The 144,179-nt window shown below is 43.1% G+C and overlaps 3 protein-coding genes and 1 long non-coding RNA gene across 4 annotated transcripts in view; 3 read left to right on the top strand and 1 right to left on the bottom strand.

Moving 5' to 3' along the window:
- MDM1 (Mdm1 nuclear protein) overlaps nucleotides 1-12,534 on the top strand; it is a 20,547-nt gene extending 8,013 nt beyond the window's left edge. Inside the window, exons 10-15 of the mRNA XM_083574815.1 lie at nucleotides 1,198-1,461; nucleotides 2,754-2,951; nucleotides 3,007-3,214; nucleotides 4,775-5,024; nucleotides 7,296-7,364; nucleotides 10,743-12,534. Of these exons, the coding sequence (XP_083430941.1) occupies nucleotides 1,198-1,461; nucleotides 2,754-2,951; nucleotides 3,007-3,214; nucleotides 4,775-5,024; nucleotides 7,296-7,364; nucleotides 10,743-10,858 (1,105 nt within the window). The 3' untranslated portion in view covers nucleotides 10,859-12,534. The remainder of the gene's footprint in view (nucleotides 1-1,197; nucleotides 1,462-2,753; nucleotides 2,952-3,006; nucleotides 3,215-4,774; nucleotides 5,025-7,295; nucleotides 7,365-10,742) is intronic.
- Nucleotides 12,535-24,946: 12,412 nt separating this feature from the next.
- IL22 (interleukin 22) lies at nucleotides 24,947-29,194 on the top strand. The gene is made up of 5 exons (XM_083573506.1): nucleotides 24,947-25,172; nucleotides 25,771-25,836; nucleotides 25,939-26,082; nucleotides 26,384-26,449; nucleotides 28,044-29,194. The coding sequence occupies exons 1-5, from the start codon at nucleotides 24,978-24,980 to the stop codon at nucleotides 28,170-28,172; spliced, it is 600 nt and encodes a 199-aa protein (XP_083429632.1). The 5' UTR covers nucleotides 24,947-24,977; the 3' UTR covers nucleotides 28,173-29,194.
- A 21,701-nt stretch (nucleotides 29,195-50,895) lies between these two features.
- Nucleotides 50,896-57,666, top strand: IFNG (interferon gamma). The gene is made up of 4 exons (XM_083573552.1): nucleotides 50,896-51,084; nucleotides 53,222-53,296; nucleotides 54,150-54,335; nucleotides 57,225-57,666. Exons 1-4 carry the CDS (start codon nucleotides 50,965-50,967, stop codon nucleotides 57,372-57,374), a joined length of 531 nt encoding a protein of 176 aa, XP_083429678.1. The 5' UTR covers nucleotides 50,896-50,964; the 3' UTR covers nucleotides 57,375-57,666.
- A 32,969-nt stretch (nucleotides 57,667-90,635) lies between these two features.
- Nucleotides 90,636-133,601, bottom strand: LOC310744027. Its single transcript, XR_014539359.1, has 4 exons — nucleotides 133,567-133,601; nucleotides 103,824-103,901; nucleotides 98,726-98,854; nucleotides 90,636-91,660 (listed from the first exon to the last, which is right to left on the bottom strand). It is a non-coding gene; the product is annotated as an uncharacterized lncRNA (long non-coding RNA).
- Between the last annotated feature and the right edge of the window lie 10,578 nt (nucleotides 133,602-144,179).

Here is a 144,179-nt window from a genome sequence, read left to right as displayed (position 1 = left end):
AGCCGACCTGGAATATGATAGTTTAAGAAATGGAATATTCATTTCACTAAATGAGTGCAATTTGTGGTTACAGCCTCTAATATTCCAATCATACCGCTTCGTGCAGTGATCTTGAATTCATTTAGGACTGCTCTAGACAAAACGTGCTAAAATGGCCATTCTTGGCATGAAATTCTCCCTTTTTTCATCTCCGCAATGTTAGTAATGAAACATATGAATGTTTGATTGTGTGTATTAATACTTTTTTGTGGCAGAAAACTTTTTAAACCAAGAAATGAAATCAAGTTCAGTGGGGTTTATTGCATATCTATTTTATTAGCAGCACAACCCTAAACATATTTATTCAGCAGTAGAACCCTTTGATTTTAATGGCAAATACTTCCATGAAAATTTGTTAAGTGACTGTAGCCTATGCAAAATGGATTTCAAGCGCTCAGCATCTCTAGATCATGTTGGAAGTATGTGTGTGAAGACTGGTTTTTGCAGGCTGTGCATCTGTGCTTCCACACAAGAACATGCTACATGGGGGTAAGAGGGAAAACGAATCCAGTAACTGAGTGCCCCTATAGTGCCCTCCAGTTGTTGTTGGGTGTCAGCTCCTATTAACCCAATCCAGCATGGTTAATATTCAGGTATTATGGGAATTCTAGCTGAAAACATCTGAAAAGTCACCAGGTTGGGGAAGACTGCCCTTCTGGCCCTATTCAGTAGGAGGTTTAGTAGGAAGCAGCAGTCATATCCGACTCTTCTATGTCGAAGTTTAAAATTCTGCATTACAGTACATACACAGGAGTTGGAATTCAAAGAGTTACTTTAGGCTCGGGCATATCTGATGAGCTTTTGGCTTTTTTATTTAACCAATAATCCTCAGTGCCATTTTGCAAACTTGCCTTGAAACTTATCTCAGTTTCAAGCGTTTTCCGTGTGACCTGAAGCCACCCAGAGCACCTTTGATCTTACAGAACTGGTTATGCAATTTTTTGAATACTGGCTGCAAAGGCTTTAATTTACAAGTTTAAAACCCTAGCGGATTCCCTACAAGCTGAACTACGTGTATGTTGGTATGAAGTATAAAACTTCTCAGATTTTATACGATAGTTTTGCTTTTAATCATACGTTTGAGTCCGATCAGTATATTTCTGAATACATAAGGGAACATCCTGAATTCACTGCACTGCTTGCTTCCTCTTTATACAGAGTCCGTGAGAGAAAGCTCTTGCCACATCCTGAATTGCCAAAACAGTCCCAGCTGAACAACACTGGGAAATTAGGCATGTCAGACGCTGCCACTGTTCCAGTCAAACAGCGTTTGGTTTGGGACAAACCAGGCAATGATGAGCAACTGGAAAATCAGTCACCAGCATTAGAGGAAGAAGAGGAGGCGAAACGTAAGCCGGAACCGGAAGAGATTGAAGAACTGGAAGAAAACGATAAGGATGCCAATACAGACGCCCCGCAAGTGTAAGTATCTAAAATTATGTTTCAAACCAACGTCATTCAGTTATGACAATTACACGCAATGTCTGTTAAGTAGGGCAGTGACAGTTTCACTATGTAATGGAGAAATCAAATCGATGTACATGAATGAGGTTAGAAATTACTATTTCAGTTTGAACTAGGTTTTTTTTTGGTCTTACTAATTAGCCACAGGAGACATTTCAAGCATCACTATTCATTCAGAAACTGTTGGTTGCCACTTGTTGCTAATCCTGAATTGCACGACTTGCAATAAACCATGGTTTTCATGTTTGGATGCAGTGATGAGCTAATTAAGCATAGTACGCCAGGGGACATTGTGGTGGGAGCACATGAGTACAAGGCTTGTTCATGTAATGCCATACCATGTTTTGAAGTTGTATCAAGAAAGAATGATTAACCTCCTGCTGCCATACACACATGGATTATTTTACTCATATTGCGAATTGGGAATTGCTCTAAAAACCATGCTGAAAATTACTTTCCATGTTAGTTTTTTTTCCTCCTTATGGGAAGCAGCTGGAAAATGGCTGACAATGCATGACTTGGTAACATGAGAATCATGAGATAATGGTTTAGAGATACAGCTGGTGACATTCTTCAAAGCATATTAAATATGAAAACATCATTTTTTTAAAAAAGTATGTGTTCACTCTTTGATATTGATAAAGATCACAAATGGGAAAAGTTGACAAGGTAGATCCAACTTCATTTGCTGGTGTACAAATACGAAATGAAATGAAATTTATTATGGTCCCAGACCAGTTTTGGTATACAAATATAACTCGGAGCATAATGACTGTTTTGTGGTGATACTAAGACAGGACACTTTCTTAAGATAGAGAAGAACAGGAAAACTAGGTAGAAAACCAGTATTACTGGGGGTCGAAGTTGCACTAAAGATAACACTATGGGGGCCATAATGGTGAAAGGGAGGAGGCTTTTTGGATATCTGTGAGGCCAGTGAATAATGGGTGTAAGACAGCCATTAATAATTTAGATTGTATAAAAAGAATGATTCTGTCTATTGGACCGAACGTGTAAAATTTGTAAGCAGTCTACCTAGAATATTTGTGGGAACCAACCAAACCCACAGAAATGAAGATATAACTGTATATTTTGAAGGATCTCTTGTGGTTTCCATTCTCTCTTGTTCATGGCCTATATAATACATAGAACAAAATAAGACTTTTCAATTTATTAATTATGGCCACCAACAAATTAGAGGATACATTTTTTACCATGTGTATATTTGTATGTTTTGTCATATTTTTCAGAGAAGAAAACATGAATTCTCCAGGTGATATGGCCGAGTCTTCTTTGGTATCCTCACAAGAGGGTGGCCGGCTTCCTACTCCACAGCTAAGGGCACTTGGTGGAGCCCAAAGAACCCATCATGACCTTACAACACCAACTGCTGGTAACAATTTAATGATTCATAGATATAGATACAGTATAGAGACAGAGACATATAGGTATATAGACACACACACACACACACACACACACACACACACACACACGTCTTAAATATAAAAAGAATGCAAAGCAATTTATTTCTAGAAATTCAGCATTAACAATAGTGTGTTCTTTTATTCCTGTACGAGGTGCTGTTTTAGTATCTCCTCCAAAAGTGAAGTCTTCATCCTCGCTGCATGTGAGGCAGGGGTCTTCAGAAAAGCATGCCTTGGCAAGTCAAATCTCAAGGGAAGACTTGAAAAGAAAATCTAACAGGGTGGTACGTTTTGCTTAAAATTTACTTAGAATTACCATTTGCTTTCGCTTTCTTTGTTTTCACGTTTACTGAATAAAAATGACAAATTAGTGTTATCTGTTGAAGACCGTGAAGCAGTTACAGTTTTATCAAACAAATGTCATGGAAGTAATGGGGGAAATAACAGACTATGTATTCCAGTTGCTAAACATTGCACAGACATGCACTAACCGCTGATGGAGTGTTTTACTGCAGGCTTTAGACTGAAAGCACTTCCTATCAGCCCCTCCTCAGACGCGCTGAGATTTGGAGAACCCTTTTCTTTCCACTATGCTTGAGGTGTGGAAGAGGAGTCAGGGGTCCTTGGCTTCCCAGCCGTTTCTACTACACCCTTTCCTGGATCACCCAGGGTCTACCTGCCTGGGGACATTATAACCAATTTCATATGTTGGAGGAGGCTGGTAACTCAAAAGAGGGGGATCTATTTGAGAGGGAGCCCCCGAGGCCCCCAAATCCCCCAAATCAGCTTATGACGCTGTTCCTGATCCTAAAAAACCATTGACTAACAGTTCTATAGGCCTGTAGCTATGCAAGGCAAATGGCCTTCCCTAGACCATTAATTGACAGCCTTTGAAAATGAGTGCCAGTGATACATTATCTGCAGGAATGGGCCGGTCTGAGATTTGTATTAGATGCTATTGAATGCAGTTTCCAAAGTTTATGTGCTAAACAGGGCAAGCTCAGCCTCAGTGAAGCAAGCCTATCTGAAACTAATTCACCACTGGTACCTCCCTCTGGTGAAATTAAGTCATAGTAAACCACCCCTATCACTTGATGGTTGGAGATGGATGCTTGGAATGAGGCTCCTACCTCCACTTATGCGATTCAATCTTTGATCATTTCTAAAATGACTAACTAAAGGTAAAGGTAAAGCTAAAGGGACCCTTGACCATTAGGTCCAGTTGTGACTGACTCTGGGGATGCGGCGCTCATCTCACTTTATTGGCCGAGGGAGCCGGTGTACAGCTTCCGGGTCATGTGGCCAGCATGACTAAGCCATGTGGCCAGAGCAGCGCATGAAAACGCCGTTTACCTTCCCACCGGAGTGGTACCTATTTATCTACTTGCCCTTTGACGTGCTTTCAAACTGCTAGGTTGGCAGGAGCAGGGACCGAGCAACAGGAGCTCACCCTGTCGCGGGGATTCGAACCGCCGACCTTCTGATTGGCAAGTCCTAGGCACTGTGGTTTAACCCACAGTGCCACCCGCGTCCCTCTAAAAATGACTAACTAGATGATCTCAAAAGCAGTCCCTTCAGCTCTTTCCCCCCTCTATTTTCACTGGCCCAAAACTCCTCCGTACACAGCTATTAACCTGCATTTATGCACTCATGAAACTAGTTTGAGGGACTAGTGTGTGCAGAAGTGATCAGTTAAATGTGACATTCATTTAAAGTAACTTCAATGTCTTCAGCCAGACATAGCTAACTAAGTGGAAAAGGACATTCTTGTTCATTTCCTGTGAACAGCATTGGCACAGTTTTTCACAACGTGACAGGGTCTTTTTTCAACTCTGTATTTTCAGGATGAAGAGGATACGCCACTGAGTCCTTCCCCAGCTGCTGGGCTGAAAACTGTGGATCCTTTGCCTCTGAGGAAAGATCAATGGTGCAGCCGAGATTCGTCTGGTGCAAGAAGCTCTCCAGCTTCAGCATATTCAGGGCAGACAACAAAAGTTCCTGGCTTGAAATCAGCCAAGGATGCTTCTCTGCCCTATTGGAGTCCATCGTGCCGCATTCAAGGAATGCTTAGGGATCCTGAGTTTCAGCATAACGGTTGGCTTACTTTCTACACAATTTTGCACCTTTTTTAGATAGGTAGAATGGCTTTAAATAAGAGCTTCTGGGTCTTGGCAGGAGCAGCAATAGAAACTCTTCATTTCTGTGAATCTGTACGTTGAAAAATACCCAAGTATCTCCTATTACTCTGCAATGTGACCCCACACTGAAAAACTGAAACAGCCAAAAGTAGACAGCTCCCTTAAGCATGCAGAAACTTTCTATTAAATATGTTTCTCAACTTATTTATATCCACTGATATAAAATATTAAAGCAGTGTATATGTTGAGAGTAATGCAAGCTGAACGGCTAATGTGCATAACAACTGGCTGTCATGCATACTCAACAGGCCACTTGATGGCATTGGACCCAATTTGGGCTCAAGCCTGGCACAGGGATTTGCCTGGCCCCTCCCAGCTTTTGCCCCATCTGGTTTGAGCAGCGGGGCTGCAAATGCATCCCTGGCCCTACTATTCTGTTAGGCTGTGATGCCCCCTGGCCAGGGTTTGGACTACGCATGTAGCCTGTGTTTCTGACTTGCCAGCATCTGTTCCTAGAGCCTTGAAAAGACTATATGAATAGAAGCAGGAGCATGCAGCCTTTTCTCCAGCAGGACCTGAATTCTCTTGGAGATGATCTGCCAGCAGTGGGGTGGGACCACAGATAGTTCACGCTCTTTCTGTTCCAGCCCTCTTTTCCCTGCTGGGTAACCCTTCCTCAGCTGGTTAACTCTTCCCTCGTCTACAGTTCTGATGATGATTGACCCCATGGTTGCTATTATATTCAGGATTGTGGGAAGAACAGGGGTGGCTCACAGCTTTCCTCTTCCTGCGATCCTCGCTTTTGCTGCTCATGTGACTAGGGAACAGCTGAGAGGTGACAAGAGGCTGAGCTGCAGAAAAATAATTGATCTTTACCTGGAGGCCTATCCCTTCCTCTTCTGCTTGACTGATCAGTGGGAGGGTATGTTGGGGGCCACAAAGGATTAGGCAGTGGGCCAGAAGCAGTCTGAGGGGTGCAGATTTCACACTTCTGAACTAGAGAAAGAAAGAAAAAGGCATGTTTCTTGAAGACTATGCATACTGAGTGGAGAATGTGCATATTGAGCAGGAAGTAGAAAAGATTTGGTTGAGAGACCCGTATTCCCCAAGGCCTGTTGGAGATTATGTATATTTACTTGGAAATGTGTACAGTTGATTCTTGAAGCCTGATGAATGCAGATGATGGTTGGCTGTTACGCACACTCACCACTCAATTTGCACCACCTCGACCTATACAAATACAATAAAACAATGCAAAATAATCATAAAAATGACTGGATCATCTTAAAAAACTTTTGAAACAACCAAATAGGCCTGTTGTCGTAAAAAAGAGATGTTGGAAGGGTAGCTACAGGGATACTTGCTAACTAAAACAAATAGGATTGAAATGGAGGCAGTGACAAATCGTGGATGAATATAGATTATGAGATTCAGTAGACTGCTGTAGCAGCTTTCTTTTCAAACAGTTCACACTGAGAGAATACAGTTGGACTACATGACCCCTACCAACTCCATATGTCTATGATTCTATGATTTTATGTACAATATGGATATTTTTCTTTACATCTCAACACTAATCTGAAGGAGTTAATATGTTGGGGGAATGCTTTGTGGACCAACATTGTTGAAGAACGTTGACTGTACATTAGTGCCGTATTTTTCCTGTGTATAAGACGCCCCCATGTATAAGACGACCCCTATTTTTTTAAACCCAAAATTATGAAATTAAGTTGTTTAGCTTTTTTTGGGGAGGGGGAGTTCACTTCTGCCAATTGCTCACCCGCCTGCCTGCCACTGCCAATCACTTGCCACAGCCGCTGCGATTGCATACCTCTCCACAGCCGCCAACTGTCTGCCCGCTCGCCGCCACCAACAGCCCACCCACCCACTTGCCGCAGCCGCCATCGCTTGCCCGCCTCTCCACAGCCACCAGTTGCCTGCCCAGTTGCCGCAGCCACAGCCAATTGCCAGCAGGCCTTGCCGCAGCCACCAATCATCCGCCCAATCGCTGCTGCCAATCTCTTGCCTGCTGCTGCCATTAATCGCACATTCTCCCTCTGCATTCACGATCCATGTATAAGACGACACCCAATTTGTGCCTGTTTTTTTTAGCATTTTTTAAAGCGTCGTCTTATACACAGAAAAATATAGTATATTGGCTTTCCCATGAGGAGGTAAAGTATTTGTGGACTGGAGAAATGCAATGTTGTGTGCTGTTTCTTTTTAGGCGGTGTTGCAAGCCCTAAAAGGAGCTGGATGCAATTACCACTTCAGGAGAGAAACTATAATGATGAAGGTATTTCCCCTCTTTTATCCATGTTAAATATAACTAGAGCCGTTAATAATTTTTAGGCATTTATTATTAATGTAGTCATTAATAATAACAACACATAATTCTGTACAGTATTTCAGTTTCCCCTCCTTTTTTTCCCCTCAGTAGGAACTATTAAAGCTGTTGTAAAAATAGATATTTCATACTAATTCATGCTAATGGAAACTTAAAAAGTGTGTATAAATATATAACCAGTCTCTTTCTCTCTCTTTCTCTCTCTCTCTCTCTCTCTCTCTCTCTCTCTCTCTCTCACACACACACACACACACACGTGTATGAATATGAGAATTTACATGCATGTGTTATGCAGTGAACTGTTCTGTTTGTGACGATTATAGAATCCCATGGCTTAGTTCAGTGGAACCTTGGTTGTCGAACATAATCTGTTCCGGAAGAGCGTTCGACTTCTGAAATGTTCAGCAACTGAGGTGCAATTGCTGGTAGGCAAAATCCGTTGAAAAAATGGAGAAACACGCCTCAGAAGCTGTTTGACTTCTGAGGCGCGTTTGAAAACAGAAGCATTCACTTCCGGGTTGTTGGCGTTCTAAAGCTGAAACATTCGACTTCCAAAGTGTTCGACGATCAAGGTTCCACTGTATGTCTTCCCACTATGTTTGGATGTAGTGTTAGCTGTGGTTGAGAGCTACAAGAGCAGTCCTGAGTGAGCCTTGGCTTTGTGCACTCTCCTCAGGCCATGGTGGAGGAGGTCAGAAACATGCCATACAGACCCTAAACTGAGGTTAACCTTAATCAGTAGAAACAAGCCAGCTTCATTAAGTATGGTTTGAAGTTGGCTTGTTTCAATGCACAGTATTCAGTATTCACCACAATTAGGTGTTACATCTGATTAAAGCTGTTGTGTAGACCTCTGTAGCTATACCATTCCAAGATCATAAGTACGTGGGGAAAGAATTTTAGTATGCCCTGATTTATTAACTCCCTTGGAACTTGAAGACTACAAAACTTAGCACCATGTCTGCTACCTGTAGCAGCCTTACCATCCCTTGTCTGTGCATAGCATCTTAGATTTGGTTTCTGTTTTCCCTCTAACCATTCTTCTTCATTGCATTGTTCTCTTGGGACAACAAAGCACATATTTGATCAAATATTTTCAAACTCTACGACCTCCCTAAATGCACCTTTTAGATTTGAACTGCAAATAAGATCAAGGGAGTGTTTGACTGGAATTATGATGCTAACTACCATCAAGGGCCTAGGACAAGGAGAGAGTAGGGTCGTTCAGGTCTCCACTGAACTTCTTAAGGCTCATTATACAGTGGTACCTCAGGTTAAGAACTTAATTCGTTCCGGAGGTCCGTACTTAACCTGAAACTGTTCTTAACCTGAAGCACCACTTTAGCTAATGGGGCCTCCTGCTGCCACCGTGCTACCGCTGCGCAATTTCTGTTCTCATCCTGAAGCAAAGTTCTTAACCCGAGGTACTATTTCTAGGTTAGTGGAGTGTGTAACCTGAAGTGTATGTAACCTGAAGTGTATGTAACCCGAGGTACCACTGTATATCAATCGCAGGCAAACAAAAAGTGGATAAAAAGAGGAGACCACAGGCTAAATCACACAATTATTTCTGAGACAGTGAAACCTGTACAAAATAACGATGCTACATAGGTTTCAAATGGGGAACTGTTGGTGAGAAACGGCCCTCACAACCACATAAAAAGAAATACTCACAGTTTTCTTTCCATCTCTGTAGCGTGGCAGCTTTTGATGTAGGGTCATGACTTGCACACACACAAAAACAACAACCCCGAGGCGGAAAAATCTGTGTTCATTGGTTTTTGCACCTCTGAATTAATGTGTGAATCATCCCTAACACTTGCCATTAAAGAGGAATTGTTTAGCTTGCAATGCCCCATTGCACAGATTGAGACGGGAGATGCTTGGAAGTACTTGCTCAGAATTAAGGGCTGCATATGCAAATATCATAGAAAATGCTGCACCTTCTGAGTAAGGTCCACCTGATACCTGGCCCTTTTAGCAGCTTTCAGTAATAGCTAAGACTGAAAAGTGTGTGGGCTGTGCAGATTGCTCAGCAAAGCAACTATAAATGTTTACAGAAAGCCTCTAAAGTCAACCAGGTCTTCAGCAATGCCCTGCAGTCTCATCACTCTTCTTGAGATGACAGATTGTTGCCAAACAGTTGCTCTGCTGCTGAAAACAAACGATTAGCAGCAGAAAAACTAGTAACTGAAATTTTATCTAATTTTAAATGCACACATTTACCGTGCAATGCTTAGGTGCTGAGTCTTGGCGCCTCTTTAATGGTAGTTTCAGGAAAGGAACTCTAGTGATGGAGGTAGTCTGTAATTTTTCTTGCATGAAGTGTTTTTGAACATTTCTCAGGCAAGCTCTTTCAGAAACTTAGTGCAACTTAGTACCACAAAACTAGCATATAAAGACAAACCAGGCAGCTGCTCTTTCAACAGCTTTCCGGTTTGGTCTCTTGCGATTATGGCAGGCAAGACTCTTGACGATGTTGTATTACAAAAATAGTGACTTGGTAGAAACTCTTAATTTTGTGTGGATTTGAGCAACGTATGGTTCATGGGTAAGTATGTCCATCTATCAGTTCATGCTCCATGCAGCAGGATTGCTTTGCTCTCCTTATGTGCAGCGCATAAGTTACATGGTAGCCAGAGGCTACTCAGAGTGCACATTGGAAGCGATGCATGAATCAAGAGTGTACCTCAGAATTCTTTGCAGTGTTGCAGAAGATGCTGTGGCATGCCTCTTGGCTCATGCTTTGATTTCCTGGAACTGGGGTGCAAGCAATATTTTCCACCGTAGAGTTTTCCGTAGCTTCAGTCCCCTTGTGTGTGCTGTTGCTACATCTGTATCTTCTTACAGCTAAGTTCACCCCACGCAGTATGGTCAAAAGTGTGGCCCATGTTAACTGTCAATGAAAGTGAAATGGTATTTCCACTGGACTGAGTTTGCACCAGTACAAGAAAGCATACATTGGAATCACATGTGTTCATTTATGCTTTTGGTCCTTTCAGAAATAAAATACAGCACCTCTAGTTTCAATATTAATAGGTTGCTCTTAAAAAGTATAATTGTGTTGTTGTTTTTTAAAGTACCATACAGTTCAGGAAACTTTGAAGGTATGCCTTGTGTCATAATTTTAAAAACCAATCTAAATCTGGCTTCACTATCCATATATACTCCTAACTCCCAAATAATTATATGTTTGTTGGTAAGTTTGTGTTAACCTTACAGCTCCTAAAGAGGACAATGTCCATTTTAGCAAGCCCCTAAGCGTATTTTGCTTATCTTGTTACCATGGATCTGATTGGTTCCCCCCCCCCTTTGTTATGTTTACAGATGATGATGACCGATTGTCCCAGCTATCTGCTCGATCTGCTGCTTCTAGTTCACTGGCATCTCAGGTTCTAGAACGAGCGCAGAGGAGAAAGGAGAACTTCTGGGGCAAAATGTGATTGCCTTCAGCTATACTCCTGAATTGTTTTGGTATTTTAATACCAATTTGTGGAAATTATTTGAGGCTGAATTCTGGTTGTTTGCACTTACCACTTTGGTAAAAGGGTCCCATATAGGAAATGCTGGATATTCACATCCCTTTATCTTGGATGGGACAGGGATAGATGACCTGTGATCCTTTGGGAGTTTTTGCGTGACAGCTCCACTCTGGTCATTGGCCGCCCTGGCTGGGACTGATGAGAGCTTAGAGTCTAGCAATATCTAGAGGTCACAGGCAAGGTTCCTGCTGGCATGGGTTCTGGGAATGCACAACCTGTCTTAGATTTGAGCTCTACCTCATTTGGTCACAAATGTTTTTAGCTAGAGCAGTGTCAGTTTTGTTCAAATGGCATTATAGCAGAGAAGTGTTGTCATGCTACAATGTGTTCATCTTCATCATCCATCACAAAGAGGAGATTGTCAAGTATTCCCAGTGAAGTAAGAGTAAATAACATGAAGGATGAACCCAGGTGTAGGTTGCCAGCATTGATTCCTGATCTCAGCTTTTCTTCATCTCTTCTGGCACTCACTGAGCCCCAAAATCCTTTAATCCCACCCAGCATATTCATATAAATAAATCAGATTCCTCGTGTCAGATTCATCAGCACTGATTTTTATGCTCCAATGCAGTCTTGGCATTTACCCAAAGCTATTATGGACCCAACATGATTTTTGATTTGGTCATGTCTGTGCAGGTTCCAGCAGGAATCAATGTAGCTTCTGTGGCTGCCTTGGCAATGCCAACCTGAGTCAGTTTTCATTATGAGAGTACCAAGTAAGAGACAACCACAAAAGTTACTCTCATGACCCAACACCACAGCATCCTGTTACTTTGGTTCTGTCCTCAATATACATTTCAGTGTCACTCCCCTTCACCTGTTAGCATTTTTATCATAAAGACGAAGCTAAATCTCAGTCCATAATACTCCAGGTAATGAAGCCCATGAGCAGTATCTGAACCGAAGCGTTCTTCAACATTTCACAGAAGGAAATGTTATTGGCAGTCTATGAGCCAGACAAAGACTTGTTGCCGCCCATTCAACTAGTGGTTGTTTGAGTAGTTGTTTAAAAGTAAATTTTAAACAGGCCTCTCAATTGGATTGGGATTGTCATTGGGGACAAAGAGTTAAAGCTGTGCTGCCCCACACCAATGTCCCAGTCCGGATCAGGGCTCCCACACCTGCAACTTACTTTTTAAAATGATTCATATCATTGTTAATTGTGTGAATAGAATAATGCCTAGTTTGGCCCTAGTTGTATTTAAATCACAGTTGTGTTTCTCTGTCATGATAATTTTCAGGTTTGTACACGTGATCACTGTTAGCCATATTGAGTTTTAAATGTTGTATTTCGATCACCACAGCGGATTCTTCTCAAGACTCAGGGAATTGGAAAGAACTGAACTTGATGACAATGCAATGTTGTCTTGCTGTGCTGTTTCAGAATTATTGGCATCGTAGAAATATTTTTAAAGCTAAAATGGGTTTATTCTTTCACAGATTAGCCCACAGCATTTTAACATTCAACAGCACTGTTTATAAAGAAGTGATGGAACTTTCATTATTATTTTTACTGTTAGAATTTTATGATTAAAAAAATTGCTTTTTATGTGTTTTAAAATAAAAATCAAGTTGTATATTTGTGTACGTCAGGTCCTTAATTAGAAATAACCCTGTTATAACTGGAGATTTCACTTTTGCATGCTTTTACCCATAATTCTGTTTTATTTCCACACTAATTGTGAAAGGTACCTCTCAAAATCCATGCCATAATATTTAAATTAGTATTTTCTCTAAAAAGAGCTACATTGTCAGGCTGGAGCCAGCAAATGAGCAACAGCAGCTGCCAGACTTGGACAGCAGCCCAGGGCATGAAGGGAGAATTGTTAGGATGACCAGAGGGAAGTACAGGGGGGAGTTCACAGCCCAGAGAAACACAGGAGTTATCAGACAATAGCTTGTCTGCGCCAGTTTCCAAGCCTCTCAGCATGCAGGAATGCAGGAGAGGAGGGGTACAAGAAAAGGGGAAATGGACATCACAGAAGTCATGGAAGAGATGCATTTTCACACGTTGTTTCCGGAGGAGGAGGAACAATGCTGAGGATTTAGTTGAGTCATCATCAGGGTAGCCATAAGTGACGGGGGCAGAGAGCTCTGGACAAGTGGCATGTTTTTTTCTGGAATAAAACCAACTTTTAATTGACTGTACCTATTCGTGTTGCCAACAAAGGTCCGTATAGTTAAAGCCATGGTTTTCCCAGTAGTGATGTATGGAAGTGAGAGCTGGACCATAAAGAAGGCTGCCAACAGTAGAGGCAGATTTAGGGGAGTGTGACTGGTTTGGTCACACTGAGTGCGGAGCTTTGGGGTTGCCATAAGGGTTGCTGCAGCTATGATTTAGAATAGGTTTCAAATTTTACTAAAGTGAAAACTTAGTACTGGGGCCTCTGAGTTAGCACATTACTGCACAGAAAAAGCAATTTGAGACTGCTTGGGAAACATCCGGGAGAGGAGGAGCCTTAGGCTGGGATCTTCTGCCTTGCAACTGGGCAAGACCTACCAGGAAGAGCTGCTGACACCACTAGGCTGAGTTGTATGCTTGTTTTCTTGAATAAAGAGTTAACTTCGCTGACAACGGAGATCTGCTTCCTTTGTTGCAGGACTCCAGCCCTGACACTATGCACATGAAACCACTTCCTTGGGAAAATAAGAAAATAGGAATCCAGCCAAATGTTTCACTTTATCTTTGCAGAGATTCCATTATGGAAGAACTATTTCTCTTTCTTGAAAGGAGTATCCATGGAGGCTACTGTAGTGCCCTAGAGATTGCCCACCTGTATATAGAAGCATTTGAAATTAAAAGACTCTCATAAAACAGGCTATATAGAGTGTTTCTTCCTAACAGATGGTGTGTGTGTGTGTATAGGGTCTTGGTTCATTTAAGTGACTTTCCAATTATTGGGTGATTAAATACATTTGAATAAATAACACACAACACCTTTGTCTTTTGGGGACTTGGCTTCACTTCCTCCAAACAACGAAGCCTCTTTCTTCACAGATGTATACCACCCAAGAGGACAAGATCTCTGAATTTTAACTTGCTTTGTTTTGTTGTGTGCTACTGTGTGTTCAGCTTCATTATGTGGACCAAGTTCAGTGAATAAGATGCCAAAATAAAGCAGGAAGTACAGAAATGTCACTACAACTGAAGTGGCTTTTCTCAATAGTTGAATAAGTAGGTCATTAAATGGCATGGTACAACAGTATGAAATCTGCTTGATTGTCATAAACGAAATGCATTGCATGAAGTATAGAATAGACTTTGATACGACCACTGGAGCAATGTGGTCCATGAATCACCCCGGTAAAAATGAGAACACTTCAAATATTAACATTTACTCTCTTCTTCCCGTTGGTACTTGCTTCTACATGAAAATGGATTTTTACAGGTTTCTAAACATGTCACAGATTATCCATTGGTCATCTACCTTGGCATTGTCTGAACCGGGGCAGCTGATGTAATATTCTCCACATGTTGGGCTACAACTCCCATCATCCATGACCATTGGCCATTATGGGTCAGAGTGCTAGGAGGTTTGAAACCAACTTTTAGAGTCACCATGTCTATCATCTGGTCTATACTGAGGCAGTGACTTCCCAGGGTTTCAGACGGGAGGTTTTTTTTTGTAGCAATACCTAGAACTTCCTTTACTTTGAACTATGGCTCATTCCCACAACAAAGTGGAATGATATCAAATACGCATAAAATCCTATTACATTCTGATTCTTTGTTCCCATGGGGAAACTTCTCCCTGTGTACTGGGAGGAGGGAATAAAGGAGGGAGGCAGGAGTAGCGGGCGGTTCCTTTCCAAGGAAGGAGAGCAAGAGAACCCTAGCTGAGCAAAATCATGGGCTCTAGAATGACACTAAGCAGAGGCGGAATCGGGCAGTGTGACCACTGGGCCTTCCAAGGCAGGAAAGGGCTTTTGTAATTTCCAGTCTGGGTGGGGAATGAGACCGTTTTACTGCCAGGACGATGCTGTAGCCCGCAGTTCCGATAGCTCACCATGCAGAGCTAGGTTCCAACCGGCCCCAGCAGTTTCTGGTAGGAAGATAGCTGGCAGTTTATTGGTATTGAATGGATTATGGAGAAGCCCACAGAGCTTGCAAAAGCTTACAACTTGTGCCTGCACTCAGATAAGGAGAGGGTGGTGTGGTGTGTGTATGTGTGTGTGTGTGTGTAGATGCAAAAGGAGCAATTGGGAACAGATGGAAGAAGTGGAGCTGGGAGGGTTGTGAGTTAGTAGATGGTTAGAGGTCCTTTGTGGGTACAAGGTTTCTTCTGCCTGTATGAGCGTACTACTGTCTGCTTCCACTTACGTTATACTTTGAGGACACCACCATGCTGGCAGTGTGCCTGTCAGAGATGCAGTTCTCCAAGTGGTTTAACTGGTTTGCCTCTTTTTCCAGGACATGGCCTCTTCTTCAGGTAGAAAATTTGAGACAAATCACATTTATTTGCTTTGAATGGCTGTCATAGCATCCTCTTTCTCTCTCTCTTCAAAATACGGCAACCCACAGTCCATCTTCCTTCACAGAATTGGGGTGTGTGTGTGTGTCTACCAACAACTCTCAGCACCTTCGACAAACAACAGCTCCCAGAATTCTTTGGAGAAAGACATCACTGTTTAAATTGTTGTTGTAGTGCTTTGAATGCACGGTGTGAATGTGGTCTTGCATACAAATCCACCCTGTATATCCCTATAAGTTATGATTTTTTTTTGTCTCATACTGAGTGAGACCAGCTGAGCAGCAATGCCTCCCTTGTGGCTGAAACTGAAAAAGCCTGCTGCCTAGGAGTGCTGCTGTGGTTTGCAAAGGAGTGCCTGTTTTGTGCAGGGCTAAGGGAAGCCAGTGCCACTTCCCTTGTACTCAGAACTATGGAAGAAGCTGCTGCCTAGGTTTGATCTGCTGCCCTGGGCGAAGAAGAAGTCCCTTCCCAGAGCCCAGCAGCCATTATACTTGATTTATTATACGTTCATATTGACCTGACTCCTCAACCTGGCCTTAGCTAGGAGCATATTTTGGGCATGTGCTCTGTGGAAAAGCGAAGTCAATATCCTGCTGTATTGAGCTTCCGCATTTGGCACATCTTTGTTCCTGGCTGATCATACAAGCAGGGTGAATGCATGGCATTTTGGTGCCCAGGACTGATGGCAAATAATAATAATAATAATAATAATAATAATAATAATAATAATAAATGAAATATTGTGCAGAAGAAGAAATCAAAATACCAGCATCAAAGTATCTTAGTCCTATGACTGTCATCTGATTAAACAAATTTTAGTTTTTACTGACAAATGATCAAATTGATCACATATTTGTGTGTGAGTAAATGAACATTTCAAAGAAAACAGTGTTATCTCTTTGTGTTATTTGTTTTTCCTCCTCCTTTTATCTTCTTAACCAGTGTTCTGTTTGTTTTCTTTCTCTATTTTCTCTTTCTCTTGTTTTCTCTGTGTATGTTTACGATTTTGTATTGGAAACATTTATAAAAACTTGGGGTGGGTGAGAGAAGTCCTTAGCCTTGGGCTGAGGAGGACACAAACAGGAAGGAGACAGTCGGAGGGGGGGGGCAGTCACTGCATGAAAGGCAGGGTAGAAAGGGTCTCCCAGGGTGAGAGACTGGGAGAAGAAGTAAGCTCCCAGGTGGGTGAATGGGAGTGTCTACCTCTCTGTGAATAAATGACAGGATATTTTATATACCATCTTACAGAGCAACCCAAAACCCCTTTGCACTGGATGGGGTGGTGGGTTGGGTAGTAGTAGTAGTAGTCCTGCGGGACCTGACATCTTTCTGCAGGGCATGCAAGACAGAGCTGTTCCACCAGGCCTTTGGTCAGGGCGCAGCCTGACCCCCTCCTCTGGCAACCTGCACAGAATTTTGCTTAATGGTTGCCATCAATTTGATTTTAATTAAGTTTTATAATGAAATGTTTTTAGAACGTTGGATTATTTTGATTGTTGTTAGCCGCCCTAAGCCCAGCCTCAGCTGGGGAGGGTGGGATATAAATAAAAATTATTATTATTATTATTAGTAGTAGTAGTAGTAATAATAATAATAATTTATTATTTATGCCCCCCCCCCCAATCTAACTGGGTTTCCCCAGCCACTCTGGGCAGCTCCCAACAGAATATTAAAAACACGATAAAACATCACACATTAAAAACTTCCCTAAACAGGGCTGCCTTCAGATGTCTTCTAAAAGTCAGGTAGTTGTTTATTTCTTTGACATCTGATGGAAGGGCATTCCACAGGGCGGGTGCCACTACCGAAAAGGCCCTCTGCCTGGTTCCCTGTAACTTTGCTTCTCACAGTGTGGGAACAGCCAGAAGGCCCTCGGCGCTGGACCTCAGTGTCCAGGCTGAACGATGGGGGTGGAGACGCTCCTTCAGGTATACTGGGCAGAGGTGTCCCACTACTGAGCCCTGTTCCCTCCATTTGCAGAGGCAGCCAGTGGCAAGCTCTGTGGGTGCAGAATAAAAGTGACAGAGCCCAGTGTGGTGCCATATGGCTCAATGTGGGCCTTATAATTATGCCAGCTCCTCACCTTCTGCTCTGGGCTACAGCTCTATGGGTGTATTGGTGGTGCTCTGTTAAACCCCGCTGGCTGGTGGCCAGGCTTAGGATTGGACTCTGACATCCAGTGTGTTTAGACTATACAGTACGTGATTTTGCCTTCAGGTGTGATTTCTGGAAAGTAACCGCTGCATACATTGAAGGTTTACTGTTGGGAAATCACATCCAAGAATTTAAAATGTGTCAAATTCATGCTACTATAACCAGGTAACAACTAAAAACACAAATCAAGTTGTCAGTGCCTTTTTTTTCCTGGGGGGGACGCAGGAATACACATACCCCTAAACATTTTGTGAATCTTTGTACTTTTGTCCATTCACTGTATTTATTTGAACTATAAAACAGTGATTTTCTTGAGTCAAAATGAGAGTACCCCTAAACATATTTTTTAGAAAAAAGAGAGCACTGCAAGTTGTTAAGCACAGACAAGTCTGTGCAAGTCCTAGGAGGTTGAAATCAAAGATTAGTCTACATGACAGAAGGTTGAAATCAAGGAGGAAGTGTTTGTGGCTTCTGGTGCACATGCTATTCCTCTGCTTCGAATCCTCTGTGTTTTATATGGGTCAGTTGTTGAGAATATCAAACCACTCTGACTTGCTAGTCACCTAGGGAAACTCAGTGTGTAATTGTGGTTTGAAGTATTACCCCAGAGCCTGTGAGTGGGAAAAGGGTGATTTCTGAGACATTACTGGAAAGAAAAAAGGGGAAAGGAAAACCCAAAATGGGGTTGAGTACCACTTTGCTGCTTACGTGGTTTTTACTACAGTGGTACCTCAGGTTACATACGCTTCAGGTTACATACTCCGCTAACCCAGAAATATTGCTTCAGGTTAAAAACTTTGCTTCAGGTTGAGAACAGAAATCGTGCTCCGGCGGCGCAGCAGCAGCGGGAGGCCCCATTAGCTAAAGTGGTGCTTCAGGTTAAGAACAGTTTCAGGTTAAGAACGGACCTCCGGAACGAATTAAGTACTTAACCTGAGGTACCACTGTGTTGTGCTGTGCTCCCTCTCTCTCTCTTTGTAAAAAAAAAATTGAAACAAGGAGAAATCAATTATTATTTCTTCACTGATGAACTCTACGTTTTATTGTAGAGTTTTTTAAAATTTGGGATTAAGCTAAAAAATAGAGCTTAGTCACAAATACATAGATCTATAAATTCACTGAAATCAAATGGATAATATACAGTACAGTGGTACCTCAGGTTAAGTACTTAATTCGTTCCAGAGGTCCGTACTTAACCTGAAACTGTTCTTAACCTGAAGACCACTTTAGCTAATGGGGCCTCCTGCTGCTGCCGCGCCGCTGGAGCACAATTTCTGTTCTCATCCTGAAGCAAAGTACTTAACCCGAGGTAATATTTCTGGGTTAGCGGAGTCTGTAACCTGAAGTGTATATAACCTGAGGTACCACTGTACTTGTATGGGTAAATGCTGAGGACTGTATCCTAATCTGGAGTAGACATCGCTGAATTGTCTTCTCAGAGCATCTTGTCAGAATCAACTGAATTTGGATCTACTATATCAGCAGCACATGGAATCAGTTAATCCCTACACCAACCCTGTGAGGTAGGTTAAGGGGCTGTGACTGACTCCAAGGTCACCAAGGTCATGACTGTGTGGGGATTTGAACCCTGATCTCCCAGGTCCCAGTCCAACACCCTAACCACTACACCACCAGGGCTTCCTATAGTCCTACTATGGGGCAGCTCTATAAATTAAGTAGGTAAATATGGGGAAAGCAAAATGTCACTTAGAGAAGGTTCTGAAATACTTTCCTGGAAGCTTGCATTAGTTTTATTCTGGATTGTTTTATTTGATATTTTAATGTGTTATATATATATATATATATATATATATATATATTAAATGATATTTATTAGAATTTCAGAAAGAGTTACAAAAGTAAAAAAGAAATAGAAAAAAAACAGAAAATACAAAATACAGAAAAAATAGAAACAGTTAAAAATAAATCCATCTTTCCATGTCTTGCCTTTCATTTACTTATTTCCCTGACCTCCTCACACCTCCCTTTTTTGTATTCCAGTTCAAATGGTTAATTCAGCAAATCCTTCCCCTCTTTGTTTTTATCTTAATTCTTTATCTTAATATATTATAGCTTTACATTTTCACCTGTTAACAATCCATTTTTACATACTCCTTTATAACGTTGCTGCTAAAACCACTTAATTTCATTCCGACATCATTTTAACATTCATTAATTTTACAATGTTTCTGTAAATAGTCTTTAAATTTCTTCCAATCTTCTTCCACCGACTCTTCTCCCTGGTCTCGGATTCTGCCAGTCATTTCCGCCAATTCCATATAGTCTATCACCTTCATCTGCCATTCTTCCAGGGTGGGTAGATCTTGTGTCTTCCAATACTTTGCAATGAGTATTCTTGCTGCCGTTGTAGCTTACATAAAGAAAGTTCTATCCTTCTTTAACACCAATTGGCCGACCATGCCCAGGAGAAAGGCTTCTGGTTTCTTCAGGAAGGTATATTTAAATACCTTTTTCATTTCATTATAAATCATCTCCCAGAAAGCCTTAATCCTTGGGCACGTCCACCAAAGGTGAAAGAATGTACCTTCATTTTCTTTACATTTCCAACATTTATTATTGGGCAAATGATAGATTTTTGCAAGCTTGACTGGTGTCATGTACCACCTGTATATCATTTTCATAATATTCTCTCTTAAGGCATTACATGCCATAAATTTCATACCTGTGGTCCACAACTGTTCCCAGTCAGCAAACATAATGTTATGTCCAACATCTTGTGCCCATTTTATCATAGCAGATTTTACCGTTTCATCCTGAGTGTTCCATTTCAACAGCAAGTTATACATTCTTGATAATATCTTAGTTTTGGGATCTAACAGTTCTGTTTCCAATTTTGATTTTTCCACCTGGAAGCCAATTTTCTTGTCCAGATTGTAAGCCTCCCTTATTTGATAATAGTGAAGCCAATCTCGCACTTTATCTTAATGTGTTATAAACCACTCTGAGTTCCCCCCTTTAAAATATGAAGTGGTATAGAAATGAAAATCATAATCATAATATAAAATTGGTCTACAAGGGGCTAATAGATGATTTCACTCATCTTCGTCTAGGACCACATCTGCCCCTTACATTTAAAGCAGCGTTACACCACTTAAACGGTCACAGAATAGAAAAAGTGGACAGAGAAAAGTCCCCCCCCTCATAAAACTATAACTTGTGGACATGCAATGAAGCAGAATGTTGGTAGATTCAGCAGAGACAAAAGAAAGTACTTTGTCCCATGTGGCATAGTTGAACGATAGAATTTGCTCCCACAAAAGGCAGCGATTGCCACCATCTTGGATGGCTTTGAAAAAGGGTTAGGCAAATTCATGGAGGGACAGTCTATCAAGAGCTGTACCAAGAACATTTGAGCTTTAAACAATGCAAATAATTTAAATAAAACATGCTCCATGCATCATGATCTCTATGGCCCTCAGGGCACAGTCAAGAACCTTGAAGTTGAAATGGACTGAGACTGCAGAATATTGACATCCAGAGCAACAGGCCACCTTTGTACTCTTGTGGATCATGACCATGCCATGGTGGTGTGCAACATTTTCCCATATTGGTATACAGACAAGTAAGAGCACATGCCCTGGCTGTTCTCATCTGACTCTTGATGTCACCACAATTGTCAAACAGAAAACACAATTGTAAAACAGAAAATATTATATATATAATATTTTCTGTTTTACAATTTAAAGTACTCATTTTTACACACTTAAGATATTGATATCTCTTTCTATGGTTCTCTTTCTATGGTTCATTTTACATATAAAAAATCCCTGCATATACAAAAACTATACCATTCAGTATTACATCCAACAAAACTTATTTACACTGTTGAATTTATCTTAATGTTGCCAGCGTTTTCAGCTATACAGTTATTTCCCATATATTCAATAAACAATTTCCAATCTTTTCTAAATGTATGTTCTTCTTCTTCTCTTATTCTTTATGTTAAGTCTGCAAGCTGTGCATATTCTGTCAACTTAAGTTGCCATTTGTTTGGGACCTTGCTTGTTTTCCATTTTTGGGCTAACAAAACATGGGCCACAGTAGTGGCATACATAAATAACCTTTTTTTGACACCTGGGAATTTCAGTCTGAATTATCCTCAACAGAAAGGACTTTGGTTTTTTTGGGAAAGTACTTTTAAAACATTTTTTTCAATTCATTATGGATCATTTCCCAATACTCTTTCACCCCTTTACAAGTCCACCACATATGAAAGAACGTTTCCTCAACCTCTTTGCATCTCCAGCACTTATCTGATTCAGTCTTATACATCTTAGCAAGACTACTGACAGTTAAATGTCACCGCAATTTTTCAAAGGTTTTGTTTAGGAAGTCAGTACAGCATCCCAACATGGGTCTACAGGTTACAAATGCATGGTACACAGCTCGGCATCACTTAAGATGTTGTTCCAATCTCCTTAGGAAGAGTGGGGCAAGCTATTCACGCGGTTGACATCCTAAGGCTGGACAAGCAAATGGGTGCTCCTCCGTAGAGACTGGGTATGTAAGGTTCGTTCATGTAGCACTGCCACATCCATGCCCTTGGAAACAGAGATGGAGTTGACGGAGCCGGTTCACCATTGAACTTATCCTCAGGTGCCTCCTCAAAAGAGAAAGACTCTTCACTGACGGAGGAAGGTGCATGAACCTCCTTAATGGGCCGTGACGGTTACACCAGTGGTATCCAATAACACAGAGGTGGTACATTCTCCACACAATCTGCTCAGGCCTTCGCTAGGTTCCAGATCTCCATCTCCCAAGCTGCTAGGGTCCCCCTTAGGTTAGTCTCCTCCTGGCATCCTGCATTCTCATCCTACAGCCTGCTGGGTCTTCTGCCAGGTCAGTCCCCTCCAATTCTCTGATCTTAAGTCCCCCCACCCCATGCCCTACGCCAATCACAACATTTAGTTGTTGCAGTGTTACATTTCACATTTTTAAAGTTTCATTGATGCATCAAACTCAATGAATGGATTTGTGCTGGGCCCGCAGGTAACCCGTGAAACGCGGTCCAGGACCGGTCCAAAATCCGAAGGTTCCGCTAGGATTCAGTCCGACAGGGCCAAGGCAGAACATGAGGCAGGAAACCAGGCAAGGACAGGTACAGGATCTCAGGCAGGATCTAGCATATAGCAATGTTGCTCCCGAAACCTGGGGCGGGATCCGACAGCCTTTCATCTTTGTCGGGGTAGCGGCCAGTCCTGATCCCCCTGCGACGCACCTCCCTGTTTCGTCCGAAGGCGAGCACTCCTCCTGCGAGTACTCAGGTCTCTCCTTCTCTCAGACCTTAGTTTCTTTTTTTTTTAAGAATAATTTTTTATTAACCGACCAATCACATCAAATCAAACCAAATTACATAAATTCCAAATTACACAGCCGAGTTTTAAATTTTTGTTGGGGGTACCCATATTTCAAGTTCCGAAGGGATCCAATCAACTTCTTGCTTCTTACTGCTGTTTTAATGTCCACAAATCTAACCTTATGATGTTCACAGTACTATCCAGTTCTTTCTTATTATTTTTCCACATCTCTTGTTGTTATTTTCATATATTTTTCCTTTCTCTTTGTGACCTCTGATAGTCTCCGCAAGCTGGTTAGAACAGTTTGTAATCCTGCGTGGATATTATTTTTTTTATCCAGTAGCCATATCCAATCTGCCTCCTTTCTCCAAACCTAGGAATGCAGTCTGAAAACAAATCCGTTCTTCCTCCCGACTATAAATCCTTTGGCAAGATGGCGACTCCGAATTAATTGCTGCGCCATTCCCAAAAGCTCTTATTGCTTCTCGGTCTCCATAAAGCATACTTTTGGTTAAAGTTTATCTCCACACAGACCTTAATCATCCTGCTTGGGTCAGTTCAACCGACGGTTCTAATGAGGAGGGGTTCTTGTAAATCACATAGAAGGAAAGTAAAAAAGGTTCCCCCCCCCATTCAGCCCCGTTGTCAGCATACCCCGCCTTTGGTGTATCTTCATCGTAAAATATTCCTGTTTCTCCAGCCCGTCGTCTCCTTTTGCAGAGGTCACTTAAATTAGCAGACTTCACTCCCCTTCTTCACTTGAAATATGTGCATTTGCTTCTTTTGTAATTAATTATTCCAAATTGCTGCAACTAGTGCGCGATCAGAGACAGCGTCCAGGAGAGCCGAGGTCCACACGGGGGCATTCTGCCTAGGGCCCTCACCCCCTTCTTTCAAATTAGGGGGTGATTTATGGGCACAGCAGGCAAGGGCAGTGTTCCCCATTTCCTTGGGGCAACAAGGGAGGCTGCCTACTCCCATAACAGCCTCTTAATTACCCCGTGTGGGTTGGAGAGATGGTATTGTCGGCCATCTTCCAATGCACCCCCTAGTGGCCCCCAGACCTTAGTTTCTGCAGCTCGGGAGACGTCGGTGGGTTACTAGCCCAGGGACTGCCTCAGCCTCCCCTAACCAAACTGGTAGTGGAGCAGCTGTAAGTGATGACCCAGCTGAAGGCAACAAGGTAATCCCCGCATCTGGAGCCAGGGCAGGCTGAGGCCCCTGACTTGGTCCAGCTGGTGTTTGTTGCAGGGGAACCTGTGCAGACTGGGACTCTTCAGGATCAAGGCCCAGACTTGGTTCAGATGATGCCTGAGGCAAAGGATCTGGTGCAGACTGAGACTCCTCTGGTTCCGAGTCCGAGCCCGAGTCCCAGGCCATCACAGGATTCTTAATGTTAAATAGCTGGTATGGGGATAGCTGTATGGATTGGGACCCTGGTGGAGGAGGAGGAAGGACTTTATTCTTGCCATGGTCATGATGACCCATATCAACACACAGACACACACCACCAATGCCTACTTTTTACACGCCAGTCACACATTGGCCAATTGTGTGAATGCTGTCACATTTAGTTTGACCCTAACTTGCAGCTGTGTCGGGAACAAACCCAACTTTCTGCCCCCAGCCTCATCAACAGGGGCACCTTATAAAAATTACACAGTAAAAAACCAGTGAGGTTGTGTCTTGTGGCTTTTTTTTTTTTGGGTGTCGTGGTTAGTAAATTCTCAGAAGCAATGGTGGAAAGTAAGAGACTCGATGATGTCATTGTAACTCATCGCTACCTATCTCTCGAACAAGGTGGCAATGGGTATATATAGGGGAACCCTCAACTCCTTCACAGCACAGCAAAAGCATCACAAGTAAGTAATAATTCCGAGTGCTTATATAATTGTATTGCTGCATGTTGAAATGTAAGTTAGATGCATAATTTAAAAAGGAAAATTATTTTTTTTCACTATAACGTTAATAGATCTTTGTCTATCTTCATTGGGAAATTCTCCTTCTGTGTGTCTCTAGAAGGTTCAAAGACTGCAGGTGCGACTTGGCTGAACTTGCCACCTTTCTTGGAGAGCCATGAATCCACTTGAGAATGGGACCAGATCCTTCCTTGTCTGGGTGTTCTGCTGCGCTTGCCTCCCTTTCATCTTCTTGGCAAGCCCCGTGCCCTTGAAGGACGCAGTTATTCATACTAACCACTCCTGCGAACTCACGAGAAACAACTTCCAGAAAACCTACTTCAGGAATCGTACATATACTTTAGCCAGCCAGGTAAAGCAATTGGTCTGCGTGCTGCAGTTTTATCTGCACAGCTCTCATATGCTTTGTACTGTCTTGTGATTTGCCCACTTTTGCTCCTTGACATCCTTCCATCCTGAAAGGATGCTAACCTGCCTTCAGGTATGTGCATACTTTAAGTATGTATGCCGCTTTGGGAAACCACAACCCACAGGATTATATTCAGCTGCCTATGAAGTGTAACCTTCCAGAGCTCGTTTTATAAACAATTAGCCACACAACCCCCTCATGGTTATCTTCTACCTGTGGGACTGGCAAGTGTGGGGCTTTTAACATTTTGTTGATGCTCTCAGTTAGTTCTGCTTTTCGCTTCCGATCTGTTAGGTAGCTCATTGGGCCTGCTTACCTTTGCAGCTTTCACAATCACCACGTCAACACTAACATTATAATACCTTGGCATCCTTTTCTATAGTTCCATGTCATGAGCAGCAATCTCCTCCAACTCAGCTGTGGAACTGGAGAGCTATATAGACTCAGGGAGCTGGTGTGCCACAGTGCTGAGCTTTTAAAAAAAGTTGAGCCTCATCTTTCTGCCACACTCTCATTCTGTCTCTCTCTCTTTTTTAAATAGGGAAGACACTTTGATAAGGACACAGATAACAGATTTGTTGGGCAGCATCTGTACACCAACATCAAGGTGAGATTCCCATGTGCATTAAACAATGTTTTTATTCTCTCTTTGTACCTTCCTATTCTCTTGTTGTTCGAGGTACATAATTTCATTATCTTGTCTTTGCAGGCGAATGATCGCTGCTACCTAATGAAGAGATTAACAGATATTGTGGTGACAGATGTCCTCTTGACCCTCTCTGGGGACAAATACCCCAGCGCCCAGGAAGTTGCAAGTTTCTTGGCCGATTTGAATAGGAAATTGAATGGCTGTGTAAGCATCATCTATAGCTGTAGTCTGTTTCCCACCCCTGATCCTCTGCTTCCTTGATATTTCACCTGCTTGGATGCTTTTCCTCTAGGGAGGTGGGGGAGCAGGGTATTCAACTTGCGTCTGTGGCTGGTAGTTGGCAATATATTTCTAGACAAGGCAAGGTAACAAATCACCAGCGCCGAAGGTAAAGGAGGAAACCTCAAATCAAAACATCCAATCTTTCTGCAGTCAAGTGCAAGACAAGGGAAAGGTGTGAAATGAAAAACCACATCGTGACTTAGCTGCATTCCTTCCTTTTCAGAAACCACTGGGAAATAAAGAACACATTGAAAGGAACCTGCAGCAAATGAAAGACAAATTACAACAGGTATGTTGCTTTTTAAAATTTGTTCTATTTTATTTATGTACCACTTGAATGAAAAAAAACCCAGCAACCCTTAAACCAGTTTATGAAAAATATTTTTTAAAAAATAAAAATATTAATCTCCCTTTTTTGTTCATAGCTGAGTGCTAATTCAAATGGTTAGAAAAGGCATGTTTTATACAGTCTTCACAGACTGTAGTCCCTCAGAATACACGCAGGGGAATAAGGTTTGAATATGATCCATGTTAAATGAAAGCTGCATTGTAGGGAGAGCTGTAGCATATAATGGAGGGATGGTCTATCTGTAGACCCCCAGATGTTGTTGGATGGCAAATCTCATCAGCTCTAGCCAGCAAGGCCAATGGTTAGAAACCTCTCCATGTCAGCCAGCCTTGCATTGTAGCTGCATTTGCTTAGCTTACATTCATATCTGTTTCCTTTGAACTTTTATCCAGTACAAAATGTTTTGCCGCCTGAAGGTGGAATAAAAAAAAATATGCAAGCCTTTTGCATTTCATTCAGGGGTGGAATTGTTGTTGTTGTCTGTTTAGTCCAGTATTGAATCCATTGAGGTTTGATAAGGAGAAATCTGTCAGTTTTGGTTTCTCACAGTTTCTCATTTTTTAAAAACATCTTAAGTTCAGGTTCCACATGAGTGACATTTCCACTTTCAAAAAGTGCTCCTGAAAATTAACCAGCAGTTTAGTGCTGATTTCATCAAAAATACATATAATTGCATGCAATTCTGTCTCATATGTGCATTTTTGTAAAGCATATTCCCCTTATATTCATATTTTCCCTAATATAATGTATTTTTGTATGCTATTTACACCAATATATGGATTTATACCCATGCTTTATCTTGGTAAAGGATGGCTGTGTTTTGGTTCACGTATTGTTTGCAAATACAGTGCAAATTAGGTAGATTTGCTTTTAGGCAGATTTGCCTTTAAATGTGTACTAAATTGAGATATTGTCTGCTATCCCCTTCACCCAATTCCTTTAAATAAATAATTATGCAAAATATAAATGAAGTAATTCATTCTTATCAGAATCTAACAGAACTCAATGGAAGATCCAAAATGACCCAAATTGGATCAATAGTCCTATAGAGAGAAAATGTTCAGGCTGTTCAATGAGCATTCTTGCAGTGGGCTCCTGGGTCTTGTCTCATTCTGCTCAGGTGAATTGTCATATTAATTCCCATTTGGCCACTGTGGCTCACAGAAGGCAAATCTAGGAAAGGCATACCTGAGCAGAAGCTGATCTCATGCCTTTGTGTTCCTCCATTCACTGAATCCTGCACAAAACGAACCTAGCGAGGGAACCCTCCATTGTGAATCTTTCCTTTAACTCTGATGCAAGAACTCTGTTGCCTATTGCACAGAACCTCTGTTTCTCACACTCCTGTATCCTTCTGCAGATCTTGGTTAATTGAGTGAGGCTTATGTAGAAAAACCTCTCGAGGAGTTGTGCTCTAATTCTTAGAGTACCCCCATTTCCCCCTGTGTGTGTCCCCCCCCCAATCGACACAACTTCTTTTATAATCTATGTTGTCCATTCTGATGAAGAAATTGTTTTTGCTTTGATTTTACAGTTGGGAGAAAATGGGAAAAACAAAGCAGTTGGTGAGCTTGATTTGCTGTTTGACTACCTGGAGGATGCCTGCACTGCAGCGCTCAAAGCCCCCAAGAAGAGCCACAAAGGCAAGAAGAACAACAACTGAGTGGGCAATCAGGATCATTGCAGCTTCCTTCAGTGGTGGCCTCTGTGGAACAAGGACAAACGCAATGGTTCGCTTTTAAAGGCAGTAGACACAAATGTTTTTACCCATACAGAACTCAACGGACGTATGCTTTCATGAGACCCATTTTAAAGTATCGATCCAGCAGTTCTCAAACTGCTTTATCTGGATTAGTGGCAAACTTTGACAGAACATCTCTACAGAGTGAATCGAGGGTCGGCAAGTTAGCCTAATGCGAAACAAATTTACTTGAAATGAAGGGCCAGCTCAGACATGTGATTGGAAACTCCTCTGGACCTGTCCATAAAATACAACTCACGCCAGTCAGAGTTTAGAAGTATTGTGAAATGGAGGGATTTAGTCTTGATTAAGAGGGGGGGTATTGAGGAAAGAATGGGAGATTAAGAAGGCCTTTAAAAATGAGGCCGCTACTCAACTTGTGACTCTGCTGGGCTCAGATGGAGCATCTATTTTGTTACTTGGTGCCTCTGTAACAAAGTCCCCAGTTTTGGTGCTAGCAGAAGAACTTCTTGAGCCACCACCATCATGGGAATTAGGGTGTTAATGTTTAGATCAGCCTTCCCACAACCCAGAACCCTTCAGATGCTTTGGTCTACAACTCGTATCATAGCAGACATTGACCATACTGGTTGGATCTGGTGGGAGTTGTATTTCAAAACATCCAGCAGGTACCAGGCTAGGGAAGTCTGATACAGATAAGCCACATGGAAGCATCTCTTTAACCTGGACCTCTTTATGAGCCTGGTGGCCCTGCATCCATTGATATGCTTGCTTTGGGATCTTTTATTGAAAAAGGCCAATGGTTTCAATGGAATTCATTTTCAAGTCAAATGAAATCTAGGGAAAACGTGCCAAGCACTCTGACTGAAAGTTAAGTTCCTTTTTAACACATAAAATTGGATCTTCCGATAGCAAACTTGCTTAATTACATCTAGTTAACAGGTATCTAAAGAATCTTTCCCTTTTCTGTTTACTTCTCTCCAGAGGACAAAGTGTATTGCCTTATTTAAAAACCATTTTAGCAGATAGTACTATTTAATTATAATTTATTTAAAATTGTATCGCATAATTTATATGAGTGGAGGTTTATTTATATGATTTAATATTCTGTACCATTCTAGGAAATGTTTATGAGTTAAGCTTAATGGCAGCTTTTATGTCATAATGATGCCCTGTCAAAGTTGATCATGTCCATTTTATTTATTATGAAAATATGTATTGACGTAAAAAAAAAGGAGTTTCACATTAAAAAGAAATAAAAACCAAGCTCAGTGATATATTTGTTTTGCTTCAGAAAATGACATGGACAAGAAATCAATAGATTTTTTTTTCAGCCTGATGTGTAAAATCAGCATGGGACAATATGTTATGCTATTGGTATGTTAGCTGAAGGTTGCTGAAGAACTCTAGAACGATGTTCCACGACCCAATTACTCCCAAATCACAACCTTCCTGTGTCTTATCATTAGAGGTTTGAGAAAGAACCTAGCACAGTGGTCTCAGGTTCAATCCCTCACATCTCCTAGGAGGGCTGGGAATGTCTCCTGTCTGAAACCCTGAAGATCCACGGCCAACCACATAAGACAATACTGAACTTGATGGACCTGTGGCCTGACTCGGTGTGCGATATAGATCCACCTTTTTCTAGGGTACTTCTACACTAGGTATTTACACTGGAGTGTTAGTCTTTATCCACTCACTTTTAGTATGCAATGCCAGAGTTGGTGATGTGTTGCAGGAAAGTTTGGAAAGCAGATGTGAGGAACTGTTGGTTCTCCAGATCTTGATGAACCACATTGGCCATGCTTGATGATGGATGCTGTAGTTCACAAAAGGCTCCACACTCCTGCTGGAGAGGCGTGGGCTTTGCCAGTAAGAGAGAACGTTCCTTACTCTTTGCCTGAAGTCAGGTGCAGGGTCAGTAGCTTAGGGGAACTGTGGGAGTGCAGAACTCTTGGATTACTTTCAGGGAAGTGGTGGAGGTACAGAGGAGGAGGGGACTTTTCACACGGGGAACGACTTTGCATTACACCATCCCAGCACTCCCAGCTTCCAGCCCTCTTTGCATGAGTTCTGTGCCCTGTTTCCTCAGATATTGTACTAGCTGTTCTTCTATTAGACCTCCCATAATAGCTTACATCAAAAGAAACTTAAAAATAAATTCAAAAGTACAGTTCCGGTGCTGGATAAAAAAAACCCCAGAGAGCAACCTTACCCTCAGTTAACTGTGGCTCTGCTAAATATTTCTCCATGGCTAACAAAATCACTTGTCTTTCCCCATTGCCACTGATGAAATCAGTTCAGCATCAACAGCACACTTCTCAATTGCAGTAGGGCTAAGGAGCTGGTATCCCAGCACTGTTACAACACTTAGCATGAGTCTGGGAAAAGTTTTGCGCTATTGCTATGCACATTCTGAAATACATGCAGCTGAAGGAATTTGGGATGGTGTGTGGTGGGGCATGAATGGCTGCACAGTTGAAGTCACTGTGGTCATGAGAACAGATGTGTTCGAAAATACCTGAAGTCATTCATTCATCAGCTGCGACAACAGAGCTATATTTAAGGGGTAGGTGTGTGTCATAGGCAGCATCCACCCCAATCTTCCTTCTTATACTGTCACTGCCATTCCATTGCCCACATCAATATCCTAGTTAAAAGTCTGTGAACATGTAGCAGTGACTAAATCCCACCTGTCAGAGTTGGGGAATCTTTGACCCTCCAGATGCTAATGAACTACAGCTCTTATCTGCTGTTGTAGTTCAGCGACAGATGGATGGTCACAGGTTCTTCCTAAACGGCCTCAGCCCCATCATTCAGTCCAGACACTGAGGTCCAGCTCCGAGGGCCTTCTGGCAGTTCCCTCACTTCAAAAAGTGAGGTTACAGGGAACCAGGCAGAGGGTCTTTTCGGTAGTGGCGCCCGCCCTGTGGAACGCCCTCCCATCAAATGTCAAGGAAATAAGCAACTATCTGACTTTTAAAAGACATCTGAAGGCAGCCCTGTCTAGGGAAGTTTTTAATGTTTGATGTTTGATTGTGTTTTTAATATTCTGTTGGGAGCCGCCCAGAGTGCCTGGGGAAACCCAGCCAGATGGGCGGGGTATATTATTATTATTATTATTATTATTATTATTATTATTATTATTATTATTATATCCACACTTGCCTTGTTCTGAGAAGACTTAACTGAGGCTCCATTGTCAAGTTTGGGAAAGAAATGTAATGCCAAGAATACTTTTGAGTTCTGATTTACGATCCATTTACACATGCCTTGCCCATTAAGGAGGGATGGATGGATCTATGAATTTTGGTTTCTCATTCTTTCCAATCTTAAGTTCAGTTCACCACACTTCCACATCAGTTTGCAATTTTTTTAAAAAAAGAAAACGTCCTCATGAAAATTCACCAACATTTTAGTTTGAATTTATCCTAAAACAAGCTTGTATGCAATTTTGACACATTTTGGCAGAGTTACTTTGCCTAAAATAATGGACTTTTGTGTGTTATTTTCAATAATATATTAATATTTATGCACACTTTCCCTTAATCCATGCATTTTTTTTGTAAAATTGGGTTGGAGAACTGCACTGCAAAATTCGGATAAGTGTGAATTTCAAAGGCTGTCTCTGTTTTGGTTCATGTCTTACTGTGGAAAGAGGGAAGAGGGGATAACCTTTAAATGCAAACAGCCATATTTCTCTTCCATACCTACTATGAACGCATTACTTCTCACATGAATGAGCTGCGGGCTTGGTTTATAACAGGGAGCTATTCTTGAAAGCACCGGTGGGATGATGGCAAAACATACTCTGTGATGGGAAGAACATGCTACACACATGGGGACCTTGGTGCCCCTTCTGAACTTTCTTCTCCTCTTTCCACTTGAACAAGCATGGGAGAAATAGCATCTTTTTTTAAAAAAAAGCATCTATTGCAGATGCATAGAATAGAGATGCCACATCCTGCTGAGTAGGTGTGTGTGTGTGTGTGTCTATGATTTCTTCATTATGACATTTGTGAAGTTATTAGGTCAACGCCACCGAGTGATTCCTCGTGTATGTTTTCCAACCAAGTTTATTTGTTTGAACATGGGATGGGATTGCTCCATAACACTCATACAACACAACTCCCCTTTGCTCTTCTTTCCCTGCACCCCAACTCCTCAAATCTGTTGGGGGGGGGAATCTCCCAACTCTCCAGAGCAGAGATTTGGGGTACACAGGGGGGGTTGAGGGTAAACACCCCCAGTGTTTGTTCTACTAGCTGGTTGGGTTTCACCCACAGTTTTATTCTAGTAAAATTTCTCTGCCTAAAGAAATGGAAATGAGGCTTCAGCTGTATCTTTGTGAGAACCATAGCATGTCTCTATAATAAAAATGTACATTGGTACTATTTTATCAGTCTAATCCTCTGCATTTTCACATTTCATTATTATAATTCCCTTGACCGTTTACTTAATTAAAGCAGTCTCAATAACCCAATAACACTGCAGTCTCCTGTGCTATTTCTAGCCAACCCTTATGGATTAAATACATAAAGCAGAAGTCTAAATAGATTTTTTAAAATATTCATATAGTGTTTGTTTGTTTAATAGAAGAAGAGAGAGAAAGATACATTTTCTATTTGTTGGGCTACAAGGTACTTACAATTCACTTGCACTAATAGCTTAAATGGGAAGCCTCACCAATAAGGAATGCCTGTAGCTGCTAGCACAGCATTGTAGCATTAGAATGATCTGCGACAGGCCAAGGTCTCTGGGGATAGGTCTGAGAAAACATTGATAATTGAAGATTCATATTTAAGATCACAGATGTTGCTTAGGGCATTGAAGATTGGTTTGCTGATTTTATAAGTCATGGACTGGCTGGATGAAGAGCAGTGGTGGAAGGCACCAGCTGGGGAACCCCCAAGTGAAATCCCAAAGGCTCAGAGCCCAGGGATTAGTGGTGGGACACAGAGGAGAGGTCAGTGGGAGAGGATTGGGAGGAGGGCCAGGATGCTGAAGGGGGAACAGGGTTTAGTGAGCAGGAAGAGTCTGTGACAGGGGGCAGTTCAGACTCCAAGGCTGATGCAGAAAAGCGGGGGCAAGAGGTGCCGAAGAATCCAGGGAGTCTCCCTCTTCTGCTGTGACAAGTTCCCCTCCCCGCTGGTGTTCAAGAATGTGCATGATCATAAGGAGGGCATAACAGGGACCAGAGGTGTGCAGACGCAGTTTGAGACTGCTAGGGGAAACATCTGGCAGAGAAGGAGCCTTAGAGAGGAGAGGAAGGCAGGGACCTTCACTCCTGGCAACTGCTCCATAGGGACAAGCCCTACTGGGAAGCGTTGCTGAGGCCACTATGCTGAGTTGTATGTTTTTTTCATTGAAGAAAGAGTTAACTTCACTGACAACGGAGATCTGCTTCCTTTATTGTTGACCTGCAGCGAACTCCAGCCCTGACATTCTGTCTTTCAAAACCTACAACAATATCCCTAAGCATTGAGAATGAATGAGTTTCTAATTTTGTTTTATAGATAGCATTAAGACAAACAGTAAAGGTAAGGATACTGACATAGCATAAATGATGCGAAAGTGCTCCCAGCTTTTCACCCTAATAACTTTCTAACCTTTAATGTGTCAAATAGCCCTAGAGCTTCATGTATTGCCATTTCAGTTATTTGTTCTTCAGACGCTGGTCCCCTCCCAGTTATCCAGGTCTGGCTATCAGTTCAGCATCTTCTGAAATCAGCTCTGGTGAGGAGCAACACACACACACACACACACACACACACACACACTCATTTAGCTTCTCTGTGGTTTCCTTATCATTCAGCAATCCTCTCATAATTTGTCATCTCAGACAGTACCATCTTCCTGTCTGGATTCCTGCTTTGTGACATTCTACTGCTCCATGCCTCACAACCCACATCAGATGCATTAAAGGCACAAAATCTTTCTAGGTCAGCTATTGGTGACCTACAGCAGCTTTCATCAGCCTGGGTTGTCCGGACCTGGTAGAAGACTTAGCCATAACATCTGGAAGATACTAGGATGGCAATCTGGCAACCCTCTCACTGATCTCCTGTGAATAAAAGCAAAGCCTATATGGATGATGTTCTCAGGGGAATGTTCTAGAAAGAAAACTAGAGCTTTATGCTCATAAATGCCACCCTGTTGGATTTTACCACCACTTGTGTTTTGAGAGACTTTGTCTGCTTCCACTGCCTATCCCATCTCTTCATCTACCCAATTATTTTGATGAATTTGGAAGGGCACTTGGGTGTGATTCCCTGCTGATTCACCAGCTCAGCAATGTGAAAGTGATTAGAGAGGAACAGATTACAAGCCCAGTATAAAGTTGAAGGATTGCAAAGGACTAACATCTTCAGCTATGGTTTCCCCAGTAGTGATGTATGGAAGTGAGAGCTGGACCATAAAGAAGGCTGATTGCCGAAAAATTGATGCTTTTGAATTATGGTGCTGGAGGAGACTCTTGAGTCCCATGGACTGCAAGAAGATCAAACCTATCCATTCTTAAGGAAATCAGCCCTGAGTGCTCACTGGAAGGACAGATCGTGAAGCTGAGGCTCCAATACTTTGGCCACCTCATGAGAAGAGAAGACTCCCTGGAAAAGACCCTGATGTTGGGAAAGATGGAGGCCACAAGGAGAAGGGGACGACAGAGGATGAGATGGTTGGCCAGTGTTCTCAAAGCTACCAGCATGAGTCTGATCAGACTGTGGGAGGTAGTGGAAGACAGGAGTGCCTGGCGTGCTCTGGTCCATGGGGTCACGAAGAGTCGGACACGACTAAACAACTAAACAACAACAACATCTTCACAAAATATTTGGGATGTTCAGAAACTAGATTGAATGCAAGCAATCACTCCAAGAAGGGGTTCCCTTTGGCTGATATGAATGGCGTGGAGGGGCACAGCATGCATTACATTCAAAAGCTCCCATATGATCCTTCGTATTGACAGTGAAGGCGAGGGAAGACACTCATCTGAAAGCCCAGAGAGCTGAAAGGCAAGCGATGCCACTCAACATAGACAACACAGCACTAGATAGACCCAAAGCCTAACATGTTGCAAGGCAGCGTCTTATTTCCAAGACGGCTATATAAATTGTATTCACCTCAGCATCTTATTTTCAATGCAAGGGTTTATCAAGACATCAACACTAAACAAATGGCGCTGTTCGTTATACAAAGAAGAAAACCCACCCATTCGTGTTTATTTATAGTGAGACGCATAACAAGGATTAAATGGTGAAGGACCCGCCACAAATGGCAAACTGTCACAACATTAACTTGTCACCTCCGTGTGGTGACTCTGCATACAATTAGCAGAGGCTTTTATCCTACTCAGGGGGGGAAAGATTATGTAACTTAAACTCTAATTGCAAGAGCTACTGCTCTTGAAGAAATGACATTGATTGAATAGAATGTTTTGACAAAAGGAGAGAAAATAGATTTTATTCCCTAGCTATAACAATAAGGATAATTTCCCAGCTCGATGCGATGTAGATTTGCACGGCTCAGTTGAATGAAATGAAAATGCCGGTTAAGAACAGAGGGAAGTTGGCACAGGCTCACATAGAGGGAAGCAGAGATAAATATGTTTGCAATCTGACACCAATAATCCTGCATATGTCTACTAAGCTGCTCAGATCATCTGTGCACATCTTCTAAAAAAAAAAAAAAAGGTTCTACTGAGTTAAATGGGGTTTAAGCAAAATGACACAAAATAAATAATTGTGGCTATTGTTTATAAAAAAGGATTGATGTTTTTAAATGGTTTTTTTTAAAGCAAATGACCATTCTGGTAAATTGTTCCATTCCTTTTCCCGCCCACACGGCTCTGCCACACGGACAATATGGATGGAACATAATGGGATGTACATAGGAAACACACAGTAGGAAAACCAATTTAATTCTGCATGTACGTTCAAGATAAGCAATGTCTGGATAGCTTTATGTCAAGGAAATGGAACCTGTGGATACTGTTCATTTTAATTTTATTTATTTCTACAAATCATATGCTGTGTAATTACAGGAGACTCAATACAATAAAACTTAAAAAAAAGAGTTAAAACTGTAAAGTCAGAGTTCAATTAAAAACCCTGCTATAACAACAACAACAACAACAACAACTGTCTTCCATAAACACCTGGAAGTTCAGCAAGGAGAGGTCTTCTCAGACCTCAACTGGAAGGGAATTCAAACAACAAAACCATTTTTTTTCTCTTTCCACTAGATGGCAACCTTGTAAAGTCCTTGTGGGTTTGTTTTTAAACTTCAGCAAAAGGTATCCTCTGGCCACAGGAGATAGGGAGATCCTCAATCAAGATCTCGGTTGTTTTTTTGGTTAGCTTAAAGGGCTTTATGAGATTATCCATTCTACGTGCAGGTTGCGAAAATGTGGGGGGAATTTCTTCTAATATACTCCACAGGTTTAAAATTTCCAGCTGCTGGGTGGGGTGAAAAAGAAAGTGCTCCACAAAAGGATCTTCTGAGACATTTCAGGGCAGATTCAACTAGGTTATCTGCTAGTGGAAGCCTGTTACCACAATGGACAACCTTTCCCCTTTGCATGGGAGAGGAGAGAGGAAATTGTTCTGTCTGGCAAGCAGAAATGTTCGAGTTTCTTGAATTATCACTGTAGCACAATGTTGAATTTCACCCTTTGGCTGCAGTCCATACCTGGGAGATGGGAAGGGGAAGAAATTTGGTTCACTTCATATTTTAATGTGGATCTCCCTTATTTGCACGTCCCAAAACATAGGTGCAAACCAGAGCACACCTATCCTTTGAAAGTCACACTTCTCCAAATTTTGCAATGCAGTTATCCAAGCAAAATACAGGTACAAAAATGCCCATATTTACAAATGGGCACAAATACTAATGAAAGAAAATAATATACCAAGATGCATTGTGTTAGGAGAAATTGTGTGCTAAAATCTGTAAACCAGGCAAAACAGCATACAAAAATGTGTATACTGGAAGAAATGTCAACTAAAATGCAAAAGGTAAAGGGGACCCCTGACCATTATGTCCAGTCGTGACCGACTCTGGGGTTGCGGCGCTCATCTCACTTTATTGGCCGAGGGAGCCGGCGTACAGCTTCCGGGTCATGTGGCCAGCATGACTAAGCCGCTTCTGGCGAACCAGAGCAGCACACGGAAACACCGTTTACCTTCCCGCCAGAGCGATACCTATTTTCACTTTGCACTTTGAGGTGCTTGCACTTTGAGGTGCTTTCGAACTGCTAGGTTGGCAGGAGCAGGGACCGAGCAACGGGAGCTCACCCCGTCACGGGGATTCGAATCGCCAACCTTCTGGTCGGCAAGTCCTAGGCTCTGTGGTTTAACCCACAGCGCCACCCGTGTCCCTCAACTAAAATGCTGACATAATAAAACTACAAATTGATGTGGAAGTGTGCTGAACTGAAATGAAGCTTGGAAACACCAGAAACTTAGAGAAAGAGAAACTGATGGATTCATCTGTCCCAACCTTGATGTAAGCTCCACAGAAACCAACAGGATTTGCTTCTGAGCAGATGCATATAGGCTTATTGGTTTATTTTTGTTTTATTACATATTTGTGCTCTCCTTTTTTGTCAATCATCATCATAATAATAACAGTACCCTGCCCATCTGAATGGGTTGCCGCAGACACTCTGGGCAGCTTCCAACATACATAAAAACATAGTAAAACATTCAACATTGAAAAGCTTCCCCTTCAGATGTCTTCCAAAGGTTATATAGTTACTCATCTCCTTCACATCTGATGGGAGGGCATTCCACAGGGTGGGCACCACTGCTGAGAAGGCCCTCTGCCTGGTTCCCTGTAACCTCACCTCTCGCAATGAGGGAACCGCCAGAAGGCCCTCAGAGCTGGACCTCAGTGTCCGAGCTGAATGATGGGGGTGGAGACGCTCCTTCAGGTATACTGGGCTGAGGCTGTTTAGAGCTTTAAAGGTCAGCACCAACACCTTGATTTTAATATTGTGAACTGTCCTGTGATCTTTGGATAAAGGGCAGTATACTTACTATAAGGACCTTCTGTGCTTAGCATTAAATTGAAAAGCCGCTGACACTGGCACATTCTGCACCATGCCTTGTTTGACTGTGAGCTAGGGAGTGATTTCAGGGCTTCTCTTCCTACCTGGATGCCATTTCCAGCAGGTGGTGCTGGAGGACTGCTTCTCAGTCTCCAGTTATTTATGACATGGGTCCCAGAGGGATTAATCTTTTCTCCCATGCTTCTAAACACCTACATGATGAAACTGCTGAATGAGCTCAATTGGCGATTTGGAGCGAGGTGTCCTCATCAGTATGCCAATGATACCCGGATCTCTTTCTCTTTTCCCTCTGATTCAGGGGAGGGAATGGAAGTGCTGAAGTGTAATGGAGGGCCAATAAACTGAAAATCGATCCTGACAAATTGGAGTTGCTGGAAGTGGTAGAAGAGCAAATTTCAAATAAGTGATGTACTTGAGTTTGTGCATCAGAATCTGTGGATTTGGAAAGTTCACATAAAATAGCGAACTGAACAAATTTCTCCCCAGCTCGACTTGGTAGCTTAAACTGCTCCATTTGTTACTATAGGCGGCCATGCTCGAAACTTCCAATTTGGGCTTCTGCTTACTTACCATATTTTTCACTCTATAGGACGCGCCCGACCATAGGATGCACCTTGTTTTAGAGGGGGAGAACAAGAAAAAAATTCTCCCCTTCTCTGCTCAGTGCCCCTTCAACGAAGCGGCAGGAGAAACAGGGCCCCTTCCATTTCTCCTTCTGCTTAGCTGAAGGGGCACTGCGCCTTAGCTGAAGGGGCACCTACCCTTCAGCAAAAGGAACCCGAAGCCTCCAGAGTGCAGCGGGAGCTCCCGCTGCACTCCGGAGGCTTCAGGCGGCTATCCTTGAAGCCTGGAGAGTGCACCGACCCCTCTCGCTCTCCAGGCTTCAGTGAAGGCAACCCAAAGCTTCCGGAGCGCGGCGGGAACACTCCCACTGCACTCCGGAGGCTTCGTGTTGCTATCGCTGAAGCCAAGGAGCCTGCATTCACTCCATAAGATGCACACACATTTCCCTTTAATTTTTGGAGGGGAAAATGTGCATCTTATAGGGCGAAAAATACGGTAGTTAGATCAGGATCCTACTTCCGACAATCTACAAGACTATCATTTATCTGTGGGTGGGTTTGCACAGGCATACGCCTTTCAGCTCCCAGAAGGTTTGTTCTCAAAATCATGTAAATGCACCAAGATTCCATCTACAGCACAGCCTAGAGCAAAGGGGGCTAAAAGAGTCGAATAGAGAAAGATACAGAGAGTTCCGGGATAGGAACTGGAAACAGGCTGCCCCACTCTTCTTAAAGATATCGTGCAGGCAAAATTTGATTAGATGTAGCGGAAGCAACAGCAGTCTGTTTGGCAACCCTTTACAGGAAGGCACTCGGTCTCCTCTCCCTTAGCATTCTGAATGTGTCTTGCTTTAATTTGTGGGCCAAGGCTGGCCTGGCCTTCCCAAGGCATTAGCCAGGAGAGGTTTCTTGTGGAAATCCCAACAGGATTCTGCAGAATATTGTTATGTGTTCGTGGGTGCCAGGCCCCTTTAATCTCTGGATCCAGCAAGTGTTAAAAGCTAAATAAGCCCGGCTAGTATCCAAAGTTCAGGTGATTACCTGGGTGATCGGCCATTAAGAGAACAAAAGAAAAGAAAAGTGATGGGCGGGAGCAATGGAAAAGTGGGTCTGTGCCAGGCAGCAAATGGGTGGGGGCCCTCCTCCAGCTCTTAGATAGTGAGAATGACAGAGCATTTTTGTACCCGTATTTTGCTTGGACAACTGCCTTGCAAAATTCGGAGAAGTGCGAATTTCAAAGGATAGGTGTGCTCTGGTTTGCACCTATGTTTTGGGAAGTGCAAATAAGGGAGGTCCACATTAAAATATGAAGTGAACCAGATTTCTTCCCCCTCCCAACTCCCAGGTATGGACTGCAGCCAAAGGGTGAAATTCAACATTGTGCTACGGTGATAATTCAAGAAACTCGAACATTTCTGCTTGCCAGACTCTGCACATGCTGTGTGAGGTGTGTCTTGTTTAGATTTGTTCTGAGCAATAGCTCCTAACGGAAGGATGGTATGCCACAGACATGAACAGGTCTTCATAAGCCTAAATAAGCACCTGGAACCATATGTAATGCAGGAAATGCATCAAGGTTGGCCGTTAATTATCCTTTACTAGGAATGGCTTCTCTCCAGCAAGCTTTCTCCAGCCTAATTGTAAGCATTCTTGTTTGCATTTCCTGGGAAATTCAAGCTCAATCCCTGCTGTGAGCACAAGGATTCCTCTTAAAACATGGTAGGAATTGCTTTTAACTCATGATGGCCCATGACAGCTCACTGCTTTTGTTATTTAGTGTCACTCATTCCCCTCCCAGAAGTTAACAAGATTACTCTGCAAATTTAGGATAATACCAATTGATACAACCCCCTTCCCTGTACCTAATTCCCTCTTGCACCCCCAAGTTGTTCAAATTTTGGGGGACACACATCCAGAAGGCTATTTCTCTGTTTAAGATGCTCTAACCTCATTAAACGTGGCAGAAACAGACTTCTCTTTTCCTCCATTTTTTAGCTGCCTTCCCTCCTTGCTTTTCCTCCCAACTCCCTTGACTCTGGTTTGTTAATTTCTGGACTAATCTGTATGTTTCAGTTCATGTCAGTTTCTCATTACAGTCATACCTCGGGTTACAGACGCTTCAGGTTGCATTTTTTCGGGTTACGGACCGCTGAAACCTGGAAGTACTGGAACGGGTTACTTCTGGGTTTAAGCGGTTGCGCATGTGCAGAAGCACTAAATGGCGCTTTGCGCACGCACAGAAGCGCTGAATCGCAACCCACCTGTGTGCAGACGCGCCGCTGCGGGTTGCGAACACTGCGGGTTGTGAACGTGCCTCCCGCACGGATCACGTTCGCAACCTGAGCGTCCACTGTATTCCAATCTTAATTTCATTTCTCTGCATTTTCCACAGCTTTTAAAAAAAGTCCTTATGAAAATTCATCAGCATTTAGGTCAAATTTCTCCTAATATTTCTATTTTTTGTATGCAATTTTGCCCAATATACACATTTTTGCAGATCAGTTCCCCCTAAAATAAATATTAGAAGGGTGCCATCTTTGCTCTTTTTGGTACCTACTGAAGGCCTTCCTCTTTCAATCAGACTTTTCAGTAGAGATCCTTCCCAGTCTACATCTGTAGTGGATTGTTTTATTTTTTATTTTTTATTTTAAATCCCATCTTACTTTATTTTATTTTGCAATGTTATACAATTACAATACAATTGAATTGAAGACAATTACACAATTCATCATTCTTTACAGTATAATCCTCACTGTATATAGATCTATGTGTAAATATATATAGTCCTTATTTCTACCATTGTGTCTTTCCTTCACCAAAGTTTGGCTTCTTTTGTTTTTCCAAAACTTTTATATTGTGTTATAAGTATTATTAACTAATTTCCCATTAACCATCTTTCTATCTTTACCCTTAACTTTACGAACTCAGTCAATACATGTCAATAAATTTGTTTTGGAACAATGTTTTGTCATATACCGTACTTTGCCACACATTCCCATTCTTTCCTCAATTTCTGATTTGATTGAAGACTAATAGCTGCTGTCAGTTTGGCCAATTCTATAAACTCACAAAGCTAGATTTGCCACTCCGATATTGAGGAAACAATGTCCCCTTTCCAATTTTTAGCTATTAGTATTCTGTAGTGGGATTGTTTTAATATGTTTCATCACTTGCTGTATGTCACTCGGGACTCCCTGGGAAGGAAGGGCAGGTTATAAGTTTAATAATAAAAAACAAAATAAATATATGAAATGAAAAGTTATGTCGAGGGTGGAGAAGCACTGAAAAGAGTAGATACCCACATGTGGAAGGCTAAGCATCACTGCCTAGCTTGTAAGAATATGTTTTTTTATCAACTTTTCCTCCTTATTCCCAACAATCACTCAATATAGTCAGGCTTCCCCCCAAAAAACTCTGCATCTTTTCAAGATTAGCTGGCAATAACAGGAGTTATTTGTTGAAAAATTGTTAAAGGTTATGAGTCTTCTCTTTTGTTTCAATATTGCCAGTTTTTTTTTTTCATCTGACAGCAGTTAAGGCAATAGGAAACCTCCTCAGGCAATTGTGATGTAAGCAGAACTTTTGACTAGTGATGAGTCAGTGTTTCAGTCGCCATAGAACACACAGACTGTGATACAAGAAAGGAAATTGTGCTTTGGGTTTCCGTTGCTGAGCATGGAAGAAGATGGGTGAACACCCAGAGCTTTTTCTTTCTTTTTACCTTTCTGGAAAGCCTGGACTCTCAAAGGTGACGCTTAACAGCAAAAAATAAAAAATAAATAAATCTCACAACGCTATGAGTTATTTCCTGATTTCCTTCACCCCTGAAATAAAGAAAGGGGTGGTCTGTGCTTGTCAAATCAGCTCTTCGTCCTAAACCGCAGTGTCGCTGTTTCAAGAAAAATTGTCACCTGTCACAAATGCATCACTCTTTCTGCTCGGCATTCTAGGGAATGCACAGCAATTCTTTCCAAACGATGCAGAAGGGTCTAGAAACAAACCTCAAGAAGGCAAATTGTGTGCTTCGTAATTTTACGACAAACCCCACTAATTATAAGGGAAAGTCTCTGCCAATTAAAAAAGGTCACTGTGCTTTGTCAGTGGAATAGAAAAGTGACGATGCTTTCCACTAGAAGGAAGTTTTCATTGTGTGTCATTTGATACAACGGATTCTTCTAGCCATAAAATTCCAGTGAGAGAAGAGGCGTAATTATATCCTCGCCTCAGTCCAAAAGCAAGGGGGTTAAGGCAGCCCTTAGAATAAGTCTCCTACCTTTCAGTCAGCTATGGAAAACCCAGAAGCCCTGGCTTTGTGTATATTTACATTGAGGGTCTGCACTTTGTAGGCCATCCTCTACCCTAGGGTTTTCCTAAACTTGAGTCTCCAGCTGTTTTGGAACTACGATTCCCATCATCCCTGACCACTGGTGCTGGCTAGCTAGGCAGGATGGGAGTTGTAGTCCAACAACCGCTGGAGACCAAAGTTTGAGAAACCGTGCTCTACACCACGCTGAAATATTGATATGATGAAGGATGGAATATGTTTTTTAAACAAATAAAAGGTACCAGATGAAATAAGCTATGGTGAGCAAAAGTTTAATGTCATATTATAAGTCTGATGCTGACACAAGGTGGAGTGACTTGTTTGTCTTAGTGCCTAACTACATGCTCTGTTTATTGCACGGCTTGCAGGCATGTTAAAGGATCCCTTTTTTAAACTCAGTTCCTCAACTTACTGTGGAACCCAACTTGTGGCCCTACCAAGACAGTGGGGCGGTGGGGGAAAACAGTATCCTTGTTTTCTTGTGTGACTGAGAGGCATTTTTGCGAGCTCTGGTGTGGGATTTTGAGGTACGGCCTGCATTCAGGGAAGTGCTCAGCCCGGGAAGCAGGGCCTGGGAGCAGACCAGAGAGAAGACCGATTAAAGGTGCTCAAAAGACCCCTAAGGGATCTTGGAAGGCAACGTTTTCCCAGCACCCCCTACCAGGAGCCCAAGGGAGTCCACCAGAAGTGGTTCATGCCATGGTGGGCCCCAGCATCAGCCAACCTCTTCTGTCAGCTGACAGCATATCAACTGTCACTTCAGCTGGTTGACCAATGGGCACATGCCTATTCTTCTGTAACAAATAGAGTTGTGGCCCATTTTGCCCTGATACTTGGGCTCTTAGTCATTATTCACCATTTATCCCCATACCCCAACCCCAACCCCACGACTACCCTTTTGGAAACCCAATGGCAAGCTTGACACTGACATGCTAATCCTGGCCATGTTTGTAGTGATCTATTTATTGGGTTCACAGTGGAGCCTCTGCATCTTGTGAGTCCCAGCACCCCATTCAGTTCAGCTGAAGGGCAGTGCGATGGAGAAGTTTGCCTCGCCTCACAAAGGATATTGTAGAGCTAGAAAACATTCAGAAAAGAGTAACCAGAATGATCGAGGGGAGCAACTGCCCTGTGACCAAGGAAAGGTTACAACGTTTGGGGGCTTGTCAGTTTAGAGAAAGGGCAAGACAAGAAGGGGGCATGATAGAGGTGTGTAAAGTTATACTTGGGGAACTTTAGAACTCAGAGCCATCCAATGAGCGACAAAGAATGATATATACTGCCTTGAGTGCTATGGGGAACAGGTGGTTTATAAATGTACCAAAGTAAATAAATAATAATAATAATTTTATTATTTATACTCGAGCCCATCTAACTGGGTTACTCCAGCCACTCTGGGCAGCTTGCAACAAATTAAAACACAATACACCATCAGACATAAAAAATTTCCTGATACAGGGCTTCCTTCAAATGTCTTCTAAAAGTCAGATAGTTGAGGGGTTTTTTTGACATCTGATGGGAGGGCATTCCACAGGGTGGGCACCACTGCTGAGAAGGCCCTCTGCCTGGTTCCCTGTAACCTCACTTCTCGCAGGGAGGGAACCGCCAGAAGGCCCACGGAGCTGGACCTCAATGTCTGGGCTGAACGATGGGGGTGGAGACGCTCCTTCAGGTATACTGGGCCAAGGCCGTTTAGGGCTTTAAAGGTCAGCACCAACACTTTGAATAGAAACATACCGTGAGCCAATGTAGGTTTTCAGGACCAGTGTTATATAAAGAAAAACCAGAGAAAACTAATTAAAAGAAAATAACACCAGGCTAGTAGCAGGCCTATGAATATTGCAGACAAATTGATTATATGAATTTGTGAAAAAATGAAAAAAACAAAACAAAACAGGAAAAGGTTTAAATTAAATGAGGAATAAGCCAGACACCAGGCAAATCATTTCTTATTGTTATCATTTATTGCATTGATCATTATTTATTTATAATATTTATTTTAGCAAAGTAATGGAATTATGTATTCACCAGTGCAGCCATAAAACTACTAGCACATTTGCAAAGCTAAGCAGAGGCTGGTATGACTTCAAATTGGATGGGGAACAGTGTGTTGAGATGCCTGTATTGCAAGATGTTGGATTAGATGACCCTTGGGATCCATTTTATAATTCCATGATCTAATAATTTCATATTAGAGGCTTTTACTTACTTAATTTTTAAAAATATTGCTTCTGTAGTCTGCATGAATAACGAATAAAACATAGTTTTTCTAAAAAATATATATTATTTTTTTAAAAAAAGAATATTGCACAGATGCAAAGACCGTGATATCCACCTGGTGCACCATTCACTGCCCCAAGAACTCCACCTTTAAAATATTTAAAACAAAAGTTTCTAATCCCTGTAACTTGGAGGCAAGACAGCTGCAGAGGGCTGAGCAGGACAGGAGAGACAACCATTGCTGTGCTTAACTTCTCCTCCGTCCCCCCATAGAAAGCTGTGGCTTTGAAAACGACCTGTATCTCTCCCTGAGCTAGCATTTTGCCAGGCAGCTATAGCAGGGCTGGTAAGTGGGCTTGCTAGAGATTTATTGCTACCTTCTGTATTTTTACAGAAACTAGTACTTGTTGCACTTGTTGTATTTAAAGCAGCAATATAGAATCACAACAGACCGATTTTCTTCCTTGCCTCTCCACCCAATATTGTTTAAAAGGTAAACAGAAATTATCTCAAGAGGCAGCGAAGAAGATTTGTTGCCATTTGCAATGGGAGTTTCTTGCCAGGTACTTGTTCCTTCAACAGTCTTTGCTTGGACTTTCCACCATACAAATTGTCATACTGATTAAGCAAACCAGTTTTTTAGAAGCAGAATTCATTGTGCAAACAGAGACTTAACCACCTATGAGTAGGTGAGAAATCCTGTCATCATTCAGCCCAACCACTGGTGACAGATGAGCTGAAACCAAGCCTGCGACTGAAAATTTTCTTCTGAAGAGTTTCCAGCTCACCTCTGGACGTTGACTGCAAACCAGAAAATCTTCAGCAGCTCTTGCTCTGAAATGAAACTAAAAGTAGGAGCATACCTAGGTGTTGGCAAGTTGGCACCCATAAAGGGCCCAGGCCCAGGGGGGCACAGAAATCGTGCCTCTCCACTCTGGCTCAAAGTGGCTAGGAGACCACTCCTTGTCTGCTCTGGTCCACAGGCTCCTCTAGGTGCTTTGCTGGAGGAATCCAGTCACTGGTGTGAGCTGCTGCAGAAGCCCTGCAGTGCCTCCTCCCCAGTCGGCCAGTGATGCTATAAGAAGTGTGAGAGGAGCACCAATTGAGGCTTGGAGCCCATTATTTTCAATAGGTCTACTCTGAGTAGAACTTAGGTGGCTATTGTGGACAAGTGGAGGTCAATATTATTGGCAATTTTGTCTGCTGCATGTACATAAAAACATATGGAGAACCTTGTTAGATCAGGCCAAAGGCCCATCCACCCAGCATTCTGTTCCCACAGTGGCCAACCAGATGACTCTGGGAAGCTCACAAGCCGGACTTCAGTGCAACAACATTCGCCTCAGCAACCGTGGAAGCAGAACATAGCCTTACTACTTTTTCCGATGCAAAACTGGGACCTGCGTCTTCTGGGATGTGCTCCCGGGAGAGTCACGTGACCCGCACCTTGCTCTTGCCCTGGAAAAATGCATTTTCGTGTGTTAGCGAGGTCTCGTGCAGCGCCAAAAAAATGCACATTTTTTGGGTGCCATGCAAGACCACAGCCCCCCCAAAACACTTTTTCGGGGCAAGAGCACAGTGCATGTGTGAGATTGCGGACCCCTCAAATGGCTGCGAGATCTTGTGGGAAAAAATGGGATGCCCCATTTGGTTAGTAGCCATTGATAAAGCAGTGAATTTGTTGAATCCTCTTTTAAAGACATCCTAATGGATAGATTTGTGGGAGCAAACAGTTTAACTGTGTACTTACTGTGTGAAGAGGTACATTGGTTTGTTTAATCGGAATCTTCCAACATTAAAAACACAAGGAGAGCCTGCAGGATCAGGCCAATGGCCCTACTAGTCCCACATCCTGTTTTCACAGTGGCCAATGAGATACCTCTGGGAAGTCTGAAAGCAGGACTTGGGTGCATCAGTGCTCTTTTACTTGTGGTCCCCAGCAACTGGCATTCAGAGACATACTCCTTTGTCCATCTGTATGGCTTCCTTGAATGTCCCTGAGTAAAAGGTAAAGGACCCCTGGATGGTTAAGTCTAGTCAAAGGCGACTATAGGGTTGCAGTACTCATCTCGCTTTCAGGTCGAGGGAGCTGGCGTTTGTCCACAGACAGCTTTCCAGGCCATGTGGCCAGCATGACTAACCGCTTCTGGCACAGCGGGACACCGTGACAGAAACCAGAGCGCACGGAAATGCCGTCTACCTTCCTGCCGCAGCAGTACCTATTTATCTACTTGCACTGGTGTGCTTTCGAACTGGTAGGTTGGCAGAAGCTGAGACAGAGCAACAGGAGCTCACCCTGTCGTGGGGATTCGAACCGCCAACCTTCCGATCAGCAAGCCCAAGAGGCTTAGTGGTTTACACCACAGCACCACCTGCGTCCCATGAGTTCTAGTACACTGTGCTACACATCATGTATAACTTTATACACCTGTAAATGCTCCTTCTTTCCCACCTACTATTATTACAATTTATTATGCGCCCTTCACCCTAAGATCCCAGGGTCGGTTACAGCTATTACAACACAACATTAATATTAGAACACAGTATTAAAAATAGTTTTAAAGCAACTTAAAATCACACAAATAAGGTGGGTCCTAAAAAAAATACATCTCAAGTGCCAAAAACCCATGGTAAAGAGGGATGAGCATTTTTATTTTAGTTAGTTCATAAAATTCATATACTGCTTGATCATTCAAAAGCTCAAATCGTATGAAAGTTTACAGATGAAATCACTGGACCTGTACTGCAATTAATTAGCACATTTCCTTTTTAAAGAACAGATTTACATGTGTGGTTTGATTTTGTAAAAAAGACTACCAGATAGCTTGAGGAATGTTAAATCACAGAATCATTTTTGCAATTATTTTTATTTGAGTACCTAAGGGTGGAGATAGCATACAGATGACGGTTCTTCAGAATTCATAGTGGTGTCACAGAACCGTTACTGCTTTTGGCATCATGTGAACTGCAAGGTTACACTAGAAATTTGAATCTGAAATCTGTTTCCAGGCCTGTTTAACTCTGATGACTTATAAAGAATCCTGGGAATGGCAGCTCTATGTAACGCTAAGGACTTTCTAGCAGAAATCTCTTTTGCAATGACAAATTCCAGTATTCAGAGGAAATAATGGCAGTTACGTAGGTTTGCAGTGGACTGCTATAATTGATATTGCTTCAAAACAATGGAGGAACGATTCAGGAACACTGGAGAATGACAGAAACAAATGTCCACACAATGAACAATGGCAGTTCTAACATATTATCTTCAATGCTCTTAAAAAAACGTCACACAGCAACTACGTATATTGTCTGTGTGCCACTGACTGAGATTCTTTAGGAATCTGTTGTGGAATCTATTTTATGTGCTCTTAGGTTACAATTCAGAGATGGAGATTTCACTAAGGTATTATTAGTCTAGAGAAAAGGACCAGGAAATTATATAGGATGAACGAGATGATTTCAAAAGTGGATTAATGGAAACAGAATACGATTCAGGCACACCGGTCATTTGAGGGCAAATAACACACATTTTTGTTCATCAGCTCGGAACAGAAAGATGATCCAGGTTATTGATTTGTAGCTCATTGCCACTTTGTGATCCATGTGATTATGTGAGTGCCCAGAAGGCAATTTCTGGATATTTTAGTTGAAGCATTTTCAGCGGCTGGATGTAAAGACATATTGCTATCCTTCTGCACCATAGAGGCTGGTGGAGCAACTGCTCACCTGGCTTTCCAATGCTATGCATCACTGCAAGGCAGAGAGGAGCTTGGCATGGCATGGGGGAGGCAAAGGGAGAGTCAAATTGGCTCCTCAACTGTGTCCACACCTTGCTGAGCTCTCAGCTGCCTTGCCCCACTCCCTTCCAGTAACCAGCAGCAATTCATGGTGTTGGGAAGTTAGGTGTCAGGGATTGGACTCAAGAGGGCAAGATGGAGGAGGAATGGTGGAGATCCGCCCCCTTCTCCTGACCCTGCAGGAGAAGAGGCATGCAGCATTGATTTACAGCAGAGGTTTGAGGAAGGTCACAGCTCAGAGACAGAAGAACAGAAGAGTTGGGAAGTATTAGAAGAAGGGGAGAGGAGACAGAGGCAGGGCAGCCAGCTGACACATTGTCACTGGAGAATATTTCTGACCCCCCTTCTTCCAGAACTTGTTTGTTAAGAGTGCAGAAACAAAGGACTCAGAGACAACTGGCCACGAGCTGCCACCATAAAGGGAGGTGCTGTTGCTAGGGAGGAGTCCAGTAGGAGCAATGCCATTGTCAGGGCTTGCTGCGTTCTTTTGTCTCTCGCTATTATGAATGAATACACTCATTAAAAAGGACCCTACCTTGTTTTCTCTGCTCTTGCTGCAACCAGGGGAGGAATTCTATTGTGTCCAATCTTAAGTTCAGGTTTCTACATTTCCACTTCTCATGAATATTTATTTTGGTGCTTATTTCTCATAGTACAATTTTTGTATGCAGTATTGCCTAACGTACAGATTTTTGCAAAGCAAATTTCCCAAATAGTTCTGGTTCTAGTTGCAGAAACATGGCATATTATGTTATCTCAAAGTCCATTGTGTGGGATTCTGTCCTGCTCTCATGGGACTATGTGGATAATAGATTTTCTCAGGTGTCCTTAATGTATAATGTGATTTCAACGAAATAAGTTTGCTCATAAAATGGGACTCCCCCCCTCCCCCATGCGTTCTCCCCAGATAAGCTCCAGGGGCTTGGAGGACCCCAGAACAGAATTAGGGGGAGTGAGGGGAGATAAGAGGGGGAGAATGTTTCATCGCACAAGCAGAAATCCTTGTGAAGATGGAATATCGATATAATGGACTTCGGAAAGAACCCTATGATAATTATTTTCTATCATCCATAAGGCAGATATGAAAGGCAGATATATACTTTTTGGTATTTTCTTTTGATAATAATTATCTTTTTGGTCTTATCTTTTAATAATGATGAGTGCAGCAGTAATCAATACTAAAAAAAAAGGAAGACAAGCGACATGCCTGTCAAAATGACCCATTAACCACATGCAATTGTTTCTTTGCTTTCTGATGGTTTGCAAAAAAAACGCACATCTGAGTCACTAACACATACGTTTTGCAATATTACACTTTGAATCTGAATTTCCTGTCTTGCTCGTCCCCTCACCACAAAGTTTTAAAGCAGTTTCAGGGTAGTGTGCATAGGGTTTCCTTTAAAATGGGGTGGGGGCTGATGTGGAAATTCTCCTGTGTCCTTGGTGGTGTGGGCATGCTTTCGAGGGATCCTTGAAGAACCATAGGTTGGACACGTAGCTAATCATTCATCACGGGGAACCTAGTCATTTAAAGGAAACTTTAAACACTACAATCCCACAAACCAAGCCTATTAATAAACACCAGACACGCCTCCTATCTAACACCATCTCCTGAAATGTGTAAAAAATGCATAAAAATGTTCAGCGGCCAGGTATAAATATCACCACCCAGAGTGGCTAAGATCAAACTGGAAAGTGCCGCTGACGACCAAGTTAGACGACTCCAGTGGGGCTGACATCCAAACATACAACAAAGCAGCATTTCCATTTTGAGTCAAGAACCATGGTTTGGAAGATTTGCCTGTTCCTCTTTCTGGCTATTAGTTATTCTGATGGACATGTCCCCTCTGGGCCACTTTTTGAAAGCATGAAAGAACATATAAGCAAGCTGCAGAGAGAATTTGTAAGTATAACTTCTGATAAACTTATTATCTTTTCTTCATTTGCCTATACTCTGGCTTATTTGAGGATGCCAATATTCTTGGGCAGAGAGCTAAGACCTGGTTTTACGACACTATGTGTCATTCATTTTGTAATCTTTTTGTATTTTACCGATTTCGGTGATTCTTGTAAAGTTGCAGGGAAGTTTCTTCCATTGCCTTCAGAAGAGAATTTGAAATATCCTCGGTGTTTTATAAGACCACACAATTTAGTATTAGTCATCAGCCTGACATGTACAGCTGGTACAAATCTATGTGTGGTTTTATTCATTAGGAATCGTTCAGGAATAGGAATCGACTAGATGGAGTGGGCGAGCACAACCGATCACTTGCCACCCAAAGCACATTTCATTCCTTCAGCCCTCACAGAACCAGCCACCTCTCCTATGACTAGCCCAAGATAATCACAACAGCTTTGTTAGCACAGCTTCATATCTATCAAGTGCTTTTCACTGTGACGTTAAACAGTACAAAACTGAATTCCTCATGGGAATGTATTTTTCTAAATATTATATTAATTATGATGATTGTTGTTGCTGCTGCTTTTATTGCTTATTTAATTTATAATGTGCCCCTCTCCATAAAGTCCAGGGTGCATATATATCCGTGTGAGGGCTCCCCCCCCATTATGGATCCCAAGGGCCTTCAAAACCCGAGGGATTCTTGTGCCTTCGGGGAGATGACGACTGGTGATCTCTCCATTCAGATGAGTTTAGAGCCTATACCATCCTCAAATCCCTCCTGAGATCTGCTTATCTAAGCAGTTTTGCTTCCCCATTAATCCATCTTTCTTCAGTTACATCGGTCGCCTCTCCTTTTCTCCTCTTCTTGACTCACTCTTGGGGTAACAAACCTCAGAAGTGCTGCCTTTTCCTTCCTTCTATGTTGCAGTGACAAGCCTCACCATAGTCTAGCTCTTGACTCTTTGGCTACCGCTCCTTCTTCGTACTCCCTCCTGGCTTGGAGCCCGTTGTAAATGTATTGCCTGCCATACCTTTACCCTCTGTTTGGTTGAGCATCTCTCCACAGCCGTCAATACAAGCTTGTCAGTTCTGTTATTCAAGTTTTATAATGTTATAATAGGTGTCCATTTTGGATGAGACACATGGTACTTAAAAAAATAAGGAAGATTATCAGCTTGGTGAATTTATTTGTTAAATGTAGAAGATATTCAAATGAAAATAACTCATGCACATTTAGTCCGACAGAATGTGTTTGTTCCTCTAGGGCAGCATTCACTAACCTAACCTTCTCCAGATGTTTCAGACTGCAATGTTGGAAGCCACCCAGAGTGGCCGGGGCAACCCAGTCAGATGGGTGGGGTATTATTATTAAGCATGGGCAACGAGCAAAGATTATGGGAACTGTTGTCCAAAACATTTAGAAGGCATCAGGAGAGGGGAGACTGCTCCTGGGTAAAGATCCGGGGTGTACGTGGAAGTGAAAGCAGAGTATACACAGTCTTTCTAAACTGAAACCTATAAGTCCAGCCCTGCTGTGGAAATTTGCTTTAAAGTTATCTTTGAAGTGAATCAGATGACTCAAACCTGGGGCGGGGGGACAATTTATATGCCACTTAATTACAACAGTCTTAATTACAAGAATCTCAAAGCAGTGTACAAGTATAATAATAATAATAATAATAATAATAATAATAAAATACAGTTAAAATGATGAAATCAGAATTTTGTTGAAATGCCTGCTGGAAGAAAATAAGTCTTCAGTAGGTGCCTGAATGTTCAACAGGGAGGGGGCCTGTCTAACACACTGCTATGATACAATAGCAGCCACCTCTTAGGGGCCGAGGGGTTGTCACCCCTCCAATAAAATATTTGAGGGGGCCGGGATTCCCAAAGTTGATAGGCATATATGCCATTCAAATGGTTGTGTGCGCACCATATCATATGGGTGATCATGTGTTGCTTGTGCCGCCCCCCCAATGTTTTATTCAAGTTGGCACCCATGGTGGAGATGAGCTATACATCTGGGCCTCAGTCATGTGACTAAGGAGGAAAAATGCTGGAGCTGAGCCTGAATGTTCATGGCCCAGACTGAATAATGCTACACGTTTGGTTGAGACATTTGCATTTTGTATTGCAGAACACCAGTCAGCCTGATGTTGCCGAGGGTGGCGCCATTTTCAGGACTCATCTGAAGAGCGCTCTATGGTCACAGGTAATTGTCTCAGTTTGTGTAAATATTTGGACAGGTTTCGTACAACACCAATCATCTGGCGTGAAATGTCAGTTGCTGCCTAGCAGTTGGCCTCGGACTATTAACTCTCCACTCAACTCTCACATGGACAATATCATCATTCCCTAATCCGGTGCCCTCCAGATGTCTTGAACTACAACTCCCAGCAGCCCCCAGATTGAGGAAGGCTAGCCAATATCACCAGACAGCTTTGTAGATCAGACATACTGTTTACATTCTCTTTCATAATGAGATAAGTAAACTAAAAGTGAAAGGTGGAAATCTATCACTTTTACTGGAGTGCTTCTGGTGCTATCAGGAGAAACCCTCAAGAAGCTGTTCTTGTTTCAAAAGGGAGCTCACCACTGCTTTGGCTTTTGCCAAATGGCTGACTCAAGCTATGACTAATGCCAACAATGGCCATAAGAAAATCTGGTTGCTTGAAGGTTCTGAGGGCCTTCATTATTAACATTCAGAAGGAATTGAAGAACATTCCAGGCATTTATGCCTGAAAGATACAGTTCCTGGAAGCCTTGACCTTAGTATGTCTGAGGATATGTGATTGGTTGTCAATGTTTTTAGGGGCTCTTAATATTTTAATAAGTTTTTAGATGCCCTTAAAGTTTTCAAATGCTTTTATTTGTTTTATTTTTAATTGTATCATCATACTGCCTTGTTTGGTGCCCTGGGCAATTTTGGAAGGAAGAACAGGAGAGAAATGTTATGCAATAATTTTGTTTTTGGGAAATGTTACTAATCCATTCCCTCTCTCTCTCTCTCTCTCTCTCTCTCTCTCTCTCTCTCTCTCTCTCTCTTGGGGCTGGTTTTCTGGCAGGCCCATGAAAGAAAGATCTTGCTCGCTCAGATGATTTCCAAATACTGGGACCTTTTGACTAATCTAAACAGCACTCAAAATCCAAAGGACGTCAGGAGTTTGGTAGAAGTCCTGCAAGTCTATAAAGAGAGTTACAGCGAAAGCTTGAAAAAAGCAAAAGATCTAATTGAGATAGCAAAACTTCCGGTAATATTACATTCTTCCTTTTGCTTATGTCACTGAATATAACGTCTGTCTGTCTGAGGGATAAGTGGCTCACTCTGTGCTATTGAAGGATGGACTGATGGGTTACACACTGGGATTAATTAATTAATTAATTAATTATATCATTAAATTTATATACTGCCCTTCCTCCCAAAGGAGGACGGGTGTGCTGTGAACTGGCAGTAACTAAAAAGGAAAGAGATGTTGGTCATAGAATCATAGAATGTAGCATTGGAAGGGACTCTAAGGGTCACTTAGTCCAACCCAGCAATGAGGCATCTCAACTAGATCATACATGGCAGGTGGTCTTGGTGGATACTCTGTAACGCCCTCTGGTGTCACATTTTAATAACGCATCACAAACGTTCAAAGTAGGACGTCATGTGCCCATATGGTTATCAAAACCCTTCCTTCATGTTAAAAACCATGAGTGTAGCTCCACCCACTGTATGGAGTTCTGGCCACCACTTCTAAGAAGGCCCCACTGCCTTCATATCCTACTTGCGGACTTTATTGAAGCCAATGGTTGGCCCCTGTGGAAACCAGGATGCTGGACTAAAGGAATGTTTTGGCAGAAGCTTCAACAGGTCAATGGTTTGGGCCAACAGTCTTGCTGATACATTCTGAAAATCTCCTCTGCCACCAAAAACATCACATTGAAAATCACAGGTGTATCTTACCATATATTAGGAATGCAATGCAGCTCATCACACAATTATATGTTACCAGATAATTTGAAACAATAGGGAACATGAGGATATTCACCTAAGGTCAAGTCTGACCGCAGCAGGGTTGCCACACGGGTCAAAGTCAGAATCTGTGGGTGAACGTATCAGTGCTGATGTTTGCACATAATGTATTTATTAAAAAAGTTAACCTGACCTTCCTCTAAAATAGCTCAATTAGGCAAACAAAGCTGTAGCCAGGCAGTTTTCACTCCACGTGCTGATCAAGCCCAGGCCTGCTCAACTTCATGTAATTCTTAGTACTGCTGAAGTAGGGTTGCCATTTTTTGAAGAGCAAAAAAGAGGATGCTGTGATGACTCTCATTTTAAATACTCCTACCATATGTAGGCTATGTAAGCTGTGATATATTGCTGAGGGGTGCAGGAGAAGAGAAGAGGAAAGCAAGTCCTCAACCACCAGTTATATCTATGTCTCACCCAGAAAGTATAGCCAGGGAGATTTTGGCAAATTTAGAAAATCCACCTGGACAGAAATTTTAGCCCGGAAAAAGAGGACGTGTCCTGGAAAAAGAGGACACATGGCAACCCTAGTAAGTCTGATTGGTGGTAGGGAAAGGAAGTAGATGCTACATGAAAGAAACATGAAATGAGGAATTGCCGTACTTTTCTGTGTATAAGACTAGGTCCCCCCCCAAAAAAATGTCAAAAATTAGGGGGCGTCTTATACATGGATAGTGCCAAGGGTAGATTGGCGAGTCCCCCAAAATAGGGGGCATCATATACATGGGGGCGTCTTATAGATGGAAAAATACGGTATGTCCCTTGCATAAGTAGGCATTGAAAGCTAAACAAGTCCAGATTTTTATTTGGTACCAGCCATGGGTCCACAGGAAGTTAAATCAAGTTTTGTAGCCAGTCAGTGTTTTCTAGCTGGTTTCACAAACAGGCAGTGTTGTTGTCTCCATTGTTAAATGCTACAAGGATATTGTCAATCAAGATGTGGGCTGGTGACCAGTCAATGTCGTTTAATGAGTGGTGTGTTGGAATTAGACTGCTTAGATCTAGGGTGACATTTCTGCTCAGCCATAATAATTACTGGACTTTGGGCCAGCTACTGCCTCATACGCCTTCCTATCTTGGGAAAAATGGTGGAGGAGGGGCCCTGTATGCCACCTGGGGATAGCCAATGTGATGCCTTCCAGATGTTGCTGGACTACAACTCCCATTATCCCTGCCCCATTGCTCACTGGGGCTGGTGGGATCTGTAGAGCACCACATTGGCCACCCCTGTTATAGAGGAAGGGTGGAGTAAAACCCAGACAAATAATAAAGGGTAGATCGTTGACCCCTAATCAATAATTCACATGTATTACTCTATTGTGTACAGTGGTACCTCGGGTTACATACGCTTCAGGTTACATACGCTTCAGGTTACAGACTCCACTAACCCAGAAATAGTGCTTCAGGTTAAGAACTTTGCTTCAGGATGAGAACAGAAATCGTGCTCCCGCGGTGCAGCGGCAGCAGGAGGCCCCATTAGCTAAAGTAGTGCTTCAGGTTAAGAACAGTTTCAGGTTAAGAACGGACCTCCGGAACGAATTAAGTACCGTATTTTTTGCTCTATAAGACTCACTTTTTCCCTCCTAAAAAGTAAGGGGAAATGTGTGTGCGTCTTATGGAGCGAATGCAGGCTGCGCAGCTATCCCAGAAGCCAGAACAGCAAGAGGGATTGCTGCTTTTGCTGCGCAGCGATCCCTCTTGTTGTTCTGGCTTCTGAGATTCAGAATATTTATTTTCTTGTTTTCCTCCTCCAAAAACTAGGTGCGTCTTATGGTCTGGTGCGTCCTATGGAGCGAAAAATACGGTACTTAACCTGAGGTACCACTGTATTTGCATTTGTCCCCTTCATTTCCGTGAGGGTGATGGGACCCTACGAACGATGCATAATTATTTTGCTTTCTTAGATTGTGTTGTTATTATTTGACTGAAATGACTGAGAAGGGGCTTACAAACAAGGGAGCTCCACATCTGCATTGTTGGCATTTGAGTTTGTCTTTCTGCCATTCATAGGCTTTCTGGAATGTTATTACATTATTTTTTAAAAGTGCAATTTCTCCAGTAAATATACACGGAGCATAATTCCCCGCAAACTTTTAAGCTAATCCATTTTTGTCATTTTAATCAGATGGATAATGTGAAAATCCAGCGCAAGGCAATCACTGAATTTTACGACGTCATGTTGGAGGTGAACAAAGAGGAAGTTAAAAGAAAGAGGAGAAGCCGAAGGCACGGCCCCAGCGTCCCGATGCGATACAAACCAAATCCCAGAGGCTAGCCTTGTTTTTCTACAGAGAGCTCATTTTAATATATATAAAAAACTATTTATTTATATTTAACAGTTTAAAATAATTATTTATAAATGCCAATTTTGTAAAAAAAACCACACACAAATCAGCATCTGATTTGAAGTATTTATAATTCATGTTGTGTAATAAATTAATAGAACTGAATTCCTATTTATCTTCTGATATTTGTTAACAGGGTCAGTTAGAACCTGTCCAGAGTTTACTTGGCATCTTCCATGGAGTGCATATAAATTATTTAATTAAACAAAATATTATTCTGTTTCAAAAGTGTCAAGTGTTGTTGTTGTTGTTGTTGTTTTGGCAACTGAAGATCACAAAGAGACTGGAGAAAGAAATTAATTTTATTATTACTTCATGAGCAGAGGATCCCCATTGGGAAATGGGCTTCTACCCACACAGGGCTTCCATGTTCACTTCAGTGGAAGAGGCAATTCTCCACAGCCATCTCCTTGTGTGCGCAGAGCTGCCCCATCAGGGCAGTGAGAAGGATGTCTTTGTAAGTGGGGTGGGTGTCTGCACCAGAGGGAGCCCTTGTGCTTATAAGGAATCAAGGGAAGGACTGAAAATAAGAACATCTATCCACATGCTTAAATTTTAATTCAAGTCTTTCTGTCCAAGACTGATTGTGAATAGAGTTGATGGCAGGGCTGATCATGTCATGTTTGTAACGCAGAGTTAGTCAGCCAATGGGCCTGAAGCCAGCTCTCTGTGCAGCACATCCCTGGGGCATAGCTGTCAACGATTCCCTTTTCTTGCGAGGAATCCTATTCGGAATAAGGGAATTGCCCTTAAAAAAGGGGAAACGTTGACAGCTATGCCTTGGGGATCCTGCCATCTTCCGTTCTCCCCCCAGCCCTCCAACAAATTTTATTGGTTTTCAAGAATAACATATAACTACAGTAACTTGTCCAGTGGTACATTCTTGTTAATTTTCATATGCAGTACATCGTACACAAGCAATACATTTATTTATTGTCAGGGACCGTGTTGAGGAGGACTGTACTGAGGAGGAATGGTGGGAGCTGCCCCCTCCTTCTGACCCTGAATCTTCCCAGGAGCAGGAGGACAGTATAGATTAGGAACAGCGTTTGCAGAGGGACATAGTTCAGAAGGCAGAAGCAGTGTGGGAGGCTGGCAGCAGGACCAGTGATGGGAATATTTTGGTTGGTGTACCTGGTCCAATGTACATTGGGAGTGCCCTCTGCTTACAACTTCTATCCAATGAAGAGAGCAATCTGAGGAAGCTAGGGTAGTGAGGATCAGTGGTGGCAGAACCACCCTGCCAAATCTCACATCAGCCAGGAGTTGACTGCAGGGAAAGGATATACGACAGCTCCAGGAATGGCGCACTTTCCCCTCGCCCCATTCCAGCGATGTGTCAAGGTAACATGAGAACTTTCAAAACTTTCCCTAACAAATATGCCTTTGGCCCTCTCTGCTCTCAGAACATCATAGTTGGAGGTGCAACAGAAGCAGACCTTTCCATTGCTGCTCTGGGGAGCCATTGAGGGCGGACTCCCTGTCCAAAGGTGGACCTCTCTCTCCACCCACAGAGAAGGAGATCTGCAGAATGCCTAGGCATCTGGGATGCCCTGTGTGAAAGAGGCAGCGATTTATATAGGTCCATCTCTTCCATTGAATGGAGAAGTCAGATTAGCCAACGGGTGGGCACATTGGATAAAAGCTTTGAATGAAGATGACACCGTAGCTGCTCATTTGCTTAATGATGCACAGCAAAGCAAACCATGGCCACTGAATAACTGTGATATTTTTTTTAAAAAAAACAACCCTAATTTATTTATTCATTTAAATACTTATAAGCTGCCTTTCTAGACCAAGCCCACTCAAGATAAACCTAAATCTTCTAGGAAGAAGAAGAAACAAATGATACAGTGAGCATATTGTTCAAAAGGATATAGCAGCTGAGTAATAAATATATATGCTGCACATACATTTTAGCAGTTATTTAAACCAGAATCACTGCAGACAGGGACAATAAATAATCAAAGTAATCATTTTTATTGCTCAACTTCAGCCTTCATAGGCAATACAGTACTTCCTTAATTTAAAAATTCAAAATATGCAGCTAGCACCTTGATCCTAAATATTTAGGGCTCCGTCCCACCAAGGATGCTTGCAACATTTACTAATAGAGAAGCTTGTGAGAGCTCCATAAAATCTTATTTCCCCATTTCCCTGCCAATGCATGGCTATATATAATCAGAACATGGGGGCATTTCTGAGAATGGGAGGCTCGTGGAGGAAGTCACTAGTGGAGCACAAAAGGCAACAAAAAGCAAACTTTGAGTTTCTGGCTCATGGTCTTGGGAGCGTGTCAATACATCTTCTTGCCAATGACACAAGGTAGCCTAGGTACACCTCTGCATATAGGAAGTTTTAATGAACTTTTCATTCTGTGCAATGACCCTATCTGGTATCTGTATGAGCAATTATGCTCTTAGGCTGGGGTTGGGGAAACAGGGCAACTCCTTGCACCACCTGGGCCCAGCTGGATCAATTCCATAGTAATTTGCCCTAGACATACACCTATCTATCGCTGCAATAGAAAGGAAGTAGCTCCTCTCTGCTATTTCTTTTTAAGGTAGAGCTTGTCAATACATTGCTCTCCAGATGTTGTTGGACACCAATTCCCATCACCTCTGACCATTGGCCATGGCGGCTGGGTTGATGGAAGTTGTAGGATGGTATTCAACTAACTTTTACTCATGGTGGATCCATTGAAATTAATGGGACCAACATAGTCATATTCATTTATTCACTTCTATGTTGTTTTCAGGCAGGTGTAGCAGGTTGTCTGTGATGTCTTTTCTGTTAGAATTCCTGCTCCATGATTGCAGTCATAGGATTGTTGTCTATCACATGACGGTATAAGTTTTGACTCCACAGAGTGGGAAGTGACGGAGACAGGATATTTGTGTCACTGTGTTCCGTGATGTGGGACTATTGTCCTTTGTTCTTTTTCTCTTTACTGTCTGATGCTAGAGAGAGAGGGAGCCATGTTGCAGTGCTCCATGTGTGTTTACAGTGTTACCTCGGGTTAAGTACTTAATTCGTTCCGGAGGTCCGTTCTTAACCTGAAGCACCACTTTAGCTAATGGAGCCTCCTGCTGCCGTCGCACTGCCGGAGCACGATTTCTTTTCTCATCCTGAAACAAAGTTCTTAACCTGAAGTACTATTTCTGGGTTAGCGGAGTCTGTAACTTGAAGCGTCTGCAACCTGAAGCGTATGTAACCCAAGGTACCACTGTATATGTAAATAAAGTACATTAGCCAACATGCTGAGTTGCTGAGGTCTGTCATGTGTATGATGCGCAAACTCTGCAGATCCCTAAGTGTGTTGTGTCAGTTGGCATCGGTCGCTGTGATGTTCGGGCTGAAGAAAGCTTATGAAGTTCCCGAACGATCAACCAGGAGTGAGAGAACATGCCAGTAGGGCATGTGTCTCTGCCAGGGTCCTACTCGAGCGTAGGCTAAACTCCTGACATTTTCTCCATGTGGCATACGTAAGGTGGGCAGGTAGTCCCTCCCCTACCTGGCCTGGTCTCCTTGGCAACGCTTCCCCCAGACGGGATTGGGCAACTGACTGAGGTAGGCGGAGACCTCCAGTTATCCCACTTGGGGGAAGGCGAAGCCAAGCCTGTGGTGATGGAGCCACTCTAGATCCAGGGGCTGCGCGCGTCCACACAAAGGGCGCCCCCGTTTTATGTGGGGAGCGGTCATTGCTTTCCACAGTCCCTTTGGAGACATGCACTGGGCTCTCAGCCTTTCTCCTCTCAAAGGCAGAGGCTCCCGGCAAAGAGAAACAGGACAAGAGCTCCCTAGATGTTGGCTTCCTCCTCTAGCAAAGGCATAGGAGAGAAGGAGAACAAGCAGTCTTCAGGAGCTTAACAGCTCCCAGGTGAGAAAACACATGTACAGACTCCCAACCAACTCCTTCCCCAGCTGACTCTGGCAAGGCAGCTTTCAAAGTTACCTGGAACTTTAGCAAGTTTCGCCTTGAGTGGCAGAATATTCTGTGGATTGACATATATGAACAACCCCGCTGAGCCAATCAGGAGAGTGCAGGACTAGGGTGAGTGACCATGAGTCAGAATTCCATGTGTGCAGGTCTTCTGTTGTGAGAACGAAAACTTCAGTGCATGGGTGGGAAAAACTCTTGTACTTGAATGTATAAAGGCACATTGATTTAATGATGCTAAATTGTGCTAAACCGATTTCGCTGCAGTTTCTTTCCACATTATTGTCCCGATCCAGTGGCTCTGGTGAGCCTGTGATGTGCCTTCTCTTCCCTACAAAGAGTGACTCCCCTCTTCAAAAAAACCAAAATAGTCTGTATGTGGAACCTGGGCAGCTGCTCCCTGCTCATATAGAGCTTCATTTGCAACTAGAAAACTACCACAATTATATCACTGCTCAAACTGTTAGAGATGCCTGTGATTTATCTGAACCCTTTTGGAAGTCTTTTACTGGAGTTAGGGATCTGTGAAAATTCGATTCAGTTCATGTTTAAATTTCACACAAATTTCACCTTTCCTGAAATAATACAAGGAACTAAAATGCAACCATCTTTCAAAAAATTGTCCTTTGAATTTTGAAACGCAGTTCTGCAGCCAAGCACTGTGCACAATAATGCAGATACTAGGGTAAAGTATGCAAAAAAAGTGCATATATTGTTTTGAACAGCATTTACAAATGCATTATGTTAGCAGAAAGTGTTTGCAAAAAGGCTGTATATTAGGATAAATTTGTTGACATTTTCTCCTGGGAACTTAAAAAATAACTGCAAAGTGATGTGGAAATATGGAGAACTGAATTTAAGAGTGGAAATGTAAGAAACTGAAATTGATGCAGTTGCCCAGCGCTACTTAGAATTCATTGTATGAATCTACTTGAGGGATGTGTCATTGGCTAATTTCCATATGATGAGTGAGCAGAAAGGAAGATGGTTTTCAGCAAAAGACCTCACAGTTACATGACACTTTTGCAGCCACTAAGAAGGGAGGGACTTTGAACTGTGTTTCTCAGGGTGGGGGGATGTTTATCCGCAGGAAGTAAGAGTCACTCATTACCTTGCAAGCTGCATCTTTGAAAAGAAATGTGACCACATCTATCACTATTATTGCTGAGTTCTTTAGCCAGCATTAGAAAAAAACAGAACAACTAAGACATTCACTAGCTTTTTTCATGTCGATTCTAAGAATGCTGGAAATCCCAAGAATTTCTCTCTCTCTCTCACACACACACACACAGAGAGAGAGAGAGAGAAACACACACACACACACACACACACACACACACACACTTTACATTACCTCTCAGAGCGGGTCACATTTTAAACAATTCATTTAATCATTTTACCTACCCTTTATCAAAGCAGACAACATTGTACAGCAAATGAAAACAAAGGAAATAAAATTTAGTTTGATAAATGCCTGCCCATCCCCCTGTTTTAACATAGGATTCCAAATGTGAGCCTGTTCAAATGAGAAGTGCTTTCATAGCCTTGAGATGTTCAAGTGTTGACTTGCAGGAGTTTCAGAACTGAAAAGTGCATCAGGCTTGCAGGATCGACTCAGTTTCCCTCCAGAATCTCACAACCTACTAATCAAAACCAGATGCAAAATGGTAGCTTAGCGGTCAGAGTCATGGGTACCCCAAGGGGAATACGGTGGAAAGACCTGCATATGAACGTACAAATCTACATCTGGGTTAATACATACCCCACAACTGTCCTGTTTTATGTGGGACATCCCGGAACCACAGAAGCCAATCATGGCGTCTGTTTGCATCCTGGAATGTCCGATTTTTCGGTCCAATGCGAGTCAGAAGCTCTGGTGCACCCTGCTGTTGAGTGCCAGAGTGTCAGATCAGAAGGCGTGCCTCTCCTGATGTCCTGATTTCGGGGGACAAAAATGTTGAAGGGTATGGTACAGACCTGGGATCTGAAGTGGCCTAACTGGGGAGAGACAAACCATATCATTATTGCTGTTGTAAAATAATTGAAAATCAACACCACTTGCTGATCTACTGTAGGTCATTCAGAGCTCTGCCGGTCTTGCCTACAGACCTTCGTGCTGAGATATGCAGAGGGGGGCCTTCTTAATAGTTCCTCTGTGTTAGAAGCTTGGGGTGCTTGCAACTTCACCTATGCTATGGACTTCCCTCCCTACAGAGGTATACCTGGCACCTTCATTAGAGAGCTTCTGATAATGCTGCTGCTGATGCACCTCTTTACTCTGGCTTTTTACACTTGAGGTTATATTTTTAGGGCCCATCTTATTTTTGTGATTGGAAGTTGTTTAAAACACCATATTAAGAACAGTTAAGATGTTGTATACCTGCCCTGGGACCCGGGGGTGAAAGGTGAACATTAAATAAATAATATCTGGCTTGATTGTGACACAGGGTTTCATACTCAAAGAATTACTGCAATTAGCACTGATAAGCCAATGTAACATTTCCTGAGAAGGGCAGGTCATGAAATTCTGGTGAAATGATGTGTATCAAATGCAAAGTTGTTAAGTGATAAAGGTGTGAAAAACAAAGAAATATCAGAGATGGTTAGATCATCTGCCTAAAAAGGTAAAAAAGGTAAAGGACCCCTGGACGGTTAAGTCCAGTCAAAGGCGACTGTGGGGTTGCGGCGCTCATCTCGCTTTCAGGCCAAGGGAGCCAGCGTTTGTCCACAGACAGCTTCCCGGGTCATGTGGCCAGCATGACTAAACTGCTCCTGGTGCAATGGAACACTGTGACGGAAACCAGAGTGCACGGAAACACCGTTTACCTTCCCGCCACAGCGATACCTATTTATCTACTTGCACTGGTGTGCTTTCAAACTGCTAAGTAGGCAGGAGCTGGGACAGAGCAATGGGAGCTCACCCCATTGTGTGGATTCGAACCGCCAACTTTCTGTCTGGCAAGCCCAAGAGGCTCAGTGGTTTAGACCACAGCCCCACCCGCATCCAATGTCAATGCCATTCTCAAAGCAACTATGGAGCAGGGCTTGGGTGCATCAGTGCTCTTTTACTTGTCGTTCCCAGCAACTCACATTCAGAGACATACTCCTTTGTCCATCTGTATGGCTTCCTTGAATGTCCCTCTTTTCTCTCTCTGCTGCTTCCTGGAACTTCAGCATGGCTCCCAGCTCATGTATTAAAACCAAGTGAATGGAAAATCTCTCTAAAATAAGATTTTTACAACCTACATCTTTGCTAATGCAAGATCGCATAGTTCTTTTGTAAGGAAATGAAATTGTTTCCTTTTTAAGTTGCTTAGAACCATTTTCTTCTTTATTTTATTGTCAGTGGCTGAAGGGTTGCTGTAATTTCTAAAAGTCTCTGAGTAAAATATTCACTTATTTGCAAAGCTAAGTGTGTGTGATTTATTCTAGCTTATGTATTTTTGTGGTTAACATTTGTTTAAAAGTGGATAAGGGCAGATGGAAATCTAACCAAGTTTTAGTGTGCTTGGAGCAATTGCCATTGTGCTAACTCTGTTTCTGGAAAGTAGGAATCTCTCTTCCAAACCTCTTTCTCCAACAATGGCTGCTGGTTTTTGCCAGGCCTTTGCCATTCCATACACTGGAGTCCCTGGTACTGGCACAAGGTGGTATTGTTTCTTTACTTGATTTGATTGTGGCTTTAGCTGTTTTGTGGTTAGGCAGAGCACTGAGAAGAGAAGCAGTGGCTGCCTCAAGATATGGCAAAGAGAGATTTCCAAATTCTTATGGGAAGGGAAGAGACCCAGAATTAAACATCTGATTTTAATAGATATAAAGGACAGAGGAGGTTTCTCCCTACCCAATCTGAAACTATATTACGAGGCAACCTGCCTCACATGGTTGAATGACTGGTGCAAACTGCGGGACCCAGACCTCCTGGATTTGGAGGGCTTTGACAATTGATGGGGATGGCATGCTTACCTTATATACGGAAAAGCCAAAATCCATAAAAACTTCACAAACCACATAATTAGGAAGTCACTTTTTGCAGTCTGGGAGAAATATAAAGAACTGTTGGAGCCCAAAGTTCTGTTGTGGACCTCCCCAATTGAAGCTTCCGTGGTGAAAAGGAAAAATACTCAGGAAATCTGGCCAACATATAAAACTCTTTTAAAGGAAGAAGATAACCAATTAAAATTAAAAAGTTTTGAGGAATCGAGAGAGTGCGTCTCAGATTGGTTCCAATACCATCAGGTACATGAAAAATTCAAATCTGATAAACAAAAGGGTTTTGCAATAGAAATCTCACGATTCGAATCCAAGCCAGTAAATTCTAAAAGAAAAACCTTCTCCAAAGCATACTGACTCCTCCTTGACTAGGAAGTCAAGGAGGAGGAGGTCACAGTGGTCATAAGTGACTTTGGGTATTCAATAACCATGCCACAGTGGGAAAATTTGTGGAAGAATAATTGGAAATTCACAAACTGTTATGGCTTAAGAGAAAACTTCCTAAAAATGCAACACCAATGGTATCTAACACCTTGGAAACTGTCAAAGATGTACGAAAGTGTCCCAAGTAATGGCTGGAGGTGTGGAGATAAATCAGGCACTTTCTATCACATGTGGTGGCTACGCAAAAAAATAATCCAGGCATTTTGGGAGAGTATCCACTTAGAAATACAAAAAATAATAAAGCTTTCCTATAAGAGAAAACCAGAATCTTATCTCCTGGGGATCACTGATTTGGATATCCCACAAAATATGAAGAGTATATTTTTATACGCCACAGTGGCAGCAAGAGTTCTTATCGCTACAAAGTGAAAGAGTGATGAAATCCCCTCTATCCATGAATGGATCCAAAAGCTAACAGATTATGCAGAGTTAGATAGTTTATCAGGAAAAATAAAGAACAAACCAAAACAGGAATTTATCTCAAAATGGGAAGTCTTCAAAGTTTATTTGAAAAACAATTACAGTAGTTTAAACTCTGTCGCAGCTTTTGAATAACTTTAGTAGTAGATTTAAGAAATATATGAAACTTAAGATAAATCAATAATTACCGTATTTTTCGCCCTATAGGGCGCACCGGCCCATAGGGTGCACTTATTTTTTGGGGGGGGGAATAAAGAAAAGAACCCCCCCCCGAGCTTGCCGGGCTGGGGGCGGGGGAAGCCCGAGCTTCCCCCGACCCCAGCCCCCAGAACAGGTCCGGGAACGATGGCGAGGTTGCGCTCAACCTTGCCATCTCTCCCAGGCGGGGGAAGTCCGCGCTCCCTGGACTTCGGGCTGCAAGCACCTATCCGCAAGCCTGCAGAGCACTGCGGGAACTTCCGCCGGGCTCCGCAGGCTTGCGGATATTTTCCTGAAGCCTGGAGAGCGAGAGGGGTCGGTGTGCACTGACCCCTCTCGCTCTCCAGGCTTCAGTGAAAGCCTGCATTCGCCCCATAGGACGCACACACATTTCCCCTTCATTTTTGGAGGGGAAAAAGTGCGTCCTATAGGCGAAAAATACGGTAGTTAATTTAAGATAAAAATGTGTATTGGCAACAAATAATAGATAATTGAAATAAGGAATGGATGGGAGGTCGGGTCTATAGTCTAAGGACCACTTTTTGCTCTATTGATTTGTAATTAATATAGTCTTTATCACTGTTTTGTTTTTATTTTTGTCTTGTTTTTTCCTTTTTTGGTGTATCAATAAAGAGAGAGAGAGGACCAATTTTCTCTGACAAAGGTTGGGAGCAGAATGAGGCCTTTTAAGCCTCTGTCTCTTGACTATGTCCTCCAGGCTCCACCACTTGCAGAGAACTTCAGGCCCTTAAAAGGGCCAACTACCCGCTATCTGAAGAAGGTCCCCCATCTCTGTTTCATTACTTCCCATCCTGTTGTGAAATACATCTGCTTCTTTGGGTACCTGTAAGGGCCCAGGCTCTGGCTCTATAGGCTTTCAGGGCCTGGGAGGACTCCTGGGGGCTCTTGTCTCATAGTCTCAAGTGCAATGAGCTCTGTACCCAGCTCCCCATCTGGTGCCCCTGCAGCCTCCCACGCAGCACGCAGATCACTGCTAAGAAAGAGTTGCTACAGTCTCAGCAGTTTGTGTTGTTTTGCTGATTGTGAGTTTCCATCTGTTCACTGAATGCTTGCATTCTTCAAAGACTGTTTTGGGGTTTGTTTGTTTGTTTTTTACAGTCAAGTAGGATATAAATTTTATGAAATAAATAAATAAAAGCAGGCAAGAATAATTCTAATTTGTAAGTTTGCACACACACTTTTCCCATTGGAAAACTATCTCCTAAATGGGCCAAGCACAGGAACTAGAAAGCTTGGAGGTTGGGATATACTACTGGGTAAAAATAGCACTCACGTAAGATGGAAACTCAAATGGGAATCGAAGGGGACTTTTTCAGTAAGCTGCATCAGGGATGGTTGTGTTATAAGGAAGCTCTCTCATGCCACAGCTAAGAAAACACATGATGTTATTGTACAAGATGATTTTAGAATTGTGTTTAAGACTGCAGCGTGACAGTTTCCTTTGTTGTCATCTGATGTGCAAACTTTTTTCCCATCTTACCATAGACCGTCATCTGTTTATTGCCTCTGGTGCTCAAAATGCAAAGAATAATCTTCTTTTGCATCCTCAAAGAATGCAACTTTTGTGGATTTGCACAATATTTTCTTTTGTTTGTGAGTTGGTGCAATTCTCTTTCTGAGCATGTATTTGCCATGTCAGAATCTTCAGGTGTGTATGATCCTTCACCACATGCATTAGCTACCCTACATGCATCTCTGAAGCACAAATTTTGCTACATTTTGGGTAATGCATACTTAGCATGTGTATTTGTGTGCATGGTAGAGAGCAGCCTTTGATGCAGCAGAGACCCAGCTTGGAAGAAACTTTATAAGGTGGACTGATTCACAAGAATCCACAAAGCATTTTTGCTGGGTTGCCAGTTCCAAAAGACCGCAAATAGCCTTATCATCCATGAATTTGCTGAATCCTCTTTTAAAGCCATCTAAGTTGGCGGTGATCACTGCCTCCTGTGTCTAATTATGTGCTATGTGAAGAAGTCCATTATTTGGTCCTGAATCTTCTAACGTTCAGCTGAATTGGACACCCCCAAATTCAGGAGAAAGAATGAATAATTGTATAAACTTTTATCATATCACCTCACCTTTTTTCTAAACTAAAAAACTCCAAATGCTCTACCCTTTCCCTAAAGGGGAGCTTCTCCATCCAATTGACCAGAATGGTCGCCTTTTTCTAAACCGTTTTTCCCAACTCATCAATATTCTTACTGAGCTGAGGCAGCTAGAACTGTACACAGTATTCTGAACGTGGCCACACCACGAATGTGTATAACTACATTACAATATTGCAAGTTTATTTTGGATCCAATCCAGTCTGGCTTCAGGCCTGGTCATAGCACTGAAACTGCCTCAGTTGCCATTGTTGATGACATTATCAGGAGATAAATGCGGGAAGTGTGACCCTGCTCATTCTCCTTGATCTCTCAGCAGTGTTTGATACTGTGGATCCTGGTTTCCTTCTGGAGTAGTGCAGGCGAGTGGAGATAGGGGCCATTATACTTTTAGTGGTTCTGTTCCTTCTACCAGTGCCATTTCCAGAAAGTAATCATGAGAGCCTACTGTTCAGTGCCATGGGAGCTGTCCTGTTGCTTCCCACAAGGTTCCCTCTTGTACTAGATTGTTTATGAACAAGATAAAAAGTACAGTTCCCAGTACTGATCCTTAGGGGACTTTACTTTCTACACACCCTCCATTAAAAAAACTGTTCATTTATTCATCCCCTCTGCTTCTTGTTACTTAGCCTGTTCCTGTTTCACAAGAGGACCTTGCCTCTTATTCCATGAATGCTAAGCTTACTCAGGAGTCCTTGGTGAGGTACTTTGTGAAAGCTTTTTGAAAATCCAAGTATACTGTGTCAACTGGATCACCTCTACCTATATGCTCGTTGACACTCTCAAAGAGCTGTAATAGGTTAGTGAGACAGGATTTATCCTTCTAGAAGCCATGTTGGTTCTGCTTCAGCAAGGCTTCTTCTTCTATATGCTTGGTTATTTTATCTTTAACAATACTTTCCGCTGGTTTTTCCATAACAAGCATTAAGCTAACCAGCTTGCAATTTCCAGAATCCCTCCAGTCCCCAATTCCTTTTTAAAAGTTGGTGTTATATTGGCGACTTCCAGTCCTCAGGTAGGGAGGTTGATATTAGGCACAAGTTACCGTATTTTTCATGCTGTAAGACGTACCAGACCATAAGACGCACCTAGTTTTTGGAGGAGGAAAACAAAAACAAAAATATTCTGAATCCCAGAAGCCAGCGATCCCTCTTGCTGTTCTGGCTTCTGGGATAGCTGCTCAGCCTGCATTCGCTCTATAAGACGCACACACATTTCCCCTTACTTTTAAGGAGGGAAAAAGTGAGTCTTATAGAGCAAAAAATACGGTACATATTTTTGTTAGAATATCACCAACTTCACATTTGAGTTATTCTCAAGTAGATGTCACCCAGACCTGGCAATTTGTCAGTTTTTATCAATAAGGTCTTGAACTTCATATCTTTTCACCACTATCTGCCTCTATTCCTCAGAATCCCTTCCTGCAAAAGTTAGTGAATTGAACTATTAATGTTATTAATAATTCTGTTGTGCAATAACAAACAGTACTGTTGCTTCCTGTCATTTACTGCTTGCTGGTGTAAATCTCTCTCTCTCTCTCTCTCTCTCTCTCTCTCTCTCTCTCTCTCTCCCCCTCCATCTCTTTCTCTATGAGTCTGTGGTCTACTGCATATTGTGATGATACGGTAAATTTACTACTTATGAGCTGGAATTTCCTGAAAACATTCTGTGGCCTAGCAATACAAAGTGAAACAAAGCTGAAAGCTTTAAACAGCTAATTATCATTACTCATTTGCTTCATAGCCACTGGATTCGGGGTTTACAAATCATGCAGTTGCCGAAGACTGTCTGTTCCAAACCAGATTGCAATGCTGGACTAATCATCCAGCAGCTGAACAAAAATCATCTCATACAACCCAGACCACACGGTGTGCTTCTGCATCACAGGAAGGTACTAGCCAATCAAATGTTTCCCGACAAATTAAGTTTGTGAACTGAGCCACAATGGGGAAGAGCCTGATGAATCAGGTCAATGGCCCATCTAGTACAACATCTTGTTCTCCCAGAGGCCAACAGGTGCCTGTGGTAAACCCTTAAGCAGGACCCAAGCACAGAGCCCTCTCCCCCACCCTGTGGTTTTCCCTGCCTCCAAATGTGGAGGCAGATCACAGCCATCAGGGCTAGTAGCAACTGATAGGCTTATCCTTCATTAATTGATAGGCTTAGCCTTCATTAGTGCCACACTTTTAACATTTGGAAAGGTGCTGGTACTGCATACCTCTGAGTACCCAGACATAAATTGTTGGAATTATTTTAATTATTAAATAAAACGTGTTGGAACAAGCAATTAAAAAACAACAACCTCTTGCAGTACACATACCAAAGGCACTCTACTGATGGATAACTATAAATATATATGGATTATAGTAATGCTTATTTCATTGTTTTTCTTTGGGTTGCATTTATATACCACTTTTCTGCCGAGGCAGCCTTTTAAGAGTGTAGTATATGGTTACAGGAAATATTATGGCATTATTATTACTAGCTCTTGACCTTCAAGATTACACTGTGCAGATGTGGCAGACAGTATGAAAATATGAAAAACAAATCAATAAAACAGGAGAATTGTCTAAGTCCATTGGTTGTCTTCTCAGAGCTGATGAGTAAAGAACATGAGAGCCTGCTGGATCATGCCAGTGACCCATCCAGTCCAGCATCCTAGTTTGACCTATGGGAAACCAACAAACAGGATTGGAGTACAGCAGCATTCGTTTCTCCTGCAGTTTCCAAAAGCTGGCACTTGGAAGCATAGTGCCTCTAATAGTGGTGGCAGAACATAGCCATCAGGGTTAGTAGCCATTGATAGCCTTCTCCTCCATGAATTTGTCTAATCCTATTTTGAAGCCATCTAGGTTGGTGGCCATCACTGTTTCTTGCGGGAGCAAATTCTATAGTTATGCAGGGTGAGAAGAAGTACTTTCTTTTTCTAGCATTCAGCTTCATTGGCCTGGGCATCTCCTCTACTGCCTTCACCTCAGAACACACAAGTTTTAAGTAGCCAAGAAAGACTGGGGAAGGGTTGGCTCAATAATTATCTCAGGCCACGGGTGGTCTCTTCATGAACCGATGATATGAGCTCCCTCTTTAGGTCTTCTCTGTTGGCTAGTATCCTATGCTAGTCTAATGGAGGTCCATTGATATTAATGAACACAACTAACTTAGGTTCATTAATCCCAACGGTGCTGCTCTGCTCTACCACCTACAATCTTTAACTAACGTTCTTGAAAGCAGCCAAAGCACAAAGCTACATAGGGAGCCCAAAACACTGGCTGGCCTGCAGAAACAATGACCGTTTCTACTAATCAGGCATTGGCATGATGTTACAGGAAGTGCTGTAGAAGATAGACTCCTCCCACTGCAAGGAATGGGAGGGTGAAAGAAACTCATGTGTTAGTGGTGGCTGCCATCAGGCAAGTTCTTTGAATGTGTTTGCCTGTGTGTGTGTGTGTGTGTGTGTGTGTGCCTATATGGCTGTTCACACCCGCACTGCATGTGTGTGTGCGCTCCATGATTGTGTCTGCATGTGTGAGAGTGTACTTGCTGGCATGCAGCCCTTGGAGGTGTGGCAAACCCTCAGTGTTTGGTCCTCAAGCTGAAGAAAAGGTTAGCTACCCCTGGTGCAGTGTATGGTGTCAGGAAATTACATGGCATTGTTATTATTAGGCCTTGACCTTTAAAAACACAGGGTTTGCGGATGTAACTGTAAACCACAATAGACAACTGAATTCTCAAGCAGACTATGTAGGATGAAAGCTCTCTCTTCTGTCACCCTGTGTGCATTTATTTGCCCACAGTTCGAAACTGACCTTTTTGATGGGCCATTTTTCCATACCTCATGCCTTGTAGCAGAAGATATATATGAAAAGGGTGGTGGACTGAAACAGAGCAGCTTTGGGGAAGATGTTCCCCTTGTTACTGAGGGCAGGAAGAAGTGTGCTTAGACCTAATGGGGAAGGGGGAGAGAGAAGTTGATTTTTTAAATCTAGAACCACAGCCCCCCCCCACTTGTGCCCATAAAGATGGATAATCCATTTTGACTTTTTGGGAACAAGACAAACCCAATTCCCAATTCAATGCAAGCCTGCTGGTGCACAGTTTACTTTATGTTCAATCCTAAAATGACAGTCATTTCCCATTCCAAAACAGAAAGATAGTTGTCAAATCAATTGGAGTGTGTGCGTGTGTGTGTGTGTGTGTGTGAGAGAGAGAGAGAGAGAGAGAGAAAGTTAAGATTTGGAGAAATAATAGTTTTTCTGTTTTTCTGCATTGCACACATCACATAACCAAAAGCAGGTGCAAACCTTGCAATAAATAGGCACCATTAGTCTGCCAGAACAGAACTAGAGTTAGAAAGATGCAGGGGGAGTGGAAAAGGGAATACCAAAAAAAGGATGCTTGATCCAGCCACAGGAAACAAAAGAAGCAATATGTTTGATGTCTGGAGCGAAGCAGTTTGGACTTGCAACCTGCTTCGCTTTTCAGAATTTATCAGATAATCCTTGGATTTACAGGGGGAAGCCCACCAGTTAGGATCTGTTTGAGGCGGATGTCATGCAGATGAAGCTACTTAAATGGGAATGTAAACAGCTTAAAATACACATTAAACTCAGGTATGGGGAAGCCCTACATGTGCTGTCATTGTTATAGCTCAAATTCAGGCCCTATCTGCCGCTAACCCGTTTCATCTATACACACATTTTAGAGAAGGTTTCCAACAGTAAACAAGTAAGAAAGCAATAAAAACTGAATCAAAACAACAAAAAACCCAATAGTAAAAGCGAGAAGAGTTTTGGCAGTCTACATTATTTCATAGTTGTGATTGTTGGGGGCTCTTCCATTTTAGACACTCTTCTAGGTATAAAGAGCTTCTTTTCATGGGGATCTGCGGAGATCTGGGTGCCTTTCAGTGGCAGGGGAAAGGGAGCTGACACATCAGCCCACTTGCGGAAGTGAGAACTATCACACTTTAAAGTCTGTGGAGAATACTGCTGAAGCTCATTTTCCCCCCTCTGCACATTTTGAGTGGGTGAAATTTCTACAGAAAAACACACAAATGGGCAGGGGAAAGGTGTACATTCAGTCTCCACGCATTTGGGGAAGAGAAAGCAAACAACTGTCAGGGATTAGACTCAAGAGGGCGAGATGGAGGAGGAATGGTAGAGATCACTCCCTCCTTCTCCTAATGCTGCAGGAGAAGAGGAATGCAGCACTGAATTACAACAGGGGTTTGAGGAGTTTGAGGAAGATCACAGCTCAGAGATAGGCAAACAGAAGAGTTGGAAAGTGTTAGCAGAAGGAGGAGGGGAGACAGAAGCAGAGCAGCCAGCTGACACGTCACTGGAGAGTATTTCTGACCCCCCTTCTTCCAGAACTCGTCGTTCGTTAAGAGTGCAGGAACAAAGGACTCAGAGACAACTGGCCACGAGCGGCCACCATAAAGGGAGGTGCTGTTGCTAGGGAGGAGGGAGGAGGAGCAATGCCATTGTCAGGGCTTGCTGCATTCTTTTGTCTCTCGCTATTATGAATGAATACACTCATTAAAAAGGACCCTACCTTGTTTTCTCTGCTCTTGCTGCAACCAGGGGAGGAATGGCTTTCCCTAACATGGACAGGAGAAGGTATCCCAAACAAGCTTATTCTGATACAGTTATACTAAGAAAAAATCCAGTTTAGCTCCTACAACAGAAGTTTCTTAACATCAGAAACTTCAATGTGGACAAGAGAGCAGGGTGGTATTCCAAGCATCCAAGACCCTGTGTCACTGACCTTAAGGTGGCCATACGGGTATAAAAGAACTCCAGAGTGAGACTGCAGTGAGAAGCTGTTCAATGGCATTACTTGTGGGCTTAATTGGCGAAACAGTGTCCTTTTTAAAAATCACACTTGTAAATTGGTCTAGCCAAGACAGGATGTCTGTGCGATCAACCGCTGTTTGTGTTTTTCTGCATTTCCTTTCCTTCTGACCTCACAACCTCCCTCTTCCCAGGTCATGTTTACATCTCAGGATAACACTTCATGCATCTGACGAAGTGAACTGTAGACTATCGAAGCTTATGCCATAATAAATTGGTTATTCTTTTGGGTGCCATAGGTGTCTTTATTGTTTTAGTTATCCTTCAATATCCATTTAAACATGCAACCAGAATAGTTTATGACTGATTCCCCCCCCCCCCCCGCCACCGTTTTAAATGAATGATAGTGGGAAGAGTAGGAAAGTGTTGTAAAAGGATTTCCACAGAGCCCTTCAATGACTTCATTATTGAGAATGCAAAGGCTACTGTTTCTGTTTCTCCCTACATTGTGCTTAATTATGAATTAACATCTGGTTATAAAGTGGAGATTAGTATGGCCACAACGACCATAGAACATATCTGATTTACAATATTGCTGTAGAATTGCAGAAGAGTGTGCTTAAACATTTTGATATCCAACACCAGTTGGTGCTTCCCATCTATTCTGTCTTCATCACAACACTGAATTAATTTATTCAAAGAGATTGAATAAATAATAATTAATAATGTGATGTCACCCTGCAGCATGAGTAAGAAAGGGGAAACCTATAAGGCACGGGGCTATGATGATAAGATGGAAGGTAGACGAAGGTGGGCATTGTGGGGTGTCCAGTCCCAGCCGCCACACTGTCATGAACTGGTGTCGTCTGCAGAGGGAAGGTATGGACTGAAGAGGGTGTGAGGTGTACAGGTAGGTGCTCAACCTGTTCAGGTTTGGTAGTGGGCATTGTGGCAGGCACCTTTATGGGATGCTGTGTAGGAATCTCTGATTCTGCAATCTGAACCATCGCTGGATCTGGATCTGGGAACAGAAAGTGATTTGCAGCTGCTGACACAGGAATTGCAGGCGATGTTGGTTGCATGGAAGTTACTGCTGGTATGTACGTCGGTGTGCTGGGGTTGAGTATACTGGAAAGCACTCATTGTTGTGAATCTTTGTCCTCCAACCCATGGAGTAGGAGGCTATCCTCAGGGCCCATCACCTCTTCCTCCAACACTCAGGCAAGAGCCTGCGCAGCTTCTGCCTCTTGTTTCAAGCTATGAAGCTTAGCTTCAAGTGCTGTAGTTTCTCTCCTCAATATTTCTTCCCTCTTGATGAACTCAGCACACCTTTCTGCAACTGCTGCCTCAGCGTTCGCGTGAGTTACTTCATCTGCCATATGTGAGGCTCTGGACTGATAAGACCATGGGTAGGCAAACTAAAGCCCAGGGGCAGGATCAGGCCCAATCGCCTTCTAAATCCGGTCCGCGAATCAGCATGTTTTTACATGAGTAGAATGTGTGCTTTTATTTAAAATGCATCTCTGGGTTATTTGTGGGGCATAGGAATCCGTTCATTTTTTCCCTTCAAAATATAGTCCGGCCCCCCACAAGGTCTGAGGGACAGTGGACTGCAAAAGTTTGCTGACCCCTGGATAAGACGACCTGCTAACGGAAAAGTGGGTGTGAGAGCTCCCTGTTAGCGAGGAGTGGGGAGAACAAGGAGAGTGTTTGTGCCACGAGGAGTGACATCCTGAAGTGACTACTGATGAACTTGCGATGGAGTTGCTCCTCGAGGAGCTTGGGTTGCTGTCCTGAGAATGTACCTCTGGTTCATCAGCAGCCTTGTCAGCCTCTGCTTCTTGTTCCTTTATGTGCTTCTCCAAAGCGTGCATGGCCCCGTGGAAACTGGAGTCCCTCTGGTTGTTCACCTGCAAGAAATGCTACGTTGGGTGGGATGGTGGCCGCAGAAGCCTTTGTGAATTTAGAACATAAAGCCGCAATAGCAGTTTTGAGCCAAACAGTGGCACTGCTGCCCAAAGTCTCTTAGCTGTGGCAGAAGGGATAGGAATGTCTTCCTTAAGAAGTTTGCCTTTTTTAAACCCCTGCTTTTAGCTGCAGACACTAGATTAGAGGTGTGGCTTTTACTCTAGGGTTCTATTCCTGTGATCTTCCAGTTTAACTGTTTGAGAAGGTATATGGGCTTTGCAATGGGGAATTAGCACTTCAGTGGAATTGCAAAGGAGAAGGCTTACTGGGTGAGGAGAGTTGCAGAGTTGCATAAGTTTGCAGAGAGTTGCTAGGAAAAGCAGGATACACTTTTCTTCAATGCAGAGGGTAGTAAAAATTCCAGGGCTGGGCTGGCAAGCTGGCAGGTTAAGACTTTAAGAACCTTGTTGGCATTTGTAACTTGCTCTGGGAGACCAGCAGGGCTGCTTTCACATGCACAGATGTAAACCACTTTTTCTTTACACATGCAAATTCTTGTTTTAGAGAAATAGAGCACATAATTCATTCTTCCCTACTGTTCCATCTGGAGATTTTTCTCTCTTTCTGGATAGTATTAACAAAACTCTACGAAAGCTCTCATACCTAGATTTATTGAAGATCGTCAAGGCATGTGTAGAAATATTAATCACATTTCAATAGGCTGTTCTATGTATGGCTCCGAATGAAGATGGTTAGAAGCTTTTTATGAAGTTCTCTGTGGAGCTCCATAAGGATGAAGTGAGTTCGTTCTTCTTCTTGGATTTGCCATAGCTAGACTGCCACTAGATTACAAAGGAGGAAGGCATGTTTCTTCCTGCTCTGATCAGAGCCAATAGAAGGGAGGTCTTTTCCCATTCTCTGGTAGAGCCAACAGAAAATGTGCCTACATATCCCAACCTGCCTTGGGGTCTAAAAAGGAGCAAAGGCATTAACTTTCCTTAAAGGGGCAACATTGTTATTCCTTCTACCTAATACCAATACAGTCGTACCTCAGAAGTTGAACGGAATCCGTTCCAGAAGTCTGTTCAACTTCCAAAACATTTGGAAACCAAGGCGTGGCTTCTGATTGGCTGCAGGAAGCTCCTGCAGCCAATCGGAACCTGCGGAACCCATGTCGGACGTTCGGGTTCCAAAGAACATTTGCAAACCGGAACAGTCACTTCCAGGTTTGCGGCATTCGGAAGCCAAAACGTTCGACTCCCAAGGTGCTCGACTTTCGAGGTACAGTGGTACCTCGGGTTACATACGTTTCAGGTTACATACGCTTCAGGTTACAGACTCCGCTAACCCAGAAATAGTGCTTCAGGTTAACTTTGCTTCAGGATGAGAACAGAAATCGTGCTCTGGCAGCACGGCGGCAGCAGGGGGCCCCATTAGCTAAAGTGGTGCTTCAGGTTAAGAGCAGTTTCAGGTTAAGAACGGACCTCCGGAATGAATTAAGTACTTAACCTGAGGTACCACTGTACAACTACACAGATTTGCTATCACTAAATAACTGACCCCTGTTGGGGCAGAACAGGCATGACATGGGGAAAGCAGATAGAGAAAAGGTTTTCTCCCTCTCTCCTAATACTGGAACTTGTCGACGTCCAACGAAGCTGAAGATTTAGGACAGGTAAAAGAAAGCTCTTCTTCATGCAGCACAGTCAAAGCCTGGAACTTGTTCCTCCAAGAGGCAGTGATGGCTACTAGCTTGCATGCCTTTAAAGCAGGATTAGACAAAGTCATGGAGGAGAGGGCTATCATTGTCCACTAGCCATGATGGCTATGCTCTGCTTCCACAGCTGGAGGCAGCAGTGCTTCTGAGAACCAGGTGGCATCAGGTTGGCCACTGTGAGAACAGGACATAGCTGTCAACCTTCCCTTTTTTTGCGGGAAATTCCCTTATTCCAGCGCCGGTTCCCGCTGCTTCCCGCTGCTATCCCAGATTGTTAGATATCCTGTAGACTGTCCCTGGGACAGGTGAGGCTGCTGATCCCTTATTTTCAAGGCTGCTGATCCCTTATTTTCAAATCTGACAGTTGACAGCTATGGAACAGGATGCTGGACTAGATGGGCCTTTGGTCTGATCCAACAGGCTCTTCTTATGTTCTTAAAGATTTGGATTGACGTGCCATGCTTTCCTTTCTTTCCCATAAGAGCTCTTGCAGTGGAAGCCATTGTATAGCGAAAGCAGTAGGATGACCACCAGTGTTAGGCCTTCATAAGCAGGTTCATCCATCCAAGCACAAGCAGGACTTAGCCCACCACCCTTGTGGCCTGCCGGGAGCTTACAGCAGTAATAACAGGTGGAGGATGGAGCCCCTAATGCGTAGAGATACGTGGTTGGTGGGCTGCGTCCACTGTGGTGGGTTGTACGGGCCTGCTTGATGCTCCCTCTCCAATTCTTCTTCATAAGAAATAAAACACCATACTAGCCTGCACCACAGCACTTCGTGAGGGCTCAGAGTCGAAACACACTGTTTCCTGGAACAGCCCTCCAAAGGAAAAATAACCAAGCTTTATCTGTCTACTTCTTATGGTTACTGTAATTAGTCAGATGTTGCGACCACATTACCCGCTGACACCATGCAGCTTTTGCCATTATGCTGTGACATACTGTCTACCCAACCATCACCCTCTGCTTCCGGAATCTGTCGCTTTAGTGTTGTCAACCATCGAGCAAGATTGCTCGTTGCAGAAATGCATTGCTGACTTTATGCTAGGGACTACGGTGGCTCAGCCCCAGGATCTGTACTGAAAATCAGGACTCATTCTTTGAGGGGAGATGTCACAATGAGAGTGCCTCTGAACGCATCCAGAGAGCATGTCATTACTATTGAGTAAACTTTGTCTACTACTGTACATCTGAGATTTTGGGGTGGGGTGTATGGCTTCCAACATTTTCAGAAAATATCGGTTCCGTATTTGAGTTTTGACTCCTCTTTTTAAAGAACTCACCCATTGTTATTGCCCTTGCAAATTTCACATTGCGTCATGGTGTCTGGAGCAATAAAAATGTAGAATAAATTGCAAGAAATGCGGCAATAGGAAAGAATCAACATACACAGATTACTCAACACAGCAACATATGAAAACATTCACCTACATTTTCTGCAATCTTGGAGCTGAATGTTTCTGATGCATTTGTGAAAGAAGAGTTGGATAACTCTTCTCAAATTACTGGGGGCCAATATTTCAAACCTACTAAACAACAATTTCAGTATTCAGCTTTAATTAAATACTGGTAGTCATATTAATCCTAGCACTGGCATGAAAAGACAGACAGCCCTTAAACTGCCATTGCTAGCCCATCTCTCGTGATTCACCTTCTGTCCCTGTCAGGCTCAGCCTTGCAGTGCTAAGCTCACTGCACCTATCAAGCTGGGCTGGATAGGAGATCTGGGTCTAACTCATGACCTCTTCTGTGGGTCCTCTTGGCTGTGGCAAATCTGGCCAGTTATGACTGAACGCAGTGGAGGAGATGGGATTGTGTTACAGTGGTGCCTTGAGACAGTTCCTAGCTTATATATTGGTTTGGTTTCCACACATTCAAAGGAGTACATTGTCTGAGTGGTCCAGAGAAGAACTCCTAGTGGTATCTCATTGGCTCTAGAATTACCTTCATTCCTTCCTCAGAATTTCAATAATTCAGTGCCGAATCCCATTATAGAAGGCTTTAGGGCATAAATCCAGAGCCACACACTGTAGAATAAGCAGAAGGGGCCCCAGCATATTTTGGATTGCCATATTTTGAAGTTATTTACCATCTAAAGAGCCTCTCCATCCCCACATAAGACCATGAAGCCCAGAGCCTAAAATTTCCCAGTTGCACTTCCGAATTCAAATATCTTTGGAAGACAATGGAGGATTTATTTGCACAAGAACATAGCACAATATATCTGAGATAATGGCCAACATTTCACGCTTAAATAGAAGAGAGTTATTATGAAGTGACTCATCACTGTTTGGGTTGGCTTAAAAGCCATTAAATCTGACCCAGTTTCATTAGATTGTGGATTGCGGTTCAGTCACTGCAATATTGTTGGTATGAAATTAATTTGCATTTCGAAAACCACTGTAAGACAGTCTGGTTGCTTCAGAAATCACGTATGATCTTTGTTTTGAGAGATAACAGCCTTTAAGGTTATCAGTTAAATGTTATATAACTTCTGTTTATGAAACGACATACAGCACAGTGTTTCTTAAATAATATGTAATATAGTCTGGGGAGAAAATGCCACGATTAAATCTCACTTTCCAAATTTTAGACACTAACCCATTCTTTCTGTTATGTGCCTGTGGTATCTTTATAGCTGCTGATAGTAGGTCTCAGTGTAGTATATTGAAATCTGCCTTGTGCAGGCCAATTCTTTGTTCACCTTGGTCTACTCTGGCTGGCAGTGGCTCTGTAGTATCTCAGAGAGACTTTCACATCGCCAGTGGCGTAGCGTGGGGGGTGCAGGGGGTGCGGGCCGCACCGGGCGCAACATCTGGGGTTAGGGCAAATCCATGGGTTAGGGGGCGCAAATCCACGGGTTAGGGGGCGCAAATCCACAGGTTAGGGGGCGCAAATTACTTGCCTTGCCCCGGGTGCTGACAACCCACGCTACGCCACTGCACATCGCTTGGTAACGGATTCTTTTAACTGGAGATTCCAGTGATTGAACCCGTGACATACAAACTATGTGCTGTAGGTCAGTGGTTCCTAACCTTTTCAGTGTGGCAACCCACAAGTCAAAATGTACTTGTATAGCAACCAGTCATGAATATTCGAAGCTAGGTCTTCAGCGGCCACCGCTTTTGTGCATTTTAACTGCAGGTTTCCCAATTTTATAATCATTAACAGAGGCATCTAAGCACCAAATATCAGCATGAACAGGCATGTGCCAGGGGCCCACACTCCAGAAGGAAGCCAATTGCTAATAATCCCATGAACCTGCTTCTCCTTTTCTACTGTGGGAAAGATGTCCAGGGAGGGTATCTTGCTCAAGGGTCTTCCAAAACCTAGAGCTGGCACTGCTACAATCATTACCTGGCCATTTCTTATCTAGAAAAGAGCAACATCATCTTTGTTGGCTTTTGTTTTTTGGCCATATTATTTCCCCTTTCTGAACATCTTCAGAAAGTGTTATGAGAGTTAATAAATGCTTTGAGTTCTTAAAGGCCATTGCAATGCCATAGCTGCATTTTGTAATTATCTTGTGGAATTTGAGAAGGATAAACCAAACTCCATTGACTTGTAAAACTTTACACAGACTTGTAGAACTTTAAAAATACAGTATATTCACCTCCAGGTAATAGTGAAAATCGCTGTGGGAAGAAGAGGAAAGATGAGTATTTCCATAAGTGGCCCCTTTTCAATGCAGCACAGGTTATTGAACAGCCCATAAGCTTGGAGGCTTCACCATCTGCTAACTCATTTACCACAAACAGACCTTATCCAGTCATACCTAAAACAGCCTATAGGCATTATTTAGTCAACACATATTTCGCTTGTCTTCACAGAATTTGACTTTTGTCATGGAAAAAATAACAAGAAAGTCAAATCCTGTTTGTAAATTCCCCCAAGGGATACATGATTACGAGCGTCTGCATTTTTGCTGTTGTCCAAGATGATCTTGCCTTTAAAGGTGTTGATTTTCGACAAGATTTTTGCAGCAATTTGTGAAATTTCTCAAAAATGTCTGTGCTTCAGAATGGCCACCCGAAACCACGATTACTTTTTTTAAAAAAATTGCTTTGACTCCTAAAGCATTATAATCCTGATTTGCAGATCCCTAGGTTTGGTTGCTTTTGAATTATGGTGTTGGAGGAGACTCTTGAGAGTCCCATGGACTGCAAGAAGATCAAACCTCTCCATTCTTAAGGAAATCAGCCCTGAGTGCTCACTGGAAGGACAGATCCTGAAGCTGAGGCTCCAATACTTTGGCCACCTCATGAGAAGAGAAGACTCCCTGGAAAAGACCCTGATGTTGGGAAAGATGGAGGGCACAAGGAGAAGGGGACGACAGAGGACGAGATGGTTGGATAGTGTTCTCGAAGCTACCAGCATGAGTTTGACCAAACTGCAGAAGGCAGTGGAAGACAGGAGTGCCTGGCGTGCTCTGGTCCATGGGGTCACGAAGAGTTGGACACGACTAAATGACTAAACAACAACAACAGGTTTGGTGGTGAATAAAAACCTACCAAATGGAATTTGGCAGTGTCAGTGTTGTTGTTGTTGTTGTTGTTGATGATGATGATGATGATGATAATTTATTTATACCCCGCCTATCTGGCAGGGTCTCCCCAGCTGCTCTGGGCAGCTCCCAACAGAATATTAAAAACACAATAAAACATCAAACATTAAAAACTTCCCTAAACAGCGTTGCCTTCAGATGTCTTCTGAAAGTCAGGTAGTTGTTTATTTCCTTGACATCTGGTGGGAGGCCGTTCCACAGGGCAGGCGCCACTACCGAGAAGGCCCTCTGCCTGGTTCCCTGTAACCTCACTTCTTGCAGTGAGGGAACTGCCAGAGCTGGACCTCAGTATCTGGGCTGAACGATGGGGGTGGAGATGCTCCTTCATAACAACACTCAAGGGACCAGATTTTGTTCCCCTAACTCCTCTAAACAAGTGATTGGTGATTATAGCACAAACCAGCTTCTTTGTACTCCACCAGTCCAGTGGCTAGAAATGCACACACAACTGTGAATACTGGATCCAGAGGTCCAGTGTTGGGGGGAAAGTGTGCAACACCATTTCCATACATGTGGTTCTCAACTCTTTGGGGGGATCTGGAAATGTTATTCTATATACAGTGAACTGTAGTCCCTTACCACAACTATTAACAGAGGCAGTCTTAGGGGAGTGCAACCAATTTGGAGGGTATTCATGTTTTCTCTCCCTCTGTGTGCCATTCTCTCTCTCCTTCAGACATGTAAAGTCCAGAGGGTGGCAATATGAAAAAGGGCCTTTTCTGCCAAAGCTCCCTTTTTGTGGAATGCTCACCCCAGAGAAGTTTGCCTGGCACCTTCATTATATATCTTTAGGTGCCAGGTGAAAACATTTCTCTTCAACCAAGTCTTTGGCTTTGGCTGATTCATGTCCTACAGCCTTTTAAATGTCTGTGTGGGAGGGGAGGGGGCTATTATTTTGTTGTTTTGAACTATTTATTTGTGCTTTTACCTTGTATTTTTTACCTTTTGAACCACTCTGAGATCTTGTGATAAAGGGTGGTATAGAAATCTAATGAATAAAATAAATAAATAAAAACTTATTGGGACTCTGAAGGCATGCTACCTGGTGAAACAATCCCCTTCAGGAGCAGAGATGTTGGGGACAGTTCTCTTTTCAAATCTGGAATAGCTAAGCCATTCACAGACATGTCTTTGTTGTTTAGTCGTTTATTCGTGTCCAACTCTTCGTGACCCCATGGACCAGAGCACGCCAGGCACTCCTGTCTTCCACTGCCTCCCGCAGTTTGGTCAGACTCATGCTGGTAGCTTTGAGAACACTATCCTACCATCTCGTCCTCTGTCGTCCCCTTCTTCTTGTGCCCTCCATCTTTCCCAACATCAGGGTCTTTTCCAGGGAGTCTTCTCTTCTCATGAGGTAGCCAAAGTATTGGAGTCTCAGCTTCAGGATCTGTCCTTCCAGTGAGCACTCAGGGCTGATTTCCATAAGAATGGATAGGTTTGATCTTCTTGCAGTCCATGGGACTCTCAAGAGTCTCCTCCAGCACCATAATTCAAAAGCATCAATTCTTCGGCGATCAGCCTTCTTTATGGTCCAGCTCTCACTTCCATACATCACTACTGGGAAAACCATAGCTTTAACTATATGGACCTTTGTTGGCAAGGTGATGTCTCTGCTTTTTTCCCTTTTTTTCTTTTTCTAGGCCTGTGTTTAAGAGGACTGCATTTTTTCAGTGCATTAAAATGTGGAAAGCGTCAATATGGAGGCCCAAGATGTGTTCAGCTTGAGGTTCTCTCTCATAAATTACTGTGGGTTTTCGTTTCCAAATAGAATATATGTCAGACTGCCTTCCATACTAAATTCTGAATGGTAGACTTGAATGTCTGCCGTCAATTCCCCCCAAGTTGCTGTTGGCGAGCCGTTCCATCTGTGCATTCGCTCCCCCCCCCCACTACTGGCGATTTGGGGATAGTAGGGCAAACTCACCTCACATACAGTTGTTCTAATGACAGGACTGCAATGAGATCACCGCGGAGTCCTTTGCAGTTCTAAAGAACTGTATAGATACTATCTGGTGGTTATGACTCATATTTTTAAAATATTTGCAACTAGTGCAAAACTGCTGATAACTTTCTGGTTCTGAGGGCCTCACCGGCTTGCACACAATGCCCCATGGTGGTGAAATAAGGTTATGACATTCTTTTATGTATGTCTTATTCTAGTCTGTGCTATGGATGTGGCTGTTGCTGAGCATTAGACGACTCAAAGCCTGCAGGAAAAGAACGGTCTGCTTAGTTAAAACTAATATGAAAGAGGCAACCCTTGTTTAATCACCACCCAGGGGCAGAGGAAGGGGTGTGTGGTGGGGGCTGGTCACCCCAGGTGTCACCACTGGGGTGTGTGACAAAATGCTGGGCGGCACTCACCGTGGGGCCTGCAGCGCGCCCAAGCCATGCGTCTTTCCTGGGAAAGACACGGTGGCTTATGCACGCAGTCTCCGCGCTGCCCAAATGGTCTGCCCGCCACCACCCCCTCAGCTGTAGGGCAGCTGAGTGGGGGGAGGCAGGCGGACTCCTTAGAGGCCCCATGGAGCATCCTGCCCCGCCTGGCCCCACCCCACAGGCGGCTGGCCCTCCCGCAGGCGCCCGATTGGCTTGCTCCATCGCTGTCACCCCCCAACCACTGCTTCTTGGACCTTGTTGTCCCCTGTGGTTGTCAATAGATTCAGCCTGACCTTAAATATGCTCTCATAGGCTCCTTTTGGCTTCCTTTCCCCCTTTCCTTAAGCTGCCTCCATCTCCACTGCCCTCTTAGTCTACTTTCTCAAACCCCTGCCTCCTCACTTTGCCTTGCCTCCTAGCCGTGGATTTGACCTTGGAAAGAGAAAGGAGTTTGAAGACTGCCCCAAATATACAGTGCTCTTGCTTTTAAGTGCGGATCCTGTTATAAGAGCATTAAGATCATATGGACATCTCATGTTACCTAACTGTGGATGCGTTGAAGCACATTGTGTGAGCTGTGTTTTGTTTTGTGTAGGCATATTCTTTGGTTCAAAGTGGCTAGGAGCCTTCCCACCCATGTGTGCACTCCCTGGGCCATTCCACCACTGTTTTGGGCTGCCAATAGGGGGCGCCGATACAGCTCCTTGCGTCTGCACACCCCCTACCTTCATTTTGTTTTCATCAGCCCAGAGGAAGGTAATCTACCTGCCTTTTTCCACCAGTTGTTGCTGACAGTGGCGTAGTAGAGGGGGCAGGGGGCCTGGTGCCCTGGGCTCACAATCTGGGGGTGTGCAAACCAGGTGCCCCCCCAAAGATCCCCATCATGCACCCTCTGAGCAGTGTCGCGTCCCTGCTTGCTGAGTGTTTGTTTGTGGTATTTTTATTTTTAAAAGCAGCTCTGCTTTTGCACAGAACTGCTCCTGCACAAAACTCTCTCTCTCTCTCTCTCTCTGCGTACTTTGCTCAAGTAAACAAATGTGCATGCCCGCGAGAGCTCTCAGAGTTCCTGGCCTAGAGCGACACAGGCAATTTTTGACTGCTCTTTTGTGCAATTCATTGTAGGGCTTGAGAGTGCAAGCCTAATGGGCTAGGGTAGCCATTTATGAGGCTGGCCACTCAAGAGGAATAAGTGCATCACCAAAAGAGGACAAAAGAAGGTGCCAATTTGCATAAAAGTTATATGCTCAGATGCAAATTTAAAAATGACTACTGCAGTTTAAGTGGAAATATAGTGCATATCACCATAGTGGGCAAGACTGAGACCAGTTGACTTGTGTGTCCGCTCATCTCCTGTCCAGGTGGTATCTGCTGATGGGCATCTTGAAGGTCTCTGTTCAACCTTCTTATGCTTCTTTGTTTTAAAACCAGACTTGGACCCAACAGCTCAGTGAACCTCAGGCCTGGGGTGTGTGAATGTGGCCCTCCACCCCTCTCTCTATGGCCCTTGGAACTCTCCCCAGGCTAAGCCCCTGATCTGAAGGCCACACTTCTCACTGGGCCTGCTCCACGCAGCTCTCAAGTGCTTTTTCATAGCTAGAACGTGACCTGGTTATGATAATGCCTCTTGCTTGCCTGGAGGATGGAGAGGTAGAATATTTGATGGTTGAACTACAGTTGTACCTTCCTTGGAAGTCGAATGGAATCCGTTCCGGAAGTCCGTTCGACTTCCAAAATGTTCAGAAACCAAAGTGTGGCTTCCGATTGGCTGCAGGCAGCTCCTGCAGCCAATGGGAAGCCGCAGAAGCCACATGGGACGTTTGGGTTCCAAAGAACGTTCGCAAACCGGAACACTCACTTCTGGATTTGTGGCGATCGGGAGCTAAAACGTTCGAATACTAAGGCGTTCGGAATCCAAGGTACAACTGTATTAGATCACTGTTCAAAAGTAGGAGTCACCTGTCTTGGTCCACCCACGTTCACTTCTGTCCACACCCATCATTGGCATGTGGTCCCTGGAAAGTTGCTTTTGGCCTGAAAATTCCCCCTCTTCTCTGGTGAAATAGAGGACTATTCAGTGACAGCTCTTCAAATAGAGGAATGTTCTGCGTGAAGTACAATACACACGGCCACACGACAAACAGTATAATCCTTTACTCAAAAGTAAGACCTGTTGTGGCGAAGGGGGCTTACTCCCAGGAAAGCACTGATGTGTAGTTGTTTTGCATCATGTCATTTAATTTCGGAGAATACAGTATTGTCTGTGCTGTTTTGAATTCCACTCTTGGTCACTAGGTGTCACTGGACAATTTAATTAGAGGACTGAAGACAGTTCAGTGACAGCCTGGGGGGGAATGAAAAGCAATTGTGATTAATGCAAGGATACAGTTGTATCACTGGGATAAAAGCTCATAACATAAATAATAAATGCTACTTGAGAAATAGCCAGATACAACCCTAGATTATGAAACAAAAGATGTATGAATCAGCCAACGTCATTTCAACTTCGTGAAAATGCAAATAAAGGAGAACTTAATTTGAAGCCGGAAATAATTAGGTAATAATAATAATAATAATAATAAGTTTTACAATCAAATTTCTTCTTTGGAGAACAAGAAAAAATTAATTACTTTTTAAAAATCCTTGGATAGATGAGATAAGTTCATTCTGAAGCTGTGTGTGTTTGTGTGAGAGAGTGTGTGTGCAGCGCAAGAACTATTATGGCTTTATCTTCCAGTACTGCTATGTAAAACTTATGGCGAAGTGTGCTTGACGTTGAACAGAAGTGGCACGTTCCCTTTCAAGAGACTTCACAGTCAGTCAAAGAGTCAGTTCACACATTACAGACCAGGTGAAAATCTGATGCACGTACAGTACATGTATTCCATGCAATGTCTATTCCAGGGGAATACAATTTCTAGGAAAAGAAGGAGGGCTGTGATTCATCTACAACAAATGAGAAGGATACCTGTTGATTTATTTATTTATTTAATTTTAATTAGTAATTATATTGCACTATCAGCTCACATGGTGCCTTAAATTGTGGGTTCCAGGCCAGAAGAGCTTACAAGCAAGTGCCAAACTACATGTTACACTGGGTGAACCATGATTGATTTCTCAGCATATTGTATCTCTTTTTGGTTTCTTAAATTCAGACATGGGGAGAGGGGCTGCTAATATAATTACGGCGCAGTGCAGAGAAATCTACCCCCTCCCCCGCCATCTTCCATTTACAGTCACCTTATTCCAATCTTCTATTGCTTTGCAAGGGGTGGGAAAGAGATAAAGACACGATAAAGACACCTGTATTTCTTTTCCTCCACAGCTTGAAATAGGGTGAAGCAGACTGGGAAAACAACACATATTGAACAGCTTAGATAAGTCTCTTAGTGCTGTTTTTTTCCATCAAATTATGCATTCACTTTAAAAAAAAAGTTCGGCCACTGATCTCTCCTGGCATGTGTCATTTGGCCCTAAATTCAGAACTCTCGTGGGCACAGAGGGCATAAGGCGATAGCCATAATTTACGAAAGACTAGAATCATAAATTCTTGAGAAAGAAAGAATTCTCCATGAGAGAAAGACAAGATTTCTACAGATTTTGCTAGTGGCTGTTAAGACTCTTCTTTTACAAAAACTGCAACATTTTGAAACCTTATTTGCTGTATCTGGATGTGATTAAATGGGGGTGTAAAACAGAGATCAATGTACACTCTTTGTAACTGTATACTGTTCCACAATATACTGGTAATGTGACCTCTTTCCAATTAGAGAAATGTGTGCTTATCACTGATATATTAATGCTGATCTGCAAATTACAATTAGGTGTTTAATTAGCACACATTGAGGCACCCTGAATGCCTCATTAACTGATAATGTAAATTATCTGACTGAATATTAATTATCAACATTTTGTAACTTGACCCTTCGCTTGGCTACAATAGTGAACAAGCATGGAACAATTAACTATCTCCTATGACCCCAACTACATTATCAGGCTATACAGGTTTTATGCCACTTTAGGCTTCTTCCAAAGAATTATTGGAATTGTAGTTTGCTAAAAATGTATTGACTTCTCTCTTAGATATCCCCAGAGCCTTCTCATGAAACTGCAATTCCCAGAGTTCCCCTTCTCTGGGAAAGTAAACGACTTAAAGTCTATTTGCGGAGATGCTCACTGTAAATATAGACTTTCGTTTGAGTAAAAGGAGCGGGCCTCTCCTCTCCTGGGGAGGAATAACATGAAGACACCTGTTATTTATAACTTGGTTTGTTAGATTTGGAATGGTCAGACTCATAACCGGGACCTGTCAAATGTTTCTCTCATTTTAGATCTGGTGTAGTGACTTTAAGTGTAATGAGAACCAAGAAGTCATTGGTTCAAATCTTGCCTTTTAACCACGCACTCAGCCTCCCCCTAAAATCAGGAAGTGACAGCTCAGCTCCTTGTCAATATTTTGTCCTTTGTGTCTTGGACTGGATGACTTCCTCCTGTCATTTAACTGCATGCACGTCCGTTTTGAAAATTGCATTTTATTTCATAAACATATGTTTTATTCGGAAAATAGTCCTGTATAGGTGTCTGCTGAAACATGACAGCTCGAGATGATTTCTGTGCAAAAGAACAATTCTTCCACATGAAAAGAACAACAACGGGGAATGCATTTTATTGGTTTTTAAAATTCACAGTAAGAAACGGATTCAGCCAGGCATCCTAACCCCACTTGCCTGGGAGCAAGCCCCATTGAATTCAGTGGGAGTTACCTTGGAACAGGCATGGTTAGGACTGCAGCCTCCATGCATATGGTCTTCTCCTAGCAACGAACAACTTACACATAGTCAATAAATAGCCCTTCAGGAAAAAAAGAAAAGCAATAAGGCACCTGTTGGGACAGTGACAATTGTACATCAATGAATATGCAAATGACATACATTGCAAAGCAATTTACGTATACATTTTCATATAATATGCAAAACATTGTAGAGAACTTAGCTGAAAATCATTAACAGCAAGAGTCCATGTGACGATTGGGGTTGAATGGGTGTACTGGAAGAAATCTAGCTGAATATCCATTTTGAGAAGATTCCTCCAACATCCCTTAACTACACAACAAAATATGTCCCCCTCTCCTGCCCCTAACACAGACAACAACCCAATGCCACTGAGCATGCTCAGTTCTCATTGGGTTGGGTTTTTTTTGGGGGGGGGTTCCTCCCAGCTTTGCTTCTTCTTCTTTTAAATGATAAAGATTATTGTGCTTCTGCAAACCTTGATTCTGGTACTTCCCTTTTAGGGTTGGATAGTGGAAATCAGCCCTGAGTGCTCACTGGAAGGACAGATCCTGAAGCTGAGGCTCCAATACTTTGGCCACCTCATGAGAAGAGAAGACTCCCTGGAAAAGACCCTGATGTTGGGAAAGATTGAGGGCACAAGGAGAAGGGGACGACAGAGGATGAGATGGCTGGACAGTGTTCGCGAAGCTACTAACATGAGTTTGACCAAACTGCGAGAGGCAGTGGAAGACAGGAGTGTCTGGCATGCTCTGGTCCATGGGGTCATGAAGAGTCGGACACGACTAAATGACTAAACAACAACAACAAAAGTGGCATTTTGCCTATCTTAGCAGAGTGGAGGACCTACATTTTTTGGGCCCTGAAGCTTGAACTGTTATGTGGGCCCCTTTGTAACCAACAACAAGGTCTGGGTACCCAGGGTTATCAGGGCTTTTTTTCAGCTGGTACTCACTAGAACTCAGTTTTGGCATCTCTCAGGTGGGTGCCATTGCCTTTCCAAGAGAATGAGGGAAGTGTTCATGATGAGTTCCAGAAACTCTTGTTCTAGAAAAAAAATAGCACTGATTATAGTTGTATTTAATTTTTTGGGTATTGTATAGATATTAAGCTATGTATGGATGTATACTGCTGGTTATGTTCTATGTCATAAACTGCCCTGTGGTCTTGCAATAAAGGGCACTATATAAACTGTTTAAAACATTCCGGGCGCCGTTGGCATTCTAAGAGAATGATGTGGGAACGTGGGGAACCGAATTTAAGATTGGAAAAATGTGTTAGCAGTCTAGTGTACACTTGGTATTCACTGGACTTCTTCAGAATTTATTTATTTTTTGCAGGTGTAAGGTGTACATATGGTGCTCAATCCCAGACACATTAATAGATTTCTCCATTGATTTTTATAAACAGCCTTGACTTTCCCCCCCTGGGAACATTAAAAATAGCTCCTCCGTGTGAATCAGGAAATGAACTATCCAGACAAAGGGATTGTTTTTCTCTCAACCTTCCCCCCCATTCAATCCTTCCTCCTACCTGGTTTTTAGCCCCTGCCCCAAGCAGTCATTCAACATCCTGTAAACACAAAGCACCCTCAGTCCTAGCTGGGTTGTTTTGTGCCTGGGGTGGTGGTGTTTTGGCTACATGGGCGATGGCAATCATCTCTGAATAACAGGAAAAGAGGGAGTGATACCCTCCACCAGTGGATCTGAACTTCAAAGGAGGCCTTTAGTTCCAAAAAGTGGAATCTAACTGGGAACATCACAGGTGCCTTTTATGACTTTGAGCAATGAGTTGAGCCAAGCTACCATCTTCCTGGAAGGGGCAAGCCATATCCCTAACTACCCTGTAACTCTATCTTGGACTGTGGCACTTCCAGAAATATTTTAGCAACTGGCAAATCTAAATTGCTGGCACCAAATCCCTTCCTGATAATGTTACATTCTGGAAGCTGTAAAAAAGAAAAAGAAAAAAAGAAGTTTTGATATTTTGAAGAGGCCACAAACAGAAATCCAAATAGCACTTAAAATATTAACTGTACAAATGTATCTAACTTAGCTTCATTTCATCTCTTTCTTATTTAGTTTCCATCTGACTATGCTGTCTTTCCTCCACTCCCTCTCGCCTTGCTTTCCATCTAATTGAATTGAGTGAAGCTATGGAATTAATGCTGCATAGGGGAGATATCCCATGTTGTGATTTTTGCTTTGTCTACACAATCTAGGAAATATGAGACATGGTCCTGATGCTGCTGAACTTCTTCAGCTCCCATCTGCCCCAGTCAGCATGGCCAATGGTCAGGAATAACGGGACCTGACATCCAAAACATCTGGAGGACACCAGCTTGAGAAAGGGTGGCACACTAACCTTGTGATGTGCTGAGTCCTCGTGTGATTTCCTCCCCTCATTTCCAAAACGTATCATGTGCAGGTGGCGTGTTAAGTATCCTGCTTTCCACCTCAGGAGGACACAGGAAGTTTCTCAGTCTTTGGTCCATCTTCTAACTCAATATTGTGTTTATTGACCAGATCTCCAGGATTTCAGAGAGAGGACATCCCAAGCTCTCATGGAGATATCAGGGATTGAACCTGGAAATGGTCTATGACAGCTGCTAAGCTATGGCCCTTCCATTAGTTATCCAACCCAAGAATGACTTGGTGTGCTCTCCTAATTGAGTGGTAAGTTCAAATTCACACTCAGCCGTAAAGCTCACTGGCTGACTTTGAGCCTATAACTCTCTCTCAGCTTAAGGTACACTGGGAGCGATACATGTACAATTGGAGTTCCTTGAGAGGAAAGGTTGGAGATATATATATATATATATATATATATATATATATATATATATACACACAGTGGTACCTGGGGTTACATACGCTTCAGGTTACATTCACTTCAGGTTACAGACTCCGCTAACCCAGAAATAGTGCTTCAGGTTAAGAACTTTGCTTCAGGATGAGAACAGAAATTGTGCTCCGGCGGCACAGCAGCAGCAGGAGGCCCCATTAGCTAAAGTGGTGCTTCAGGTTAAGAACGGACCTCCGGAACGAATTAAGTACTTAACCCGAGGTACCACTGTGTGTGTGTGTGTGTGTGTGTGTGTGTGTGTGTGTGTGTTGTCTCTCTGTTTTAATGGGCTTGGAGGGTGTGGGAGCATGTCACACTTGCCAGCAGCTTTGGAAACACTGCTTTGCTCAAACTTGATAGAAGGAGCATTTTCAGAGTCTCCATCTGTCTCTTCGGTTGAGCTGGAAGGACTGCAAAATGGGCCTCAGTAGAACATACCTTTTAAAAGAAGACGGGTGTGGTGAAGGGGTAACCCAGGGCTGATGCTCTTTCCTGACACAGTGCAAACACTAGTACCTTGAGCATCTCTGCGATCGCTCTCACCTGCAGATTGCAAGGCAATTGCCCGCTGGACCTGCTGCATCTGGCACATAATGGGTTGCCTATCCAATATGCAATCAGACTTTGGGTTGGTGTGCTTAATTCAGCTTTGAGTTATCCAGACAAGTGATCTGCCTGGAACAGAGGGGAAGAAATGCATGCAGCAGGAAGCAAGCAATGACGCCACACAGCAATAAAATTACAGTCTCAGCTAATAACCTTCTTGCTGCAGACTGTTTGAATTGTTCCATCCCACTCTTTGCTAGTCATTGTTCATGACTTGGGGTCATTCCGTCTGCCTTTGCTCTCTGCTTGAACGGCAGCTGCTTCGAACAGGAAGGCTGTGCATCAAAAGCATCACGTTACCCGCACGATATCAGTGAAAATATTTTTTATGGTTGCACATTTGTTGTTAAAAAGGCCCTAGCTCCCCTTTCCCAAAACCTTGCTAGCAAGGGAAGTAATGCCCCAACTCAGCATTTTTATTTACAGAACTGTTAGCTGCATAGAGTCTTTCGCCATTCTGCCAGCTGTCATCTAATTATTTTTTATTTTAGTACAATGTCATATTCTAAAAATGGTTCACATGTTTCGTGGCTGATATCCAGCTATTCCTTATGAGGGGGACTTATCATTTTGTCAAGCAACAGGCAACAGTACAGGAATTAAAACTGTGGATCTTAAGCTAGTATTCGGTTTCCACCTTAACATTCACACAAGAGTATTCACTACAGCTAATTTTCTTTTATTGCTTTGAACTCATGCAGCAGCAGAGCAGAAAGAGAACAGGCTGTCGATTCCTGGATGTCATACATCTGCGGAACTATTATGCATGGCCTATTATTTCTGGCAGAGTGGCAGAAGAAGGCAACCATACAGAATCTCCCAAGGCCACATGAGGGTCACTGTTTCACTGCACCCAGGCAGCTAAATAGTCAGATAAAAGCTCCATGGCCTAGTTAAGGTACAAGTGTTCCCAATCCAGCTGTATAATTTATTATGGCCAAGTGCATCTCTGTGGTGCAGTAACAGCAGTCAATGTCTGAGCAACTACTAAAGTTGTCTCTATTTTCCAGGGACATTCCCAGATTTACAGAAAGATGCTGTCCTGGTTTCTGATTTGATCCTGATATGTCCCACTTTTCCTCAGAACATTGCTATTTTCATCGGATAAATTTTGGAGTGTGTGGAGTTATGCAACCCCCAAGCCAAGGAGACAAGTAAATATACAACCTTTAGAAGACATCTGAAGGCAGTCCTGTACAATTTTATTATGTTTTTTTATGCGTTGGAAGCCGCCCAGAGTGGCTGGGGCAACCCAGCCAGATGGGCAGGATATTCTTATTCTTATTCTTATTCTTATTCTTATTCTTATTCTTGACATCCCAATTTTTGTCACATTAATGTTGGAGGATAAAAAGGGACCCCTGACCATTAGGTCGGACTGTGAACGAGATTGGGGTTGCGGCACTCATCTTGCTCTATGGGCCGAGGGAGCCGGCATACAGCTTCCAGGTCATGTGGCCAGCATGACTAAGCCGCTTCTGGCAAACCAGAGCAGCGCACGGAAACACCGTTTACCTTCCCGCCGGAGTGGTACCTATTTATCTACTTTTACTTGACATGCTTTTGAACTGCTAGGTTGGCAGGAGCAGGGACCGAGCAACGGGAGCTCACCCCGTCGCGGGGATTCGAACCGCCAACCTTCTGATCGGCAAGCCCTAGGCTCTGTGGTTTAGAACAACAGCACCACCCACGTCACTAACGTTGGAGGAAATGCTATTGCAAAATGTCAGTTTTATTTTTTAAAGAAAATGATTCAAACTAGTTCCTGCACAGCCATGATTAAGAAACAGAACGATACATCAAAATGCATAATTGCCTAATTATACCTTGATGGCATATGTTTTTCTTTTTTTTTAATGCAGCGATAGCTAGTATTCAATTTTGCGGTGAGATGTAATAAGTCCTGCTCTTTCTGCCCCCTTAAAAGTTGGAGCCATATATGCACTTATCTGGGGATTAACTCCAAAGAACTCAGTAGGACTTGTTTCCGAATAAGCATGCAAGGTACATAGGAAGTTGCCTCACACCACTGGTCCATTTGGCTCACTCTTGTCTATGCTAATTGGTTGCAACTCCCCAGGGTTTCAGACAGGGGTATCTCTCAGCCCTCCCTGGAAATGGCAGGGATTGATGATGGGACCACCTGCATGTGTTCTCCATTGAGCTATGGCCCTTTCCTAAGTATTGGGTGGGCCACGCATGTGTCAAAACCTCTAGCCATTGAGATGTGTGTGTGTGTGTGTGTCTGTTCTGTCTGCAGAAATATGTAGAATCAGGCATGCAATGCTTGCAACTTGACCTCCGAGCAAACTCCTTGGCAAAGTGCCTGGAAGCTTTATATAGTTACCAAAGATTGCTTGTTAAAATGTGATATTTTGGGACTCATCCTTTCCTGAAGGCAAGGCTGGAATTAACCACTTCCCCACATAGTCACTTTCAGCTTTCGTGCCTTTGGCAGTGTTGCCCTTTTGCCTTCTCGCTGCTTGAAACAGCAAACTTGTCTCTGAGCACTGCTTTCTCAGGAATACACACGCAAACACAGATATATACAGACTAGTTAGCTGACTCAAAATGACAGGAGATTAAATTAAAATCCTGTTGATGATGAAACATTACTTACAGTCCAAGCTCCATTTTATTATATATTCGTTATGCCCTGCCAATTTGCAATAAATGCAAACTTGAAGTCATTTTGACATATTATTTGTTTATTCCTGACATTTCTAACCTGCTCCATCAGTCACACAGCTCCCGCTGCGGCTTATGAGAGATAAAATAATATAAAACAGGAAAAACCCCAGAATGAAACAACATCAGTGGCGGGGGGGAAAGGTAGGCTGGAGACTGTACTGATATTAGCAACTCCCAACACCAGCAACTCTTTGATAAAACAAAAATGCTTTTAATGATCATTCATACATATCAACTGAATGACCCTGTTAAAAAGAAAAAGAAAAAAGAAATCCAGCATTTGTGACAGATCTGGAATGGATCCTCAAAATTTCCATTTGTGTGAAAACGGTTTGAGCATCAATCCCCTTCTCTGTGGAAGGTTTTTAATCATGTTTTCTGTCAGGCACGACAGAAGACTGAGAAACCGCTGTCTCATTCTCAGTCATGCATACAGATGCTGATATTCTGCCAACATATTGCCCATGACAGTGATCATTAGCTGCAGATAAATTTTAATCACAATAACCAGGTTCATCACAGCTCAGGAGACACAAGTAGCCCCTTCCTTCCATTCTCCTAATCTGCAGGGGTAGATTTCCAGAAATGCAATGGGGTCTTGGAATGAGCCCATTTACTGGTTGGCAGCAGTGGCGGACCTTGGGGTCTCAAATTTCAGTGGCTTCCTGTGTGACACCAAAATTTGATGGCCCCCGCCTCTCCCCTTCCATTCTACAGCATAGTTATGGCACCCCGAGGCTTCAAGCCCAGTTCAATGGAACCGGTCATGCTCCCCTAAATCTGCAGAGCCCACCAATGGAACTATTCTCAGACTGGTCACATCCAGTCATTGGTGCGGATGGGGAAAAGCACACTTATTCTCCCATGTACAATTGACTGAAGGTGTGGATAGTAAGCTCCAAATTTGCTGCAAAAAAGCAAAAAGAAAAGAACTATTTAGATAAGTGAAGAAATTGCAACAGACACTTCATCTGGTCCAAACTGGAGCAGCCATATACAGACCCTCCAATTCTCCCTATTTTCCAGGGACAGAGCCCTGGATTTACTGAAGCTGTCCCAGTTTCTGATTTGATCCTGGAATGTTCCGCTTTTTCTTAGGATGTCCCTATTTTCATCAGAGAAATGCTGGAAGGTATGGAGTCATTCAAGAGGGACGCGGGTGGTCTAAACCACTGAACCTAGGGCTTGCCGATCGGAAGGTTGGCGGTTCGAATCCCTGCAACAGGGTCAGCTCCCGTTGCTCAGTCCCAGCTCCTGCCCAGCAGTTCGAAATCACTTCAAAGTGCAAGTAGATAAATAGGTACTGCTCCGGTGGGAAGGTAAACGGTGTTTCTGTGCGCTGCTCTGGTTTGCCAGAAGTGGCTTAGTCATGCGGGCCACATGACCTGGAAGTTGTCAGCGGACAAACATTGACTCCCTCGGCCAGTAAAGCGAGATGAGCGTCGCAACCCCAGAGTCGTCCGCGACTGGACTTAATGGTCAGGGGTCCCTTTACCTTTACCTTTATGGAGTCATTCAACCCCTGAGCCATCTGAAGGCAGTCCTGTATGGGGATGTTTTTTAAATGTTTCATGTTTTAGTATGCTTGTATATATGTTGGAAGCCACCCAGAGTGGCTGGGGCAACCCAGTCAGATGGGCTGGATATGAATATAAAAATTATTATTATGAATATTATAATGGAATAGGGCACCCCTATTTTCATCAGAGAAATGTTGGAGGATATGCATATATATGACTGGTTGAGGTTCATAAAATCCCTGTTTTAAAACAACTGTGCAGGTTTCCATTTGGTTTCCAGGTTCAATTCAAGGTGCTCATGTTAGTGTCTCCATCCCTCCTGATGTTCTCAGGTATTAAGATTGGCAAAGGGTGCTCTCTTGGTAGTTCCACAGCCCTCAGAAGTGCAGGGAACGGTGACCTAGGAAATAGCTTTTTACCCTTTACCCTGGCCACTGACAGCTAAGTATTTTGTTTTGTTGGAACTACCTCTTTGCTGAATTTGCACTTTTCTAGCTGGAAGGATTTTACTTCTTTTTGTAATTCTAACTGGTTTATCTGTTTTTTGGCACCATATTGTTGTAAGCTGCCCTAGAACCGTAAGCTGAAGGGTAGGGAAGAAATCTTATGAACAAACAAACGCAGGAAGCTGTCTTATACGGAGTCCATCAAATTTAGACCATCTAATTCAGTATCGTCTACACCAGGGTTTCCCAAATTTGGGTCTCCGGCTGTTTTTAGATTACAACTCCCATCATCCCTAGCTAGCAGAACCAGCGGTCAGGGATGATGGGAACTGTAGTCTCAAAACAGGTGGAGGGTCTTCACTTACTGTTAAGATTTGGACAGGGGTGTCTCCCAGCCTGACCCAAAGATGCCAGGATCTGAACATGGGACCTTCTGCTTGCAAAGGAGCTGATCTGCCACTGAGCTACAGCCCTGTGTCTGAACTGAGCAGGTCACATAGGAGCAGGAGGTAATTTAATGGAAATGTTCACATTGCCATAAGGATCCCAAAGTATCTCATGGAAGCCATGAAGAGTTGTACACTTCAAGCATTTTTCTGCCCCTGATGCCTCAATCTCAGTTTATATTATTGATGAGTTTTGGTCTCCCTTGTGTATTCGTATATGCAAAAGTATATCCAGCACATCCTAGTCTAATCCATCATCTCAGTTCATGCTGCAGTCAAAACAATAAAAATTAAACGCTACGTTGCTGCAGTGAAATAAAATCCTAAAATATTGGCTGCAACTTTTCCCCCTCCCTGACTGGCCTTCCTTTGCTGAGCTCATGGCAAACAAATGAATCAATGCCACCCCACTCCTCAGATCACTTAAAAATTAATGACACATGTAACTTATCACGTGTACCTTCTGTCTTATGAAACATATGGGGTTTTATTTTATTTTTTAGTGGTTTCTGTTGCTTGTATTTTTCCTTCCAAAAGCAGGCATCCAGGTTTCTATCTGTAGCTCACCCTCCTCTGCACTTTTCCAATCCTATTAATATATAAGTGGCAAAGCTTTGATGAGTTATTTTCAGTGCTTAGAACATCTTAAGGCTTTTAAAGTGTCCTCCTGGTCTTCCATCTTATCGGCATGCATTAGATTCCTGTGTGGAAGAGCAGTAAGCACATTTGCAGGCCTAATGTCATTTAGCTAAAGAAAGGAGAGTGGCAGGATGTGTTTTGGGAAATTTCACAGATGCAGCAAGAGACCGTCTGTGCACAAAATAATCCCATCTAAGAGCAGAAGTAAAGAGAATGTTTAAGGAGCAAAGGGATAGACAGAGAAGCATTTAGTTTGCATTAAAAATACAGCATGAAAGCTGTGCCAAGTCAATGAGTATTCTGCACAAATAAATAAAGGATTCTGCTGTGAAAATAAATTATACAAGTTTAACACAAATTTCTTCCTCATTTTCCATAATTCATTACATCACGTAGAATTATGAAGCCCCACCCAATGAACCCACGAAACACTGTTCAGCTGCCACTGGAAGCTGAAACTTCAGTTTAAGTGGGTTGACGGGACTGTGTAACTGGGAACTAAAGGGAAAAGATGCAACTTGGTTGTGTTCAACAATAAAACAGTTGCAAGCACATCACCAGAGTGAGAGGTGGGCAAATCTCTCAGTGTCTCATTTCCCCCCCATATTAATTTAATTTATCAATTTCATAAAATTTGTATACTGCTTAGAAGTAAAAAAAACCACGAACAAACCTTAGGTCAGTTTTAAAAAAGAATAAAACAATATCATTACCAGTAAAAGCAGTGAAAAACACTATTTAATACATTCAAAAATAATTAAAACCAATGATAGACTAAAAGCGGATTAAAACACAACACAATCTTAAATTCTGTTCTCTGCATTTCCACATCAGTTTGTGATTTTTTTTAAAAAAAGAAAGTCCTCATGAAAATTCAATAGCAATTTCTCCTAATTTACCATTTACACAAAACATTTTTGCAAAACCATTTCCCCTAATGTGATGCATTTTCGTATGTTATTGTCACTAATATGTGCATTTTTATGCATGCTTTATCCCAGTATATGCATTTGCTTGCACATGACTTGGTTGGACAACTGCATTGCAAAATTCTTAAAAGTGTGAATGTCAAAGGATGGCTGTGTTTAGGTTTGCCTATTGTTTCAAGAAGTTTTATTTACATAGTTTTGCATTTAGATGTGACCTGAATCAAACTTCTCCTGCATCGCTAACTCAGGAGGTTTTATATGACAATAAATCTCTCCCCAAGTTCTCCAACTTGAATACATAATCTACAAGGCTCCAGGAGCAACACAAAACAACAACACCACATACTTAGGGATGGCCAAAGTCCCTCCATTTGTTAGGTGGAAAATAAGCTGGGACTTTTTCTAGTATGCCCAGGTAAGACTTCACCAATGGGAGAGGCAGGCCATACTTGAACCAACTGAGGAGAGACTCAGGTGGTCCTTTTGGAAAGCCTAAATGTCACCTGCAAGCAGCCATTCCATGAAGCTGCACCAGAGGAAGAGATGGGAAGCAGGGCCATTCTGTTGGTTCAGCTGAGAAATCAGCTCCACACAGGTCTTCCCTCAGTTGCCATGTGGCGGCAGCCATTCCACGAGACTGCAGCAAAGGAGTTGAGAAGATAAGCAGAACCATTGCACTGGCTTAGTGGAGAGACCAGCTCAATTTGTCTCCTCCTCCTCGCCTTAGTTTTTCCCTCCCCTTCCCCCACAGTCCAATTTCCTTCTGAATCTTGTGGACTGTAAACCTGAGGTAAACAGAGCCCTGTTATTGATCTCTGGGAGCTTTTTTGGCTGAACAATGGGCCAAAAACAGGTCAAATAAATAAATAAGCCCAGTGCCAACTTCCATTTAATGAAACAACAATTGAGTAAATCAGCAATGCCGAAACATTTTGTAGTTCGTTTCATCAGTCGCTCATCTCTAAATCCTGAAGGAGTCTGAATAATGTAATATTTAGCTGGGGGTCTTAGTTTCATCTACTAGATTGACTGGGATCCAAAGTAGTCCTCAAATTGTTCCATATGTCCAAGGAGGCTCTAGGCTTCCATTTCTCCAGCAGCTGCTCCCCCTCTCCTCCCAGCGCTACCACATGGCAAACCACTTTTGAACCTGATGAGACTTTCAGAAGCAGTTTGTGATATGGCATTGGATCCTCTGTTTAAAGAAAGAGAAGTCCAAAAATACCGCAGATCATGCTTAGCCCTAGCATGCGCCAAAGTCACTCTCTGGAGTCCAGCCAGGAACTATGGATGCAAAAGTCTCTTGAACTCAAGCACATCACAAGCTCTGATAAACTCAGTCCACTGTGCGGTTTAACAGATCCGCCAAAATAAGTGGTTTGAAACTCTCGTGGTGACAGCAGAGCCCTCAGCAAGACTTGTCATAGCTGCCAGGCAATCAACTGTCAGAGAAGCCGTAATGTAAAGCCAAGTACGTATTTTCTCAAAATGAACATCAAAGCTACACCGGGAAGATTATTTGCGAGGCAAGAAAGGCTTGTTCTGTGACAGAGGCCTGTTAACACCGGTCCCTGCTAAGGCTGTGCCATGTGATTTATGATGCAGCTGTTCTCATCTCAACTGACAGGCCTCTATTCCAGCGGACAGGCAATACTTGCAGCACACAGGAGGACGGGCTTAAAACACAGGCTGCTCGGCTACATTTTGGATTCGGTTCATGGCTCTTGCCAAATGTCTTGTACGATCCGGAAAATTTTGATGTTTTAAAAATGTGTGTGAGAAAGAAATGGCGGCTATTAGAAATTACAGCTGCTGACATCATTTTTACTTGCCTCGTTTGATTTGTTTGTAAGCGTATTATTTCCCAGTTACTGCAAGTTCTGGGGCATAAAAATTATCCAAAATGTGTCTAATCCCACCTATGGGAGCATGGCTGCTTGATAACAAATTGCATAGAAACTTCTGTTACATAGAAACAGCACATATAAACTTTGAGCAATAGCTCTTCTGAAGACGCTATACTCAGCATTACCACTAAAAACTTAGGTCAGCTTTTGCCAGCTTTCCGCATGCTGGCTGGGGCTGATGGGAGTTGGATTCCAAAACACCTGGAGTTAGGCACCAGTTAGGGATGGCTGGGGTAGCATGCCAAAGCCCAGGGGATAGCACTTTGGGAACTAACTAGACAACCCCTGTGCCCTTTGAGGCAGGGTTGCTGTTTTTCAAAACAACAACAATCCAAATTGCTAGCATGGGTGGCCTGATCTTGATTGTGTCCCTAGCATGAGGGGCAGAGGGCTTCAGTCCTTTCTCCCCTGCTATGATCTTGATTTGGATTGGGAGCGGGGCATGACAACAACAGGGATTGCAATGCAAGTGAGTGTTCCCATCCCTGTGCAAATGTCAGTATCAGGGAGGAATCCCTATAAAAACTGAGACCATACTGAGTGCAAAAGGTTAATGCCCCTCTACTTCCCCGAGTCAGACCCTCTGCACTCAGGACCAGTGAAATATACTTGGAGTCAAGAGTGGATTTCATGCTCTTTATTCAGCTCATAGTGGTGAAGAGGAATGGAAGTTCCCCCAGAATGTCTGCTTATATACATTATTTACACAGTGGGCTGCACATGATTGGCTAATTCCGGGATTCTCCTATAGGCCAATCAGGTTGTGGATTCACTTCCACCTGGAGCTGGATTGGGTGGCTCCTGTGGACCAATCATAGTGCTGCATTGTTCTAGGACCAATCAGACTGCTGCATTCTGAATTCTATTGTTCTAGGACCAATCAGAGTGCTACATTTTGGATCCTATTGTTCTTGGACCAATCAGACTGCTGCATTTTGGATCCTATTCAACTCAGTACATAACAACCAGCAAAGTGAGACAACCACCTTGGGCAGCAGATGCCTGGGAGCCAGCAATGACAGCTAGGTCTCCTGAATGCTCCCTTCTGTTAGAGGACGAAGTTGTGCTCTTATGCGCTTATGTACCACGTGACCTGTCTTGGACTCCCATAACTAGCCAGCTACCCTCAGGTGCATGGAGGACACAAACACATTGCCAGTGTTGACATAAGATTCAACTGCCAGTCCAACAGGTTTCTGTGTCTGGAATGCAGGTGGGGGCACCATCTCGACCTTCACCTCAGGCAGAAAAAATGCCTTGGGCCAGCCCCATCCACACCGACAATCTGAGTTTGAAAAAACAAGCCTGTGCTTAAGGGTACAGATATATTACCATCTAGCTTGGCCCTCAGTCTTCCAGAATATTCCGTAGCAGACCTTAAAGGCACACAAGGCACCAACAGAGAAGTGTCAAAGGAAGACTCCAGGGTGAAGTCACTGGATTGGGATTAATTAGCAAATCTGACCCTGTGGAATTTGGCCTCTATGAATGACTAGCTGGCTGCAGAACCTAATTGCTCCTTTCTACGCTATTGATCTGGCTATATCTATTTATCACCAATAGTGGGGAATGGGTTGCTCCTTAGCAGACTGGACAGCGCATCCATTTCATTGGTCTCTGAATTCACTTTTGTGCTTGGCGTAGTCCTGCGTACTGGTGCCTTTTTGCATTGCTTGACCTTTCGGCCTCGGTTTGTGAATCGGATGAAGTGGGCTCCCTTGCCTACAAAAGCTTAAATGCAGACTAAAATATGTTTGTCTTTAAAATGCCACAAGATCCTTTGTTGATGCAGAGTGAGCTACATTTGGCTCTGCAGCACATCACCACAGTGCGCAAGATATAATGGTAACCCTGAAGCTGCTTGTGAAATTTTTAAATCTCTGGTATATTTACCGAAGTGAAAGCGTTTATTAAACTCAGAGCAGCAATTACACCACAAGTCTTTGGCACATGTACACACACACAGAGAGAGAGAGAGAGAGAGAGAGAGTCTAGGAAGGGCTACTTGACGAATATTATTATAAGATCTGATCCTTTCTGAATGGCTGCTATTGTCTTGGGATGCCCCAGGTGCATGGCTTACGTGAGTTGGTTCAGTAATTTCAAATCATCTTTTGGCATCTAAGGCTGCTCACAGGAGGAATCACTGTTCACTGGAACTCTGCCAAAAAGAAAGTTAATAGTTCTTTTTATTGAATAAATAGTAGGGCGTAAAAGGGAGGTATGGACTGTTGCTGTGTGACCTCCATTAATTCCAACATAGGATACAGTGGTACCTCGGGTTACATATGCTTCAGGTTACATACGCTTCAGGTTACATACGCTTCAGGTTACAGACTCCGCTAACCCAGAAATAGTACCTCGGGTTAAGAACTTTGCTTCAGGATGAGAACAGAAATTGTGCTCCGGCGGCACGGCAGCAGCAGGAGGCCCCATTAGCTAAAGTGGTGCTTCAGGTTAAGTACAGTTTCAGGTTAAGAATGGACCTCCGGAATGAATTAAGTACTTAACCCGAGGTACCACTGTATTTAGTGAGGCTATATAACTCCCGACTCAATGAATAGGGTCAAACAGCACCAGTGATTTGCAGGTTGCACCAAAGGTTTGATCTAATGTACCATGGTTAATAATACAATAACAGGGCATGTCATTTTCGGGAGTGAAACTTATTTTTTGAAAATTTATTCAGTGAGGGGTCTTAAAAATATGTTTTTGGGTGTGGGGAATTCAAAATCTGCTATTATTCTTGTTATCAGACAACATTTGGCTTGATAAGTCTATGTTTAATGAATAAACACATAAACTGCTTTCAGAAAATCCAAGAATTTTAATTTTATCTTCTGAAAATGTCAGATAATGCTTAATAATAATAATAATACATAACTACAAGTACTTAGCAATCATTTTAAATGATTTCTATGCATTTTTACACAAATTTTACTTACCAAGGAAAACTAAATTATATTAATTTAACCAAAATATCTTTTGAATTCCCAAGTCATGTTACAAATTTTTAGCACTCATCCTTTTTGGAATTTGAAAGTTGAAAAATTCAGCATGTCCTAATATAAACATTACTCCCCACTCTACACACAGTCAAGGTAGGAGACAGGATTAGAAATGTAACCATTACAGTTAATGACTACAGTCACGTCCTCAATTAAGCACAGTTGAAGGGAACACACAGTTGTACAGATGCACAGTTATAATGGCCTGGTTTGATAAGCTTATTTTGGGTCCTTATTTTTTCATGACTGAAGAGATTTGTATCTCTAAATATTGCTATTACTCACATGAAACCTGATTGGCTCACAAAGCTCTAGAACAGAGCTCAGCTTGAGTGCAAGCTCAATTACTGCAAAATTCAACACCATCCCTAGTGCCCAAGAATGTAAGGGAAGGAGAGGCAGTTTTCACCAGTTCCCCTTTCCCCTGCATCCCCTGAAAATCAGTTCCAGAAGACTGGAGGAACCTCCAGAAAAGTAAGGAGCATGGCACTAGGGGGCTGCCGAGGAGATAAAGGTAAAGGTAAAGGGACCCCTGACCATTAGGTCCAGTCGTGGCCGACTCTGGGGTTGCGGCGCTCATCTCGCTTTATTGGCCGAGGGAGCCAGTGTACAGCTTCCGGGTCATGTGGCCAGCATGACTAAGCCGCTTCTGGCGAACCAGAGCAGCATACGGAAACGCCGTTTACCTTCCCGCCAGAGCGGTACCTATTTATCTACTTGCACTTTGATGTGCTTTTGAACTGCTAGGTTGGCAGGAGCAGGGACCAAGCAACGGGAGCTCACCCCGTCGCAGGGATTCGAACTGATCGGCAAGTCCTAGACTCTGTGGTTTAACCCACAGCGCCACCCGTGCCGAGGAGATAGAGGATAATAATTTAAAAAACCTTCATTTCTCTAACATTAGCATATGCTTCTGATGAATCAAATGCCATTCTGCAGACAGAATTTCACCCAGTCTTTGCAATGATTTTTTATTGCAGCAGAAAGCATAAAATTAGAAACTAGGTTTGCTAATGAGTTCAATTAAGCTGTCTTCAAGCTATTCAGTGGAAATAAACCAGAGGATACCTGCCTATCATGCATCTCAGTTTGAAAAAGAGAGGTCTTATGATCAAATCTCTTACTAGGATATGCTGGGCATTCGAAGACTGCATGTGAATTTAAATTTTTGCCTGATCGACTATGTGAGCAAATTCCCTCATTAAAGTATCTGAAAGTGGAGATGATTTTCCACTACACTGAGAGTAGTTAATCTCCAGACACATTTAAATGAAGAGTCAATTTTAAACACATGTTCGGTGCTGATATATTTTTCTCTGTAGGCATCTTTTACATTGCTTTATAGCATACAGTCGTGACAGCTAGTTCCCAAAAGGCAAATCAGTTACCAGATTTCCTTTCTCATGTAGAATATTTGCAAGTCCTTTTCTTTCCAATACATAGGAATTCTACCAACCTGCTTCTCTAATATGCCCTGTTTTAGAAACTTATTCCAGAGCCTTCCCAGAACCTGGAATTTGTGCTAAAATCTAAATAAACAAATAAATCTCTGTGTGAGTGCAAGGTTTTGCATCTGGGCTTATACTTTGAATATTTTTTATTAATTCATATATACACATGTGTTTATATCTATAAGATTTTGCAGACTTTGGCTGTGAACTGGGGCTCTACAAAAAAAAAAAATTCAAGTTGCACCCCACTGCTTCTAATTGGCCCCCACTGGCTTGCCCTGAGTCTCATAGTTGCTGGGCCTGAGTTGCCCTGCCCTTGCATGAAGTCTTGGGTTTACAATTTTGGGAGAGGGGAGACTGCGGCACTGGGGAACAGGCCGGCTGGTGAGACCACCTAGATTTAGAGGCCCAAGTTGTCCTGCCCTCACAGCAAATGCAACTGGAAATGGGCACTGCTTCCCCTCACCTTGAGAATTAAATACGTCAGTCCTCCTGTTGTGTACTCTCGCCCTTCTTTGGTTGCATGCATGGTTTACAAAGCCTGCCCATCATGTCTGAGCAAAGACAAACAGCAGCACAAAAGTGATAATGCACGTACACCCTGAGAAGCAACATCTCTTGCAAATCCCACTCAATTCTCTTGAAAGCAATTGACTGACTACCTAACAAGAGGCAGAGTCCCACATAAGTCAGCTGCAGCCATTAAGTGGGAGTGTCAGAACTGAGGGTCACATCAGAAATATATTTGTGCTGGCGGAGGAGCCCTGCTTAGATTGATGGAGCCATTTCCAAAGTCTGGCACTTACAGAATTTGCAAGACTTGTTATCTTTCGGGGACTTATAAACAAAGCACTTGTTGCCTAGCAACCGACGGCAGCCCAACAGTCAGTTTAAATATATTTTAACATCTTTGTGTGGGCCTGACGTGTGGGTCACAGCAGTAATACTTGCCATCTCTGATATTTGGGAGAAGGATAATAGTTTAGTGGTGAAGCATCTGCTGTGCGTTAGAAGATTCCAGGTTCCACCTGCAGTTTTTCCAGGTGGGGGCGGGCAGGTCCCATACCTGAAACTGTAGAGAGCCGCAGCCAGTCAGCATCAGAGAGCTTGCTACATTCCTACAATGGGCAAAAATTGGTTTATTTATTGGAAGCTTCAGAACGACACTACCACTGTATCACCTCCAAGGATGGCCAAATCTGTTAATTCTGGCTTCTGTTTCTCATTTTTCTCTTTCTCTTTCCCTTTTCATATCAATTTGTGTGTTTTTTTCCTCAAGCAAAGTCATCAACATTTTAGTGCAAACTTTTTCCTAATATAAACGTATTTACCCTAATATTTCTACTTTCCTCAATATAATGCACTCTTTTATGTAATTTTTAACATTATAAGCATTTTTCGTACACTTTGCCTTCATATATGCATTTTTTTGTAGCCATTACTTGCTAAGAATATTACATACAGTGTGGGGTGACGGAACTACATCATTGCAATATTTACCGGAGGGGGGGAGTGTGTGTCAGTAAGCTAGCCAGCTACACTGATTCATAAATATGTGGGGAAATGCTCATTACAATATTATGAGCTCAGCATATACGCTAATTTTTTTTACAAAGGTGGCAGAAGATATCAGCCATACATTCACTTTAAAGCGATGCTAGCAAGGAGAGGTTTATCAAAGGATCCTGAATTATAAAACAAAGAAGGGGAACCAGTTATTCTTAGTTTACCCTCCAGCTTTCAAAAGTAGAAGATGAAAGCACCTTGCATTAAAAGGAATCTGCTGAATGTGTACAATCCCGCTACATTCATGGGTTTTATAAATCTGTTTTAAGTCATCCCTGTAGGCTTAAGGAACAAGAAGATGCCAATCTGTATACGCTGGTGGCTTTTATTATTTCACACAAATTTAAAATAGTTTTGCAAGGCAGTTCCTAACATAACTTACAGTATATAACATGAGTACAGATTATATATTAGGAATCCCAGCTCCTGCTCCCTCCAAGTTCTGCATATTAGGGCTGAGCTGAAAGGAGGTACTTCCCCCTGGGCTAAACTATCCTTCCCAGGCTCCTCCCCATTTCTGAAGGGCAAAGAGCCGCCTAACAGTTTGAGGCAGGTCCTGGCTGACTGGCTGCAGCTGTGTCTGGTCCTGGAATATTTGTGTCTTGTGCTGCTTGTGTTCCTGATCTCGCTGGTTCTATCCCTCTGTTCTAGAGTCCTGGCTACTGCTCAGGTAATAATACAATGCCCCCACTCTGAATTGGCTCCATGTATCCGGAGCAAATGTTGTCACACGCCCAAGTCTGATTGGTAACATAGATTCATGACATCATCTAGTTCATTCTGGGATCCCTAGTTAGCTGGGATTGTCCATGTAATGATTCCCAGGAAGAAGAAGACCCGATAATTCTACAGTGGTGGTCGGGAGCTATGCCAAGCCAACAGCAAACCAGAGAAACGATGCAAGTGAATAATTTATTGGGACTGCATAATTCATAGGGGCTACACACACATACACATTCGAAGCACTACAATCTTCATTCAAACCAAAGAAAACAGAGACTGGGGCGTTAGGTATCTTAAACACATTGCAATCTCAGTTTGATTTAGCAGGCCATGCTGACGCCTCTGGAAAGTGCAGAAATAGCAAGTCCCATCAAACACATGAAATCAGGAAAGGAACAGGAGTATATGACTATCTAGCAGTTAATGGTAAGAAGTGTTGAAAAAAGTACTCCTTTTCCATTGCAGCTATTGAGCAAAAACCAATTCCCTCTGCACAGCACAACCAAATAAAGCCTTCATCCAATCAGTAATCTACAGTCATATTGCCTATTTCCACTATGAATGTTTGCCTGGTGTAAGGGCCTTCCTAAGAGCTGATCCAAGCAAGGGCCGTGAACCTAAGTACTGTATTCAAGTTAAGTTTCACTTTCACAGCATTCCTGAGAGGCAGGGCATTTATTTCACAGCGCCAGCTAACCCTGTGAATTCCAAGGCATCTTTAGAAGCAGTTCCCATCACTGATGCCTGCAGACACCTGCTGGGCAGATATTTAGCAGTGCACTATTTAGCAGCACACTATTAACCTCTAGATGTTTTTGGTTTAGTAGAAGAGGCCTGGAGAGCTTCCACCAAACAGAACATCCAAGCTCAACAGAGCTGTTCTTTTAGGCTGGGTTTTTCTTTTGCAACTTGATATAGCACTTTCGCAGACAATCGTTTATCACATATTGGGCACACTTCAGTTTATTCCAAGGTAAATAAAATGGACTACAGTTGCATTACAGATCTTCATTTAATGGACAGCAGCACGTATCCTATTGACACAATTTGCTGGCATTCGTTCCAAAGCTGATTTCTTTGAACATAAGCCAAATTCATTTCTGTTGAGCGTTTTCCCAAGATCACAGCCAAAGTAAAAAAAAAAAAAAGTAACCTACGGCAGTGATGGGCAGTTCTCATCAACCCAGACAATGCTGGCTGAGCCTGATAGGAGTCGGAGTCCATCAACCTGGAGGGACACAGTTTGCCAACCCCTGACCTATAGTATAAAAGGGTGCCATGGATTTCACCAACAGACTGAGTATAAATAATATGAGTGCAATGGAATGTTCTGCTATTAGAATCATTATACAGTGGTACCTCGGGTTACATACGCTTCAGGTTACATACGCTTCAGGTTACACACTCCGCTAACCTAGAAATAGTGCTTCAGGTTAAGAACTTTGCTTCAGGATGAGAACAGAAATCGGGCTCCGGCGGCACAGCGGCAGCAGGAGGCCCCATTAGCTAAAGTGGTGCTTCAGGTTAAGAACAGTTTCAGGTTAAGTACGGACCTCCGGAACGAATTAAGTACTTAACATGAAGTACCACTGTACCAGCACAAGCATTTTAGCTTTCCAGAGAGAATGATCTTTCCTCTCCCCACTGCAGGCTGTTCGGGGAGGGGGGAATCTCCTGATCCCACAGACATGTGGGGGGGACATGGTGAGCTCACAGGGGAAGGAAGATGGGGAAAGTCCAGTCGTACTAGCAGAACTTATTGCAGTAGTGGGAGCTACTTAGCTGAATCTGGCCCTATAAATTTGGATGAGCACTTTGGGTCTTGCTTTGGATTTGCTTTTAATGCTTTTTCTTATCTCTATTTTTTTTAATACATAAGTTGCTTTGAGACAACTGGTGTAAAAAGCAACAAATAAGAGAGATATGAGCCACGCAACTGTGCAAAAAAGTGCGCTTAATTATCAAAGTGTTTCTACAGATAAATCAACACCTTTTAACTTCGCTTATAAACATCACCAATATCCTCCCAGTTCCTTCTAGGAATCTAAAGAAGCTGCCATATAAATATGTCTCCTAGCAGGAGCATTCAAGAAAATGCTGAGCCCAACGGAAGCCGCAATTAATGATTTACGCACATCCTAGCCAGGCATCTCTCAGGCTCAGCAAGGGAAGAAAGATTCATTGATCGCTGCTCCCTGGAGCACAAACCAGCTGTCAGAAGCCAATTTATCTCTCTCTTTCCCTGCCTCTTTTTTTCTGAAATGCATGATACCAGGTGGAAAGGGGGAAGAAGCTGCTGGACATGGAGATGACTGGGTGCTCTGCAGAAGTGGGCCTGAAGCAGGGGTAGGGAAGCTGTGACCCTACATGTGTTGCTAGACTACATCTCCCATCAGCCCTGACAATGAATTGGTCAGATAGGGCAAAGGCTGATGGGAGTTGGAGTCCAGCAACATCTGGAGGACCACAAGTTCCTCATCCCTGGCCTTTGTCCTTTCGAAAGACTCTGACGACTAACCGTGCTTCAAGTTATAGCTCTAAACACGCTAAGAAGAGTTCCACTTTCTTCTGCTCCTTCTTCACTGAGGAAAAAGGGAATTCCAAACAATTATGTCATGGAAATATGCTTTCACAATTTAACATCTGGTTTCCTAGAAGAGGCTATGCATTAACTCCAAATTCTTATGTATTCTGTGTGTATGCCAGTCATAGGAGCCAAGTGCTAGAGGTTGAGGTCCTTTCAGCCCACCAGTAAAATATTTGAGGGGGCTGTCCCCCACAAAGTTGATGGGCATTGCCATTCAGATGGTGTTGTGATCGGTTATGCAGGGCGGGGCTTACCTCCCCCCCCCCAATATTTTATTCACGTTGGCACCCCTGCCAGTTCTAAAATGGGAAAGTATGGCCACAGAAACTCTCACAATGTCACTGGAAAGCATTAGAAAATACTATAATGATTTAATAATCCATGGACTCAATGCATTTAGATTCAGGCTGCAATCATTTACCGTGGGAATAAGCCTAACTGAAGTCAATGACATTTACTTCTAAGTAGACATGCTTAGAGAATGTGTTGTTCCTGTCTAGTGAATGTGTTGATCCTGTCATCTTAATTCCTAACTATTATTTCAGGAGTTCCATATCTCTTAGTCCTCTGCATGGGAAAATGTTACATTGCTTTTGTTTCTTGGAAAGTGTTTTTTTGTTTGTTTTGTTTTGAGGAGGAGTTTCCTCAGACAAAATTGTTGAAAATAAAGAAACTGGGCCGAACTTTTCCAAGATGGTATATTCTGTTTGATTTGCAGAAATGTTTTTCCTTTGAACCTACTATAGAAATTAAAAAGATGAAATGCATTTTAGAGGATTCTCTGTAAAGGCTAAACAAAGCTGTAAGGCAAAGAATGAAAGCGACACTTACTAACAATAAGAAAATGCCAAATATTCTAACACTTCACTGACAAAATGGGAATGGCTATTGAGACAGACCGCAACTTTTCTCACAATAACTACTTGAACCATTCTTTACAGATCAGCAACACTTTCATGCTTTTGATTAGGTGGTATATAACAGCATTTGAAATATTGATATAGCTCAGTACGGAATGCCTTGTTAGGAAGGGGCGATTCTGTGTAAATAAGCTTTGCCTGGTTCTTCCTGCTCAGTACAAGGAAGAGGAGTACGTGAGGCTGCCCCTTCCATTGAAGACTTGTAGTGTGTAGAGCACCCCAAACCCCATGCTTGTAAAGGATCACAAGAGGAAGCAGCAGTAATCTTTACCTCATCTTTATCTTATGTAAGCACATAAGATGTAGAAATTTATTTGTTAGATTGGTGGTTCCCAATTAGAGGTCCGGGGACCCCTGGGGGGTCTGCAGAATGCACCCAGGGGGTCCACAGTCCCATCCCTCTCCCTCCCAACTATTTTTTTTTTCATTTTTGCATGGTAATATCACAAGTTTTATGGTCTGTTTTAGCACTGTGCCTCAGAAAGTAGCCCTGATATGCCTGTCACAACCATGCAGGGATATTGGGGCTCACTCAGCTGGAGGGCGGGGGGGGGGTCTTCCCTCACCCCCGCTGAGCAGCAGGCCAGGGCCAGCTGCATTGGCCCCAGCCTATGAGGCGCTGGGGTGAAAGTGCCTCAGCTCATGGGCTGGCGCCAATGCAGCTTATTTCAACATTGTGGTATACCACCAAACCGCAATGTTTGGCTGGTGATACACCGTGATGTTGAAAAGCTGACATCGCCCAGCCCTAATCCCCTAGCCTGATCTACATGAACCCCACCCATCCAGTCTCCATGACTGTTCCTTCCCTCATCCCCACGCATGATCTTCAATTTCAGACATCGTGATATATCAGAATATTGTGATGTTTAGCTGCTGATACATCACAATGTTGAAAACCAGATATCACTCAGCCCTAGTCTGTGGTTTGGTGTTGTTTTTTATAGTATACCTAACATCCTTTGCAAATTAGGGGCTACCCCACATTTTGTTCAAAAAATGTATTTGCAGAGGTAACTACCATAGAGTTATCAAAATTATCAAAATTCTGTGGCTTGGCTTTTGAAAAATAGGGGGTCCTCAGTAATTAGCTAATTGGGAACCACTGATTTAGCTTATTGGTTGCAACAGAGTTATGAAGTTTGCAAATAAAATGCAGAAATGTTGCAGAGAAGCCTCCTCCAATTTTACAGCTCCACGCACAGGTTCCAAAATTAAGTGGGGGCTATTTTCATGTGTGGGATTGTACAGTTTTCATGGGCTGACTCACTGGAGCTCCAGTCAGAATATTATTCTCCCCAGATTGCTTTTTGTCATCCTAGCCTCAGAGATGGGCAAGGGTGGTCACCAGCTAAACAGATCACACACAGTCCTACTTCAAAAATCCAAGAGGGGAGGCAGTTTCCTCCCCCATACCTTCCCTCCCAAATACAAGTCAAATTTGCAATGGTTTGAAAATTCAGCTCCTTCCCTATCATGTATCATCAAACTAACCCTCCATGTCAAACATCTCCTCAATACATTTTTGATGCCTGAACTTTCTGCTCAGCATATTTGTCTAATTCTTTTTGCCAGCATAATTTTTTTTGGGGGGGGGGTTGGCTTGACCAGTGAACAATGTTAGAGAGAAGCTGCTCCAAATTCATGTCTTCTCCCTCTTCATAAACAGGGTCATTGAGCAAAGGTGTAAAGTACACCTTCAATTATATCCTCCTTTTATCTTATGAAGAGGGCACAACACACAAGAGGCCAGGGTCCTTCCTCTCCTTAATATTCTGTTTATTATTATTTATTTCTATATCGGTCCAAAGATCTCTGCCCTTCCTTTCCATCATAATCCTCAAGATAGCATTTTTTATAATGTAAACAGAGTGAGTATTGAAATTCAGCAGAACTAAGTCACAATGCTCACATTTTTTAAACAAAAAATGAATAAAAAATAATAGCAGAAGAACGTACAAAATAGCCCAGAGTTCTGTGAATTGATTATGCAATCCTATCCATGCAAACTTGCTTTGGAGTATTATAAGTTCCATTGGATACAGTGGAACTTCATTCTGAGTGCATAAAATTCCATATCATTTTGGGTTGACTTTGAAATATTGCCTTAAAAATAGATGCTTGTAGTTTCACATGACCATACATGATGTTGTGTTGTTGTTAGTCTGTGTGTTTTTGTGGGTACGAAGAGAAAGGAGTGTGGGGAGAGAGAAGGACTGAAAGCTGTTGAATGCAATGCAATTTATTCTAGCAGGGTGTTTTCAAAATCACAACCAGAGATGGTAAGGTGGTATCTTTTACTGGATTAACTTCTGTTCAGCTTTCATAGACTTTGCCTTGAATTTAGTCTGCTAAATTGAATCTGAGTTTACATACAAACAACCAAGGCTAGATTAGAGTATGACAGCATATAATCAATTCAGGTAATAGGATCTTTCATTACGAGCTTCCAATAGATCAAACAGCTGTGACTTGATAGGAGGTTTAGCAAACAGTTGTTCAATACCACTGTTGGCCCCCAAAAATAAAGAGCATAGAACTGGTAAGGTGATATTTTTTTTATTGCACCAGCAGCTGTTAGTACGACAGCTTGCAAGCTCATTTCAGTTCTGAGTTACGCAGAACTCTGGACTGCTTCATACTTTGTTCTTACTTTAGTGTGTACCCATATTGAATGTGCTGCAAAATGCCATATATTTACAGGCATATATTTACAGGCATATACGTACAGCGGGATATCCTTGGACAAAGAAAAGGCTAAGTCGTAAACCCTACACAAATCTGGAATGGGTTCCCTAAGACAACCATGGTGCCTTGTTTGCCTCCTTCTGGCAACTCCTGCAGCCAAGCTGCATTGCTCTGCTTTCCTTTGGACCGCATTAGTGAGGCCAAGGCTGGGGTATTGTCGCCTGGGCATCCCAGGACCTCCATACATACTGCGCTCTGGGGAGATCACTTCAGCACTGCCAAGTGCGGTGGCTTGACTTCACCCCTGGAGGCACACTCAATTGTCTCTCAAGACAGATGGATGTCAACAATATAAACAAGTACAGGGACATGCTGCCAGGGCTGGATTTAGATGAAGAAAGGCCCTAGGCTACTCCACTTGTGAGGCCCCTCCCCATCCCCCACCCTCACAACTAGAAGAAAATGGAAGAGTGTTATAAACAAAATTAAGTGGAGCCCAAGTTTGCTTCAAATTGGGCCCCACTGGCTAGCCCTGAGTCTCATAGTTGCTGGGCCTGAGTTGCCCTGCCCTTGCATGAAGTCTTGGGTTTACAATTTTAGGAGAGGGGATGCTGCGGCACTGGGGAGAGGGCAGGCTGGTGAGGCCCTGTAGATTTAGAGGCCCAAGTTGTCCTGCCCTCACATGAAGTCTTGGGTTTGCAATTTTGGGAGAGGGGAGACTGTGGCACTGGGGAGAGGGCAGGCTGGTGAGGCCCTCTAGATTTAGAGGCCTGAGTTGCCCTGCCCTCACATGAAGTCTTGGGTTTGCAAGTTTGGGAGAGGGGAGACTGCCCACTGGGGAGCAGGAGGGCTGGTGAGGCCCTGTAGATTTAGAGGCCCAAGTTGTCCTGCCCTCACATGAAGTTTTGGGAGAGGGGAGACTGTGGCACTGGGGAGAGGGCAGGCTGGTGAGGCCCTCTAGATTTAGAGGCCTGAGTTGCCCTGCCCTCACATGAAGTCTTGGGTTTGCAAGTTTGGGAGAGGGGAGACTGCCCACTGGGGAGCAGGAGGGCTGGCGAGGCCCCCTAGATTTAGAGGCCCTAGGCTTCAGCCTTCTTAGCCTATACATAAATCCAGCACTGACTATAGAGGGAGCCATGTAGGGAAAAAAATGAATTATTCTTTAAAACAATAATATGCTTAAATCATCTGCTTCTTACTGCCTACAATCAGTAAGGCAATCCAACAAAGCACTTGAGTTGCAGAATCAAAATCAATACCAAACCACAACTATTCCTTGCCTACTCTACCTCCCCTGTTACTTCTGGAAAACACCCTTTGCAGAATAAGCAAAGGTAGACAATAGCATTCCAGCTTCTCATTAATATTGCTAGACATTTGTAGCAATATTGCATTCAGGGACTAATCCATTCTGGGGACTGACCTTTTCGTGAGAATACCAGCTACTCAAGGTCCTGACCCCAGACTGAAATATATGTAATAATTTCAATAAGAGCTTCTTGAAGCACATCTAACGGTGCCCTTGGTTCTTTTATAGTATCTGGAAGAAGTTTAAGCTTTAAAAATAGAATTCAGGCCTTGAACCACTCCCTGTTTCCTGGTACTGTACTGCTCTAATATAGCCTACCCAAGGAAGGAGAAGGGCTACGGACAGTTTGAAAGAGCTCTGGTTTCCGACTTATTAATTGCAGCTCACAGGAATAGCGAAGGAGATCTGTGGTGGAGGACAGAAATACTTGTAAAGTGTGTGGCCACTTCAACATGCTGAGAGGGTTTAGGGGAAAACCACATATGGGTTACTACATGGAGGGTACCAAGCATCTTTATTAGCAAGGGATGCGGATAGTGTTGTGGTCTAAACCACTGAGCCTCTTGGGCTTGCCAATCAGAAGGTCGGCGGTTCAAATCCCCAAGATGGGGGGAGCTCCCGTTGCTCTGTCCCAGCTCCTGCCAACCTAGCAGTTCGAAAGCACACCAGTGCAATTAGATAAATAGGTACCATGAAGGTAAACAGCGTTTCCATGTGCTCTGGCTTCCGTCACGGTGGCCTGTTGTGCCAGAAGCGGTTTAGTCATGCTGGCCACAAGACCTGGAAAGCTGTCTATGGACAAACACCGGCTCCCCCGACCTGAAAGCGAGATGAGCGCAGCAACCCCATAGTCACCTTTGACTGGACTTAACTGTCCAGGGGTCCTTTACCATTTACCTTTATTAGCAAGGGGCATTTCAGTAATATACAGAAGGGTTCCACCCTGTGTTTGCCAAAATCCAAAATCCTCCTTTCCATCCACTGACTTTGACAAATGACTTTTAGTGCCATAGGTGATTAAAGTGAGTGGTGGCGCAAAGCATCATGAGCATGAAAGTTGAGTGAAATGGTTGTAGAAAAACAACAGAGTCTTGTGGCACCTTAAAATGTTGGCTCTGGGCTTAGTTGTTGAACACAGTTCCCACAGAAATCAATGACACCTAAGTCACTGGGCTCTAACTTTGGCTAACTAGCAGTGGCAGGTGAGAGAGGGTGGAGTAGAAGTGGCTTCCGCTTGGTGGTAGGACTGTGTTTGCCAGCGTGGAGGTTGGGCGAGGTGAGGTTGGGTAAGCTCTGTCAAAAAGAAGCTCCCACAACATGCCTTACACCTTGGATGGTGCCGCCACCCTCTCTCGTGTGCCTCCTATGCAGATTTGTTGTTGCACAAGCTTTTGTGAACTACAGTCCACTTCAAGCCTACATTGGACTGTAGCTTATGAAAGCTTACAGTACAATAAGCCTTTAAAGTGCCGTTAAAAGACCCTGGCTGGATCTAGACGCATCAAAAAATGATTCAGTTAAACGCATTGTAAACTTCATAAAGGGAAATCCAGTTGGTGAAAGACGGGACTCCGCAGCGCCATCTGGTGTCACAGTGTTACAATGCATATAAAGCATTTTCTTTACCTATGTAGCTGAGACCCCTGAAGCTGTTGGGCCATAACTTCCATCAGTCCAAGCTAGCATGGCCCAATGGTAAGGAATTATAGAAACTGTAGGACAAAGCCCAGCAATGTCCTCGTCCCAGTCTTAGAGTTTTCCCTTCTACTTCCTTTTTGCTGCTGTTCCAATAATTATATGTTTCAGGGCAATGGCCGCATAATAATTAGGTTACTCTGTATTTACATCACAGGCTCCCCTCCCCGTTCTGTTCATCAGCAATGCAGAGAAACGGATCCTGCTTCACATTCTTCAACAAGTCTTGGGTCTTCAACACTCTTGCAAGTTCAGAATGAATCAGAAGCCATGCAACAAACTAAATTAACAATAACTAAATAACTGATATCACTAAATAACCCTTGACACAAAATATCAAGTACAAGAGGTCCCTGAAATCCACTGGGAACTCCCAGATTCATTTTCTGTTTGTAAACAAAGGCACATGAATTCTATAAATATGGATTACTCTGTTACACTCAACATTATTTCAACCACAATATTTGTTATTTGAAAACAATTGGAGAAGGAAAAACAAAAAATGAACTAGGATCAGCTTAGGTGGCAGGAACCTATTCAATGAACAGAAATTCCAGTTTGGTGATCATAAGAAACCTTAGGACTCTTTCTGTTTTTCAGGGATGTGAGTTTCAATAGAGCCAAAGAGAACATTTTGGAGGAAAACAGCACGCTTAATTGTTCATTAAAAAGTTTTCTAAACTACAGCGGCTGCGAGAGTGGTGTATTAAAGCCGATATGTATTAACATTAGCGCTACCAAGTAATATCCTAATAAGGGACAACTTACCTCCATATCCCAAAAGGTAAGTGTTGCTTCTTCCTTACCCCCATTATAAAAGCCAGCTTTTACCCATCAGTTGGCCAGGATGGGGAAGAAGCAACTTAGCATACAATTCTATGCCTGTCAACTCAGAAGTCCCACCAAAGTCAATGGCGCTTTCTCCCAGGTAAGTGGGTGTAGGGTTGCAACATAAATATATTTGCAACATGTGCTGCAGTGCAAAAAGGCAATTAAAATGTATAGGGTATCAAGTCTAATCTTGTATCTCATTATGCACTGTCTGGGACCAAAAAAAGTTTTTTGGCCGTAGCATTCTGCATCTAAATCAATGTGGCTCTCAGATGGTACAAGTGAAGGCCAGTTCTGTTTTTGGAAATGGAGAACGGCGCATTCAGCCCATCCACAGATTTGTCTACAGCTGTCACTTACTTGTGCAGAGCGGAGGGGAAACGCAAGCTGCATCAAGCAACAGACATATTCCGGATGGCTTCAGTGCTGACAACAGCTGGCCACTCTTGTTCGTAGTCAATAGACTGTCAGAATTGATCTATATTTGGCAGCACCTTTGACCTGGATCAAATTTAAACACTGCTGCCCAGACCTCAGCACTCAATATAACCTTGATCTGTCTATCTGTCCGTCTATCTATCTCTAAGGGAGATTTAAATGGGAAAACTAAGAAGGAAACAAAAAGGCTGGCCTGCAGAAAAACAACAAGTTTCCCAGTGCCAGACCTACTGTTAGGCAGAGTGAGGCAGCTGCCTCAGGCAGGGGTTTTTTTCCTTGTCATGAAAGGGCAGCAAATAGTTATTTAAATTGTCATTGTTGTATTTTCACTGTTGGCAGGGGGAGAAACTTGTGGGATTTTCTGCCTCTGGTGCCAAAATAACTTGGCTGGCCTTGGGTACCATCCACCTTGACTTGTGGCGACGGCCTCTATTTGCCTCTTTGCCTCAGGCAGCAAAGGGTCTTGAGCCAGCCCTGCCCACCTCTGAGTCATCTGGGACCCTCCAGATGTTGTTGGACCCTACAGGCCACATCCCTCTCTCCCCAGACCACGCCTCTTGCTGGCCCTGCCCCACATGCTATTTGAGGATTATTTTGCCTGGCTGGAATATCTTCTTGAACTGTGATAATGTCTCTTCCTTGCCTGGATGGAGGTGTGTGTGTGTGTGTGTGTGTGTGTGTGTGTGTAAACCTCTAGCTTTTGTGTGCCTGGAATGTAGCTTACAGTACAAAGGCAAGAGTCTTATCTGTTGGTCCCCCCATTTTGTCTCTGGCTTGCGGTTCCCAGAATGTTGTCTCTGAGGAAATGGGGTCCTTGGGCTCAAAAATCTTCCTGAAGACTTGACCAAAGCGCTCCCCATCTCTAACACAGTGCCTCCTCAGAGCCATGTAAAGTTGGGAGAAAACACAAAAGCAAATGAAAATATCCACATGTGCCTCCAGACCATGAATGTGTATATGAAACAATACCAACCTGCCCCTCAAAAAGGTGGCTAGCTCAACTCACGCTGATTACGTGTTGGACAGGAGTGTCAGTCCTCAGATGATTCACCAAAGGACAGCCAGCTTTAAACATCCACCTTCCCATTGCCCAGACAGCATGAGGTCTTTGTTGGCTACAGAGCCAACGGCTAGTGTCTGCCCTTCTAGGGTTGCATGCAGCCACCCCCTCACAAGGGAGGTGAAAGCCAGAGAACCAGACGCCTTATTCATTATATGCAGGTCCTCTGATGGGGCACTTTATGGTAGTTCTGTGCATTCCTGAATTCAGCAGGCCTGAATTAATGACCAGGGACAGGTCATTAATGTGGCAGGCCCAGCCCTGAGGAACTCTCCACCAGCAGATGTTCAGTAAGAACCATCTCTCACTTCAATCAGATGACTCATACCTTCCAACATTTCTCTGATGAAAATAGGGACATCCTATATAATAATAATAATACTTTTATTATTTATACCCCACCCATCTCACTGGGTTGCCCCAGCGACTCTGGGTGGCTTCCAGCACATATAAAAACATAATGAAACATTGAACTTTAAAAAACTTCCCTATACAGGGCTGCCTTCAGGTGTCTTCTATCTCCTTGGTTCAGGGGTCACATAACTCCAAAGCCTTCAACATTTCTCAGATGAAAATAGGGACATCCTAAGGAAAAGCGGGACATTCCAGGATCAAATCAGAAACTGGGATGGCTTCTGTAAATCTGGGACTGTCCCTGGAAAATAGGGACACTTGGAGGGTCTGACGTCTTCTGAAAATTATACTGCTTAGACAGGACTTTTTAACCAACCAATATTTATTGATGTTTTTAATGTTGCTTTTATGCTGATTTTATTTTCCTGTGTTGTACTTCACATTGGATTTCTTTTTAAATAAAAGTGTGGGTTTTAAATACACAAATAAACAAATTTGTGCAGTTGAAAATGCTACCATTGCAGAATCAAAGCCGGTGCGAACATTAAAGCTAGAGGGGGGAGTTGCTTCCAGCACTCCAAAAGAGAGAGCATTTTCTGTACAAGCCCCAAGCTTTGAATCTCTATTCTGAGTGGTATTCAGAGCCCATAAAAATAGTCTAATAGGCCACGTCCCATGAACCAGACCAAAATGCTTTCAGGCATCCTCTCGTTTGGTGTTGCTAAGGGAACACAGGGAAATGTGCTATAATTGAACCAATGAAGAGTGTGACAGACAGCGAAGGGAGAGCATGTGTATGATACTTGTTGTAACACTGATTGCCTGATGGAAAAAATGTTTTTATTTAGGTAATTGCCTCCTTCCAAGCTACATGAAACACAGCAGCTTTTAGGAGATTATTAACTCCAACATGATTGTCCATTAACCAAATATGAATAACTGTTAGCACAAAGAATTTCCCCTGCAAAATCCAGGAAACCAAAAAAAACAACAACACAACAGAATCATCAGATGTCAAGAGAACAGCTCAAGAGGCAGATGATACATGAATTAAAAGGCAACTAGACGCCCAAGGCCACAATTATAGCCTGCCTATGGGTTAGACATCTAAAGCACTGGTGGGGAATCTTTCTTTTTTAGACCAAGGACTACATTAACTTCTGGGCAACCTTCAAGGTGCCACATGTCAGCGGTGGATGGGGTCAGAGGCAGCAGTGAGCTGAGCAATCAATGTAACTTTCCCCTATGTACAGGGAGCTAGTGTCTATGCACACTCGCACATCCCTCTCTGTTTTCCATCCAGGCAAGCAAGCAAGAGGCATTAACAGAGCTCAAGGACACATTCCAGCCAGGCAAAAACACTGAAGGAGGCTGCAAGGTAGGGCTGGTGAGGAGGTGTGGCCAGGAAGGGATCTGAGGACTACATAAAGGCCAGGAGGGCGGCATCTGGCCCCTGGGTTGAAGTTCTCCAACCCTGCTCTAAAGAAAGGAGAGTAGGTCCCAGAGAGACTTGGATTGCTCTTAACCTCACCAACCACCATCAGCCACTGTTCTGCCTTTCCAATGACAGTTGCCACCATCTGGGTAGAAAGGTGCCCAAACAACCCCCAGAACCACAGCCTCTCCTATTCCTAGGCTCTCTATGAGGTTTTAGCTCAGCCTTGCTGTTACCTTGGTCACTCCTTTCTTTAACTCCTCACCTCCACCAACCTGTTTTGTCCTGGCTATGAAGCACCCAAGGCCCTCTTTCTTACTGAATTTAGTCAACCCGTTCAGTGGTAGAGATGGATGAGCTGCTGAACAGGCAAGTTGGTTATAAATTCCTAAGCGGCCCTTGGGACTTTAAGAGATGCCTCTAATTCTTTCCTGCATGCAGATATAGCACAGTACGACAACAGCCTAAATGACAATAGCTCTGACCCAGCATGAGAAAGTCATGCAAGCTTCTGCACTTGAATTCTGTGATTGGGCTGGGTTCCATGTTCACAGCAGGGTCTCCACTCTTTCCCATTGAAATCAATAGTATCTAAATGTGCTGGAGAACCATACTTTCAGTTTCCACATTTGTGTCAATTTATTTCAACTGACTAAAAATAGCCACGTTAATCTACAGTGTTATCGTGGTGCAGAAGACTTTTGCATAAGAGGAGACATGGTTACAACCACCCTTTGTTGCCCCAAATTTTGAAACCTTTGGGGAACCTAATAATGTCAGCTATATTTTGACTGCATCTGTCTTGAAATACATACATGTGTGCCCTTATGTGACAACTGCATAGACAAATCGGGAGCTGACTATTTATATACTGTAGCTCAAAGGCCTGAATGGGCAGATTCACCATTTCTACTTGGGAGCAGCAGCGTGGAGCAGCGCGGCTGGGGCTTTTAGCACTGGGGCTGCATTGCTGCCCTGGCTTCCCAACTCCACATGTTGCTGCTAGTTTCGAAGAGGGAGAGGGGCAAGGCAGTGAGGAGCTCAGCATGGTGTGGATTCAGCAGCGCCAAGTGCCCTGCTGCATTGCTCCTGTGAAGGTTCAAATGCCAAGCAACGTTGCACTGATTTCTGTTGGATGGGTTAATAATAAAGATGTAAAGTAGCCAAGTCCTAATCTCTTTAAGGCTGTATAGATGAGAACAAGCACCTTGAACTGTGCTCGGAAAATGCACAGCAATCCAGTGCAGACCGTATAACTCTGGAGTAAGGTAAAGGTAAAGGGGACCCCTGACCATTAGGTCCAGTCATGACCGACTCTGGGGTTGCGGCGCTCATCTCGCTTTATTGGCCGAGGAAGCCGGCGTACAGCTTCTGTGGTCAGCCTGACTAAGCTGCTTCTGGCGAACCAGAGCAGCGCACGGAAACACCGTTTACCTTCCCGCTGGAGAGTTACCTATTTATCTACTTGCACTTTGATGTGCTTTCGAACTGCTAGGTTGGCAGGAGTAGGGACCGAGCAACGGGAGCTCACCTCGCCGCGGGGATTCGAACCTCCGACCTTCTGATCAGCAAACCCTAGGCTCTGTGGTTTAACCCACAACTCTGGAGTAACATGCTCTAAATATTTGGTTCCAGGTAGAAATCCTGCATTTTGCAGCAGCTGAAGATTCCAAATGTTTTCAGGGAACTTGCTATAATATGCCATCGCCAATCCTTTTCCTTGGTTACACTTGCGACATCTCACAAAAAGAGTTCATGTGGATGCAGATAGTATGCATTCATTTCAAGGGAGAAACCAGTCTCTACACCTCTCACACCACGCCTGGAATATTCTCTGGCCTTGTCCCAATGGGATGCTTTGAACAACAACAATGCTTTAGAAAAAATGTCTCATCTCAAGTCTATCCACCTGGATGTAAAAGATCAGAGGGAATCATTTTCACAGCAGCTTATGTGGTTTGTGGTTGTGAATGAGTAGAAGACAAGGGAATCCCAGATGCTATTTGTAGCTGACCTTGGAACAATCTTTTAACCTACAAAGCAGACTAGCTGGAAAAAAACTGGGTGAAACACACACACACAAGCTCCACAAGAATCCCTGTGCAGCATGTGTGTACCTCTGGGTTGTGTACAGACATCTTTGCATATTCTTTGATCTTTTGGCGTCAATATAAGGAAATGTAGAATGCTTGGATATAAGACTGTGTCATCTAAAATTGATTGCTGTTTCATTTTGGCAATACTTCTTTCTAGTGCTTGTATGTGAAGAGAAATGTATTAACAGTTATGTGTAAACAGTGCTTTCTCCCAAGAAAAATAGGTGCTGGAACTCACCATCAAGTTGTTACAGTAAGTTGCCACGTGACTTGGGGCAGCCCTGAACAAATGCCAGTTTGACAACAGCCACATTCACTGCCCATGGAGGTGCTAAAAATTATGGCAAGCTGTCTTCCTAGCTGGTTGGGTGGTTTCTCCTGGTTCTGGTGCAGGTCAAATAAATGCACCCCGCCTCCCTTTTTCTCTTAGATTCAGGCAGGTGGCTAGGGCAGCTCAGAAGAGCCCTCACACAAATGCACCCACGCACAATGGTAGAAACCAGACTGGAAAGCTTAAATCCTGGGGTTGCTGCAAGGGAAACTGATTGAAGGAAAGGGAATATGAATTGGCTCCGCCCCATAGCTTGACCCAACTGCAACTAGGATTACACCTCACAGAACTGCAGTTCCCGACACTCTTAACAAACTACAGCTCCCAGGATTTGGACGGGGTCTGTGTTATGTGCTTTAAATGTTGCGTATACTTTGTGTCCATGGAGTGGGTGCAAGACTGTGTGAGCTAGCCTTGCCTTGTCTACCTCAGCTTTTCTGCATTGACCAGGAAGGCCACAAATGGGGTTGGTTCCATGTGGCTGGATGTACTTACAATCAGGAATTCTGATTGTGCAGGATTGCTGGTCTTGGGGGTGATTGCAAACGTGTTCAATTGAACATGTTTTCAGTGGCCCCCTTCAGACCTTCCCATTCCATGCAGGAGGGTCCGAGTGGGGTGATGAGTGAGTCTGTCTTGCACGACCCAGTTCCTCTGTCCTAGATACAATGCCTGAAATGGACAGGAAGCTTTGTTGACAGGAAAAAAAACGCTCCAAACAATTAATAATAATAATACCAACAATAATAATAATGGAAAGGGTATTTCCTTTCCCGGGTCTAAAGTGATTAGATGGAAAAGCATCATAAGCTTCTATATCCTTGAGAAATCCACATGGAAAACTTATAATCAGCACTCTCTATTTCAAAAGCATCTTTCATTCTTTCTTGCTTGTTATCGAATCTGAAAGATATTCTGTGTTATATGTAATGAAAATGAATCTGTACACAAAAACCCTTGGGAAGAATTTGCCGTAAACGATACAAATTTATTGCCTTTCTGGCTTGCATTATCTCACGTCTGGGATATTTTCATGCATTTCTTGCTTCCTGGCCAGCCCTGCCCACATTATAACTGCTATTCCCTGTGTGTTGTTGCTAAATATAGATCAGATTGGCAGGAGAGTTGCTGCTGCCTGGACTGGGCTCCTAATCTATGCTTCGCACACTCCTAATATGGTAGAGAGCGGCAGCCAATCAGGTGCCGGGTGATTACCCTAGCAGGCGAAGTGGGTTTGCTGCTCTGTATCACCCCTTCCCCCCCAGCTTCCAGATTAACCACTCCACAGGAAGCACAGCAGCAGCTGTAGCAAAAGGCTCTCAGCCTCTGCTGCTGCATTAACCTGATTTTGTTGGGCCACCAGCTCATCTTCCTGCAGGAAGCTGCATTTTCTCACAAACGTATGAACTGGTTGAACTGTGGAAGCCCCAGATGGCTGCAATTCCAGCTGAGTCGAGTCCACGGGTCAGCTGCAGATCTGATGTTGTATAGTGATCTGCAGTTAGGGTTGCCATATTTCAAACAGCGAAAATCCGGACAGAAAAGATTCCCCTCCCTGATTTCTGCCCAGACACTGCTGCTGACTGCAATATTCCAGATATGTCTGGGGAAATCTGGGCATATGGCAACCCTGTGTGCAATCAGCATGCAATGAGCACAGTTCTGGTAGCACATTGTACACAGATGAGACCCACACAGTTTGCACCTTAGAAGGACCCAGTTTCCTCTCTGATTGTAGCATGGGTTAGCAGATAGATTGGCTCCCAGTACGTTTCCGGGCACAATTCAAATTGTTGGTGCTGACCTTTAAAGCACCTAAATGACTTTGGCGTCCCCATTCCCATCAGGGGTGCCAACTTGAATAAAATATTGTGGGGGCCCAGGTAAGCCCAGCACTGCATAATCAATCACATGTCGCAATGCACACAGACCATTTGAATGGGAATGCCCATCAACTTTGTGGGCGCCTGGCCCCCTCAAATATTTTATTGTGGGAGCCAAAGCTCCCACGGCCCCTAGGAGGTGGCTCCTATGATTCCATTCATTCAGCCTGGAAACTGAGGTCCAGCTCTGAGGGCCTTCTGGCGGTTCCCTCACTGCGAGAAGTGAGATTACAGGGAACCAGGCAGGAGGCCTTCTCAGTAGTGGTGCCCGCCCTGTGGAACACCCTCCCACCAGATATCAAAGAAATAAACAACTATCTGGCTTTTAGAAGACACCTGAAGGCAGCCCTATTCAGCGAAGCTTTTAATGTTTGGTGGTGTATCGTGTTTTAATTTGTTGCAAGCTGCTCAGAGTGGCTGGGGAAACCCAATCAGATGAGCGGCATATAAAATCATCATCATCATCATCATCATTACCAGGTTGTCTCTGGGTTGTCTCACCCTGCAACATGTACATTATGCAAGCATAAACAGGAGGGAGGGCATTGACAAGCGCTGAATTTCTAACTTATGGCCCAGGTGAAATGGAATAAGGGCTGGACAAGCGCATGAGGGTGAGCCCTTTACAAGTTCTGAGGTGCCAGCCTGGAGTCTCTTGATGGAACATCTGGGTGACATGTTCTGTTGGTGATTCAATGCAAAACAAGACACACAGGAAGCTTTGCAAAAAGTAGGCTGAACATTGCTGGGAAGAAAGCAAAGCGACTCAGCACTGCACCTTGGGTGGTATCACCCCATGCTGGTTCCAGCTGCGACTTCCCTTCTGCAATGTCAACACACAGGGAACCATTGTGGGATGATGTCAAGGTGCCATGTGACTTCGCACGGGTCAGGAGCAATGATCAAATGCCCCCCTCCCTGCCCAACCCCTCACATCTTTCTGAGACAGCAAGAGAAATCTGTAAAGAAAATTGCTTTTGAAGGGAATTTGCTTGTATCTGTTTGACTTTTACAGCAATGATCCCACACGCCTCTCCCCTACTGACATCTTTTCTCTGCTTTTGCTGTCTCCCCCGCTTTTGAAGTCTATGAAAGGAGCACGGCGGGAAGCCATTACAACCCATTAAAGTAGTATTTCCATTTGCTTTTGAACAAGGAAAGAAGGAAGCATTTCATTTCATACAGAATGGGATGTGCATGGGCTCTGCTTGAACATATAGATTCCTGATTTGAGTCACTTCCTACACAGAAACAAATTTCACTCGATCAACTCTAATCCTTAGTGAAAGCTGTTCCATAACATCTAATTCTATATGGCTCCAAACTATTCCTGGAAAGTGAAAACCCATTTTATAAATAACCTGAGGGGTATTTCTTTCACCCTAGCAGCTCACAGGTATTTTCTTTACCTCTGAATTGAAGAAGCTTTGGCCTGCCATATGTTGCTGAACTACACTGCCTATTAGCTTCACCAAGCAGGGTCAATGGCCAGGGATGATGGTAACTGTAATTTAGCAACATCTAAGTAATCATGTAGGGACGCGGGTGGCGCTGTGGGTAAAAGCCTCAGCGCCTAGGACTTGCCGATTGAAAGGTCGGCGGTTCGAATCCCCGTGGCGGGGTGCGCTCCCGTCGCTCGGTCCCAGCGCCTGCCAACCTAGCAGTTCGAAAGCACCCCCGGGTGCAAGTAGATAAATAGGGACCGCTTACTGGCGGGAAGGTAAACGGCGTTTCCGTGTGCTGCTCTGGTGCCGGTTCGCCAGAGCGGCTTCGTCACGCTGGCCACGTGACCCGGAAGTGTCTGCGGACAGCGCTGGCTCCCGGCCTCTAGAGTGAGATGAGCGCACAACCCTAGAGTCTGTCAAGACTGGCCCGTAAGGGCAGGGGTACCTTTACCTTTTAAGTAATCATATCTTCCAACAAGCCACAGAGGAAAATTGGGATGTGCATCTTTCAGGGCTGCACTCTTGCAGGAGTGCAAAACAGGACATCCCCAGATCCAATCAGAAGCTTGGATGACTTCTGTAATTCCCCGGGGTGTCCTATTTAAAGTGGGACAGTTGAGGGGTATGAGTAATATGAACAAAGTTTAGATGTTTATGCTGTTTCACATTATGGGCGTGAAACATAATATTATACTTAGTTTTGTTGAGTATTAGGTGTGGTTATGTACTATTTAAAATATTCTCCAATTTCACAGGTGGATAGCTTTTGAAGAAGGTCCTTATTTTCATATAGACTAAGGGGTGGGCAGGGATGAGATGCCCTGGACCTCAGTATAATTAAATGTGGGTGAAGAAGTGGAGAAATTGGGGAGAGTGATGAGGCAGCAGAGAGAAAGAGAAAGTAGGGGAATGGCAGAAAGAGAGATGAAAAGGAGGATCAGAGAGAGAAGTTGGTGGTTCCACACACCATTGGATCTAATCTCCCTCACTACCAATATCATGGTCTCCACAAGTTTCCCCTTGAGGGAATGTCCCTATACAGAAAAAAAATGTTGCCCACCCCCGTCATAGATATTCAGGCTGTCCATGAACATCGTGCTCCTCCAACTGATTCACAGATGCATATTAAGGCTGCAACCACACATCTTTCTACCTTGCACTTTACGTGGCACAAGCCTATAAACACAACATCTGAAATGTACACACTATGTATCATTACTATTGCACTAGGCTATTTATTTATTATTATCACTATGCTTTGTCCCCTCTCAAGTGTTTTATTTTTAACTGAATTTCAGCCTCTGTATTTTTCTGTCTTCATTCTTGATTGTTCCCTCAGTGGTCATGTGTGTTGTGAAAGCAAGAGTTGACACATAATGGCGTCAGCATGGGTCCAGTATATATGGTCGCAGGAGAGAGAGTTGAGGTTAGTTTGGGCAGCAACTAGACCTACCATAAGTAGTTTGATAGGAACAAATTACTGTGGCCATAAGTGGTAATGCTTAGTAATTTACCTTTCTAATTATCACCGCAAGACAGCTTACTGACACAGATTGTGTCTCAGTGCCTCCCTCTAGGTATGCCATCTGTTGGCCAAATAATTATTTACAAATCCAAAAATTGTGCCTACAGTTTACCAGAGGACATCTGAGTGAAAGCAGGCTCCTGATTATTCATCTATTTGGAGCAGATATTTTTTTAAGTTTTAAAAAAATCCACATGCAGTTCATGGTCTTTTGAACAAATTATTCATCCTTTGGGAAAGCCATCTTAGAAGACTGAAAATGTATCAATGAACAGGATAGGCATAACTGTTGTGCACCATCTTGAACATAACTGCTAACAACTGGCCAAGCTGCGGCCATAATTAATATTTTTTAGACTGCTGAAAAAGGCAGCTTACTTCGAACAGACAGAGAAATTCAGGGTTTAATCTGTTTCCCTTCAAGCAACTTGCTCATAAATGGCTTAGTCAATGCGTAAGTTAACAGATAGCTGTTTCCTCGCCAAAAGAAACATTTACCTTTGTTTTAATTTTTAAATGCACAAAATTTATCCCCCTTTAATAAGAAATGGAAGATGAAACCTAAAGTAACAACTGTTTTATCCCGTTGGTCTTTCTTAGGGTGGGAAAGTATTATATATGCTTGGAATTGGACATAAAACAAAGGGGGAGAAGGCCAATACAGGTTTATTAATGGCGGAGCCTCAGTTGAATTAGATGAAAATTACTAGTTTCCACTCCTTGATGGACACAGGGTGTAATCCCCCTTCCGTTGAAGTCAATGTGATTGATTTTAATGAGCAAGATTACAGCCTCCATTCTTTAGCTGTTCTGCATAACTGGCTCTCAGTGTGTATTACTCTATTTATCATTCTAGTCTCCATTTTTGGTATCTGTGCTTATTTTCTTTCCAGTACATATAATGCTCCTGTGTGTTCTGTGCTTATACAACCCAACAAATTAGCCATATAATTGAAACAACAACAAAATCTGCTAGAAGACTTTCATTTTAAGATAAGCTTTAACTGATTTATATTTTCATTGTTTGGAGTTACTTGTACACCGCTTAGGGAAGATTGTAATTGAGCTGTGTGTGCGCACGTGTGAATAAACAAACAAATAATAAATCCTTTGGGAATGTTTTGAACAATGTATTCAAAAATATGAATATTTTCAAATGCGGTTTCTCTCAGAAGTATTACAGGACTACTCGCATCAGTGCCACAGAAGCAACTTAGCCAGGAATGTTAAGAAATACAAACAGTGGTTCCTAAGTCAGTATCTGGGAAGGACAATGTTTGTTTTGGCTTGGCAACAGCTATTCATTAACTTATGTACTGAATGTGGGACCAAAGGGAAGAATGACCCTTGTTATAAGACAGCTTGATGAGTTTACAGTGTCTCCATACATTTTACTCTGGGATTTAATAAAAGCATCAGGCAATATTGTCTATACATAGAACATAAGGAAAACTGCCATATACCACATCAGACCATTTCCCCATTTACCTCAGTACTGTGCAACTGGAGTAGCAATGGTTTTCAGAATCTCACACACGAGAATCTCACACAGGTCTTAAAAAGAAAACTATTTATAATTCGTAATTGCGTGCTCGCGCACATTTACATCTGAAGCCTGGTCTGCATTATAAATTCAAAGCATCATCATGCTACTTTAAACAGTCACAGCTTTCACCAAAGAATCCTGGGAACTGTAGTGTGTAAAGGGAGCTGAGAGTTGTAAGGAGACCCCTGTTCCACACCTCCAACTGCCCCCAAAATACTAGGATCACAATGAAAACTCTAAAGCCATCAGAGTTTCTCACATCATGCAAAGTCCTGAATTCCCAAGGGCCTTCCTTTCAATACAGCGTTTCAGCGTGTTGCAGGAAGTTCAGATCCGTGAACGCATTTCTTAGATATATTGCCCCCCACCCTTACCCCCCCTTCAATACGCCATCACTTCCTGTTTTTATTAAAACAAGATCCAGGTCACTTCAATACCCCTAAGAAAGTTTCTTGCCTTTTCCCTCTCATGAAGTCTCTAATAACGAAAGTGGTGAGTGGGGGAGTGAAGGGGGTGGGACCTATCCACAAAGGTTGGGCTGGTGCAGTGGGTTTTGTTCACCTGCTGCTCCCATCCCCTGGTCCCACCTGGTGTGCATGAGCCCTGGGTGCCAACAAAGGGCACAAGGCTACTGTTGACCTCTACTGAAGAATGGTGAACATTCTGTGAGCCGAGAAGCTCATTATTTGCATCAGAATATATGTTCCTACCCCCTTCATGGATCACCTTGCCATGGCAAAGGGGCTTGAATAACTCAGAGAAGCTATGAGCTATGCTGTGCAGGGCCACCCAAGATGCACAGGTCATAGTGGAGAGTTTTGACCAAACGTGATCCACCTGGAGCAGGAACTGGCAAGCCACTCCAGTATCCCTGCCAAGAAAACTCCATGGACAAAGACAACAGGCATATGAGTGCTGGCGTGCTCTGGTCCATGGGGTCATGAAGAGTTGGACACAACTAAACGACTAAACAACAACAACAACATATATTCCTACAAGAGGTCATTGATGTGGGATGTATGCCTGTATTGTATATCTGTAGCTAGTCCAGCTAAAGTTACCCATGATTATTGCCCATTGAAAGCAATAGGACTTAAGTTGGTCTCAACTAATGTTAGAGATATTGTGGCATCTATCTATCTATCATCTATCTATCTATCATCTATCTATCTATATCTATCATCTATCATCTATCTATCTAATCTATCTATATCTATCTATCTTCTTGGCACTAGTGCTTCTCCTAGAAACTCCATGTTCCTATGTATATTTGCATGGAGATTCTTAATTTGTATTTTAATTTTCATCATTGCATAGCACTGAGGTTATGCAGTGTGGGAAAATCAGAGCGGGAAAATCAAAAGTCGAAACACAACAAATAAAAGCATCTGGCAAATTGAACGCAGGCTGTTTGCCATAACACGCTGTATGCTATGGTGTGCAAAGCTCCATAATGTCACATTGTTGAGTGCTTACCCTTGGGGGTGTTATTGTCAGATTGGGAGTTTTGAAGATGGGTGTTTGTCTTAAATATGACATCCAGGGACATTAAAGCACCTACCAATTCTGCAAGACAGCTGTTAAAATGATTAGAAAGGACCAGCAACCCTGAAGAGCCAAGCTAATCAGCCTTAGCTTCAGCATTTCAAAGCTGAGTGCCTCCCCAGTGACATCTTTTTATACATCACTCTGCTGCCAGATCTAGCGAAAGGTGGTGGTGGTGGTGAACAATGTAGATAGGGAGTTTCTGAAGATGCTCTCTGCAAATGAAAGCGGCCAATTTGTTGATGACTGGTCCAGAAAATGACAGGAAGATTAGAAAGACGATTTCAGCCGTAAGGCATCATCTAAGCTACAACAAAATGAAGCTTAAGTGAAAGCAAGAGCCAATTATTTGGTAGTCAGAGTCAAGGATAAAAGAATAAAAATACTGAGAGGGGCAGTAATCTTTTCCTCTCTCTTTGGGAGCAGTAAATTGTCAAGATAAGTGAAGGTGTCAAAAATGCTGGATTGTACATCAGGGATTCAGAACTCTGAGAAGCAGCTGAATGTGGTATTTATGAAAATACCTTTGTTAATGAAAATGAAATATACATTCCTTTCTTTTTCTTTCTTTTTTAAAAAGCATCTGGGTGGTCGTGTGTGGCAGGCACACCTGGCACTGTGTCAGAACATTACAAAATTATACCATCAAATTAGCACCATTATGCTCCATTGCACTCTTAAACAGCTTGCAATGGACCTAGAAGAGAACCCATAAGAGAAAGAAACCTATTGTCCCTAAGGCATTGTATCCATTCAAATTAGATTCATCTTTTCCACAGCTTGATTTTAACAAATGACACTGAGGCCATGAAATACTGCAGCTATTTATAACCTGATCCCAGTTGCTGAATGACTCCTTGTGTTGTTTCCAAGATAAATGTAAACTCTATGGTCCATCATTTTTCCTTGTGTTGCCTGTGGCCCTCCAGATGTTGTTGGACTCCATCTTGTATCATCCCTGACTATGCTGGCAGAGGCTGATGGGGACTGGAGTTAAACAACAGCTGTACAGTTCACCTTTTCATGGAAATCAAGTAGATATAAATATAAATAAAGTCAGAAGAAAAATCAAAGTGGTTTACAACACAATATATATATTCAACAAAAACCATGTGAAAAATTCATGGCAGCTGATAATTAATAACAACAACAACAACAACAACAACAACAACAACAACAACAATAATAATAATATTTGTACCCTACCCATCTGACTGGATTGCCCCAGCCATTCTGGGCGGCTTATGCTGGAGTCATGATGATTGCCTGTCTTTCTGGAGGCCACAGGCCAGAGTAACGTCTGTCTGGCTGAGACTTTATGCTTCAAATTATTATCTAAACCTCTTGGATGCAGAGGCTATGAATCTAAATTAAAGACTTAATTACTTACTCTCTGTAAAACCCAGGCACCAATCAGCACTAACAGGGGACTGATTCTCAAGTCCTTTGAATTTTCTGGCCCTACTGCGAATTGTGTGATAATCTCCTGAGTCAACATAAAGTTAACCTCATGCAACACTCCTTATTCCAAATGCTTTACAAGGTGCACAATCAAGCCTAGGTAAGCAAACTGTCCTGAACAGCACAAAGAGTGGCATAAAGATGCTCAGTGCCCTAGCTGTGGGAGAGAGGGGGCTAGTCGGGGTTTTTTTGCCCCAGATAAAGCCTCCAGAGGGGCGCCATTGAGGCTCCCAGCCTGTGTGTCTCTACGCAAATTGGGAGTGGTGTGGTGCCAAACTGGATCTTTGACCTGGGTGAAATAAAGCTTAGTTTCACCCCTGGGGGTGTTGCTTTACCTGGAAGCGTACAAACACACCCACGCCTCTTTTCATTTCACAAGAGGTGGTTTCCTGTGTTTTTCCATTACACCCTGAAGGTACATCTCGTTAACCAGCTAAGGCAGGGGAATCTACAGCAGAGCCAACCTGCCAGAGGTAAGGTTAAATATTAAATCACTGGATTGCTGATGTCTTCCTTTGAGATGAACATGTCAGCTTCAGTTCTGCAGTCTTAAAAATAAGGTGGTTCCTGTCTACTGGCATTAGCAAGTCTGAAAGCCGGAGAACTCATTGCCTACCTTTCACCCCTCCTGGAATCAAATTATCTGAATAGGACCAACAGCCCCCAGGCTTCTCAACAGATATTCCCAAAAGCCAACGCTCAACAGAAGATTTGTGGTCAGTTTTTATGTGTCTCACTCATAATGGTGCAAGGCACAACAGCCTCAACCAGCAGCATCTAAGAATTGCTCATTGTTCATATTTTCCTGCTGACATTTCATATTTGCTTCCACTGTGGGTGACTGGATTTCTAGGACTGTTTATCTAGCTGCAGATCCTCCCCCATCATGGAACTGCGAGCTGTGTTCTCCACACAGCTGCTGTCAAATCTGTTCAGTTTTTGCTTGAGGCGATGGCTCTCACTAGTAAACACAATGCTGGGAAAAAATATCACACACACACACACACACAACTAGAAGTGTTGGCAAATCTCAGGAAGGGAACAATGCTAAAATAAGAGCTATTTCACACATTACACTGCAACAGACATACATGTACAACCAGCAGGAAGCCACAGTCAGCCCAGCCCTCTATTTAATACTTCCCCCAAACATATTTTTTCTGGTAAACCCCCCACTTCCACCCCCAAGGTGCTTTTTCTTTGCAGAAGAAAGCAGCTGGGATTGATCTTGTGTACAAAACAGTCACTGAATAAAAGCTTAAGCACCAGTTCCCTGTATTCAGTTGTCTGTATTTCCATATCTGTTATAAGTCCTCATAAGAATTCATCAAATTTCTCCTCATATACATGCTTGCATACATTTTGCACTATATAATATAATGCATGTTAATGTTTTGTTTTGTTTTTTTCACTAATATATGCATTTGATGCATACTTTACTGTAGTGTATGTATCTTTGTGCACGTTATTTGGCTGGAAACCTGCACTGTGAAGTTTAGTCAGGTGTGAATTTTGAAGGGTGGCTGTATTATTATTTTGAAAAGTTCACCTTCACATGCAAATTGAATCAAACTTCTCCCCTGGACTTAGGCTGGAAATCAGCTGCCTAAGATAACTACCAAACCCTCCAGCCCCATGATAAGTCATAAAATTAGGAGATGGTTCCTTGTGTTGTGACATCCTGCCATCACGAAGTGCGCAGTTCTTTTTGCTAAGCTCCTATACTAATGGTTGTGGTAGATACCTTGACATGGAAATGCAGTCTCTGCCTATCATCTACAGCAATCCATTTTAGACTGTAACAACGATATACACCTAATGTAATGTGTGAAGTGGCCCTTGCTCAGAAACCATACAGTGCTGTGCAGGTGCTATTTTTTCTAGAAAAAGAGGTGCTGGAACTCACCACGAACGCCTCCCTTGCTCTTTTATAATGGTGATGGCACCCACCTGAGAGGTGCCAGAACTGAGTTCCGGCTGAAAAACAGCCCTGGTGTTGTGACTTGGGTGCAGGATTTGATTAAGGGAGACTCCAATTAAGATCTTTGTTCAGTCATGAAGCTTCATGCTTAGCAATGGTCATGTCACTATCGATTCACCTACTTGAACTTCCTTAGAAGTTTAGGCAAGCCTCAAATAGATCATAATGAATCAGTTACTGTATTTTCCAGCATTGGTATTTTCTATCTGAAATCAGTTTCTGTCTGGAATCGGTTCCTATCTTTCCAAAACAGTACTCAGATTTTGGTACTAAGTGATGAATTGAAGAGCAAGCGCTGTCTAGGCAACCAGGGTGACCAGCTGGAAACTACAAAAGGCCAGTCACTGTACATGCACTAAATCACTGAAGTCACTCATTTTTCTATGTGCGCTTTGGGTGCACAGATGAAAATACTGGGTTTGCCCAAGACAATGCATTTTATTCTTAAGCTGATTGGATGCTTGGTTTGCAATCTGTTCTTGTGGATCTTTTACTCAGCTGACAGCAGGTCTGTGAATGCAAACTTTTGCTTTAAATAACATCTGAAAACCACAGACTAGCCCTGCTGCTGGCAGTTCCACTCAGTAGTCTCAGACCTCATTTGATTGCATACAATCTGTGCCCTCATCTGACCTCTTGTCCGCAACAGCCATCCTTGTGTGCAATCAATAAACAATACAAGATAATGAAGGCTTATAGTCTCGTTCCTTCACTTACTAAAGTTCAGGCTTTGTATTGTTCCTTAAGTCAAGAGCTTATTCATGCTTTTTTCCAATTTGAGTTTATGTCATTTGTCCATTTTTTACCAAAAGAGGTTTCTAGCCTTAGGAATTGTTTATATGACACATGGGCACATGATGGCTACTTTTCTTCCACATCAGAAAGGAGTAGCTGCACTGAGCAAGTCTCATTTTCCCTGTGATTTATAAAGAACTCGGAAAGACTATTGCTAGATGGAACATTCTTTTTCCCTTCCAGGAACGATGAACAGAATCCTTAACACAGCCTGTTAAAGATGAAATTGTAGCTCTGCCTTCAGACAGATCAATAAATGGAATGACTTTACAAAATTAGTATTATTATGTGTTAAATTTCTATACCACCTGTCATCTGAGGGTCGCAAGGTGGTTTACAAAATAAAAACACAAAAATGTATGGGCAGGCAGGAGTCCTGCTAGCAGTACCCCCACCAGTGGAACTTAGTGGAAAATCCCAAAACAGGGCATTCTGAGGCTGAGGAGTAGGTGGACTAAGCCAACCCAGAATCTGCTGAATCCTGAGCTGGTCTGACAACCATTGCTGGTCACTCTTGGGGCCGATCTGGACCTGACTGCTGTGCCAGCCTGGAGGTGATGCAGGAACCAGGCTTGATCATCTTACCATCTTACCATGCCACCACTCAACAAAGCCCTGCCAGCTGGTGGGTGGGGGGGGGCTAGAATTGCAGCATTAATCTAGAATCCCAAACACATTTCCTTGTGCTTTCTCGGGATACGTCTCCATTAGCTAATTTTAGCATGAAAATAGCACAAGCAGCTCATTCCTCATTCAATATCCTGCACAGGATCACAGCAGATGCACCATACTGAAGGACCTACCAGCCAGAGGCTGAATAATACAAAAAGGGTCGTTCAGACAGGACAAGCAGAAAGTTGGCATCAGGTTTGTTTGGTTTTTAACTTTGTAGATTTTGCGTGAAAAGGGTAGCTTCTGGTTAAACGGGGGAAATACGGACTAGCATTTGGATGTTGACAGCATCAGTTAGATCCTTGGAAAGAAAGAAAGAAAGAAAGAAAGAAAGAAAGAAAGAAAGAAAGAAAGAAAGAAAGAAAGAAAGCATGCCTGTATAGCATCAATTCCACAAGAAATATGTATCTGGAAGCATCCAGAGTGCAACATATGAAGTTGATAACATATGAAGAAAACATAGTGGCTGGTTTGCCTTCCATATAGGAAAATGGGCAGAGATTGCCCTACTTACAATTCTTTTTATGAGCAGCTACCTCAGATTCAGAACCATGTGTGCCAATCAATCATTCACTCATGCACAGTCTGTTATGTGTTCAGCTACATGTTAGTACAGCATTTCAGTGCCCTCTCAACATATTTTGCACCTATCTTGACAATGAAATATAAGTCATCCGTCTTAATGGTCAGGACTAGTCTAATAGGATGGGGGAGAATGTGAACATATTTCAGAAAAGGGAAGATTGGAATGTGCAGGTAACAGGTGCAAGACAATCTCATTAGTTCTTCACAAGTTCAGTGTCAGGTCAGCTTATGCTGCGTTATTTCTCAAGGAAGCTCAAAATCCTTCCCTCTAAAATTCGCTTCTGCCGATGTCCCATTAATGCTTGCCTAGGCAAACTCTCCACATTGTCTTTCATATTGCTTTGCCTCTTTCACCATCAGAGCTTTTTGTTGCAGGTCCCACGTGTCTTCTAAAAATATATATAATAATGGTCAGCATATTGTAATGTTCATGCACCCCAAGCTTTCACCCTCATGCAAACTCATCTCTATGACATGTGTGTGCGCGTGCACAGGTGCGAGTGTGGCAAAGGGTGGTGGTTTGGAGTAAGTAACCCTCACAGCCACATAGATCCATCTGTCACGGGCAGATATTTCTGGAGGGATGGTGTCAGGCTTCTGAGACATGGCTTCCTCCCCACCCCTGCCCCCCTTTGGCCGTAGATAAGCGGAACAACACAAAAAGAGGCTCTTACCAGTTAAAGATTTTAATGATCACGGCAAAAGAAGAAATAATCCAGTTCTAGGAATGAAGGTGCTCCCAGTTAAGGGTTCCACCCATTTCCCCCCGAGTTACTTCCGCATCTTGCAACCTGATCTCGCAACCACTGAGCTTTCGGTGCAGCCACCTTATCTGCCCTCCTTGACCTTGGGCAGAGTAGATGGACACTTTTCAGTGAAAGGGAGTCTGTTAAGTCTCTCTCTCCCAGTTCTTCTTCTCCTAGCTGTTCACCACCCGGTTCTTCCCAACTTTTGTCTTCTGAACTATGTCCCTCTGTGAACCACTGTTCCAAATCTATACTGTCCCACTGCTCCTGGGAAGATTTAGTATCCTGATCAGGAGCAGTGGGAGGCAGAGACTTCCACCATTCCTAATCAATGCAGCCTTCCTCAGCACGGTCCCTGACAGATGATCTCATGGGTTTGGTTCCAGTGGTGGTGGACACCCCGAATGTGAGCAGCAGAAAATTAATAGTGATGGCTTTACTTTCGATGAGGGTTCATTTTTGACAGGCATTCTTTGGTGTGACCTGGTGTCGTGTGATGTCTAATTAAACAACAGAACTTAAAGGCAACTATAGTGAAATGCAGGGTATAAAAAAGTTTTGTGAGATCATTTGTCTGATAGTTGGGCGAAGAATTCAAACCTAACAAAAAAGGATTAATTCCAACACAGAAATAGAAAATCGTGAAAATTTAGTGTGACCCTAGAGCTTATTATCAAGCGTTAATGAAAGCCTACAGATAATGGCTTTAGATTCAGATTTTTACCACAGAACTCTAGTGTACATATTACAAAAATGCTACAATAATTAACGGGAATTACTACAATTTATGCTGCAGGAGTATATTTTTAAATCAAAGCTCCCCCTTCTATTTAATGTATTGAATTTAATAAGAAGTTAACCTTTCAGAGACTGACTCAAAGGCTTATTACATTTTTTTATACAAAACGAAGCTGCATTAATTTTAGGAGTTCGTTACAGTTATAAGAATGAGTAATACCCAAGTGCAGTCAACTGTAATATGCCAAAATTCAATAAAAACATTAGGCTAACCATAACTATACAGCACTGTACATTTTAATAACACAGACAGAGAAAGGAAGCATTTTAGCACCATGAGAATAATAATTTAGGAACTCATCCTCTAATCAAAGAAATGGGGCAGGGGATATTATGTGAATTCTGAACCTGCTGAGTGCTAATAAAATAAAATAATGGAGGGGAGTTTTTTCCCCCAATTTGTCATCTAACAAAAGTGCAATATGTCATGTCAGCACATTGCCAATACAAAAATGACATGGTAAAAGTATGTCAAAAGGAAGTCAGGAGGCAATTTCACACAGTCAGAACCGGGGCTTGCCATATTTAGATTCAAGAAAGCATGCTGCAACTGTGCTGCAAAGTCTTGCCTCGGTGATGGGAGGATGTGGAGTCTGGAGCAATTTACCACATCCATCACCATATCTACATATTGCAGCACCTGTGCATCACAAGTGAAAGAATAATAATAATTGAGGGATGCCAACATCAACCATGGCAGGGCATCCAGGGTCAGCAAGCAATAGGATTTGCTTCACCGTGCTGTGTTGGGGTACCAGGCCTGACAATGGGGCTTGCCGGCACTTTATACACATCATGTATCTAATTATGAGGGAGTCAGTGCTGATTCTAATGACTTTCTAATTTGCTTTTAAGGGTTCAGTGAAAAGAGGAAAGAGAGGTGGCTTCTGGGGAAAGGAGCATGAGGGGCAGAATTACCGTATTTTTTGCTCTATAAGACTCACTTTTTCCCTCCTAAAAAGTAAGGGGAAATGCGTGTGCGTCTTATGGAGCGAATGCAGGCTGCTTGGCTACCCCAGAAGCCAGAACAGCAAGAGGGATTGCTGCTTTCACTGCGCAGCGATCCGTCTTGCTGTTCTGGCTTCTGAGATTCAGAATTTTTTTCCCCTTGTTTTCCTCCTCCAAAAACTAGGTGCGTCTTGTGGTCTGGTGCGTCTTATAGAGCGAAAAATACGGTACCTTTTTACTGTGTCTTCCTAGTAAGCTCCCTCTCTGCTTCTGGGTGTGTGCTTTAGAAAGCCCTTTTAATTTCATCAAGCATTTTGGGATCTGTTTCTCCTACTTTTTTGCTGTCTTCCTTTGTTTTAATCCTGCTATGTTTTTTATTAGAATTATCATTATTCTTAAATATTATTATTTTTACCCTTCAAGGGCAGCTGACGACTATTAAAAAAAATAGTACCAGAAAACAGTTAAAACAGATTGCAAGAGTTCTAAAATATATACCTCAGGTGTAAAAGGCCAGGATAAAGAGGTGTACAGTGGTACCTTGGGTTAAGTACTTAATTCGTTCTGGAGGTCCGTTCTTAACCTGAAACTGTTCTTAACCTGAAGCACCACTTTAGCTAATGGGGCCTCCTGCTACCGCCGGGCCGACGGAACACAATTTCTGTTCTTATCCTGAAGCAAAGTTCTTAACCCGAGGTACTATTTCTGGGTTAGCGGAGTCTGTAACCTGAAGCGTATGTAACCCGAGGTACCACTGTATCTTCAGCATACAACAAAAAATATGTACCTTTGTGGGGAGGGAATTCCACAGAGAACACCCTCTGCCAAACTTAACACCCAAGAGGGTCTGTAGGGAAGGAGATATTCTTTCAGATGGTATAGGCCCAAGTTGCTGTATATAGTTCAGCTCTAGCTACCAAAAAGAGCACCTTTAATTGGACCCGGAAACTGACTGACAGCCTGTTTTATGTGATATATTTTTTATTGTCTTTTTTGTTCCTGTACTTACAATTTGTTTTTGTATTTTTAAAAGTGGAACATTTCTTCCTCCTCCTCTTCTGACTACAAAATAGTCTGGAGACTTTTACAGCTTCATTTGCACCTTCTCCAACAGCCCCGAAAATGCCGAGACTGTCACAAAAACCCCTAAGCCACACTGCGTCTCACTTTGTCATGCAGAATCCCAAATTCCCAAATGCAAGCCTTCCCCCCACCCCACCCCCCAAAAGAAACTCAAATCTTTCCCCACCTTTTCATTCATTGCTTCTTCCATCTTCTGGCCAGGGAAAGAGAGAAGAAGCAATCTACTTTGGGTTCTCATTTGCTTGCTCTTACGAGCTGCTCAACAACAACACGCACAATGGGAAGGATCTGCTCTGCATCCAAACCTCTTAGGTCCCTGCCCAGCGTGGTGTAGTGGTTAAGAGCTGTTATGTACTGAGTTGAATAGGATCCAAACCGCAGCAGTCTGATTGGTCCTAGAACAATAGGATCCAAAAGGCAGCAGTCTGATTGGTCCTAGAACAATAGGATTCAGAATGCAGCAGTCTGATTGGTCCTAGAACAATGCAGCAGTATGATTGGTTGGCAGGGACCACCCAATCATGCTCCAGATAGAAGTGAATCCACAACTTGATTGGCTTACAGTAGAATTCCGGAATTAGCCAATCATGTGCAGCCCATTGTGTAAATAATGTATATAAAGCAGATACTTTGAGGGGACTTTCATTCATTCATTCCTCCTTACCTTTATGAGCTGAATAAAGAGCATGAAATCACTTTGCGACTCTGAGTATATTTCAAGAGCGATGGACACGTAATCTGGTGAACCGGGTTCACGTCTCCGCTCCTCCACATGCAGCTGCTGGGTGACCTTGGGCCAGACACACTTCTCTGAAGTCTCTCAGCCCCACTCACCTCACAGAGTGTTTGTTGTGGGGGAGGAAGGGAAAGGAGAATGTTAGCCGCTTTGAGACTCCTGAAGGGGAGTGAAAGGCGGGATATCAAGTCCAAACTCCTCCTCCTCCTCCTCCTCTTCTTCTTCTTCTTCTTTGTGACAGCCTGGGATTTGGACTCGGATGCTGAACCTGAGGAATCCCAGCCTGCACAGGAGTCCCTGCCTCCTGAGCCGGGGCTGGGGCTTGAGCCTGAAGGGTCCTCACCTGTGCTGGATCCTCAGGTGCAGGCACTAGCTGAGTCTGCTCTGGCTCCTGAGATTATGGAGGACCCATTGCCTGCAGGTGCTCCACTCTCAGCCCCGTCAGGGGAAGCTGAGGTTGCCTCTGGGTCCAGTAATCCTCCAGCCTCTCCTGAGCTGCAGAGGCTAAGGGCAGGGAGACAGAGGGAACTAAGTTCTCGCAGGAGGAGTGCTCACCTCCAGGCCAGGAGAGGTGAGTCACCTGTGGACCGGGGCCGCCCTATGCCTCGGGGCAGATAAAAGCCAGCCAGCCCCAGTCCCAAGTTGCAGGAGCAACTTTGTAGGTTGCCAGTTCCTGCCTGAACCCTGTCCTGTGCCTCCTGACCTCACCTGACTCCCTGCCCTGCACCCAGCTTCACCTTTTCTGGACTGCCTTCATATTGCAGCTTTGACCCTGGACTCGGACCTCGCCTCTCGGTTGACCCACGGGACCAGCACATTCTTCTTCTTTGCATTGCTGCCTCACCTTTCATTGCCAGTTTCATTTGAGAACCTGAAATGTCACTGAGTCATCACTGCCTGTGTATAGCACTCATTTCCACAAGGTGCAGACTTGGCTCCCTCTATGACTAAAATGAAAGACTAGATTCCTAGAGGAAGGAGATTTGGGGAGGGGTCCTTTAGAGCAAAAATGCCACCCTCCAAAGCCACTTCCTGCCTTTTTTCTTATGTGGGCAGGAAAAGAGCATCGCTCTCTCCCCTGAGCTGAATCACAGGCAACTTTTAAAATTGGATTAGTCTCCCCATTTTGTGCATTTGGGTGAAGGGGAGTCCCAGTGCAGCTGGGAGAGGGGATGCCTGGGGCAGAGGTGTCTGTGCAGCTGATAATGTCCCTGTTTTCATCTGAGGAATGTTGGAGGGTATGTTTCTGCAACCTTAATATCTACATTGAAATGCCCAAACTCACTTAATAGAGGTCAAACCTGAGTCAAAAAGCCAGATGAGAAACTGAAAAGTCAGATAAGATTAATTATGCTGTCTACCCACATCTATTCTTAGAGCAGGGAGTGGTGGAGAGAGGGGACATCAATAATTTCCAATTATTCATGACTTCAGCTCAGTCCTTGAGTCTAGCCATCCATATTCCTCATCACCCCCATTTTCATGAGCTATCACATAGTCCTGCATTTAGTGATTGCATACATCATGAAACTAGACAACCCTTCTTTAGACTAATCTAGAACCCATTTTGGATGTGGGCATCTCTTGAAATGTGTGACTTTGATATTTTTAACGTTGGTGGAGCAGCTGAATCATTAAGAACATTTTCTCTGCAGGCTTTCAGATTTGCAGCTGTGCTTGCTCTTGCTGAACAAAAATAATTCCTACAGGCTATATGGAGCCCGACTTTCCCATGTCACTGCTGTTTCTGCACCAAGCAACAGAACTCTGTTGAGGAAAGTACCCTCTCTGCCAACTCTGGAATCATTGTAGTGTATGGGCTGTTTTCTTAAAACTAAAATAATGATTCAGTCTTGGTACCGAATACATTGCCTCAGAGAGATCTGTATTCAAACATTTTGTGAAGGGGAAATATGTATAAAACTGGCCTATTCATAGCTTTCAGAATTCTGATATAAGCCTTAAGCCAGTGCTTAAATTGTCATTCTGAGAACATGTTTGACTTGCATCCTCAGTTCATGTTGTTTTCTTCCTCTCTACAGAGGGACTGTAGCTGAGAAAGTACATATATATGTATTCTTTAGTGTGTTCCCCCTTCTCACATTTTCTCTCTCTTTATTATTCTGTTTTGGAAATTGCTTTGAGGTGTTTTTAATCAAGCGGTGTAGAAATTGTATGAATTAATACATGATTGATAG

This window comes from Podarcis filfolensis, assembly GCF_964270895.1.
Source record: "Podarcis filfolensis genome assembly, chromosome: 10".
Taxonomy (NCBI): domain Eukaryota; kingdom Metazoa; phylum Chordata; class Lepidosauria; order Squamata; family Lacertidae; genus Podarcis; species Podarcis filfolensis.
The sequence above is the reverse complement of the archived record's forward strand: the minus strand, read 5'-3'. Positions and strand labels throughout refer to the sequence as shown.

Coding starts and splice junctions, on each gene's coding strand:
- IFNG (XM_083573552.1), top strand. CDS start 50,965: ATGGTTTGGAAGATTTGCCTGTTCCTCTTTCTGGCTATTAGTTATTCT. Junction 51,085..53,221: donor GCAAGCTGCAGAGAGAATTT/GTAAGTATAACT, acceptor TTTGTATTGCAG/AACACCAGTCAGCCTGATGT. Junction 53,297..54,149: donor AGAGCGCTCTATGGTCACAG/GTAATTGTCTCA, acceptor GTTTTCTGGCAG/GCCCATGAAAGAAAGATCTT.
- IL22 (XM_083573506.1), top strand. CDS start 24,978: ATGAATCCACTTGAGAATGGGACCAGATCCTTCCTTGTCTGGGTGTTC. Junction 25,837..25,938: donor ATCTGTACACCAACATCAAG/GTGAGATTCCCA, acceptor TTGTCTTTGCAG/GCGAATGATCGCTGCTACCT. Junction 26,083..26,383: donor ATAGGAAATTGAATGGCTGT/GTAAGCATCATC, acceptor CTTCCTTTTCAG/AAACCACTGGGAAATAAAGA.